The following is a 110,657-nucleotide window of genomic DNA, read 5'->3' on the forward strand; positions in this document are numbered from 1 at the left end:
TGTGGTACTGACCCCAAGGATAGTGTTTGTGCCAGCTTTACTGTAATCCTGTCCTGGCCCCAGAAAAGGGACCAGGTGACATCTTAGGACTTGAAAGGGCATTAGAGAATGCCCATTGTCAGGAGGCGGTTATTGGGCATCTGCTGTGAGCTGGGCGTGGAGGAGGGCGAAGGGCCAGTCTGGTGGGGAGACAAGGTTGTTGCACCCACTTCACTCTCACACGTCCAGAATCAGCTAGTTGTGCAGTGGTTCTACCTACCCACCACTCTACCCCTGTCGGAGCGGATTGTAATGCCTGGAAAGGTGAAGGGGGCCGGCCCACCTCCCTAGTGATGGTTCCATCAAACACCTGCGGTTGTGGGTATCAAAAACTGCCCTGGGGGCTTCCCTGGTGGCGCAGTGGTTGGGAGTCCGCCTGCCGATGCAGGGGACACGGGTTTGTGTCCCGGTCCGGGAAGATCCCACATGCCGCGGAGTGGCTGGGCCCGTGAGCCATGGCCGCTGGGCCTGCGCATCCGGAGCCTGTGCCCCGCAACGGGAGAGGCCACCACAGTGAGAGGCCCGCGTACCGGAAAAAAAACAAAAAAACTGCCCTGGAGTGACAGTGTCATAACCTCACTCTTAAACCCACACTGAAAAATTACAGGAGCGAGTTGGACAGGAAAGTCAAAACACACCTGCACTGATTATGTTCAGTTGGTTTTGGATCAATGGTGGTTCATGTAGGATGAAACTCAAGTCCTTGGGCACCTATAATAAAGAATTTTAAAACTGCACTAATCTGTTTCATTAAAACACTTGCCTTGGGCAGCAGAGTGTTTCCGTCCTGTTAGCAGTTGTTGCATATAGCCATGTTTGCATTATTGAGTTTCTTTGACATAAGTCACAAAAGCCTTTCCCGGCGTAAATGCACAGGGCCTTTGCTGACTTTATGTTACACCAGCCGTCAAGACCTACTACCCAAAGCATGCTGCTGTCCTTGAGAGGCGAGGTGCCAGAGCACCAGAAATCGTTTATCATAATTCAAACCCCATCTGTTAAAATGAAACAGATTTTGATATCTTCCTCCTGTGTTTAATGTCATACACATCTCAATGCCTGTTTCACTGGCTGATGTGCCTGAGAAAACCAAATATTTATTTTATTTATTTTAAATTATGTATTTATTTTTGGCTGTGTTGGGTCTTCGTTGCTGCGCACGGGCTTTCTCTGGTTGTGGCGAGCGGAGGCTACTCTTCATTTTGGTGCGCGGGCTTCTCATTGCAGTGGCCCCTCTTGTCGCAGAGCGCGGGCTCTAGACGCACTGGCTGCAGTAGCTGTGGCGCATGGGCTCAGTGGTTGTGGCGAGCGGAGGCTACTCTTCATTTTGGTGCGCGGGCTTCTCATTGCAGTGGCTCCTCTTGTCGCAGAGCGCGGGCTCTAGACGCACTGGCTGCAGTAGCTGTGGCGCACGGGCTTAGTGGTTGTGGCTCACGGGCTTAGTTGCTCGACGGCATGTGGGATCTTCCCGGACCAGGGCTTGAACCCGTGTCCCCTGCATTGGCAGGCAGATTCTTAACCACTGCGCCACCAGGGAAGTCCCCCCAATATTTACTCCCCCTGGGAGTAAATCACTAAGGAAGACAGCAGAATGTAGCTCCAACTCCTAGACACGTATCTTCTAGTTGGGAAATTGAGCTATCTTCGGATAGTTCTGGCCTCTCCTGTTCGCCACAGTCCCCCACCTCTTCCTTGTCTTCCTTTACCCATGTGTAACTATGTTCCAAGTTCCTATAGCATTTGAATTATGACCTGTGCTTTAGAAGAAAATACCACATGTGGAATTAAGTTCAAATTTCCACCAACTAACGGGCCAATCTCCTATATCCCTATAAACTTAGATATACTTTAAAAAAAATAACCAGAGGGCTTCCCTGGGGGCGCAGTGGTTGAGAATCCACCTGCCGATGCAGGGGACACGGGTTCGTGCCCCGGTCCGGGAAGATCCCACATGCCGCGGAGCGGCTGGGCCCGTGAGCCATGGGCGCTGAGCCTGCGCGTCCGGAGCCTGTGCTCCGCAACGGGAGAGGCCACAGCAGTGAGAGGCCCGCGTACCACAAAAAAAAAAAAAAAAAAAAAAAAAAAAAATAACCAGAGACTCTATAAACAGTAGATTAGTCATGTATTAGTTGATCTCTCTCAAAGCCCCACTAAAAGAAGAGGAAAGGAATAAAGAGGTTATAAACCAACAAGGACAACCCACAGGAGAATGGTAGAGGAGACAGCAGTGGATGACAGGGTTCACTAATTCGGGAGGTGGCAAGGGGATGATGGAGTGTTGATAACTAAAATCAACACAAAGAAAACCAAAATTCATCCTGTAGATCATCACCTCAAAGACTCAAGGCTTGGAGACACTGGGTAGAGAGGTCGTGAGGTGGGAGGCAAGGTTGAGAAGCAAGGAATTGGTTCAAAGCTGGGAAAGTGGCTGGAGCCCCAGAAACCCTCCCCACCCTGAGCAGCCAGATACGCACCCTCAGCCAGGCAGGAGAGGGGCGGCTTACGCCCTGAAGAAGTGGAACTATGAACGTTCAGGCCTTGGAGACGCTGGACACAGTGGTGGGCCAGGCTGAGAGGCGGGGCTGAAAACGGGATTAGGTAAATCTCTGCTTGTTCTACAGCCATTGTCTGGTCCCCTTCCCCTTACAACCAGGACCAGAGAGCGTGGGAATGGAGTTAATCTGATATGTTTGGCCATTTAGAAGACAATACTGATGGGTATCTGACAGATGAAAATGTTGCCCCCAAAATTAAGAATAAATACTTAGAAAATTAAGCAAATGAAAAGAAAAGAGGTAGTTATTAATTCCAAGAAAGACAAAACTCAACAAGAAAGGAAATGTAATCCTAATCCACTAGTTGGCTCTTCAGTAAACAATGTACAGTGAACAATATCATAAAAATATTGATTATGGAGTTAACCTAAAACTGTAGTAAAACTGTTTGGGGATGATTAGGGAAAGACGTGTGTGTGTGCTAGGGATGGGGCAAAGGGATGGAAAGGCTATATTTCATTTCATCCGAAGCAGGAAGTCATTAGATAATGTATAAAACTGATAAGAAGCCACCAAAATAAAGGCATGACCTAAAAACATATGTGTGTGATCATTTGTAGACAAACTTTCCAAGGAATGAGGAGAGAAGGATGGCCTATGTGATTGAATGTAGGTGGAAGTGTTACAAAGATGAACTTGGAGATTTTTTTTTTTTTCTCCCTCGGTACGTGGGCCTCTCACTGTTGTGGCCTCTCCCGTTGCGGAGCACAGGCTCCGGACGCGCAGGCCCAGCGGCCATGGCTCACGGGCCCAGCTGCTCCGCGGCATGTGGGATCTTCCCAGGCCAGGGCACGAACCCGTGACCCCTGTATCGGCAGGCGGACTCTCAACCACTGCGCCACCAGGGAAGCCCTTTAGAGATTCTTAAAAGGAATGGAGGGAGGATGTGGAGGTGGGTTTTGGAAGTGAAAGGTTACCGGTGTGTGCTGGGAGGGATGGCCAAACCACACTTACCTGAACGGAATCAGGAACTCCGGGGCAGTAAGCGAAAAGGGCCCAACCCTATTGTCACAAAGCATGCTCTCCACGGGAGCCCTCCCCTGCCCCTCTGACTGTTCATTCTTAGGTACGGATATAGTGCACACTTAACCTGCTTTCCAACCACAGCAAATTAGCTATAATTGAGGTTCCATCCACTTGAGATTTTATGAAATCAGAAAGGGTGGCAAAGGCCACAAGCAAATGGACTAACAGCTGTAAGAAATGTCAGCTGACAGCCTGACAAAGAAAATAACCCAAAAGCACAGACGGCAGATGTTGGAAATTGAACGCCACAGCAGTCTAGGCCATTGAACTTAAGAGACCTCCATGTCTGTGTCTCAGCAGTGCTCACAGGGTACTACCTAGTGACCATGAAGAAGTTTCAGCTGAGCTTCTACTAAGATGAAATGTCTTTTTTTTTTCTTTTAAACTTATTCAATTTGACTACATTTTCCAAAAAATGATATTTTAAGAGGCATTTGAGACTATTCTATTCAAAATAATCAAAACCCCAAAATGTTGTTGTTTAAAAGGGTGAAATACTTTGGACTATTTAGCCAAAATGTCCCTTTTCCTGGAAGTGTTTTCTTCTCTGGAGGAGTCTGCCTTGCAGGGATGAAGAAAACAAGGCAAGGGGGACAACAAAAGGCGACCACAGGAAAATTCTAAGCAGCGGGAGGGGTGGCATTACTTAGTGGAAGCCTTCAAAATTTACCAGGAGTTGAAAGTAGATGCCTCAGATTGTGGGTGTCTGAATGAGATGTTTCTAGCTGTTTACAGCCCCATAAGGAGACGTGGAGGAGCCTAAGAGCAGGGAAGACTGTTCTAGAAGCTCAGGTACCCCATCCTAAGTTTTGGATCCAATGAGGAGCTGTGGCAATGGAAAGAGAAGGGCAGGACACACAGGATGTGAGATGTGAAGATGTTCTTAGGGGCCAGGACTCAAAACATTGCAACTGGTAGGTAGTGATAGTGGGGTGCTTGTTACCACTGCTATTAGCTCATCTCCAGAGACGGGCCAGTGATATTCCTGAGTGGGGCTAGTCTGGTAGGGCTTTGCTCTGCCGATAAAACTGACTGGAGTCGGAATCAGGGAGAGCAGATGAGATTCAGAATATTGTCAAGAGAAGCAGACGCTGTTTCTCTTCCTTGCTCCCACCCTTACCCACCCTTGAACTGTCAGCTGTCAGATGGTCTGTCAAGCTTAGCTTCTGATTGGCTCCCCAACTTAGAACCACCCTCTGCATCCCAGCACAACTTTCCTTACCACATCTTTTTCAAAATGAAAATGCCAGTTCACAAATGAGGAACACTACAAGAAAGTATTCATCTGAATTTTATGGGATCTCATTGTGAGAAAAGTCTCCGTTGCAAGACCTCATAGCACACATACCTGTAATTGGAATCTTCAATATTTTGCTGACATCGACCATGAAAATGTATGTTTCCAAAATGGTACAGTTGTCCAAATTAATCCAGTCTTCAAGAATAATTTTCTGTTTTCTATTCCAAGTGTAATAGTTCTTCTTCCACTTACACTGATTAATGAGGAGGCCTCTGTAGTTGTCTCTGTGGCCAAGTCAGGGTACATGTGATTTCACACAGACTCGAACTCGCTTTGCCAGGCTGAGTATCTCTGAGTCAGATTTTTTGCTGAAGGCTTGGTGTGGACTAGCACATCCAGAAAGTCAGCAGTGGTCACGGTATCCAGCTGGATCCCAGGTAAACTGCTGCTCTCTAGGTAAAAACACAAGAGGAACAGCACAACAATCTACCTAATGGTGATCAATGCTCTCGAAACGCGAATAGACCTTCTTTCAAGACAATGCATGATGCAGCATTCTTAATGGTTAATGCAGCAACAGGCAAGACTAAAGAGGGCTGGGGAAAAAAGTCTTTAATGTGCGACTCAGCCCCTGAAGCCCATACACAAAATGCGACTTAAAAGTATCATTATAAAGTATTATTTAATATTTATATAGTGCCACAGATGGATACAGTCCAACATAGCGTGCCAGGGAAATAAAAGCCCGAGCCCTAAGGGAGTTTGTCATCTGGGAGCAAAGTTGATCCGAAACAACAGCAGACGAGGAAGAGATTGGGTGCAGGAGGAGGGTTTCTGGCCAAAGAGTGAGCGCCAGCGTAACGAGCCACAAAGAACAGGGGCAAGGTGCCACCTGCTGGTGAAAGGCCAGTTTTTAAAAACAAACCTCTCCCAGAGCACCTTGGCTGTCACCCTCACCATACCTGACTGGTGATTTTCAAGGGCACTGAAGATCTTCCTCACAGGCCGCATGGCTGCTTCCCTGCAGACTAGCTTGATGTCCGAGCCCGAGTAGCCCTCTGTCTCCTGAAACAGCCGCAAACCCAGCCATTAGGCAGCAGGCAGAACGCTGGTGGTGGTTACATTCTTACAGGCAGCACAGGGTGTCAGAGGCCCTGTTTGGATTCTGTATCCGTCACCCGTGGACACTCTATAAAGATTCCCAGATAAGTAGTGTTTAGGGGGAGAGAGGCTGCTAACATGTTTGGGTAACCTGCAGATTTGGGCAACAAACAACTTCCTAACACCATCCAAACGTAGGTGGTGAGATGCTGGTGACGACTGGCCCACCCAAGCCAGCCTCATGGGGCCCTTGTGCCCAAATTCAAGGATGGCAGAATTTAGTAGACACTTCTATTCTTGTAAATAGGATTATAACCTGCCTTTAAGGAACCTCAGAGAACATCACATTCAAGTGTTCTCTCAACGAGGCAATGACACCAGTGGGCATGGGGGTAACATGCTTTTCCTTTTGTGAAAGACTTGCATTTAATCATCACAGCAGTCCTCTGTGGCCTGTTACCCATTTTACAGATGAAGAAGCTGAGGCTCAGAGAGGAAATGACTTCCTTGATGGCACACAGTGGCAGGGCCAGAATCTGACTGTAGGTCCTCTGAGTCTAAACCCTATTCCACTTTATCACATCTCTCTCTACTTGAATGTTTCCGAGGGACAAAGAGCTCGGTCTTTCATGAAGGAGAGGCCCGTTGCACTGTTGGGGCAGCTTGGATCTTTTCTAAGTGACTCGAGGCTCCGAACAGCTGAGAAGACGGTCACGGGGCGGCCCCTCGGCCTAGGCGCCTCCCCAGGCAGCTTACCCGGCTCAGCAGGCTGTACTCCAGCTCCGCGCGCAGCTCCACGGCGCTGCTCCTGCACACGGGCGGCAGCCAGTGGTGGATCATGGCCTGCCTGGCCTCCTGGCTTGGGAGGTCCACCAGAATCCTCTTCTCCAGGCGCCGCAACATGGCACAGTCTAGCTCCCTGAGTCACGTCCAAAACACAGGAACTGGTTGGGGCAGTAACTCACTTCTTAAGCAACAACTATATTTGAAGAACAAATTTAGCAGGAACCAATCCTGCATCTTAACTGTTACTGTACATCTATGTCTGAGTGGGTAGGACCATTACTTCATGTTGTTTGGGAGAAACAAATGGTTAAAAAGAAGAAAAAAAGAAATGAGAGATAGGGAGGGAGGAAGGAAGGAAGGAAAAGAGAAAGAAAATATACATCCCCCAAATACCTCATGTGAAGGAGGTAATTTTAGGTGACTTAATTTGAGGGGGAATAAATCCAGCTAACACCAACCAAACGTGAGCATTCCCGCTGCAGTTGTAACATCAATTATTCAACCTGATCCTGTCAATGAGTACAGTATTCCTGACATTACTTGGGCACTCTGGGAAGTACGCTAATTCTTCCAAAACTCTCATACATTCTGGAGTGAATGACTATCTCACTCCATTGCTCTGGTGAAGTAAAGTGCGAATGCTCCTTCCTGGGCGCCCAGTGCAAATGTGGCCCTTTGAAACACTCATTCCTGGCCTCCCAAAACGCTGTCAGGCCAGGTTTATGCAATTTTGCATCTGCAGGCCATTTCCTTATATTTCTTAACATAAAAATTTCAAGCAAATAGAAAAGTAGAATAAAACAACAAATATCCACATACCTACCATCTTGATTCAACAACAGTTAACATTTTGCCGTATCTGCTTCATATATATTTATCTATTCTTGTTAAATTATTTCAATGTAAATTACATCATGAAACTCCACCCCCAAATGCTTCAGTATGCACTTCCCAAAAAAGGGACATTTCCTTATATAACTACAATACACTAACAGAATTAACACAGATTGAATAATATGTCTAATGCCCATTCCATATTAAAATCTCCCCAATCACCCCCAAAATATCTCTTAGTTTTCCCAACCAACTTTCAATCAAGGATTATGCATTACATATGATTATGTCTCTTAAATCTCTTGTAATCCAAAGCAGTCTCCTTGCCTTGGCCCCCTTTTGAATAGGTAAGGCTAGTTGTACGATGTCCCACATTCTGGATTCGTCTGATGTTTTCCTCACGGTATCAGCTAACTGGTTCCTGTATCCCCTGTCCTCCAAGATGGAAGTTAGACCTCGAAGCTTAATCAGAATCAGGATAAACATTTTTGCCAAGTATATTTCATAGATAATATGTTTTCGCATTCATTACATTGGAATCCAATGTTGGTGTGCCTCACTGCTAGTGATGTGATGTTTAATTACTGAGATCATCTGGTGACCACAGCTCTCTTCATTGGACAAACTCTCAAGCATCTCTTTGTAAGGAGTAAATATTCTTCATACAGTACTTAGGCACCATGTGAATACCCTTTTCCCCATCCCTTTCAACTAGTGGTTTTAGCATCTGTTGATGATCTTTGAATCAACTGTTTCATGAGAGTGGTACAAAATGGTGATTTAAAACTTTTTTCCATTCCAAATGATTATTTAGAATTATTATGTAAAGTAGAGCTTTCCCTCATTAACTAGGGCTCTTTGGTTACCTTGAGTTACCATTCCTATTAAAAACAGATCATTTTTGAGTGTGAGTTTGTGAACCCTTTTTATGTTAAAATTTCAAGCTCCTAGACGGGAGGGAAATAGCTCTGATTTTCTAGCACAGAAATTAGGAAATGCCTGTGTGTTGGTCTGGCTTAGCCGATCATAAAGAGTAACAAGGAAAACATCATCACCAGATTTTCTCTCTCATAAAGATACCAAGAATTTCCAAACCACCCTCCCTTTTTTCTTATTCTGAATCTATGTCATGATATTTCCTTTTAAATTGAAAACATGAAAATACCCTTCCAGGGAGCATATCTGAATCCTAAACTGGAGCGAACAGGTTTCTTAAAAGATTGTGTCTTGGGCTTCCCTGGTGGCGCAGTGGTTGAGAGTCCGCCTGCCGATGCAGGGGACACGGGTTCGCGCCCCGGTCCGGGAAGATCCCACATGCCGCAGAGCGGCTGGGCCCGTGAGCCATGGCCGCTGGGCCTGCGCGTCCGGAGCCTGTGCCCCGCAATGGGAGAGGCCACAACAGTGAGAGGCCCGCGTGCCATGAAAAAGATGTGTCTTTTCTTTACCTATTATTCCTCCCATCCTGAGCTGAGAATCCACTCCAGGGCTGCTTTCCCGGCAATAACAAGTACCTATTTCTTTTTTGCATTTGCTTTGTTCTTTATCAGCTTCACCCTGTTGAAATTCATCTCATCAGAGACAGCCACCTGCACAACCACGCCCCCTCTCAGGGCCAACATTTATATTCCAGACACAGGGCTGAGGGAACTTTGCAGAGCTCTAGGAAATTATTTTTTACGTTTGAAATATTAATAAAAGCTAGTGCTTAAATAGCACTCACCAGGTGGCAGGTACTGTTTCAAGCATTTTTCAGATATTAATTAATTCTCAGAACCTACCTATGAGGTAGGTAATATCTTCGTTTAAGATGTGGAAACTGAGGCATAGATGTTGAGTAGCTTGCCTGAGGTCAAGGCTAGTGAATGGCGGCCCTGGACTTGAACCCGAACAGTGAGACTCTGGAGACTGTGCCTCAGTAACTGGCCTGATACTAGCACAGTAGCAGCAGGGAGACCCCAAGTCACATCACGGTGAAATCTCTGAACCCTGAGAACGAACAGAGCATCATAAAAGCTTCCAGAGAGGAAAAACAGGTTGCATCCAATGAATGGAGAATAAGATTTCTCATAATCAATGTGAGATATTAAAAGAAAATAGAGCAATGCTTTCAAAATTCTGAGGAAAAATAATTTTTTTATAACTATTTTGTTTATTTTTGGCTGCGTTGGGTCTTTGTTGCTGCGCGCGGGCTTTCTCTAGTTGCAGCGAGCAGGGGCTACTCTTCATTGCGGTGCGCAGGCTTCTCATTGCAGTGGCTTCTCTTGTTGCAAAGCATGGGCTCAGCACACGGGCTTCAGCAGTTGTGGCACGTGGGCTCAGTAGTTGTGGTGCACAGGCTCTAGGGCACGCGGGCTCAGTAGTTGTGACTCATGGACTCTAGAGCGCAGGTTCAGTAGTTGTGGCGCACGGGCTTAGTTGCTCCGTGGCACGTGGGATCTAACTGGACCAGGGATCGAACCCGTGTCCCCTGCATTGGTAGGTGTATTCTTAAGCACTGTGCCACCAGTGAAGTCCAGGAAAAATAATTTCCAGTGTAGAAATCTGTATATTGATCAAACCATCAATTAAGTGGGAGGATAGAATAAAGACATTTTCAATATGCAGAGCCCAAAAAAATATTACCTCCCATGTACCCTTTATCGGGAAAAGTACTGGAGGACCAAAGGAAGAGAGAAACCAAACCAAAGGGCCACATGGGCTCCAAGAAACGGAGGGCCTGACCCAGAGAGAGAAGGAAACCTCCAGGATGACACAGGAGGGGCCTAGGGTGCAGAGGACAATCCGCTCATTTTGGAGAAGGTGAGAAGGCTCTGGAAGATGGGCCTCCAAGAAGATAAACTTGACTGAATACCTGGTATGCCTGAGTAAATCCAGAGCTGTTTTAGACAGTCAGCAGAGAGCTGGGCCTCGATGAGTGGCAGGAGGTGGGTGAGGGGGGACGGAAGGAGGGCGGTCAGGGAGATTTAGAGAAGAGAAACCATTAGACTCACATTTAGGAATTCGGTCCAGCAGCACTGCCCACCCGCCAAGTGTATTGTCACTGCTGAGTCTCCGATACACAGAGATGGATATGACAAACTCCCTACTTCAATGTAAATAACAGGCAATGACTGGGAGGTTTGGGCCTTGGACTGCAGGAATGTTGGTCCTGTAAACTTTAAAAATGAAATAAGACTTGGGAACCTGAAGCTAAAACCAGGAAGGAAGAGAGAACGAGCTGGGGAGATGGCAGTGCTGGGTTGATGAGCAGTTGCCGTATTTCCCCCAAGGCCTTTCCTTGGACCAGCTGCCCCTCCTGAAAGGGCAGGGGCTGCAGAAGGCAGGCTCCTTGGTGGGAGCACCTCTGGTCTCTTCATCCCAGCCAGGGGGACTTGTGATTGAAAGGAAGACCGGATCCCCGAATGCCCTAGGAAAAGCAGGCGGGCAGAGGAGGGTGGGGGAACAACCCCTCACGACACATGACTGGACTGACCAGCTATGCCCCTAATGCAAGAGATTTACCTCAGAACTGCCTGTGGGCACAAACTGCGTGCAGCTCTCTGACAGCCAGGCCTGATTAATGCACTTTTAATGACATCAATAATAATATAATCATACAAGGGAGGAAACAAAGGGACAAATGGAATGTACCCAGGAATCATTCTTTATGCCAATATATTTATGTGAAAAAATTTAACCTGCGGCAACCAGAAAACACTCCCTTTAGCTGCTACATTTTGATTTTTACACCTAAGTTATTCTGTTCTCACATCTCCTTTATCTTGGTCATTTGGTACTTCCATCACCTCGAAGGTCAAAAGCAACCAGCAAGAGTGACTGTGACACAGTGAGGGCTCACACACTTCACAGCCTGGCCACTGGACCGGTGCCCGCTGCTCTATACAAGGTGGCAGCGCCCACTGGTCACCTAGACAGCTTGCATGGGCCACAAGAATACACCTTGCACCTGAGCACCTGGGCTCCCACGCCAAATCTTCGGGGCCCTTCCTCAGCCCTTGGCCTGTCTCCCCTGTTAAACCGTGTTGTTCCTGGGAAAATGATCATTCCAAATTTTACAGAATTTGGAAATCAAACATAATCCTAGTTTGTTCATTCCATAGTGAAGACATTAAGTTCAAACCATCTCAGTGTGACAAGAGAAAAGCATCCTTCAGTTTTGTAGGCAAAGTCTTTGCAGTATGTCTCTAACCAATGTGAAGTCAGAGATCGTGGCAATCCTTGAAAAGCAGATTCAGGAATTGTATTCTTTGGTAGATGACAGGGAGTCAATGAATAAAGCACTGAAGTTTACTTTGTCTCCTGCACTGAGCTCTGCGTAAGTTGACTCCTACCTGCACTTCCCACTTGGGCCAAACTGCTCTGTCGGCCGTTATCTGAATCTACATTTTGCCATCCTAGTTGAGCAGGTACTCAGGTCATTTTCTTTACTTGGAACTTCCAGTTTGTCTACCAAGAGCCAGGTCCTTCTCACAGGTCCAGTTCAAGTGCTCTCTACCCCCTTTTCTTTTAAATATCTTTAATCAGAAATGGCCTCTTCCTGATATAATTTTATTCTACTTATTGTCTGTACCAGCCACATGGCTGGCTGTATCCTCACTTCTTAGTTATTTGCATTTATATCTCATCCACTGTCCCATTAGATAGCCAGCCTCTAGAGGCCAAGGATCATGGACCATATATCTTGGGTTCCCCCTCCTTCCATCATGCAGAATACTCACAGTAGGTACTCAATAGATACTACTTGAGTGAATGAATAAACTTTCGGTTCAGGGCTACTGGCTTCATGTAAGTGACCTGCTTCCTTAAAGCCCAGTCTTTATTTACGAAGGTAAATCTGCTTTGTTGAAAATTAGCATTTTATAAGCATCATTAGTTCGAATTAACAGAGAAAACAAGCATCAACTTGGGAATAAAGCATTCTATTTTCATCTTTAGTTAAAAAAAAAAAAAAATGGAAATGATGATTTAAAGGGATGATTTATCCAACTCACTTGGCTGGGCAGTGCTTTTGAAGATGAGGTGAAAGATGCAGTCTCCATAGGGGGCCTCTCATCTCCAGAGACTGCACTTCTCATTCTGAAGAGTGAGCTCACAAGCAAGAGACAAGGGGATCCAACAGGAGAGCCATCAGTTCAGTCTATGTCCTACTGATGCTAGGGTAAGACCATCACATATTTATAATAAAGGAATGACAATTACTTCGAGTTACTACAATACCAACAAGGAGATATACTCCTATTGCTCTTGCCAGAAAATTTATGACCAATCATTGAGAGAAGAAATGGGAATCTTCTTTTTCCAGCAAAATGATGAACTAGATATTCAGAAATCTCTTGTTATAAAGCCACTTTAAAAGCTTGGTGAATTATAGGAAACACTTTTGGCATACACAACAGATGAGTCCACAGGAAGCAGCAAAATTCTCAAGCCCTAAAAATGAAGAGGAAGCCAAAAATCAAGACTGGGCAGCTGAAATGGAAGCTGTGGCAGAGTGTTTGCCTCTTAGTTACAAAAAATGTTTGGATTTTAAAGTCTACCTGTGGCATAGCATAGAAGGCCTTGGGCCCATTCAAGATGGTAGGTAGAAACAAGGCCCATCCTGTAAAACAAAAAACCAGATGGCACATCCTCTATGAAAGGATGGGTTAGAAAAATTTCCCCACTAGCAATGGAAAGAACCAAGGGAATTTGTCTTATACTTTGGGGTGGGAAAGTGTCTTCACTGATAATTCAGAATCCGACCTACCCTCACTGGCATGGATGAAGAAACCTTATGCTAAGGAATTAGCTTACAGTTGTCCAAAGCCTCACACAGTCAGACATAAATTTTCTGTGAAAGGACACGTGTAAGACTCTCACAGATAGAGTTCCCCTCACTAAATGCAAGCTCACCATCCAAAATTCTGAAACATACAATGAACCACCAAGAAGGAGAGTCTGCAGAAGAAACTCAGAACAGAATTAAACTCCACTGATACAGACGATAAAATAATTGTGCTTAAGATGTATAACATGATAAAAGAGGGAATCAAAAATATGAGAGAGACTCGCTTCTGGCCAAGATGGAGTATCCCATCCTTCTCTAGTCCACCCACTACTACTAAAATTCATTGCATGTAATGCAGCATCTAAACATAGGAAGACACTGGAAAGAAGGAGGGCGAGGGGCTAGGGAGCGGGGGACACGAGGAAGGACAAGGCAGTGTTCTCAGGTTTCTGTTTTGCCTCCCTCAGACCTCCCACACAGGGCGCTGGAGAAGCCCACTGACAAACTGCTAACAGGCACAGACAGAAGCCTCAAGAAAAGCTCATTCTCTCTAGCAAAGGACTGGGAAGAGCAGGTCCACCAGGACACAAAGCCTTTTTGATAATACCTGCCCTACTCCAGCTAAACTTCAAAGGGAAAACTGCCCCCCACCGAGTGTCTGTGCTGGGAGTCATGGTGGAAGGAGCTTGGTCCAATGCGCTGGTGCCATATTAAAACCCTCAAGGAAAAGAAAAGTCAAATAAATTAAGGCCCACTCATACGTGGGATTCTATATGGAATTAGGTAGATTTTCAAAGTTGTCCACAGTGTAGTAAGTGAAAGAAAAAAACAGGCCATAGAAGAACAAAATAATACGTATCCGTGAACGTTCACATTTTTGTTTCTGTGTGTGGGGCGTGGGGTGGTGTCTGTGTGTACACTTATATAGGGGACTGTGCATTTTCAAGCAACACCAAAGCATATAAAATATGATTTTTATAATGAACATGTATTATTTTTCTAAATAGCCAAAATGGTGAAAATGATTTCCCTCTTGGGGAAAAAAATTACCACAGAAGGATACAAAGGCAACAAATGATAGCAAATAACCAAACCATTTTCACCATTAGGGTATATACAAAGATGATAATACTTACGTCACAGAGGTGAAATTAGGAGTAGTTTTTCTCTAATTCTCAAATTTTTTATAAAATGGTTATGTTAATTTTTTACTTCTTAAAATTTGGTTTTAGAATTACAGTTCACATGTCAACCTGCACCCTGTTAAGATAAAGTAATGCCACGGTAGGCCAGGCTGAAATCAATTTATGTCTGATGAAACCAAACAAACTGAGAAGGTGTGAATGGGGCAAGGGCAAGGTTACTCCTAGTAACCTCCTGCCCAGTCAGTCCTGTGCCTGCCCTGCTGCACCTACCAAATCCTGCACCACACACTTTTTTCCTGGTTGTGTCAGAATCACCCAGCAACCACATATGGAGGATCAGGAACTATCATCAAGTTTAATAGACTAGATCTACAGATGGCATTTGCCTTAATAGCCCTGTTCAGTATTTTGTTTCCCTCTGGACTCCTAGGCCTGAGTTTGTGAATACTCAACAACCGAGGCGGGTCAAATTAGCCCTAACTGTGCCTGTTAAACATTTCTTCCATGGCTATTACTTTAAGTGGTACTATTAAACATGCAACATTCGTTATTCTTCTCATTGCTAATTTACACATCAAATGACACAGATGAGCTGTTATTTCTTGCTTCCCTCTTGTCCTTTCTGTGATGCTACAGATCAAAGAAGGAGGTTCTCGAAGGAGAAGCACTGAATAAACCAAGATGCTGCATACCACCTCACCGCTGAGAAGGGAGAAAATGACTAGCCCTTTGAGACAGAATGGATTTGTCTAGGGAAAGTGGTAAGTTAACAAGCAGTAAGTAGATGACAGCCTAGTGCCCTGGAAGATGCTGCAGATAAGCAATACCACTAACCAACCATAAAGAATTTCTCTGGGGATTTTAGGACTGGGTTTTTACATAGTTTGGTATAATTTAGTTATTTCCCCAACAAGCATAGATTGCTTGAATCAGATAAGTTTATTCCCTCATCTAAGACCCTGAAGCCAAAATAAAGGTCTGTCCCAATACTCTTGAAAAAAATATATACTATTTCCTAATTTAAGGACTTGGACAATATGTAGCAAAATACTTTTTTAAAAAAATCTATGCCGTTTCATACAGCAATCCAACTTCCAGAAATCTGTACTCGAGAAATAACTAGATTTTGGTCAAAGATTTTTATTCAAGGAAGTTCATTTCAGTGTTATATATAATAGAGAAAGTTGGGAGCATCATTTATGTTCAACAGGAAAGGAATGATTAACTAAATTGTGGTATATTCACATGTGGGAATTTTGGGCAGCCATTACAAAATCCAATTTTCAAGGATTATTTAATGACATTGGAAATGTTCTTACTATAATGTTAAGTAATGAAAGCAGGACACTGGTCGGAATACAAAACATACAACCTCTATGGAGGGAAATTTGGCAATCTCTACTAAAATTTCATGCACATTAACCCTGTGACCCAGAAATTCTACTTCCAGGAACCTTCCCCAAAGATACACTGGCAAACACACAAAGTGATATATGCACACCATTACTCATTGCAACATTATTTATGAGAGCAAAAGAGTAGCAACAGCCCAAATGCCCATCAGTAGGTGACTGGGGTAGATTATCATATGAACAAGATGGAATACACGCAGCTACAAAGGGAAGGGGGGAGAACTTTCTACTTATCTGGAAAGATCTCCAGAAGATTTTGTTACGGAAAAAATAAAAATACAGAACAATTTCTATAATATGCCACCTTTTGTGTAAGTAAACCAAGTTCAGTTATCTTATAGAGTTCTTCAAAAAAAAACTTGAGTTTATTTGTGGAGGATGTGACAGTCTGTCTCTAAATAATATCTGTCATTCCTTCCATTAGTCCAGTGAGCCTCAGCCGGGGGTAATTTTGCCCCCCTCCCTGGGGAACATCTGACAATGTCCGGAGACCTATTTTGGCGGTCACAACTGGGGGTGATGCTACCAGCATCTAGTGGGGAGAGACCGAGGATGCTGCTCAGCATGGTACAGCGCACAGGAGGCCCCATAGCAAAGAATTCTCTGGCCCCAAATGTCAAGAGTGCTGAAGATGAGAAATCCAGAATTCGCTCTTTCATCTTAGTTATGCCAATGCCAGGTCTGTACCATTTTCTTCATCAAAATGTTACTGTTATGATAGGCTTGGTATTATGACTGAAAATTCTGTTATAGACACAAATACAAAATATATCTACATATTAGGATAAAGTGAATAGCAATTATATTAATGTTGTTAAGAACTAAAATTTTCACAATTAGAGAAAAGACACAAATATAAAATCAAATAATTTAAAAACCTTGTAATCTTGAATTTGAGTGGTAAATATTAGTATGAACTCATCGTTTGCCTCTTTTTAAAACTAGGTATGTATTTCCTGGCTCTGCCCAATCAAAAGGCCAAGAAGCAATGATAATCCAGTAGCAAGGAACACCCATAACTGTGAGACTGTATCTCTAAAGAGTATTTCCCATTAAAGGGAACCAGGGCTCTGTGAATCAATGGCTGCTTCCAGGTCTGGAGCAGAATATTCAAATTGAGCCTGGGTCACCTTGTGCAAATGACAAAGAAGCGTGGCCCGGCCACACCTAACAGAAGGGGAGGCTAAGAAACAGAATCCAAAAGTTGGGGTTCTATTATGAAAGTAGAAGGACGAAGTAAATATTGGGAGGCAGTTATCGATCTCTGCCACAGCAGCATGGGGGCTGACAGTCAGTCTCTGGATCTGCCCTGCCCACTACAGTAGCTACCAACCACATGTGGCTACTGGGCACTTGAAACAAGGCTAGTCCAAACTGAAGCATGCCCTAGGTATAAAGTGTACACTGAATTTCAAAGATTTAGTATGAGAAAAAGAATGTAAAATATCACAATAATTTTTATATTGATTATATATGGAAATGATAGTATTTTAGATATACTGGGTTAAATAAAATGTTATCAAAATTGCATATTATCTGTTCTTTTGATAATTTTTAATGTGGCTACTAGAAAGTTTTTAAGTATGTGTGCCTCACATTATATTTCTATTAGACAGCACTGCTCTAGAAAAACCACTTACAGGGTCTTCTGAAAGGCTCAGAGCTTGGGAAATGGGACAGACATGGGAAGTTTGGCAAAGGCATGAAGAGAGAAAGAGGAACAAAAAATTCAGAGAGGGAGGGAGGAAGGGAGGGAAGACAGACTAGTGGCCACAGAAGAAAACATCTACAAATCTGATAGAGGACAAAACAAATCTTATAACTCAATAACTTAAAAACGGACAAAGGATCTGAAAAGACATTTCACCAAAGAAGATATGCAATTGGCCAAAAAGTACACGAAAAGATGCTCAGTATCACTAGTCATCATGGAAATGCAAATCAAAGAGAGGAGATACCACTGCTCATCCACTAGGATGACTATAATCCAAACGACAGAGAATATCAAGTGTTGATGAGGATGTGACGAAATTGGAACCTTCATCCATGGCTAGTAAGAATGTAAAATGGTGCAGCCACTTTGGAAAACAGATTGGTCGCTCCTCAATTAAACATAGAGTTACCATAATAACTGCACTCATAGGTATAAAAATAGGCAAATCTATAGAAACAGAAAAGATTAGTGGTTGCTTAGTGCTGGGGGTAGGAGATGGGGATGACTGCTAATGGGTACAGGGTTTCTTTTCAGGGTAAAGAAAAATGTTCTAAAATTGATTGCAGTGATGATTGTATAATCATATCAATATAAATATAGCTAAAACCATTGAATTGTACACATTAAATGGTGAATTGTATGGTATGTGAGCGATATCTCAATAAAGCTGTAAAAAAAAAAAAAAAAACTAATGATGTTATACCAAACAAGTCATGAGATCATAGTGAGAGAGAGAGACTGACTCATTGGTTACCACTGGAGGTTGCTAGGGCACAACTCATGACTCCAAAAATCAAAGAGAAAGAATTCTGATTTTCAAGTATGAACTACATTTCAGGGTAACCAAATAACCCTATTGGATGGGGGAAAGTTCTATGGTAGAGAATAATTCCAGCTATCAATCAGAAGGAATGATAGAATCACACCTCTAGTGAAATAAGTGATTCAGGCAAAGATCATCAATGGATGCTACAACCATTGACGGGAACTATAGAGCAGAGGAACCTGGCTGACACACCTGAACCCCCCGATCAATCTGGGTACCACCACAGGTGGGACAACAGGGCACTACATACTTCTGCATGGATGCAACGTGATGTACTCACCATCACGTATGAAGTATGTCGCCAAAAAATTATATTGATCCTGAATCGAATCTAATCAATCTAACTCTTAGTCTAGAGTAATGATAAGGGTAAGAAGAACTAGCTAAATATTACCATGAGCATACAATGAGCCACACCCAGAAAGTTTAGACTCTGCAGGACAACCTCCCTAGCAATCAAGTCAATAGCAAGTGGGGAAAAAAAAAGAGGGAGTCTGTTCTAGATTAAAAGATACTTAAGAGAACAACCAATTACAAAATGTAAATCTTGTTTGGTTACCAGTTCAGTACACCAATTGTAAAAAGACATTTTTGGAACAATATGGGAAATCTGAATATAAACTGGGTATTAGAGGATACTAAGCAATTACTGTTAATTTTGTTGGGGTTGATAACGACACTGTGATAATGTAAGAAAATGTCCTTATTTTTTTAAAAGATGTATGCTGAAGTATATGTATGTGAGAAATAACACGAGAATCTAGGATACAGTTTAAAACATTGCGGCAAAACAAGAGAGGAGGCAGCAACAGATTAAATCAATTGGGCAAGATGCTAGTTATGGAAACTAGGAAATGGTGGGTTCATTGTGCTCTTTTCTCTTTAGTGTTTGTCTAGAATTTTTCATCACAAAAAGGTTTTTTTTAAACCCAGCGATGTTCAAGAATGGGTAGGACTTACCGGTTCCCAGATATGCTGAAAGGATGCAATCTGCGATGTCAAGGAATCCAAGCTCAAAAGCACATACGTATTTGCCATTTGACATGAGGAGAAGCAATTCTTTCAGAAAAACCCTTCTAGCCTTCTTTATTTTTGATTGCTTACTAGCTTTCTGTTTTTCCTCTCTGAATCATTTTATGTGAGGTTTCCCAACAGCCGATCACCTTAGGGAAACTGCGCAACACTCCCCAGGCAAGCCCTAGGTTTCGCTGGGAGGTAAGGGCTCTCTGTTCCTCCCTGGGGAGCACAGCCCTTCCCGGAGCCGTGCACGAAGCTGTCCAGTTTTCACCCACCCTCCTCAGCTGACTCTCCCAGTTCCCCTGGGTCATAAGTAAAGAGGTTATGATCAACCCTGTTTCAAACAGGTGAAGGAATGGAGATTCTTTCTCTAAAAGATTTCACAGCCACATTTAAATGATGGTTCTCTGTTTGGATTCAACTTTAACGTTGTGTGTGAACACCTCTCTCTTCACAATGTAAAATGCTGATCACCTTGGCACATTAGAAAAGTCTTATAAATTTGAGAAGAGCTGAAGCTGGGTTGAAATTATGAATATAGTTAAAATAACAGATTACACATGAACATCATCATCTCTTGCCAGTGACTTCTTCTTTGGGAGCCTAGATGATCAGCATGCACGAGCTGAAGGGTGTCTCTTTTCACCTTGGAATGTAGAAACAGAAATGGACGAGGTAGGGGGAAGGGGAAGAGTGTCACGAGTCCCAGCTCTGCTGCAAATAGGATGTTGACTTTGGGTGAACTGACCTCCCTTGACCTTGGTACCCCCTCTGTGAATGGCAAGAGCAGCATTTCCTTATCTTGTCTCCTGTCTTATCTGCAGCTCAAAAGAAACAAGGTATGTGAAACTATTCTTGTAACTATAAAGGGATTATAATTATTTTTTAAAATATTCTCTCCAAGTAGATATTATTTTTCTCTAGTCAACATCTCTTATTTCCCAATTCTGCTTCTAGAATTGGTCTTAAACCACTCTGGGATACAGTCTGAATAAAAGACTCTGAGAGTAGATTATATTTTCAATTAGATATTGTTTAGCTTCCTATTTACTGTGCAACATTAAGGTAAAGATTTTCCTCCCAACTTAAAATTTAATTTTAACATTGTTGAAATCCAAACATATTATTTCTGGAATATTCTTTGAGTCCTGCAGATTTTAGCATTTTACAGTTCTCTGCCAAACCCCTGCTTAAACACAGTTAATAATTTGGCTTTAAACTCAGAATGTCCACTTTAAATACTGTCAGTGGTAGCCCTGACCTATGTTCCTTCTGTTCAGGCAGATTCTTTCATGGTACAGGTAGCAAGGATTGAGGACTTGACCAGGAAAGCCTTCAGCTTAATCTTCCGGGACTGGAACCAAACAAGAGGACTTTTCCTCAAGTGCTCAGTGGCTCATGAAAATGTATTCAGAAAGTATACTCTCTAGAACTCTTACCACGGCAGGTTGGAGGCTGCTAAGACAAACACGAGATCCTCGGAGCGGGCCAGCCCATCCATCTGCACCAGTAACTCTGTCTTCATCCGCAGGCTTCCTTCATGCTCTCCCCTAGAGAAAGACGAGGAAGTGAGATGCTCCCAAGAGGCAGAGTCTTTGCTTCCATGACCAGAGTGACACTCATAGCAAGGACTCAGTGATGGCAGACCGGGTTCCCTTCTGACAACTAACCCCTTCCCTGCCGCATTCTCAGGAGCTACTCATCCCAGGGTTGGAGAAAAGAAGCAATTGGTACTACTTTCAACCAGTAACAGAAAGGAAGTAAATGAATATAATGATGATATTGAAAAGAAAACCAACGGTTGGCAATGAACCAGAAAATAACCGAAGGGGAGACAGTGGCACTAGTAGATTAAAAAAGGCAGCCCGGCTGTGTCGACCTGCCGTATCATTTACCCTTTTAAAAAAATGGCTTCATTGAGAATAATCCTTTTCATTTATATAGCAGGCATGAAAGTATTTTACACACACTATTTCTTTTCGTATAATGTATGGACATAAACTGTCCGAGAAGAAATGAACTACAACACAATGTTTCATTCTCTTCTAATAAGAGACAAGATAATGACACGGCAACTAGGCTTTCTTTGCACAGCAGATCAGAGGCAGTTTTCTGTGCAAATTCATCCTCCGGACCACCCCCACTGCTGAGACCCTCCCGCCAAGAAAGAGATCACTACACCATAAGACGTGCACAATCGAAACTGGCTCAAAGTCCTGACCAGCTCCAGCAGGCTCTCATGTAGATCAAGTTAAAAGGACAAAAAAGTGCCTTTCTAGCACAACACGACATTCAGCTTCTCATCTCTGCCTGTATACGGTGGCAGCCCCAATTAGGCTTACAGGTTTTTTAGGAACTGTGACCCTTTCTATCTAAGAGGAAATATAAATATCGTCATATATTTATCTAGCATTTACACATAATTACTATTAACATAATATGACCCCCAAAGTCTTCAGAGCACCTGCCCTATTTCCCTTATCCTCTGAAGACTCTAACTTCCAGACAAGGAAACTGACATGCTCGAGGCTGGTAGATGAAGTTTCCCAAGTAGCTCAATCAAAGCTGTGGAGGGCCCTGGGGAAGGAGATGGGCAAGAGTGCACGTAAGGGCGAGCGTCACTGCAGTAAGGCAGGCCAGGAGCACAGGGCTTTGCAGAGGAAGTGACCACTAGGGCGGCCTGGTGGGCTCCCAGCCAGGCCCCCGTGCAGTTGCCTGTTCCCGCCAGGCCCCCTTTGGAGAGGCAGAGCGCCCAGCCTGGGGCTGGCCAGCACCCATGAAGCCATAGAAACAGCTGCATTTCAGTCAACGACATGAATCCCATGCATCTTGGATGCATATTGATGATTGCTTTTCTCTGCTGGGAAAATGGTTTTTAATAAGTAAAATTTCATAAATTATATTCTATTTATACTTCCAACAAGATAATTGTTTACTTTTTATTAATATTAGTTCTGCCTTGATGATAGACCATTAGAGGCCATCAATGAATGCAGGTGTGTTGAGTTTTCCCTGAGAGCTGTTTTTTCAAGCCAGGGATACCAAGTTTAGTAAAAAGTTTCAAAGAAAAACACCTCTGATGAAGACACAAAGGTGTTCTTAAAACACACACAAACACACACACACACACACACACACACAACCTCATTACAGTCTGAGATGTGTTCTGCCTGCTGGGGACACTAGTGGACACTTAATCTTTAGAGATAACATATGTGACATATTTAAAATCAGTCCAGCTGAGCCACAGTCTGGTGTCACAGAGAAGTGGCGGCTTCCCTGGCCTCACACGCCTTGTCCAGGGCTGCCTCTCAGGGCTTAGCCCTTGGCAGCCCCGTTCCCCACAGGCAGCCCCTCTGGCTCCAGGGGAGGTGTTCACAGGTGGCTATTTTGAGCCAGCAGGATGGTTATGGCAGCCTGGGATCAGAGGCTGGGTGATCTTCAGGCCTGAAATCCACTCTGTGGGGAAGGGGGAAGGGAGGATGACATTTCCTCCCGTTATAAAAACCACTTAAATCAGCTATTCAGTTAACAGGATCTAATTTAAAGACCTTTTCCGTGTGTCTGCAGAAAATCTGTGGGCTTATTAATAGGCTCATTCTGCTGGTAAATGTCGATGGGCTTCCGACCGTCAAACACACTTACAAGAGGGGAGAAGTGATGACCAAAAAAAAACCCTGTCTGTTACCCAGGAGCCGTGCCTCTCTGACTCATCACTGACTCCAGCTCGTCCAGGAAGATGGTGGAGGGGGCGTGATAGCGCGCAAGTTCAAATAACACCTGGGTGGAAGAAAAGCAACCACTTGTTCAAATTCATATACTTTAAGTTCTCAGATGCTCCCAGAGATTAAAAGCTTAGGATAGCTGTAATATTAAGCATTTATGCTTCACTTTGTTACTTCACAATAACTTTATAATCGTTACAGTTACTTCTCCCTAGCACTACCCCATGGTCCAATTATTTCCTTTATTACTTGGTAAAATTAGAGCCAGAGAGAATAAGTAGTTAGCTCAAGGTTATTAATCATAGGATTTCCCTGGTGGTGCAGTGCTTAAGAATCCGCCTGCCAATGCAGGGGGACACAGGTTCGATCCCTGGTCCAGGAAGATCCAACATGCCATGGAGCAACTAAGCCCATGCGCCACAACTACTGAGCCTACGCTCTAGAGCTCACGAGCCACAACTACTGAGCCCGCGTGCCACAACTACTGAAGCATGAGAAGCCCACGTGCTGCAATGAAAAGTAGCCCCCTTTCTCCACAGCTAGAGAAAGCCCACACACAGCAACAAAGACCCAACACAGCCAAAAATAAATAAATAAAAATAAATAAATTTATTTTTTTAAGTTACTAATCACAAATGGGAGAGCTTAAGATAAAACTCAGTTCCTGAGCTTTGTTAGTTAGTTTGTTAGCTAATTTGTTAGTTAACCCTTGAGACCCCCTGCCAATAACATGTTCCACATGGACACAAAAGCCTTGGAATACGTAAAATCAGTCAATAATTTTTTTCCCTTACCACTTAGAGACAATAAGAAGGTTATTCTCAGAAGGAAGAACTGCAGAGAAAGGATAGAGTTCCAGTCATGGGCAACAAGGCCGAAGAATTTTGCCCTTTCTGCTCCCCAAATTACTCCACGGGGCCCCCAACACAGCTGTTCGGTAGGCTCAGGTACTTGAAGGCAATTCCCAATTGAATAAAATGTTCCATTCCGGAATAAAATATTATAGACTGAATAAGAACAGGAAAGCAACCAGCAAAAGAACAGCCATAACAACAAAATCGAAAGCTCTAAAGGGAGATGTGGTGGTGATGAAAAGAATATAAAAAACTATACCTTTTTAAAAAAAATCCTGAAACTAAACTCTTGAGCACCATATACAATTCTTCCCTGGTTGATCAGAGAAAGCATTAGAGATTTAGAAAAGGACAGATGTTCTTTAATAGGCATAGGAGATTTATTCTCTGTGTCACTTAGCACTAGCAAAGCATCACAGAATAAATAAGAGGGGAAGGGCTCAGAAAAGGCCAGATTGTGGTTTTCATAGTAGTAGCAGGTCGTCCCTTACAGGCTTCCCTGTCACTGAATGGGAAACTCCTCACCTTCACCGCTGCTTGTGTGTGTGTGGTCCCTCCATGCTCATGCGCAAGTGTTTTCCTTTCACAGAATCCTATTTCATTCAGCCAAGACAACTGGCTCAGCCCAGTGAGCTTAAGAGAACAGTGTCAATGCCGGGACACTCATCACAAACGTATTTTAGACACAACAGAGACCAACTCATTAGCAGCAGGTAATCTGTCTTCCTGTCACAAAAAGAAAAGCTCAAATATACCTGGTATTAAGGATGATTAAATCAGCAGCAATCTACCCAATGAAAAATGGCACATTAGAACACTTTTACACGTTTTTAAGGAGCTCCCCAAAGTGCAGAGAGACCAACAGCCTCGATAAGACCAAACATCCTGCTGGAGGGAGAACCACATCTGGAGCCTATGTCTCCACGTGGACCTCGCCACTGCCCTTCCACTGCCAGAGAATATATAGAATCCCGGGTAAGTGCTTGGGAAGCATTAGTCTAAAATTTTCAAAAGTTCTTGGAGGAAGTTAAATCACACAACTGGGGGAGGGTGGAATGTTGAAAGATGTAAGTAACAACAGGTGTGTGCATTTGCTAAAGAGACCACTCAGCTACTCGATAGCATCCACTCCTAAGAGACATGAACATTAGGCAGGGAGGGAGAAACGTAACCGAAGGGTTCCCTATAAATAACTCTTTAATTGGAATAGAAAGAGAAGCAAATGGTAGGAAAGCATCTCTCATTTAGGGGAAGGCCTTGAAGGGCTTTATTTATCTGAAAGCTTCACTGTAAGAATCTTGACAGCATGACCAAGGTTTTCCAGGAGCTCAGAAAACAAGAGTAATTTCTGAAAGGACAGAAGATAAGATCCTTCCAGATTAGCATTAGCAGAGTTATCTGTTTCCCTTTTTTTAAAAATTAATTTATTACTTTATTTATTTATTTTTGGCTGTGTTGGGTCTTCATTGCTGCACGCCGGCTTTCTCTGGTTGAGGCAAGCAGGGGCTACTCTTCGTTGTGGTGCGAGGGCTTCTCCCTGCGGTGGCTTCTCTTGTTGCAGAGCACGGGCTCTAGACTCATGGGCTTCAGTAGTTGCAGCACGCAGGCTCAGTAGTTGTGGCTCATGAGCTCTAGCACGCAGGCTCAGTAGTTGCGGCGCACGGGCCTAGTTGCTCCACAGCATATGGGATCTTCCTGGACCAGGGCTCGAACCCGTGTCCCCTGCATTGGCAGGCCGAATCTTAACCACTGCGCCACCAGGGAAGTCCTGTTTTCCTTTTGAATTATTTTTTAATATCCAAAAAATGTATTTCATAGAAAATAAGAAATATGAATATCTTCTAAACCTATAGAAAGATGCTCAAATTCATTCAGAATGAACGAAATGCATGCTTGAGCACTTAAATATTACTTTCACTATCAGACTGGCAAAGGTTTTTAAATTTGGGTACTACATGGTGTTGGCCAGGGTGTGAGGAAGCAAACACACACACCACTGATGGGAATGTAAACTGGTACAACCCTGTTGGCAGAGAATTTGGCAATCAGTGGTTTTCTTTCCTTCTGACCCAGCAACTCTACTTCTAAGAAATTGTCCTACACTACACTATATGCAAAGATATGTGTATAGAAAGACTCTTCACTGTAGCTTTTTTCATAATAGCAAGAGACTGGAAACAACCTAAATGTGTATTAAGAAAAGATTGGTTAAACACGTTTTGGTACAACCATGCAATGAAATGTCATGCAGACATATTAAAAACATGTTCTGTCTATCTATAATAGTGTGGAACAATATCCAAGTTACATTGTTAAGTGTGAAAAAACCCACAAGGTGCAGAAGAGTATGTGTGCTATGTTCCTACCTGTATCTTAAAAGGAGGGAGATCGAGATACAGTTGTTGATGTTAATGTAGATATAAATAAATGTTCTGGAAAGCAATTGTAGTAGTTTCCTCCGGGGAGAGGGCTCAGGGGTCCTTTTTACTCTTTTTTTCAGAAAGATTACTGGTTTTTTTTTGGCTGCATTAGCTCTTTGTTGCTGCACCTGGGCTTTCTGGCTTTCTCTAGTTGTGGCGAGTGGGGGCTACTCTTCCAGGGGCTCCTCATTGCAGTGGCTTCTCTTGTTGCAGAGCAGGGGCTCTAGGTGCGCGGGCTTCAGTAGTTGTGGTACGTGGGCTGAGTAGCTGTGGCTCGTGGGCTCCAGAGCACAGGCTCAATAGTTGTGGTGCATGGGCTTAGTGGCTCTGCAGCATGTGGGATCCTTCTGGGCCAGGGATTGAACCTGTGTCCCCTGCATTGGCAGGCGGATTCTTAACCACTGCGCCACCAGGGAAGTCCCTGAAAGGCTACTTTTTAAATGTATGGTAAAGGAAGGGGAAAAAATTGGGGGCGGAATCATTTCCTAACTCTTAGAAGTCTAACAAAACAATACTGAAGCAGAGGAAAACTGGAGTTAACTAAAATGCTCACACAGAATGGAGCATTCTAGTTAAATGACTTTTCTGGCTATTCAACATTAAACAAGAAAGTCCATTTAGTTGAAATCTTTGTTAAGAATATTCATTAAACATCTGCATTTCTTCTTTGCCTGGGTGAGTCTTGTCCAGGGAATCTTCCTCCAAGCACCTTGCAGTGCTTTGTGCTCATAGTTCAAAATGCCACTTTTCATAACAGGAGATGAATCTAAACTGATTCTGGGGCCACCTTGTAAGTTTTGTTGTTCCTCATCACACAGAAATGGAATGTTAAAGAAAAAAGTCTTCAGGCTGATAAGAATTCTAGTTTGTTGGATGTAAGCTATTTGAAATCTAGCTAACTAGAATCACATGGAACCCATACATTTAGGAGCAGCTAAATTTAAACCCTGTCTGGCACTGAGTTAGACTCAAGATGAAGAACAGTGAATGACATAGAAGATGTCAACATAGATTTCCATGAATTACAATCTGGTAGGGGTGATAAGAATTTATAAAAACTTACACATTTGAAGTAACTTGAGAACAATCACAAAGTAATAAGTAATAGGTTATTTTAGGTACCTCAATCCTTTAAAAATATTTTATTATCACTTCCAAATAAGCCACAATATTTTGAAAATAAGTCTATCCAAAGTAATATAATTTAAGCATAATATTTGAGAGTAATTTCTTTTCAGAAAATATATCATATTTATATGCACTTTGTATTGATTACTTATCAGTCACCCTACAGAGTGCAACAGTTTAACAGGATTTCTGAGCAGCACCCTCCTTACATTGAGGCATAAATCAAAAAACAAGTGTTCTCATAAGGTGACTGGAAGATATAGTAAAATTTTATAATATTAAATATACCATATACTATGAATGAGATATTGTAAAGATGGAAACAATCTCTTAAGGGAAGAACAAAGTCCCTACAGGCTATGGGCTCTGCGAAGGAAAGTTGCTCAGAGCACCTGAAAGAATAATTAAGTTTTAAGTTTCTTGATTCTTCCTTAGAGTATCTAGTATAGGGACTAGCATACCGTAGTAGCCTCTCAGTAAATGTTAACTAAATATACTGCACATGCTTAATAATAAATGCTTCTTGAATGAAGAAAAACTAGGCCACTTCAGAGACAATTTTTTCCAGCTTCTATTCCCAAGTCGCGTGAATCGAAAAAGGGCTGTTGGTCAAACTTCCAAAGGAAGGGAGACCATGTTTGCTGATAGGGGCGTGACTGATAGCCACATATAGCAGTCAATCTACCTCCCAGGTTTTTGGTAATTAAGATCCAGGATAAATCTGAACATACAAATCACTTAAAACAAATAAGATATAACCTCATTTTGTACCACAGTATTTTGCTGGAACTTATTCTAAAAAACCAAAATCAAGAATCCCTACCCGAACAAGTTTTTCTGAATCCCCTCTCCATTTGCTTACGATGGTAGATGCAGAAATATTAAAGAAGGTTGTTTTGCATTCCGTAGCCACAGCTTTGGCCAGCAGAGTCTTTCCTGTACCTAGAATCACATGTGGGTAAAATATGAGCGGCCCTCGAACTCCATTCCTCTGCCTGCAGACAGAAGGCAGTCACACAAGCAAAACAGGAGGTGGTTACTCAGCAAGCACTGCCCCAGCCCTGAAGTAAGGACAGATGGGGCAACTCATCCTCTGCACACACGCTTCATGCCAAGGCCAAAACAGAAAGCCCTTTACCTGGAGGTCCGTAGAGCAGCAGTCCTTTCCAGGGCGAAAGGATTCCTGTAAACAGCTGTGGGTACTATAGGAACAAGGAACAAGGATGAGGTTTAGTACCTGGACGTCAGCCTGCACGCCCTGAGCTCAGGCAAGCTAGGGTTGCTAGGGTGAAACACACGCAACTCTGCTTCAGGCCCTCCTTTTTATAAGGCTGGCTTTCTCCTCCCCCCTCCCCCCCCCACCTCTCTCCCTCTCTCTCTCTCTCTCTCTCTCTCTCTCTCTCTCTCTCTCTCTCTCTCTCTCTCTCTCTCTCTCTCTCTATATATATATATATATATATATATATATATATATATTACTTATCCCACTTATCCCAATCTTACTTTCACACTTGATAGGATGCATGGCTTAATTTCTGTCACCTTTTAAAAGAGCAGTTATTTTAAGGAGGAGAAATGCATATGTAGGTACTTTCCTCTCTGTTTCAATAGTCATTTCTCACATGCATAACATCATTTCCCCCAGAGTTCGATACACATGCAGAGCATCTGGCAATGTTTTGAATGTTGTGAAGCAGGTATGCTCTTTAAGATACACACTAGAACCAACATACAAAAGTGTATGTGAATAAAGCTCAAAGCTATGGTGAAGCCTGATTTGGAAGTTGCGAACATTCAATGCAGAAGACATTATGAGACACTGACTCCCAAAAGGACATGCGTGGACTTTCAGTGAGCCTCTCCCATTAGTTCAAACTCAAGCCATCTGGAGTTGGTAGAGAACCAAGGAGAAGGAAAAATAATAGTAAAATTATAACTAGCTATTAGTTTCTTGCTGATGCTAATGTCAAAATGTTGACATCATGTGGAACTTCTAATACCGTGGAAATAACACAACCAGAGAATCTGATTGGGAAGTTCTATTCTTTCGTACAAGAAGTCTTGTACAATAGAGGCACTCAGAGGAAATAGGGAAGAAATACATTTCTACTAATTCTGAACACCTGTATATTTCTTACCCCCACGTCTGAACACAGGAAGGAAGAAAGGGAAGACAGTCCAAATTTACTGATTTTGTCCCATTCGAAAAGAAGCATCCAAAAATCAGGGGCTGCAAGGGCCCAGTGGTAAGAATAAATAGGTTATTCAATAAAGTAAATCTGTAATCCTAACTGCAGGAGATTACAAAAAATGGCCACAAATTATTTGCAGCTTCTTCCACCAAGAGGCAGAGGCTATTTGTCTATCACTTGAATCTGGATTTGGCCTTGTGAATTTGGCCAGTGGGACATTAGCAAATAGAAGAGACTTGAAAATAGAGATGAGCAAATATACGGAATAGAAGAAGAGACACGGGAAAGGCTCACGGAGTGGGCCCTGCCCTTTCTTGCTTCTGTCTGGGAACTCTGCACCACGTGAGCAAGACTTGGGCTCTCCTGCCAGAGGACGAGAGGCAGAGAGAGGCCTCAGCTGCCCTGGTGATCCCAGCTTTCACAGCTTTCACATCTTTCCCGGCCACCCTGGCCGATGCCCCAGACATGTGAGTGAGCCCAACCAACATCACGTGGAAAAGAGCCAAGCCGGCCCAGCTAAGCCCACCCACAGAACTGCAAACAAATAAACGATTGTCATTCTAAGGCACTAAGTGTTGGGGTGGTCTGCTCTACAGCAAAAGCCATGTGGTACACTGACCACTGTTGTAAACCAAACATGAAGAGTCTTGTTTTTCTATTTTTCTTCCTATTTAGTGAGCCACTCTGCACAAAAATGCGTCAATAATAAGCTGAGCACAGCCCTGTGGCTCTCCTGGCCAGTGCCCTGGAAGGGGCTGTCTAGTCTTTACAACCAGCTGAAAGCAAAGCCCCCAGTGATGGGGGTGCTGGGGCAGGGGGAAGATCTATGCAAAGTCAGATGCTCTCTCTTATGGCAGGTATTTCCACTATAAGAAGTATATTTTCAGGAAGGCAGGCTGATTTGAACCTATAAGTAACTGACAAATCATATATACTATAGAGTCTTAGATCTCAAATTACCTCTTAGAGCAGACACCTGCCTTCAACCAATTTGTAACATGATTTCAAACTGCCTAGAATGGACTGAGCCTTGGTGCTCCAGTGTTGACAAAACAGTGTGACACAGGCAAAAAGTTAACTTGTGGACAGAAAATCACCCTGTCGTTCTCTTCCTGACGGGTATGTGACATATAGCTTGTCCAATGGATAATGAACAGAAATATCTCCCAAGAGGCTTCCTTCCCATCCTTACCCTTATAGGATACACAACAGCTTCTTTGACTAACCGCTTGGCGGCATCGAGTCCAATAATGTCATTCCACTTTATGTCTGGATTATGGAGATAAATGTCCTGCAATGCACATTTGATCATTTTGTTAAAACTAATGTTCTCCTCCACAGCTGTAATAAACACTGGAGCAGCAGAATACTGACTTACAATAGGATATAAAGTGCCTGTGATAAACACTTTTCATATTAGATACATGTGTATATACACATTGTAATTTGAGGCTAGTTCACCAAAGGGATGTCATGAAAATATTCAGTGATTTTCCCTGAAGAAGACATTGCTGATATAATATGGTACTTTTAGGGTAAAAAAAAAAAAATCTTCTAGCAAACCATGCTGATTTACAACCGTAATCAAAGAAGCTACAGAATATGCCTACAAATTACGTTAGCTTTTACTCCAAAACATAGTTCCTAGCCGTTGCCTGGCCTCTCTCTTGCTCCTTGATCTCGAAAACACTTTCTTAATTTGCTGCCTAAAAGAGATAACACTCCTCTGGAACCAATCTCTCTTTTTCCCTAGTGATCGCTCCCTACTTCCATCAGGAGCAATGGCTTCTACAAAATCCAAGGAAGCCAACAACCAAGCGAAAGTCTTCCCCTTGCATAGCAGAGCCCTGTAGCAACCACTGAGGGTAATCAATTAAGGTAGCTTTTACTGATACTAATTTACAGTTTCCAAACTTCAATTTCGCTACATGCTCAGAACAGTCACTCTGGGGGCCTTTCTCAGTAGGAGCTGTTTTGGGCAAACTGAATGTCTAGAGTTCTACAGCCAAAAACAAAACAAAACAAAACAAAACAAACCCCACCTCTTTTCCAAAGTCATTCTGAGTGACTACAGAACAATCTGGAAACTACTTTTATATTTATTTAATTTTTAAATAAGTAAGACACGCACATGGTTCAAAAATATACAAACATGTTTTTTAAATGCTGGTGAGATGTTATACCTCCACTTCTGTCCCCCATCCTCCCAGTTCCCTCCACCAGAAGTGACAAATTTTATTAGAGGAACTATTTATGCAGGTGATTTTCATGGTGTATAATATGTATGATCCATTCCTGGGTGAGCCGACAAAGGTTTCAGTCTTCCAAAATCTTGGGAGAACCACCCTGTCTTTAAAGGACCACCCACTCATTCTTATTACCACACTTTCTTAGGAAAAGCCTGGCACACAGTGGGGATTCAACTACCATGGAGTTCAAGGCATCCATAGATAATAGCAGTATTTCCTGCCTTCTAGAGTTGGCATTGAATTCCACGTGGTACTGTTTAAGTTCTCAGTAGGAGGTCCCTCCTTATATCAATCAAAAGTTCCCAAGACTCAGCAGGACTGCCTCAAGAGGTGACGAGCTCCCATGCCTGTCAGCATTCAAGCAGGGTCTGCATGACTGCCTCCCACTGTACTGTGGGAAGGGTTCCAAATGCAATCCTTTCAGGCCACTTCTACTCTACAACTTTATTATCACTAGTCCTGGTATCCTTTTGCAAAAACACTAACAAGACTATTGATTTGGGGGTATAAAAATATTTTTCTCTGCTCTCTTACGCATCCTAATTACCACAGCCTGGCTCAATCCCCCATCCTCTAACTGGCAATAACTTCAGAGCTGGTCTTCCTATCTCCATGTCTTTGATAGCCTTCCACACTGTCATTAGAACAAGCTGTCTAAAAGTACATTTGATTGCCCCATTCTCCTGATGGACGACTTTCGAAGATTCCCAGTCTCCTACAGACTGACTCCAGCCCTGGGTCCTGTTCACAGCACCCTTACACGCAGGAACCCTGGTCTCTCTCTCCAGCCCATCTCCCACCATTCCTTGCGTCCCAGTTGGCTCCTGAGATGCATTGCACAAGCGCTACAATTTCACAGGTCTGTACCTTTGCCCAGAACGCCGCCCCCACCCTCTTCTACTCTTTTTTCACGTGGCTATTTCCTGCGTATCTTCTTCCCTAACACTTTCCCCACTCCTTAGCGCAACAATACCCATCCGTTATGCTCTCAAAGTGCACCTTGCCCGTGGGACGAGAAACCCTTATGGGCAAGGACTGTGTTGAGTTGTTCACCCTTGCGTTTCCAGCCACCAGCACATGCCTGACATATCAGAGGCGTGCAGGGGACAAATGCTGGGCTGAAAGGAGACCTGGAGGACCTAAATGATCTCAGAGCAGCTGTAAAGTTCTTGCATCATTTTAAACATCTCTCTGAGCCTGTCTAGGTTTCAGTCTTTCATTAAATACGAGATCACTGGAAATTAGAAAAACCTCCTATAACTCAGGAATCTATTCTATTCCCAAGAACTTGCCCAAAGTCACACAGCTAGAAAGAGGAGGATCTAGGAATCAAATCCAGGCCAACCTATTCCACAGCCTGTGTCGTTAACCATTAGACTTCACTGTCTTTAGGTCCTGGGGGCCAATCTTGAAAAATCAGTAGTTTGGATGGTAAGATCTTTCCTACTAATCTGTTTCTTCATGAAAATTTCCAATTAGGAAATCAGACTCCCAACATCTCTATTCCTAGGGTTCGACTGTTTAAACAAGACGCAGACATGCTCTTTCCTTCTCTGAGAGGCTTTCTTTCCTTAAGTCTTGGCTCGGCTCTAAACCCTTTCACCTGTCCCTTCCACTCTAAGTCTTTTTCTCTTTGGGTTTCCTTGGCCTCTATAGTGAGATGGTGGGCTTTCTATATTGTAATTTTACGATTCTAGAATTTATTCATCATGCATTATTGTACCTCTAAACAATATGAGTGCCTCTGCAAGTGGGGGCACTTTATAAATAAATAATTATATTTATTGTTATTAATAAAAGCAGCAGCCCACAATGCTCCAGGAGCCCCAATCCACCTCTGTAAATTTGTGAATTGAATATCAGATCTTACCCGGCTCACCACGGCTGCCAATTCTCGCATCTCACTGTTCGTGCCAATAAATGCACTCAGAGGTTTCAACAGTCGTTCCTGACGATGGGAACAGAAAGCCTAACGTTACAATATTACCTCATCACTTGGGAAGAAAAACAGGGCACGGATCTCCAGGACACAAATGGTGGCAGGTTGCTATGAACTTTGACTTGATCTCAAGGTTTTTCTGGACTCAAAATTATATTCCCGAAGTTCTTGTGGATTTTGGCAGTTTGCAAGATGAATGTCCCATCTTAGCCACTTACTGAAGGGTCTGGGTTACAGTCGAAGCTGTTCAAGCCAAGTTCGCTGGTTGCTCCTTTTATGGCATCTGTGAGCAGCCCTCGGAAGTCAATGATTTGGCCCTGAAAGGGAGTAACAGTTATTGAAACGGCTATTAAAACATGAGGGGAGACTAACCTTAATAGCTCATTTTCATTAAATTAAGATTGGCTCAATCCTCTGGGTTTGTCAAGGCATTACGTGCCTTGGTATGTAGCACAACCTTAAAGCCTCAAAAAGAAACTGCACTAATGATGAACAAGAGGATTTCATCAAGTTGGGGCACTCTAGGAAAAAGAAACAAGTTATAAAGAAATTCTTCAGAATGGAGTTGGTCTGGATGAAATTCCCAGGCATTTGTCATTTCCTGACACACCATCTGCTTCCTACATGTCTACTTCCCCTGTATGGTCTCGTCCTTTTTAAACATTCCACACACAGGAAGACCTCATTGGCACAAGAATACTGATAGCTCCCATTTATGGACTACACTGTACATTTACCATTCAGGAGACTGCCTGGCACAAAACAGGTGTGCAAGGTACTTGTGAGGATTATTTCCAACCCTTCTAACACTTCTGCTAGTCGGGAGTGGCATCCTAGTTTCACAGATGTGGAGGCAAGGCCAGAGAAGTTAAATGATCTGCCCAGGGCCACACAGCTAACAAGTGACTTAAGACCAGGATTCAAACCCAGATAATCTGTCTCCCCTACCCATACTCCTTCTGTCTCCCCTCGAGGCAGAGTGAAAAAGCAAGGATGCCTGTAAAAAATAAAAGACAATAACAGTAGCCAACATTTACTGAGTGTTTACTACGTGCTGGGTGTAACACTAAGGCACTCCATTCATCATAACCTTGGAAGTGGGCGCTATGATTATTTCCATTTCACAGATGAGAGAAATGAGGCTTGGAGAGATTAAACAACTTGCCCAAGATTCACAGCCAGGAAGGTCTGACCTGGGGTTTGAACCTAGGCAGGCTGACTCCAAAGCGAGTGCCTTTGGAAACAGCACATCTACAAAATTTGCACAGGGGCCTGGGAATCATGAAGCTAGGGGCTCTGAGATGGCAATGAAAGACCCATTTTGGAGATAGGCCCCTGACCTGATAGGCCCTCATTTAGCTTATGAAATGCTAGGGAGAAAACCATCCACAGTTTACCCTGAGGACATTTCTGCTGCAAAGAGAATTTATAGCCACATTCTTTCAAAGGTTAAGTGCTGGGTTAAATAGCCCCTTCCTTGACCTGATCAGAAACATCCATTCATATTAACATGAGATGTTCATGAGAGAAGCATTGCTGGGCACACAAGTGACCAAAAAAGTGACATAGGTAGTGACGGTGAGCAGGGAAGTATTTCTCCATGGGCAGCAGTGATTCGAATGTGTCACCATCACCCATATAATCGAGGCCCTAAAAGGAGCCAGTTCTGGCCCATGAAGCGGCTCCCCTTGATTTCAGGGAGATGCTCTCAGTTTCCCTCCAAACACACACACCCAGAGTTTAGTTTGCCTGAGAAGAGCTGGCCAGAGGTAAGTCAGCAGTCCCGTGCGATCGAAGAAAGAAAGATGACTCAATGATATTCAACCGTGAAAAGTTATAATCAAGAGAAACACGTTAGTGTCGATGCTGCTTTTTATTTCCAATTGACCCATTTTAATCTACCTTTGGCCTACAACTACCCAATATGGGTCTTTTCTGTTCGAGAGACTATTATTAACGAATCAGGACATGAGGTTCATTAGGAAAGGGGTAAATATCTATTGAGGACAAGATCAACCTTATATCAACTGAGGTTTCATGGTTCACATGAAATTACATTCAAGCCTGCAGCCATATCTCCAAGGAGAAAGGAACACTGCTAGTCAACTCCTACTGACAGGGCAGAAAAGAATGAGTGCGAGCAGGGAGATCACCTCTGTGCTTTGTGACCACCCAGAGGGGTGCGATAGGGAGGGTGGGAGGGAGGGTGACGCAAGAGGGAAGAGATATGGGAACATATGTATATGTATAACTGATTCACTTTGTTGTAAAGCAGAAACTAACACACCATTGTAAAGCAATTATACTCCAATAAAAAAAAAAAAAAAGTATGAGTGCGAGGCCACAACTCCTTAGATAATGCAGAGCACTTTGTTACTGTCATCACAGAATTTTTAAGCTGAAAGGAACCTTAGAAGCCATCTCTTCCAAACCCAGCAATTTACAAATGGGAAACTGAGCCCCTTGGAGATGGGGCCGTTCGTTCAAGTCCATCCACCCAGGAGGGAGATCCAGACCAGCACCTCAGGGTCTCATCCTCAGCCAGTCCCTTCCCAATTCACCCCACAGCCAACCTTTGAGCATCACGTATTACCTTTCCTCTTTGACAAATATAACACTTAAAATTGTTCATTTTCAAAAAGAAAAGGGAATTCCCCCATTTAGTGTTCAGTTCACAAGTCCCACTTACTTTTGGGGGGCGGATGTTTGCTTCTCCACTGCCTTTGTTGACTCCAGATATACTTAAGCCAAAGTCAGCACTCTCCTTATGAGTGTGATTGACAAGCTCCTGGAGAAAGAGGAAGACAGTGAGAAGTCAGCTGCGGAAAGCAACTTCGAGATGCTGGCTGCAGCTGCCCGTCCCGTCGCCCCCCACCATTCTGCAAACGGGGGCTCCCACGTGCGATTCAACCACTTCTGTGCAGACCCAACAAGATGAATAAGCTCTGCCTGTGCTAGGCAGGAGGAGCTGTCCCAGGAAGCCACGGGCTCTGAGCAGCACAAGCGGTGGAGGAAACGGCTGGGCCTTCGCCCACGCCCACTCACTGGCCTGTCTTTTCTCCTCGGGCCAGAGGTATTTGTGGGCAGGGGCGGCTGAGCTTGGAGATGCAGCAGTTAGCCAGCCTCCCGCGGGATTCATCCTGCCCCCCTTCCCCTCCCCTCCACCTGAGCCAGATTGCAATGGCCAGGACCACACAACCTCCTTGCAGGTGAGAGATTCCTTTCGACCAACTGAGTTTTGTGATGATGCCTTTCTATCCCGCCAGACCACTTTGACATGCATTCTTCCATTCCTCTTCACCATTTCCATTAGTTCTCTTTCCTTTGAAACCTGGTATGTTTTGTCCTAAACCAGAAGGTTCTTGGCATGGATTTCACCCGCCTGCTGGGCTCTCTCCTCTTGCTACCCATCTCTTTCCCCAGAAAAGTCCAGTGTGGAGGTCTGGGGTGGTGACCCACCCTGTGCGCCCTGGAGAAACCCAGCAGGAGACTGTGAGGCCCAGCCACACCCGAGACTACACTGGCCTACACTTCGGATCCCAGGGACACGCTTCAGGACAGGTAGAGCTGGCACCTAGTTTCCTCAAGCGGGAGGATTGTGCTTCGTGAGGACCAGGCCCTCCTGCTCTGACTGGGCCTAGGACTCACCCCTCAAGGCCTGTCACCCAGCACTCAGACCAGCGGAAAGCTTGTGGGGAGGAAGGAGTCCTCCTTCCTGATGAAGAAACGTTAGGAAGCCTGGGAATCTGCCCATCCTTTTAACCCAGTGTGCTGGAAGGAAATCTACAATTTAACAAAATCAAATTGTGCTCAATAAACAAATAAATGTGACTTTTTTCTTGGGGCTGTTTCTCAGCCACCTGCAATTTTACCAACGTCGAGTAAAGCCGGCCCGACCTGTTTAGGATGCTCCCTGTGGAGGGGCTTGGTGTCCCCTGGCTTCCCCACCGTGGTTTTGGACCGTGGCCTCTGTTCGCTGATCTTGGGAAGATTTTGACAACTGTCGCTCATCACTCTAGAGGAGGGAACAAAGACCATGGTGGAAGTCCTTTTAACTGAATTTGAGGTAACTAAACACCTTGCATAGTGCATTTAAAGAGAGTTCTGGAAAGATCTGCAGATGCAAGTCTGTCTGCACCGTCCTCCCACTCTGCCCAGCCCGGCCCTGTCCCTCTTCAGTCTATCCGGGTTCCTCCAAGACTGGGCTAGAGGTTCCATTTCCTCCTGGAGGTCCCCGACACCCTCTCTTCATTTCCCCTTCACATCACCTGGCTTCTACAGATAGCTTTCTATCCCTAAGAACACACTGCTCTACAAGCATTCCTCTGATGTTTCTTCCCACCTTTCTTAAAGAATATCACTCAGACCAGGGGAAGGGTGCAGGGGAGGCAGGAGCCCTCCTGCTCAAATTAAGAAACGTTAGGAAATCTTGGGCATCTGTCCATCATTTCAATCCATCGTGCTGGGTGCACCCTGCCTACTGCCTTTCAAGCCACGCACAGCCAGCATCAAAAGTGGCTTGTGGAAGGGAGGCAAAGTTCCCTCATCTCTGCTGTCACAGATCACTCATATTTGCAGAACAAATTTTCACCAAACATTGTTCACTTGAGGCAAAATGAACTGATGGGGCTGGAAGTCCCAGTGGTAGCTAACTCTGGTGGAGATGGGGAGCCTTGCCTGGAAGGGGGCCCACCTGGGGGTGGGACTTGTGGTGGTTGAAAGAGTATGCACGCATTTGACTGTGTTTATGTCATACATCAATTCAAAGGTTAAATAAACCTGTCGCTATGTCTGCATAAGTAGACATGGAATATTTTCACGTAGGCGATGATATCCAGAGAGGCAGGGTGTGCTCGGGGGGCAGAACATGAGCTCCCCCATGGGAAGTTGTTTGGCTCTCGTCCCTCACGTGAGGAGCATTTACAGGATGCTCGCTAGAAGTATTTCTCCCCATGTTCTAAGTGGTCTCACAGAGCTGCTATTTCAACCCCATTTTTTTTGTAGGAAAGAAAAAGTTGCTGGTGTCTAATATAAATGAATAGTTATTTGGCCAGCAAGACCACCCACGCCAATACCACCGCCAACGTCCACTTGGGGTGATCCCAGTGTTGGGCCCACTGGGGTGAGTGTCATAAGATGTGGTCAACTGGCGGTTTCTCAGGGCATTTGTCTTTCATCTGTAACCTAGGAACAAGAATGTCTGTCCCTTAGGCATTTTGCTGGCACAAAAATCAAATATCTATGAAACGAGTGCCAAGCATCGTACAAGTACAAACCCTATGAATAGAATTGATTTAAATGAAGGATACACACACACACACACACACACACACACACACACACACACATATACGTGATATATATATATATAAGACGTGCCTAAACACCCTTGTGAGGCTGGCGAGGAACTGGGAGTCATTTTCCCACTTTGATTCCCCACTGGAGGTAACTGATTCACAGATTTGCTCTGACATAACCAAAGACAAGTGCACCAATGTACAAGCAATGCAATTCATTTCCAATCGGCTCTAAGGATTGTAAAATTCTTCCGAATATGAAACCAAACTCACCCTGCTTTAACTTTAGTCACCAGTCCTTGGTGTGCCCTATGGAATTCTGCAAAGAAGGCCCAATATCTCTCTAGAAAGTGAAGACTGCCACCGTGTTGTTCTAGGCGCCCACCCCCACCCCAAGTCTTCTGCTCTTCAAGATAAGCACCTCCAGTTGCTCCAAGCACTCCTAAGGTTACCTGGCTCCCAGAGTCGCCCTCATCCCGGTCATCTTCCCTTTGTCCACTGTCATCTGACTGGAATAGAGTCACTTCCTACTTTTTGGATGCTGCGTTTCTATTGATGAGGCCCGAGACCACATTAGCAATCACATCATACTGTTCGTTCACACTGCATCCACTGCCACTCAGATTTCTAGGTCTCAGATTTTGTAATAAGGGAGCTATTTGTTGTGAATCTTTGATTAGGCCTTAAACATTATTTCATTACAGTTCACCTTGCTATTTTGGACCCATCTCCTAATTTGTCAAGATCTTTTGGCATCCTAATTCTGTCATTCGTCACACAAGGTAACCTTTCCTCCTTTGGGTCATCTGCAAATCTGCAAAGTCGGAGCTTGCTCTCTGGTGTGAGATGCAGGCATTAGGAAAAAGCACTTCCATTTGTTAATAACCAGTCTCATGACACAACCTCTCATTTCGGTAACTATCTTAAGTAGAAAATTATACACAAACACCATGCATCACTTTTCTCGTTCTTCCTGACGCCAACCATTTGCCACCCAACCTCGATGGTTGCCATGTACAAACAGCTACCCAGAGAGGGGCTGAAGAAGCCCCCAGCTGTCCGATGCCACCATGCTCCAGCCTTAAAGGGAGGCAAAGGGCTCCAGGGACACTCACTCACAGAACGTTCTGCCAGGTAAGGAATGCTGAGGAGGTTCCAGACATGAACGTGTGGCTGAAAAGCAATCAGAATCCAAACGCGCTCCAAAGCTGCCTCTCAAAATGCCCCTCACTGTTTCTGTTCCCAAGCAGTTATCACTTATTACCAGAGTCTGACTAGCTTTATGGAAACTATAAATAAAAGAAGAACACTTTGGTCAGAACGGTAAACCTGCTCCTAAAGAATCGCACAAAGCAAAGGCAGCCTCAGGCTGAGCATCACCGTGAGTATCACCACGGAGCAGGCTCGGGCTCCACGGCTCCTCCAGAGCGATGTCACACACCTTCGCTCGTAAAAGGTGAGGTGTCTCAGTCCCTTCCTTCTTAGGCTGCAGACAAGGGACTGGAGTCACAGAGCAGACAGCCTAGTGGGATTCGTGGAATTCACAACACTTCTTGATGGCCTAATGAGTTGCTTATGATCACAATCTAAGTTTTCTCCTTTCAAATGCATTCTAAGATTTTAAAAAATTTTGTTCATTGCCTGAGTGGTTGTGTGGCCCCTACCAGAAGCCCACTTCCACCTTCCCCTGAGGTCTGGGCTTTCTTGTAATAGCGAAAATCCACAGGCCTTGATGCCCCAAAGCTGTGCTGTCTGGGGCATTTCTGAACAGGCTCCGACGACAGGGGTGTGGTCTGGAGTGAAGAGAGGAATGCGATGGACACTGAGGCAAGACTGGGGGCCTGTGTCAACCCAGGATGGTCAAGAGACAGAGGGGGCTCTAATCAGATACCCCAAGTGCCAGATGAGACTTGGATTTGAGAAGCTGGAGAAAGAAATATAAGGTGAGCATGAGAAAAGGAGTGGAAAAGATAGACCTGATTCTCTTCAGACAGTCAGGACATGTGATCTGGAGTGCACAAAGAAATGACAGGTACGATTTGAAAAGGGAAAATAATATTTCTTGGGTGCTTACAATGTGGCAGGAACTCACTATGTGTCAGACTCCTGCTCCAAGCTTGTAAGTAGCAGAGCTGGGAGCTGAACATGGGTCTTTGAATCTCTGAGGTCCGTACTTTTCATACCACCCAGCCTAGAAAGACAGAGCATCAGTGGATGCAATTCTTTGTGGTAAAACCAGAGAACCAACAGACCTTGGTCCATGTCCTGAACATCTGTAACATGAGGGGAACCCGTGGCTGGATCCACCCAGGTCACAGGACCACAGTCTGGTATTGCTGGTAGGCAGACATGGAGCTGCACTAGAGAATCTTCTGGAAACAGATCCCACAAACTCCTAGAGTTGAGTTGGTCAAGATGAATTACCATTTACTTTACCTTCTGGTCTTCCCTCCACTTCTTTGTGGTAAATTATTTTCTGCTGCGGCAAAACAAATATTGGGAGGAAAAGGAAAGGTTTAATGTTTAAGAAGAAGCGATTTTTCAGGTATGTTTGTCCTTTTACATCGTTCTTAAAATGTGTGCTACATCCAGAAACTCTAAGCTATTCTCATCCAGAGAGGAGTGGAATTACCTACCAGTGAAGAGAAAGAAGCCCATGCTTCCCAAGCATTTCCACACAAGGGCACCAAAGACCTCAGATATTAAGCATGTTGGAGACCACAGACTCAGTGGCACCTCCAATGTGGGCTAGCTTTATAGTTACCATTTTATTAAGTTTTCATGAACTTGACACCATTTTGCTGTGGCCCCTGGGACACCAGGATGATTGCATGAGCCTGGCAGGGAAAACTTACCAGTCTATTCTGCCTGTTTACCTTAAAAAAAAAAAAAAAAAAAGACACTGTGTCCAATATCCCAGGAGAGTGTGGTTCCAAGCTAGAACTAGCATTCTAGATCAGATCATGTCAATAACAGTCCTGGTGGCCCAGTGGTTAGGAGTCAGTGCATTTTCTGCCAAAACCCAGATCCAACAACCAGCCAAGGATGTGGAGCTTTGAACCCCGCACTGGAAGGGAGCTCAGATAAAACACCACCCTCTCAGAACACCTCCAGCTCTGAGATTCAGTGCTGGCTATTTTTAATTGATATTCCTCTTGGTTTCCTGGTCCCCACATGAAATGTTAAAGTCTGTGGCTTAACAAGTGCCTTGTAAACAGGACAATGATCTCCCTTGGTTTATAATTACTTCCCCCACTTATAGACTTCTAAGTCAATGTCACTACAAAACACAGGGTCCTAAAACTTTAGATCTTTCCTCCAGCCAGCCTCCTTGACTGTTAACCTATACTGGGTCTTTGCATTATATCGATCATTATCTGGACTGATGGCTTTCAAAAGCATTTCATTATCTATACATGAGCTATTAGCCTCACCAATACTCATTTTCATGTTATTTTCAAGATAGATAATAGGTCTTCCCAACAAGAAAAACGTCTTCTGTCATTTATTGTCTTCCAACAGCTCTTTTCATCTCTAATGAAATGAAAGTAATGTTGATCTTCTAAAAAGTACCTGTGACACACTGGGGTTTTGCTTTCACTGCCCTAAATCATACAGTCCTCAAACAAATGCCGACGTGACAAAAGGGACATCAATGTCCAGATGTCATGTTTAAGTTGTCTGCACTGGATCTAAGAGAGGCTACACAATCCTTCTGGTCCATTCCTTCAGTGTAGGGTGGGGGACATCATCTATCTGGAAATAAAATGAGGAAGAAACACGAAACTTAAAAGATACCTGTGTCTGATGCCCTTTTGACAATTTTGGGGTATTTCTGAAATTTTACAAAATAATAGCTCTCATATTCCATCAAAATAGTTTCAAGATCAACGTTGTCACAAACTTCAAAGCGTCGTAACCCCAGTTTAGTTTCTTGCTCCAAAGCATTGGCTGCATCAGTATATCTGGCCATTTCACAGAAGAAAGAAAAAATTAACTCTAGGTAAAAACAATAAAGGCAAACAGGCATCATAACTCCAAGGAGACTCAATACAAATAGTAAGCTTATATTAAAGAATACATCAAATGAAAACTTGAATACATGAGGTTTGCCTATAGAGTAAGAAGCCCCACATAGGTTAAGTATATCCAACTATTGTCTTTCAAAACATTTTGGAAGTACTTAAAAGTCAAATAAGTAAATCAACTAAGAAAATGTCTTGTAATTTACTTTTACTCATTTTTAGCCAAAGATGATTATTTGCCCAACTTGATTACTTCTTTATTTACCAGTATTCATTTTAGGTAACATTTGACAATTGATAAAACCCCAATTCAACCCCAACAGGCAAGATTTGCCATCACTGAGGCAACTCAAAAGAATATGTCATGTGCTCTAAAGGGAATTCCAAAAATATGTTGATCAATATCAGCGAGGAAATTTAGTATAAGAAGACATCATCAACTTGGATGTATTGTGTTTCTGATAATTTCTTCATCAGTCACAGATTATACTACCAGGTGCCTCTGCATGCATGTAGTGTCATCACCATGGGTTTCTCACTCATTTTTAACCTGGTCAGTTGTAAGGCCATATGATTTAAGTGGTCTTAGCAATGAAGGCAAGCTCCTTGTCTCACAATCCTCTGAAAGTGGAAAAACTCTCTGGTTTTAATCTGAGTCCCTAACTTCTTTTAAAACCAAAAATTCTCGCCTGAAAAATGTGCAATATGCACAAATTAGCATACAATTCCAGGAGCTCATCCAAGGACCTCAGATTAAGAATTCTCATTGCAGTTAGAGTTCCTTCTCTTTGATTTCAAATCTGGGAAGGTAGAGGAGAAAACTTTTTTTTATTATGCTTCCTTCCCTGTCCCAGATTCAGATCAGTTAGAAGACTGGACTTTCTTGAAAGAGGTTGCCATGGCTATTTCCAATGACCTTGCTAATTTTAAAGAATTTGCAAACATCAATTGACAGTAGTCTGTCAGCTTCTATACTTATTAATGGCTCACCACGCTTCTACCCGATGTCTTAATCCCCATTTTACAGAGAGAAAAACTAAATACATTTTTACTAATAATTTTTGTTTAGTATGATGTAAGACATGTTCATTTAAGAAAACACTAGAAAATACAGATGAGTCAAAAGAACATTCTACTACTCAGAGATAATGACTGTTAACATTTTCTCTCTTTCCAAACATTTTTTAAATAACTAAAAACACATATACTTACATATATGCAATTGTTTTTTTAAAAAAAGGAAGATGGGAACCTACACTATAGATTGCTTGTATATATAAAGATTGCTTTTATTGTCAGCAATATAAAGATTGCTGACATCACATTACATTCTGAACTCTTTCCAGGATCATAGGGGGTATTTTGTTTATTTGGGGGGGAGTCCTTTTTTAACATCTTTACTGGAGTATAATTGCTTTACAATGGTGTGTTAGTTTCTGCTTTATAACAAAGTGAATCAGTTATACATATACATATGTTCCCATATCTCTTCCCTCTTGCGTCTCCCTCCCGATCATAGGGTTTTGACTTAAACAAAAATTATAAGAATACATGATGGGGGGCGGAGTCAAGATGGTGTATTACAAGGATGTGGAATTCGCGTTTCCTCACAACTAGGGCACCTACCAGACACCGGAGGGGGACCATGGACACCTAAGGGGACGGGAGGAAGCCCCAGCGACCGAGCAGGACGTGGGGCGTGGAGGGAGTGCAGGGGGAGAAGTGGAGGCGGGACGGGAGTGGCGCCCGAGGGGCAGCTGGGGGAGGGGAAGGGATCCCACACCCAAAGGGGGAAACTGGGGAACACTGGGAGGGCAGAGGATCCAAAGGGAGCGTGGCCAGGTTTCCCCTGCCCACTTAGGCCCCCAGGAACCTGCTGAGATCCGGGCCTGATCTTCTGCTCACCTAGGCCCCCTCCAGCCACGCGGGTCCTGAGGGAGTGGGAGGGAGGGAAGGGGGAGCAAAAATAAAGGCCGAACCTCCGGGACCGGCACCCCTGAAGGGTGGCTGGGGGAGGGGAGAGTTCCTGCACCCAGCGGGACCCACCCACGGTTAGGGGTCCAGCGGCAACAGGGGTGAGGGGCGCGAAGGAACGGAAAGGAACGGGGCCAGCGCTTTCCCTGTCCACTTAGGCACCGGGAAGCCTGTTGGCCTCCCGGGCCTAATCCTCTGCCCTCGGAGCCTCCCTTCTGCTGCACAGAGCCCAAGCCCCAACCCCTACACCCCCAACCCAGGACCCCACCTCTACACTCGGAGACCCCCTCCAACGCTCTGGGCCTAAACCCACCCACACACCCTCACCCAGGACCCTACCTACAAACTCTGGAGCTCCACACTCCAGAGGCACTCCCTTCCATGTGCTGCCTCTCCCCTTCCACGCAGGTCCTAAGCAGAGGCCCCGCCCCACGCTTGAACGGCTCCCCACCTAGGCCCCACCCCCAAGGCCTTTTCTGGCTGCATGGGTCCTGAGCCTAGGCCCCGCCCCATGCTCAAACGTCACTTCCAACCTGCCTAGGTCCCGCCCCACCCTAAACCCCACCCCTGCCTAAATTCCAACCCGCCTAAACTCTGACCCCATAACCCAGGCTGTTTTTTTTTTTATTCCTTTTTTCGTCTTTTACATTGGGGTTCTGTTTTACCTTGTTGATTCATTGTTGTTGATTCTTTTATATTTTTATTTTTCCTAATAAATCTTTTATTTTCCTAATTTTCTTTTTTTTTTGGGGGGTGGCGGGGGTACGCGGGCCTCTCACTGTTGTGGCCTCCCTCTCCCGTTGTGGAGCACAGGCTCCAGATGCGCAGGCCCAGCGGCCATGGCTCACGGGCCTAGCCACTCCACGGCATGTGGGATCTTCCCAGACCAGGGCATGAACCCGTGTCCCCTGAATCAGCAGGCAGACTCTCAACCACTGCACCACCAGGGAAGCCTCTCTAATTTTCTTTTATTCTTCTTTATACTTTGTTATTATTCTCTCCTACTGGCTCGCCCCCCCCCCTTTTTATTTTCTTTTTTTCTGTTGTGGTTTTATTTTACCTTGTTGTACTTGTTTCAATTATAGTTTTATTTTTCCTAATATATATTTTATGTATCTAATGTTATTTTGTTTATTATTCTTTGATATTGTACTGCTCCTTTTTTTTCTTTCTTTCTTTTTTTTTTCCATGCTGCAAAGCTTGCAGGATCTTGGTTCCCAGGCTGGTGGTTGGACCCAAGCTCCTGTGGTGGGAGCTCTGAGTCCAAACTGCTGGACTAACAGAGAACCTCAGACCCCAGGGAATATGAATCAGAGTGAGGCCTCCCAGAGGTCCTCATCTCAGCACCAAGACCCAGCTCTATCCAACTGAGTGCAAACTCCAGTGCTGGACATCTCAGGCCAAACAACCAGTAAGACAAGAATACAGCACTACCCAACAACAAAAACAAAAAACTGAAATGACAAAAAAATATGTTACAGATGAGGAGCTAGTTAAAAACCTACAAGACCAAATAAATGAAGATGAAATAGGCAACCTACCTGAAGAACAATTCAGAGAAATGATAGTATAGATGATCCAAAATCTCGGAAACAGAATGGAGAAAATACAAGAAACATTTAACAAGGATCTAGAAGAACTAAAGACCAAACAAACAGTGAGGAACAATGCAATTACTGAAATTAAAAATACTCTAGGGCTTCCCTGGTGGCGCAGTGGTTAAGAATCTGCCTGCCAATGCAGAGGACATAGGTTTGGACCCTAGTCCAGGAAGATCCCACATGCTGTGGAGCAAATGAGCCCGTGTGAGACAACTACTGAGCCTGTGTGCCACAACTGTTGAGCCTGAGTGCCACACTACTGAGCCTGCGCTCTAGAGCCCATGCTCCGCAACAAGAGAAGCCACTGCAATAAGAAGCCCACACACTGCAACAAAGAGTAGTCCCAGCTCTCTGCAACTAGAGAAAGCCCGCACACAACAACAAAGATCCAATGCAGCCAAAATAAATAAATTAAATAAACAAATTAAAAATAAATACTCTGGAAGGAATCAATAGCAGAATAACTGGGGCAGAAGAATGGATAAATGAGCTGGAAGATAAAATGGTGGAAATAACTGCCAGGGAGCAGAATAAAGAAAAAAGAATGAAAAGAATTGAGGACAGTCTCAGAGACCTCTGAGACAACATTAAAAGCACCAACATTCGAATTATAGGGGTCCCAGAAGAAGAGAAAAAGAAAGGGTCTGAGAAAATATTTGAAGAGATTATAGTTGAAAACTTTCCTAACATGGGAAAGTAAATAGTCAAACAAGTCCAGGAAGCACAGAGAGTATGATACAGGATACACCCAAAGAGAAACACACCAAGACACATATTAACCAAACTATCAAAAATTAAATACAAAGAAAAAACACTCAAAGCAGCAAGGGAAAAGCAACAAATAACATATAAGGGAATCCCCAGAAGGTTAACAGCTGATCTTTCAGCAGAAACTCTGCAAGCCAGAAGGGAGTGGCAGGGCATATGTAAAGTGATGAAAGGGAAAAACCTACAACCAAGATTACTCAAACCAGCAAGGATCTCATTCAGATTTGACGCAGAAATTTAAACATTTACAGACAAGCAAAAGTTAAGAGAATTCAGCACAACCAAACCAGCTTTACAACAACTACTAAAGGAACTTCTCTAGGCAGGAAACACAAAAGAAGGAAAAGACCTACAAAAACAAACCCAAAACAATTAAGAAAATGGTAATAGGAACAGACACATAGATAGTTACCTTAAATGTAAATGGATTAAATGCTCCAACCAAAAGACATAGACTGGCTAAATGGATACAAAAACAAGACCCATATATATGCTGTCTACAAGAGACCCACTTCAGACCTAGGGACACATACAGCCTGAAAGTGAGGGGATGGAAAAAGATATTCCATGCAAATGGAAGTCAAAAGAATGCTGGAGTAGCAATTCTCATATCAGACAAAATAGACTTTAAAATAAAGACTATTACAAGACAAAGAAGGACACTACATAATGATCGAGGGATTAATTCAAGAAGAAGATATAACAATTTTAAATATTTATGCACCCAACGTAGGAGTACCTCAATAAATAAGACAAATGCTAACAGCCATAAAAGAGGAAATTGACAGTAACACAATAATAGTAGGGGACTTTAACACCGCATTTTCACCAATGGACAGATCATCCAAAATGAAAATAAATAAGGAAACACAAGCTTTGAATGACACATTAAACAAGATGGACTTAATTGATATTTATAGGACATTCCACCCAAAAACGACAGAATACACTTTCTTCTCAAAGTGCTCATGGCACATTCTCCAGGATAGACCACATCTTGAGTCACAAATCAAGCCTTGGTAAATTTAAGAAAATTGAAATCATATCAAGTATCTTTTCCAACCACACCACTATGAAACTACATATCAATTACAGGAAAAAATCTGTACAAAATGCAAACACATGGAGGCTAAACAATACACTACTTAATAACGAAGTGATCACTGAAGAAATCAAAAAATACCTAGAAAAAAATGACAATGAAAACACAACAACCCAAAACCTATGGGATGCAGCAAAAGCAGTTCTAACAGGGAAGTTTATAGCAATACAATCCTCCCTCAAGAAATAAGAAAAACATCAAATAAACAACCTAAACTTACACCTAAAGCAATTAGAAAAAGAAAAACAAAAAAACCCCAGAGTTAGCAGAAGGAAAGAAATCATAAAGATCAGATCAGAACTAAATGAAATAGAAATGAAAGAAATGATAGCAAAGATCAATAAAACTAAAAGCTGGTTCTTTGAGAAGATAAACAAAATTGATACACCATTAGCCAGAATCATCAAGATGAAAAGGGAGAAGACTCAAATCAATAGAATTAGAAATGAAAAAGGAGAAGTAACAACGGACACTGCAGAAATACAAAGGATCATGAGAGGTTACTACAAGCAACTATATGCCAGTAAAATGGACAACCTGGAAGAAATGGACAAATTCTTAGAAAAGCACAACCTTCCGAGACTGAACCAGGAAGATATAGAAAATATAAACAGACCAATCACACACACTGAAATTGAAACTGTGATTAAAAATCTTCCAACAAACAAAAGCCCAGGACCAGATGGCTTCACAGGGGAATTCTATCAAACATTTAGAGAAGAGCTAACACCTATCCTTCTCAAACTCTGCCAAAATATAGCAGAGGGAGGAACACTCCCAAACTCATTCTACAAGGCCCCCATCACCCTGATACCAAAACCAGACAAAGATGTCACAGAGAAAGAAAACTACAGGCCAATATCTCTGATGAACATAGATGCAAAAATCCTCAACAAAATACTATCAAACAGAATCCAACAGCACATGAAAAGGATCATACACCATGATCAAGTGGGGTTTATCCCAGGAATGCAAGGATTCTTCAGTATACACAAATCAATCAATGTGATACACCATATTAACAAACTGAAGGATAAAAACCATATGATCATCTCAATAGATGCAGAAAAAGCTTTTGACAAAATTCAACACTGATTTATGATAAAAAGTCTCCAGAAAGTAGGCATAGAGGGAACTTACCTCAGCATAATAAAGGCCATATATGACAAACCCACAGCCAACATCATTCTCAATGGTGAAAAACTGAAACCATTTCTTCTAAAATCTGGAAAAAGACAAGGCTACCCACTCTCACCACTATTATTCAACATAGTTTTGGAAGTTTTAGCCACAGCAATCAGAGAAGAAAAAGAAAAAAGGAACAAAATGGAAAAGAAGAAGTAAAACTGTCGCTGTTTGCAGATGACATGGTACTATAGAGAATCCTAAAGATGCTACCAGAAAACTACTAGAGCTAATCAATGAATTTGGTAAAGTAGCAGGATACAAAATGCACAGAAGTCTCTTGCATTCCTATACATTAATGATGAAAAATATGAAAGAGAAATTAAGGAAACACTTCTATTTACCATTGGAACAAAAAGAATTAAATACCTAGGAATAAACCTACCTAAGGGGACAAAAGACCTCTATGCAGAAAACTGTAAGACACTGATGAAAGAAGTTAAAGATGATACAAACAGATGGAGTGATATACCATGTTCTTGGATTGGAAAAATCAACATTGTGAAAATGACTATACTACCCAAAGCAATCTACAGATTCAATGCAATCCCTATCAAACTACCAATGGCATTTTTCACAGAAGTAGAACAAAAAATTTCACAATTTGTATGGAAACACAAAAGACCCCGAATAGCCAAAGCAATCTTGAGAAAGAAAAACGGAACTGGAGGACTCAGGCTCCCTGACTTCAAACTATACTACAAAGCTACAGTAATCAAGACAGTATGGTACTGGCACAAAAACAGAAATATAGATCAGTGGAACAGGACAGAAAGCCCAGAGATAAACCCAGGCACATATGGTCACCTTATCTTCGATAAAGGAGGCAAGAATATACAATGAAGAAAAGACAGCCTCTTCCATAAGTGGTGCTGGGAAAACTGGACAGCTACATGTAAAAGAATGAAATTAGAGCACTCCCTAACACCATACACAAAAATAAACTCAAAATGGATTAAAGACCTAAATGTAAGGCCAGACATTATAAAACTCTTAGAGCAAAACGTAGGAGGAACACTCTCTATGACATAAATCACAGCAATATTCTTTTTGACCCACCTCCTAGAGAAATGGAAATAAAAACAAACAAATGGGACCTAATGAAACTTAAAAGTTTTTGCACAGCAAAGGAGACTATAAACAAGATGAAAAGACAACCCTCCTAATGGGAGAAAATATTTTCAAATGAAGCAAATGACAAAGGATTACTCTCCAAAATATACAAGCAGCTCATGAAGCTCAATATCAAAAAAACAAATAACCCAATCCAAAAATGGGCAGAAGACCTAAATAGACATTTCTCCAAAGTAGACATACAGATTGCCAACAGACACATGAAAGAATGCTCAACATCATTAATCATTAGAGAAATTCAAATCAAAACTACAATGAGGGGCTTCCCCCTGGCACAGTGGTTGAGAGTCCGCCTGCTGATGCAGGGGACATGGGTTCATGCCCCGGTCCAGGAAGATCCCACATGCCACGGAGCAGCTGGGCTTATGAGCCATGGCCACTGAGCCTGCGTGTCTGGGGCCTGTGCTCCGCAACGGGAGAGGCCACATCAGTGAGAGGCCCGCATACCATAAAAAAAAAAAGAAAAGAAAAAACTACAATGAGGTATCACCTCACACTGGTCAGAATGGCCATCATCAGAAAATCTACAAACAATAAATTCTGGAGAGGGTGTGGAGAATAGGGAACCCTCTTGCACTGTTGATGGGAATGTAAATTGATACATACACTATGGAGAACACTATGGAGGTTCCTTAAAAAACTAAAAACAGAACTACCATATGACACAGCAATCCCACTACTGGGCATATACCCTGAGAAAACCATAGTTCAAAAAGAGTCATGTACCACAACGTTCATTGCAGCACTATTTACAATAGCCAGAACATGGAAGCAAGCTAAGTGTCCACTGACAGATGAATGGATAAAGATGTGACACATATATACAGTGGAATATTACTCAGCCATAAAAAGGAACAAAATTGAGTCATTTGTAGTGAGGTAGATGGACCTAGAGTCTGTCATACAGAGTGAAGTAAGTCAGAAATACTGTATGGTAACACAGATATATGGAATCTAAAAAAAAAAAAAAAAGGTTCTGATGAACCTAGTGGCAGGACAGAAATAAAGACACAGATGTAGAGAATGGACTTGAGGACATGGGGAGGGGGAAGGGTAATCTGGGATGAAGTGAAAGAGTAACACTGACATATATACATTACTACATGTAAAATAAATAGCTAGTGGGAAACAGCTGCATAACGCGGGGAGATCAGCTCAGTGCTTTGCGACCACCTAGAGGGGTGGGATAAGGAGGGTGGGAGGAAGACGTGAGAGGGAGGGGATATGGGGATATACCTATGCATTTGGCTGATTCACTTTTTTATACAGCAGAAACTAACACAACATCGTAAAGCAATTATACTCCAATAAAGATGTTTTTAAAAAAACGAATAGATGATGGCAGGCCCCATATTTCCTAAACTAACTGATTAGGGGAACAGAACTGCTTCTGTGTTCCTATTCCACTGTTTGGGCTTGAATGAGGTCTGAACTTAATAGGGTTGGCAGGAGGAACCACTGGAAATTCTTAACCAACAGAGTGACAGGGCAAGACTTCAAAAGAGGCATGAGCTGTAAAGAGAAAGACAGAGTAGGAGAGATGGGGAGGCTGTTAACAGGGACTTAGGCCAGAGGAGGCGCATGTGCAGACCTAGAAGAACCTGTAGCCATGACCCTCCACTGTCTGATCTCACTAACTCTCCCTCATGCATTTGAACTCTGCTCTTTCTGTTTACCTAGTGGTTCCACTTACATCCTGCCCCTTCTTTCTCTGTGCCCCTGCCTAGAATGTCCTTGTCCATCCCATCTGTCTATCCATATTCTACACATTTTTCAAGACCAGCTCACATTGCCTTCCCTACAAAGCTTTCTCTGATTGTTTATTCCAATCCACAATACTCTGTCTTCTTTGTGAATTCTCAGTTTTTCGTTAAAGGCAGGTGTACTTTTCTGACACTGATATGTCTTTAAAAATACCTATAGGTTACTTTTCATCTTGATAATCCACTCGTGAGTCCCCTTCCCAGCAGGTCTCAGGAAAATGATCAACTCTAGTATAATTTTCATCGATTCTAGATTCAAGAGGCCATCTTGTGGCAAAAAGGGGAAATGCATGCTCTGTAAATAGGAAACTCTTGAGGCCATAGTAGCACCTGCAGGAGAAGGGAAAGCTATCTGACTTTTGTCTTTTTGTTTTTACAGTTCTCCTTTCTGATACAGTTTCTGAAATACAGAATACATTGCAATAAAAATCAAGAATTATCTATGTAAACGACTGAGTCGCTTTCTAATTATTCTACCCATCTACCTGCTAGTAAGTTCTTTAATGGCTGTTCAAATAACATTTACCGAGCATCTATTAATACAGTGCTCACAGTGTTGGGGTCTTGTAAGGTGAGCTCAGGTTTTAAAAGGGTCAATTAATCTATGAAGGCAGCATTTCTCAGAGTGTTCCATGGAAAACTAGTCCCTAAAGTTGGCCTGAGGAAAAAAAAAAAGGGGTTCCTTGGCCAAATTGGTTTGCAAAGCCCTGAATACTGTGACTGTAGCACAGATATTCCCATTGCATATTAATAAGTCAGAGGATCTGAGAAGTCCTGAAATAAGAGAACCTGTTTAACCCGGTTTAACCCAATGTTTGCCAAGCTTACTTGACCATAAAGTTCTTTTAAAGTTACATCAGTTGGGCTTCCCTGGTGGTGCAGTGGCTAAGAATCCGCCTGCCAATGCAGGGACACGGGTTTGAGCCCTGGTCCGGGAAGATCCAACATGCCGTGGAGCAACTAAGCCAGTGCACCACAACTACTGAACCTGTGCTCTAGAGCCCGTGAGCCACAACTACTGAGCCATCGCACCTAGAGCCCGTGCAAAGACCCAACGCAGCCAAAAATAAATAAAATAAATAAATTTATTAAAAAATAAATAAATAAAAATAAAGTTACATCAATTAACATTCTGCAGAACGATTGTTTCAGTGTTCCACGCACTTAGAAAACACTGCCTTGAGGTAATTTAGCTCAGGGTTTTTTGAATGGAGCTGAGATTTTATCAAAAGATAACGTAAAATGTGCCAAACCCACATTCCCACTGCTTCAAGTCCTTTGCTGAACCAGGTTGGGTATTAAAAGAATAAAATCCAACTCCTACCTCCTCCATAGTAAAAATAGCAAGGACTCATATACGCTTACTTGGTGCCAGGCACTATTCTAAGCATGTCACATATTTAATCCTCATAAGAGGAACATCTGCCTGACACTTAAATACTATCTTCCATTACTCCATTTTACAAGCAAGGTAACTGAGGAACAAAGAGAATAAGTAACTTGCCCGAGGTCGCTGGTTAGCAAAGAGTAGAGTGGGTATTTGAACCAAGGCAGGCTGGCTCCTGAGTCTGTGTTCTTACCCAGGAAGCCCCCGCTACCACGCCAACCCGCCAGCCCTTCTCTTAGAGCAAACATTCAGCTCCACGCTGCCCTTGGAATTGCTTTCCATGGATGGATGGTGAACAGTGTGGAGCAACCTCAGGAACACTCTCATATTCCAGACGGGGGGAAAAAGGCACAGACAGGACCAAAGTCAGCCTTTCTCTGCTCGGGCTCTCGCTTCCACCCCCTTGCTGTGTGTGGACACAGAGATTTAGCAGTTGAGCATCACCTGATTGGCCGGCCTGCCTGCCAACCATGGCGGGTGGGGAGGGACTCATTTCTCTGGTCTGAGACTGGTGGTGATGTGGAAAGAATGAGTCATTTTCTCAATAAAATGTAAACCCCCAACACCAAAAAGAGAACTGTCTGATAAAACTGTTTCAAAGTAAGTGGACTGAGAAATGTTTTTGTGTTAAAGATGATACAATTCATCACATTTACCCTGAGAAAAGGACCATTTCCAAAATTGTGATGTTAAGGTATTATGAAAAAGGCCACATTTTGTAATTGAAGATCTTACGTGGTCAGTCCAGGGGAGAAAATAAATCAGATTACTCAATAACAAAGTTTGTTCAGAAGTGCAGTGTGATAATTGGTCACCAAAACGCAGTGCCTCTGAAATTTTGGCAAAAAAATTCAAATCCTTCAATGACTTAGATAATAAAAGAATGCTTAAGTACAGTTGCAGTGATTTTATTTTCTGACTTTAAAAAGACATCATTTTTTTTAAAAACTCATAAAATATGCCCCACATACATTTTGATTTTCCTGAGGTGACCCTCAAACAAAACTAAATCTTCCACACTGGAGCAGAGGAATTGGACCCTGAAGACTCTTGGGGTGCGACAGGCCTCAAAAGTGCCCCCACCTAGTGCCAGGAGACTTCTGGCAAGTTCCTAGACTCCTCTGAGCCTCGATTTCTTCAAATGGGGACCCTAATACTACTTCCCTTAAAATTTAACAGAAAAATTCCTCAAGGTCCCTAGAACGGTCATTCCCCTCAAGAAGGCACTAGATTCATTTAAAACAGCTGTTGCTGGCACAGCTCAAGAAACAAGGATCAACTCTCACTCTCATCCCAGCTGCCTCCTACCCTCCCGCCCTCATCAGCTTTCCTTCCTACCTCAGCACTAGGGTTACTAGATTCTCAAATGTGGCTTTTAGTTCTCTGATAGCTACTATGTTTATGAGAGGAAAAGATGCTCTTTCAACCTTTTGGGAAAATACAGCAGCTGGTTGGTTCCTCCTGCTCTAAGGCAGGGTTTCTCCATCTTGGCGTGATTGACATTTCGGGCTGTCCTGCGCATATGAAGGATGTTTAGCAGCATCCTGGTCTCCTCCCACTAGATGCCAGTGTGCCGCCCGAGAGGTCTCCAGACATTGCTACATGTCCTCTGAGGGGTTCTCCGGGTTCAGAACCACTGCTCTGACTTGAAAGTTTTGAGCCCGAACCCTGAAACCTGAATATTTTCTTCCTGGCTGAAAACTGAAACGAAAGGAAACTCTAAAGAGTAGCCTTCGGACACTTGGTGGTCTCTCTCCCTCTGGCAACTCCCAGCATATCAGCAGGCTTCATGTAAGTGCTCGCACATGAGGTAGGTGGCCAAACTCAAATGATTCCAAATATCCTCCCCCTGCCAGCTATAGAATGTGCATCGCACAGGAAAGAGATCTGAGCACAGGCCATCCAGGGAAATGCAATACTTTTATTCTGAGAGAAGGAAAATTGGGGAGAAAGAACGTTATCTTTATGTACATTAGCCAGTAAGCAGTGGGACCCCGGAAACCTTCTTTGAATGGCCTACACTATCTTCAAACCTGAGTGGGAAAGGGAAAGTATCTCATGACTGGGTAGCTTTGTTAATGAAGTTTTCAAATGCATAATGTGAAAATGTCTAGGTAAATGAGGCAATAAAAGTATGTGTCTAGGGCTTCCCTGGTGGCGCAGTGGTTGAGAATCCGCCTGCCGATGCAGGGGACACGGGTTCGTGCCCCGGTCCGGGAAGATCCCACATGCCGCAGAGCGGCTGGGCCCGTGAGCCATGACCGCTGAGCCTGCGCGTCCGGAGCCTGCGCTCCGCAATGGGAGAGGCCACAACAGTGAGAGGCCCGCGTACCACAAAAAAAAAAAAAAAAAAAAAAGTATGTGTCTAGGTTGCTGTGGGTGGGCAGGGATAGGTAGGGCACAAGAGATTTTAGGGCAGGGAAGCTATTCTGTACGATACTACGATGGTGGATATGTGACTTTATGCCTTTGTCAAAACTCGTAGAACTGTACAACACAAGAGCGAACCCTGATGTAAACTATGGACTATAGCTAATAATAATATATCGATATTGACTCATCAATTACAACAAACGTACCACACCAGTGTAAGATGTTAGTAACAGGGGAGACAGGGCAGGGCGGGGTATTGCTGGTGTATGGGAGCTGTCTGCACTTTCTGTTTTATTTTTCTGGAAATAGAAAACTGCTCTAAAAAATAAAGTTATTAACTGTTTTTAAAAGTGAGTATTTGGAAAAGCAGAGGTCAGAGAAAGAGAGGAATCATCTCTGTAAGTATTTGTAATGTAACATACCCTTCTCGTGTTAGATAATGCAAAATCAAAATAAGAAGATTTTTTCGTCGTGCTTCTGTCCTCATCTCGCACTGTGAACAAAAAAGAAAATGTAGGTGAGACGACAATGAAATATAAAACTCCTTTTATAGCAATAAACCCTTGACAGTAAATGTAACCTGTCAAAAGCAAGAAGCATAACTTAAAGGCTGGAAGGCAGTTTGACATCTCTAAGGATATATAAAGTTGTTTTCCATTGTTATTTTCTTCTCAGAGCTGCCTTCTCAATTGTAAACTGAAGGTACAATGATTTCGATTGGGATTGCATTTGACTAGTTAACTTCTTACTGCCAAGCTAATTGGAATTTTGTTGCTTATCACCGCAAAGAAACAAATATATGCACGTTTATTTGGACCAGGTGAAGGAAAGTGATGATAAACTCATGAGCCAGAAATCAAGCTGTACCATCACAAGTACTGACCTGCTACTGCATCTTAAATTCACTCGGAGTCCCACCCAGACCCTGCACAAACGTGGAGATGAGTTCCAATAATCCATTCAGGGGGACCCCGCAGCTGAGCACTTAGAATATCCAATGAGTAGCAGAGGCCATAAGGGGACATTCCTGCATAACGATGTCCTTATTCAAACTGGATGAATTTGTTATTTTACTCACAGTATTAATGTGCTACATTACATTATCTGGTATCTCAAATTCCCCTGAAATGTATTCATAAAATATTTACTTTCACTAATACTTCCCTTATTTGAAAATAACTTACATTTACCTAAGGAGAACTGGATGAAAGCAAAACAGGCCCTTGAGTGGCCCAAATTATGTCATAAAATCTAGGCACAAACACACTGATGACATAAAAATTTTTCAGGCATTCATCCAAACTTTCTAAAAATTAATGTAACAAAATTAAAAATGTATACAGTTACTTAAAAATCAAATAGTACTATATTTTCTTTCATTTTAAGTTGCTTTTTCATTATGATACAAATATACATAACATAGAATTTACCATTTTAACCATTTTTAAGTGTACAGTTCAGTGGCATTAAGTATATTCAAATTGTACAACTATCACTGCCATCCATCCTCAGGACTTTTTATTTTCCCCAACTAAAACTCTATGTTCTTTAGACAATAACTCCATCCCCCTAACCCCTGCCATCACCATTCTACTTCCTGTCTCAGTGGATTTGCCTATTCCAGGTTCCTCGTATAGGGGGAACTCATTTGTCCTTTTGTGACTGGCTTATTTCACTTATCATAATGTCATCAAGGTTCATCCATGCTGTAGCGTGTGTGTGGCTCAGTAATATAGTACTATACATTTTTAAGGAAAAACAACAGTCTCTGTCCCTCTCCACTACCCCCTCCCCCCACTCCTGAGAGGCAACAACCTTAATTACTTTAGCTGTTTCTTCTGATATTCGCCTCCATGTTTTTAAACATATCACTGTTTCATAATACATGAATATTAGACATTAAGCTATTCACTTCTTGTTAAGGTAGATGAGCAGTAAGCTGCCTTACAGACTTCTCACCCTCTCCTCCCCTTACAGTTACTGCAGTATGCAGTGATTACATTATTGTGACTCTGTAAATAATGTTGCTGAGTCAAAAAGTACTGTGGTTACTTTACCATTTCTGGACAACACTATTTTCCTTGGAACGAAGAATTGCCTCATTTTAAAAATTTGGTTACTTTTCCATATACCTATTGCTAATTTTCAAATCCCAACATACCTCTAAAGGCCCCTCACATCACTTTCCACACCATCAAATACATCAGACAATGTGTCAGTTACACTCCCCGCAGCCATGGCTTCCCTGAAGCCTCCACCCTCCCTCTCCACTCTAGGTTGCTGACTGTTAGGCCTGCTATAGGTACTCATCCAGGGATTTCCCTTTGAAACTTTCCTGCATTGGATCCCCTAGAAGTGGAGTACTTCTCCTTTACTGGTCACTGGTTTGGTTTAGTAAAGCACACATCCTCTAAAGTAAAGGTAGACGGAGATAAATGTGGTTGAGAATTCGCATGCCTGAAAGTGTTTTTATTCTATTTAAAAATTTGATAGTTTGAAAGGGCATAACATTCTTATTGCTTTGCAGGTAAAGGATCTTTTATTCCCAGGAAGCTTTTAGAATCTTATTTTTAACTCTGGTGTTCTGAAATTATACAACCTCGTTGGTGCCAGCCTTTTTCCATTCACTATTGTGAATGGTTGGCTGGTTGTCAAGCTGGACATTCTCATGCTTCCGTTCTAAAAGAAAATGCCTTTTATTATTTCTGTGATAAATTACTCCCCTATGTTTTCTCCAGTTTATTTTTAAGAACCTCTATTAATTGAACGGGATATAACCTGGATTGATCTTTCAAGATTTTTTCTCCTATAGTGTCCCTTTTCTTTGTCTCTTTTTTCTATTTTCTGGGCAACCTCCTTGGCCTTGTCTTTGAACCACTCTACAGAATTTATTTAGACAATAGTATTTTTAACTTCCAAGAGCTTGTTCTTATTCTCTGATTGTTCCTTTTTCACAACATCTTGTTCTTTTTTTTTAAGACATCGGGCAGTTTCCCAATATTTATTTATTTATTTGTTTGTTTGTTTGTTTTTGCCACACCATGCGTCACGTGGGATCTTGGTTCCCCGACCAGGGATAGAACCTGTGCCCCCTGCATTGGAAGTGCAGGGTCTTAACCACTGGACTGCCAGGGAAGTCCCTTGTTCTTGTTTTTTCAATGCACTATTCTCTTATGATTCGATGTCAGTTATGTTCAATATTTGCTGTTTATGTAGGCAGGTAAAACACTATTTTATAAAGATGTTCATCCAAAATGATTCAAATAAAGTTTTGTTGCTTAAGGTAATAAGTTTTTATTCAGACTGCCAGAATATAAAGAAAATGAAGCAATCTGTGTTTCAAAGAGCTTGTGAAGGAAGTATAGTAAGTACCACTTTTTCAACGAAAAGGTATTCTGTTTTCTGCCACCCAAAAGGTAGTTATTGCTTTTTTAAAAAATTAATTTGCATTTTATTTATCACAGTTTTATACACATTTTGTTGTTGTTTTGTTAGTTTAATGTTTTGCTTTGAATTCAGGCTAAAATAAATGAAATCGAGTTCTCAGAAGTCTAAGAGAAAAGGAGATTAAAGGAAAATTATAATCCTTGAAGTAATAAAATATATAACACAAAAAGTAGTGACTTAGACTGGGAGAAAAATTTACAAATGACACATCTGATAAAGAACTATTGTTAAAAATATACAAAGAGCTCTTAAAACTCTACAGTAAGAAAATAAACAACCCAATTAAAAATGGGCAAAAGAGATGAACAGACACCTCACAAAAGGAGCTATATGGATGGTAAATAAATATATAAAAAGATGCTCAACATCATATGTCACCAGAGAATGACAAATTAAAACAACAACGAGATAGCACTGCCCACCTCTTAGAATGGTGAAAATCCAAAACACTAACACCACCACATGCCGGTGAGGATGTAGAGCAATGGGAACTCTCATCTATTGCTGGTGGGAATGCAAAAGAGTACAGCCACTTTGGAAGACAGTTTGATGGTTTCTTACAAAATTAAACATACCCTTACCATATGATCCAGCAGTCACGCTCCTTGGTATTTACTCCAAAGTTGAAAACTTATGTTTACACACAAACTTGCACACTGAAGCTGCTAATGCAGCTTTATTCATAATTGCTGAAAGCAACCAAAATGCCCTTCAGTAGATGAATGGATAAATTAAGTGTGGTACATCCACACAATGGAATATTAATCAGTAGTAAAAAAATAATAATAAACTACCAAGCCATGAGAAGACATGTAGGAAACTTAGATGCATGTTACTAAGTAAAAAAAGCTAATCTGAAAAGGTTACAATGCAAGAAATTTTGACATATTGAGGTATGGGGAAGTCATTCTGGCGTATACGTGATTTGGCTTGAATAGTATAGCCTGTTCTTTAGCCTATCAGACAAATTGTACGTCTGCTTTAACCATTAAGGAAAAGATGAGTTTAAAAATCAAAACGGAGTAACTGTGGTTCAGGCATCCAAAATGGAGCCTGGTGGCCATTGTGGATATGGCTTCAGACACATTCCTGCATTACTAAGAACTTGAATTTCTGAACTGTATCAGACTCAAGGATACCACCAGCCATTCTCAAAACAAGATCTGCCAGCAGCTGCAACCATTTTGGACCCAACCAATACTTACTTAACAAGCACCCTTACTTCTTGCCAGCCCCAATCATAATTCGTGGTAAACAATTCATGTAACTAGTTGTAACCTTGCAATTTTTGCCTTTATAATCTGTCCCCTGCATCGGCAGGCGGATTCTCAACCACTGCGCCACCAGGGAAGCCCTGAAGACAATTTTAAAAGAGGAGTTTCAGAAATATTTTGAGCAATGGAATAAAAGCATGACCTGCTGAGGTAACTACGTTGAAGGGTGACTCCATTTAAATATATTAGGTCTGATATATTTGTTTAAAAATCAGTTAGTCGGGCTTCCCTGGTGGTGCAGTGGTTAAGAGTCCGCCTGCCGATGCAGGGGACACGGGTTCGTGCCCCGGTCCGGGAAGATCCCACATGCCACGGAGCAGCTGGGCCCGTGAGCCATGGCCACTGAGCCTGCGCGTCCGGAGCCTGTGCTCCGCAACGGGAGAGGCCACAACAGTGAGAGGCCCACGTACTGGAAAAAAAAAAAAAAAATTGTCTTCAATTTAGATTAATGACCACAGTCTTCCCCAGCCCACATTTACAAAAATAATATGAGGCCCTGTAGAAAACTGGGACAATGCATAAAGGCACAAGAAAAAAATTAGATATTTTGGTCACATTCTTTCCATCTTCTTACAAAATAGGCTTCTCATGTGTTTTGATAACCTGTGCTTTTTCTTCTTAAAAATACCAATACTTTGTAAATATTTTTCCCAGTTATTAAAAGTTTTTCTAAAACATGACTTTTAATGACTGCAGAGAATGCACCATAACTTAATCACCCCTCAGCTGTTGGAGAGTCCTCTTATTTGAAGTTGTGCCTCACCAAATTTAAGAACGCACTTTATTAGCAGTTTTGACTCTTTCTAAAATCCAAATTTGCCCTCAAGGACAGATTTGATAACATTTGGAGAGCTTTAAAACTGTATGACAGGTCATTCTTTTTTTTTTTTTTTTTTTAAATTTTTAAATTTATTTATTTATTTTATTTTTGTCTGTGTTGGGTCTTCGTTTCTGTGCGAGGGCTTTCTCTAGTTGCAGCAAGCGGGGGCCACTCTTCATTGCGTTGCACGGGCCTCTCACTGTCGCGGCCTCTTGTGTTGCGGAGCACAGGCTCCAGACGCGCAGGCTCAGTAGTTGTGGCTCACGGACTAGTTGCTCCGCGGCATGCGGGATCTTCCCAGACCAGGGCTCGAAACCGTGTCCCCTGCATTGGCAGGCAGGCTCTCAGCCACTGTGCCACCAGGGAAGCCCCTGACAGGTCATTCTTAAAAAATTACCTTTGGTACATTTCTACTTCTGTCCTTGAAGAAACCACTTTTGTCCGAGTGAGTTAAAAAACCGGAAAGCAACTTACCAAGACTAGTTAAAGACTCAAGGAGGCAATTACAGTAATCTTCTTTGCTATGTTTTTATTATTATTATGAAATATATAATTCATATAGAAGAATGTATAAAACATCCATTCATTTTTAATAATAAAATAGTAATAACAAACATCACCCTGGTTAAGCCCCAGAGCACCTTCAGTGTCTTAGAAACTCCTTCGTGCTGTTCCTTTCAGACATTTCCCCTCCTCCCACCAGAGGTAACTTCCATCCTGACTTTTATGCTCATCATTCCCTCTTTCTTTATGGTTTTTACCAACTATACATCCGTAAAAAAAAAAAAAAAGTGTTTAGTTTTTACATTTTTGGATGTTATATGAATGTAATACACATTTATTTCTTGTGACTACTTTTGTTTCACAGTATGTAATTTCCCCCAAAAAAATTCATATCAGAGTAAGAGCTTAGGTATGATCCAGCTATTCTATAATATCTTCACTTCAATTATCTGCTTCCACAGTTTTTTTAGTCTGTGGGCATAGTTTTACAGTGTCTTACAGGGTTGCTCTCTAAGGTTTCTCAAGGTAACTCTTCTCTTTCCCAGAAAACAGAAGTATAGTTAAGTATTTCTTCACGGCGCCCCAAGTACCTGGCATGGTGCCAAGTGCTAAGCAGAGACTGATATTTCTTGATAGATCCACTAGAAAATTGTTTTTGTCAAACTACAGGTCATGAAATCAATGGGCTACAAGCAGCATAGTTCAACGCAACAGAATTATCACAGATTGCATAACAGGTAAGAAGGCTTAGTACTGCTTCGTGAAACTTCTGTTGCCTTTGCACGTGTGTGTCCACTGGATCCCAGTCTAAGACGTCTCACGGTTGTTCACAGTAAGAAAAAAACTTGAAAGCCACTATACAAAATGACATCATATTAAGATGTCCAACACTGGCAGTTTGATCTTTCTGAAGATGCTGACGCAACAACTGAAGCCTTTCTAATTTACCAAAATTAGCCTTGGTAGGCAGTCTCTATTTTTCTAAGTTGACTTCCCTCGCCTGTAGTGCCATCTAGTGTATGAGGAAGGGAAGTACTTCATGAAATTTAGGTAGTTCCAAATTACTACTTACATAATAAAAAAGATGATAATCATCACAAAATTTAGTCCAAATCAAGTTTTCAAAATAAAAATAAAACTGCATATTAAACAAGCAGAAATAAGATTGATGGGATATGTTTCTAAATGTCCACATTCTCAAACGCATGCTTGGGGGTTAGGCTCAGAACCGAGGTCTCTGGTTCCCGGCCTGTGCCCTTCCCTCCATCATTTCCTCCCCTGCATTAACCCCTCCTCATCAGTTTCCACTCCTGCCCCTGCACATTCACATCTGACCAGAGAGAAGCTGCTCCTCCAATCTGCCAAAAACTGTGCCAAATTTGCCAAAATCAAACAACCTTGGTTGCCAGTCTTAGCTGAGCTCACATAGCAACAAATGGTGTCTCTTACAATTCCTCCAACATAATCTCACAATTTTAGTGACCATTTCAAAGCAACTACTGGCTAGACCTCAGTTAGTTAGTCACCCTGCTGCACCAGGAGTAGTGGTTCTTGTAGGAGATTATGCCTTTAATTCCTGAAAAACACAGTCCTGCTGTACGTGAAGCCCATCCATCTCATTTGTACGCAAAGGTCTTTGAGAACAAAAGGATTTGAATTAAAGAGCCATGAAAGCCATGAATATCCCCAGAGGGACTGCACTCGACACTGACCAGGTCCATTTCCACCTGGTGTTTTGCAAACTGTGGGGTGCTCTGCCAGCATCAGGTCAGTGTTTGGTGGGTACTTAACAGCTGGTAGTTGCTTTGTTCATATAGTTCAGAGACCCTCCATGCTTCACTCTGAAACCACATGCTTCTTCCTAATCTAAACATGCACTAATGCAAATGGTCCCTTATGACTAAGATGTAGAGAAAAAACAGCCAGGAGTGTTTTGCTTGTGCTCCTCAGTACTGACACACACGGCACTGGCTTTGGCTGACAACCCTGAATTTCCTAAAGGTGGTCTCCTGGGTAGAGCCCAGATCAGATTTATACAACTATCACCATGATAATTTAAAAACACATGCAGTACCCCAAGAAGAAACTCTGCACCCCTTAACCGTCACCCCCTGTCCTTAAAAGCCGTAGAATTGCACACTTTAAATGGGTGAGTTGGACTTCCCTGGTGGTCCAGTGGTTAAGAAGCCGCCTTCCAATGCAGGGGACGCGGGTTCCATCCGTGGTCAGGGAACTAAGATCCCACGTGCCGCAGGGCAACTGAGCCCCTAGTGCGCCTCAGCTAGAGAGCCCGCGCACCACAACTACAGAGAAGCCTGCACGCCACAACGAAGATCCTGCATGCCACAACGAAGACCCGACACAGCCAAAAAAAAAAAAAAAAAAATCTAAAAAAAGAACCATCTTAGAAAAATAAAAAGAAATGGGTGAGTTGCATGGTATATGAATTATATCTCAATAAAGCTGTTTTAAAGTGCATAAAAACAGGGAGAGTTAGGGAGAAAAAGGCTAAAACGAATGTAAATAATTTGAGCAATGTTTTGAGTAATATAAAATAAATGATATGACTGGAAACAGAAATGATTTCATGTAATATTTTGAAGTTACTCAAAATGGAAATGCGGGTGCTGCTTATCACCCACACTGCTGTGAGGGCCTCCTCACCACCCTGATGGCAGAGCCTGGTCATGTCTTGGGATGTGGCAATGATGCTTCTTTACTTGCTCTGATGACTTGGCTGTAACAAGCTTGCTGAGTCAATGTGGCTACAGGGTAGACTCCCCAGACAGAAAAGAAAACACAAAATCATCTAGGCAGGTATTTCCTTTATATGTTTTCCTTCTGGCTTTATGACAACTTGCAGTACACAGAAAAGTTGAAGAAACCACCTTAAGTATTGTTAATATTTCCTCAGTTCATTTGGAAAAAAATACACTTCTTTCAAAAAGAATCTCAAAAATTTTTAATGCAGAAATTAAAAAATTTTTATCCAGATAATATTCAGAGTTGGCAAGGTGTGAAAGAATATGTACTCAGATACAATTGGTGGAAATAAACTAGTACAACACTTTTATACAGCAAAATGAAACATGCACATGCCCACTGACCCCGCAATTCCATACCTCATCATTTATGCCAGATCAATTATAGTATATTATAGAAATACTTCACATGTGCAAAATAATAAATGTTTAAGGAGGTTTAATACAGCATTATGTGTATTCCCCTCCAAAATTAGAAATACTCAAAATGTCCATTAGTGGTTAACTAAATCATGATACAGGCTTACCATGTATCACTATGCCCCAATAAAAAGAACGAAGTAGATCTATATACACTGACGAGGAGAGATTTTGAAGACACTGTGTTTTCTCTCCACCCACTTACTGTCCACTCCCAAATAGAAAGAAAGTGTGAATTTGTAATGTTTAACTCTTTGACATAAATCATAGCAAGATCCTTTTTGACCCACCTCCTAGAGTAATGGAAATAAAATTTAAAAAAATAGGACCTAATGAAACTTAAAAGCTTTTGCACAGCAAAGGAAACCATAAACAAGATGAAGACAGCCCTCAGAATGGGAGATAATATTTGCAAATGAAGCAACTGACAAAGGATTAATCTCCAAAATATACAAGCAGTTCATGAAGCTCAATATCAAAAAAACAAACTGCCCAATCCATAAATGGGCAGAAGACCTAAATAGACATTTCTCCAAAGAAGACATACAGATTGCCAACAAACACATGAAAAGATGCTCAACATCACTAATCATTAGAGAAATGCAAATCAAAACCACAATGAGGTATCACCTCACATGGGTCAAAATGACCATCATCAAAAAATCTACAAACAATAAATGCTGGAGAGGGTGTGGAGAAAAGGGAACCCTCCTGCTTTGTTGGTGGGAATGTAAATTGATACAGCCACTATGGAGAACAGTATGGAGGTTCCTTAAAAAACTAAAAATAAAACTACCATAGGACCCAGCAATCCCACTGCTGAGCATATACCCTGAGAAAACCATAATTCAGAAAGAGTCATGTACCAAAATGTTCATTGCAGCTCTATTTACAATAGCCAGGACATGGAAGCAACCTAAGTGTCCATCGACAGATGAATGGATAAAGAAGATGTGGCACATATATACAATGGAATATTACTCAGCCATAACAAGGAACGAAATTGAGTTATTTGTAATGAGGTGGATGGACCTAAAGTCTGTCATACAGAGTGAAGTCAGAAAGAGAAAAACAAATACTGTATGCTAACACACTTACATGGAGTCTAAAAAAAAGGTACTGATGAACCTATTGGCAGGGCAGGAATAAAGACACAGACGTAGAGAATGGACTTGAGGACACAGGGATGAAGGGTAAGCTGGGGTGAAGTGAGAGAGTGACATGGACATATATACACTACCAAATGTAAAATAGTTAGCTAGTGGGAAGCAGCCACATGGTACAGGGAGATCAGCTCGATGCTTTGTGACCACCTAGAGGGGTGGGATAGGGAGGGTGGGAGGGAGGCTCAAAAGGGAGGGGATATGGAGATATATGTATACTTATAGCTGATTCACTTTGTTGTACAATAGTAACTAACACAACATTGTAAAGAATTTATACTCCAATAAACATATATAAAAAACGGTAATGTTTAAATTTGACAAAGAAAAACTTCGATTAGTACAAAAAGTTTAAAAAGAAACGTTTCTCTCTTTACCCTATCCACCATTGTTAATTTCTCATGTAATCATTCTGAAAGGGGTTTATGAATATATCAACATATATATGCACAAATCCTTTTAAATTTGCAAAAAGTTTTATCATTTTGTATATACTGTTGGGCATCTTGCTTTTTCCCCCACTGAATAATATGTCTTGAACATCTTTCTATGTGAGCAGATGCAAATCTACCTAATTCTAAGACATACGTAATGTGAAAAATCACAGAAATACATACCCACACTCTTTCACTCATAGAAAAAGAAAGGAATAAAAATCTAGATGTGTAGTTACCTCTGGGTAGAGGAAAGGGATAGGGGCACAGCGGCTCAATTTTTTATCCATAGACTTCTGAATTGTTTAACTTCAATACTTTGGCAAGTAAAGAGCGAAGAAACACGTCGGCTTGGGTTCAACTGTTCACAGATCAAAACACTTCTAGTCCATCATCACCTTGGCAGATGAGCCACTCTGACATCTGGGTTCCCTCCCCTCCCCTCCATCAGTAGATATGGGGGTGGGGTGAGAAATGTCCTGACACTGATGCTGGCCTTGGGTGTTCCATTCACTAGGAGGGAAAGATCCAGACAAAGTCACCCAAAGGCAGCTCCTCCTCCACACTACACTTCCTACTCCCATGTCCCCTTGAATTTACCTCCCTCCCTCCATGTGCATATACACTGAGGGAGAGAAACATAGGAGTCTTATTGTCCGCTATCCATAGGGAGAGCTTTGACTTTCACAGCTGCCCTCACCAAACTTGAGCTGGAGGATCTGTCAGAATAATCTCCCTCAAATTCCTTTTAGAATCCCTGGAGAGTCGCTTAAACAGTGAACACCACTGACCTTGTGAACTCATGGTACATCAGAATGAATAGGAAGGCAAAGCTCTAATTCTTGGGATGGACTTCCGGATCCTGAGCTGATCTGAGCAATGTTGATCATATTCTTGAAAGACTATAAGCAATCTATCAGAGGGACTTGTGCAAAGTTTTTATTATATTCTTGGAAAACGATAGCTGTCCCAACTCCAATCAAGAGTATTTCTAGGGCTTTATGGATGGAATCACAAAGTTTGGCAAACAGTCCTGATCTCTACAGCAGATGATGGGGACTGAAGGATACTCTTTGATTCAGTGACTTAGAATTGTTTGATAATGAGGTTGCTTCAAAAATGGCTTTCTTACCAGGCAGACTGTGAAACAGCTTATAGTTGGGGTGCCCAGGCCTTAAAATTATAGTGCTACTGCTTCTTTAAGTTTGATGGAAATTCAGAATTTAAGGAGAGATAAGAAAACTCTGTTTAAATACCTAGTGTTAAATATTTAAGGCGTGCGGTTACTTGAAACACAGAATATGGTCTTATAAATTTGTTAATTAAAAGTATAAAGTTTGCTAGATCTATAATACCTTTCTACTCATGCCATTCAAATTATCATAGAAAATTGTCTTCTGAATTAAAAGACTAAGAATAGGCCACCACCAATGGTCAATTTAAACTGTAAAAGATGGTGTGGCCCTGAAATGGACACAATTAGATGCTCAGTTAGTTTCTGTCTACCAAAGAAAGGAGGCCCAGAAGTGAGCATCTAACTGAGGTGTCTCATTTGTCTCTGCTTCAATAATCTGGCTGTTTTCTACTTCCTGCATTTCCTTTGTGGGCTATTGTGCAACAAAAGTGCCTCCATTATCAGATTCAAAATTGAATCCTATGATACTGTAGCCTGAGGAAAAGAAAGCATTGAATATCATTCCTAGCTTTAGACCCAGAAGATATTTAGGAAATGTTACTGTATATACACCACAAACAGCATTAGTGCTTTTAATTTCTTTTTTATGGGTACAATGGAGATTAATTTGCATGAGCTCGTTTCAATTTCTGTAATAAGATCCAAATTTTGCATTAAGCGTTCCATCTCAAAAACAAACAGTTAAAAAGGACACATTTCTTCTTTCAAATGTTTTTATTATAGTCCTATTTTACAGTCCTTGCATCTGATATTCACTTAAAAGCTTGAATATATATATACCCATAGGTTCTAATTTGCTTCCTGAATACCTCCTGTTTCTACCAAGAAACTTCCCAAGTTCCAAATGCTGCACAACTTGACAAAGCACTAGAACTACCAGAAGGGGTATCTACAGATCCAGGGAAGGTATTTATTGTATTTAATACAAAATCAGAAAAGGTCAACTACGCTCAGGAACAGTGTTCCATGAAGGGAGGCATTTGTTGTAAATCCTGAGACTGAACTGGTTATAGAATTGGGGATTTCAGGGAAGTATAAAGCCTACTGAAACACAGGGGACTTGCTGTGCCATGCCATTGTTATTAAACATGGAACTAGATTATGGACAGCCTACTTTCTAGTTGCAACATAGCTGCATGATGGAGAGATGAGACTGCCATCACAATAAGGTGACACCACAGTCTCACCAGGGATAGAACAGCAGGTGAAACCTTGAGGAAACAATCAGATAACTGTAGAAAGGGAAATGTTCTCCAAAACAATTGGCATGGTTTCTTGAACAGGTTAGTGTCATTAAAAATAAAATAGGAGGGCTTCTCTGGTGGCGCAGTGGTTGAGAATCCGCCTGCCGATGCAGGGGACACGGGTTCGGTGCCCCGGTCTCGGAGGATCCCACATGCCGCGGAGCAGCTGGGCCCGTGAGCCACGCCCACTGAGCCTGCGCATCCGGAGCCTGTGCTCCGCAACAGGAGAGGCCATAGCAGTGAGAGGCCCGCGTACCACGAAAAAATAAATAAATAAAATAAAATAGGAGAGAACAGCCAAGATGGTGGAGTAGGAAGACCCTGAGGTCACCTCCTCCCTTGGGCACACCAAAATTACAACTATTTACAGAGCAACTAGTGATGAGAAAGACCAGAAGACTAGTAGGAAAGTTCTTCTACAACTAAAGACATAGAGAAGGAACCACAATGAGAGAGGTAGGAAGGGCAAAGATGCTGTATAGTCAAGACCCATACCCATGGGTGGGAAGCCCACAAATGGAAAGATAATTACAATTGCAGTGGTTCTCCACAAGGAGTGAGGGGTTCAAGCCCCACATCAGGCTCTTGAGCCTGGGGGTCCTGCACCAGGAAGATAAGCCCCTAGAATGTTTGGCTTTGAAGGCCAGTGGGGCTTACTTTCAGGAGAGCCAGAGGGCTGTGGGAAATAGAGACTTCATCTTTAAAATGCACACAAAATCTCACATGTGCTGGGACCTAGGGCCGAAGCAATAATTTGAAAGGAGCCTGGGTCAGATGCACGTGGTGATCTTGGAGAGCCTCCTAGAGAGGCGGGAAGAAACTGGAGCTCACCATGGGGACACAGAAACTGGTGGCAGCCATTTTTGGAAGCTTGTTCTACCACAAGGACACTGTTGCTGGCCAGTGCCATTCTGGAATCCTCCCTCTAGTTTATTAGTGCTGGGACTGGCCCCACCTACCACCCTGGAAGCACCAGTACTGGGACATCTCAGGCCAAGTAGCTAGATGGGTGGGGATAAAACCTCACCCACCAGTAGGCTAGCTGCCTTAATAACCCCAAGCCCACAGCTGCCCCAGGACCCAGTCCTGTTCTCCAGAACCCTCACACCAGTGAACCTGCACTAGCCCCTCCCGGGACCTCAGCCCCCCTCATGGGCCTCAGCCTCACCCATGGCAGGCTGCCACTAGTCCTGGGAACCCTAGCCCCAGGACCTCCCAAACCCCAGGATCCAGTCCCACTCACCAGAAGGCCAACACCAGCTTTAGGACACCCCAGACCCCACAAACAGCTGTGTCAGGAACAGTCCCCACACCAGCAGGTCATCTAGTGGATCCAGGACACCTAGCCTCACAACCACCATCCTACAACCTGGCTCCACCCATCAGCAGACCAGCACTAGCCCCAGAACACGCCAGGGCTTTGCACCTAGCTGCCTTGTGACCCTGCCTCATGCACCAGTGACTAGCAGCTTCAGCACAAGACAGGGCCTGGCAAAAAACCATTTTTTAAAAATACATATATATATTGCTATATATAAACCAGCCAGGCATACCAGACCACCCACAGTAGTCAGCCTGTCACAACAGAAGGATCCACACAGCCCACATAGGGGGCACCCCTAGAGCATATAGCTCTTGTGACCAGAGGGAAGTGCATTGCTGGGAAACACAGGATATCTACAAAAGTCCACTTCTCCAAGGTCAGGAGACATAACCAACCTACCAAATATAGAGAAATAAAAACAGCAAACTAGGTAAAATGAGGTGACAGAGGAATATGTTCCAAATGAAGGAACATGATAAAACCCCAGAAGATAAACTAAGTGAAGTGGAGATAATCAATCGACCCAGTAAAGAGTTCAAGGTAATAACAGTAAAGATGCTCAAAGAACTCAGGAGAAGATTGGGTGAGCAGAGTGAGAAGTTGGAAGTTATTAATAAGGAGTTAGAAAACATAAAGAAGAAGCAAACAAAGATAAAGAATACAGTAACTGAAATTTTAAAATACACTACAAGTAATCAGCAGTAGATTAGATGATACAGAGAAATGGATCAGTGAGCTGGAAAACAGAGTAGTAGAAATCACACAAACTGAACAGAAAAAAGGAAAAAAATTTTAATGAGGATAGCTTAAGAGACCTCTGGGACAACATCAAGGTACTAACATTCACATTATAGGGTCCCAGAAGGAGGAGAGGAGAGAAAGTGGAAGAAAACTTATCTGAAGAAATAATAGTAGAAAACTTCCCTAACCTGTGAAAAGAAATAGACATCCAGGTCCAAGAATCACAGAGATTCCCAAACAGGATCAACCCAAAGAGGACCACACCGACACATATTATAATAAAAATAGCAAAAATTAAAGATAAAGTGAGAGATAAAAATAGCAAGAGAAAAGCAACAAGTTAAGTACAAGGAAACTCCCATAAGGCTGTCAGCTGACTTTTCAACAAAAACTCTGCAGGCCAGAAGGGAGTGGCAATGTATTTAAAGAGATGAAACGGAAAAACCTACAACCAAGAATGCTTTATCTGGCAATGCTTTCATTCAGATTTGATAGAGTGATCAAAAGGTTTATAGGCAAGCAAAAGCTAAAGGACTTCAGCACTACCAAACCAGCTTTACAAGAAATGTTAAAGAGACTTCTTTAAGTGAAAAAGAAAAGACCACTACTAGAAACAGGAAAATTATGAAAAGAAAAATCTCATTGGTAAAGGCAAATATACTATAAAGGTAGTAAATCAACCACATGTAAAACTAGTAGGGAGTTTAAAAGACAAGTATACTAAACTCATCTATATCCATATTAAGTATTTAAGGGATATAAAAAACAAAAAGATGGGAAATATGATGTCAAAAACAATAAACATGGGGGAGTAAAAATGTAGGATTGTTAAAATGTATTTGAACTTAAAAGATGAGCATCTTAAAATATATATTGGTATATGTAAACTTCATGATAACCACAATCCAAAAATCCATAATAGATACACACACACAAAAAGAGAAAGGAATTCAACCATAACACTAAAGATAGTCATCAAATCACAAGGGAAGAGAGCAAAAGAAGACAGGAAGAAACAGAACTACAATAACAACCCCAAAACAATAAATAAAATGGCAATAAGTACATATCTATAAATAGTTACTCTAAATGTAAATGGACTAAATGTTCCAATCAAAAGACATAGAGTGGCTGAATGCACACAATAACAAGACCCATATATTTGCTGCCTACAAGAGACTCACTTTAGATCTAAAGACACACATGGACTGAAAGTGAAAGGATGGAAAAGTGTATTCCATGAAGACTAAAATGAAAAGAAAGCCAGAGTAGCAATACTTATATCAGGTAAAAGACTTTAAAACAAAGACTGTAACAAGAAATAAAGAAGGACATTAATGATCAAGGGATCAATCCAAGAAGACAATTATAAATATATAAGCACCCCATATAATAGCACCTAAATATATAAAGCAAATATTAACAGACAGAAAGGGGAAAACTGACAGTATTACAATAATAGTAAGGTAATTTAACAACCCCCACTTACATCAATGGACAGATCATCCAGACAGAAAATCAATAAGGAAACACTGGCCTTAAAAGATACATTAGGCCAAATGGATCATATCCATATATATGAAACATTCCATCCAAAAGCAGCAGAATACACATTCTTTTCAAGTGCACATGGAACATTCTCCAGGATAGATCACATGCTAGGCCACAAAACAAGTCTCAGTAAATTTAAGAAAACTGAAATCATAACAAGTATCTTTTCCAATCACAACACTATGAGACTAGAAATCAAATACAAGAAAAAAATGCAAAAACACAAACATGTGGAGGCTAAACAATATGCTACTACACAACCAATGGATCACTGAAGAAATCAAAGACAAAATTTTTAAAACCTGGAGAAAATTAAAACAAAAACAAACTATCCAAAATTTATGGGACAAAGCAAAAGCAATTCTAACAGGGAAGTTTATAGCAATACAAGTTTACCTCAGGAGACAAGAAAAATCTCAAACAACCTAACCTTACACCTAAAGGAACTAGAGAAAGAAAAAAACCACAAAATTAATAAAAGGAAAGAAATCATAAAGATCAGAGCAGAAATGAAATAAAGACTAAAATAAGAAATAGAAAAGATGAATGAAACTAAGAGCCGGTTGTTTGAAAAGATAAACAAACTTGATAAACCTTTAGCCAGACTCATCAAGAAAAAAATAGAGACGGCCCAAATCAACAGTCAGAAATGAAATAGGAGAAGTTATAACCAACGCCACAGAAATACAAAGGATCATAAGAGGTAACTACAAACAATTATATGCCAATAAAATGAACAACCTAGAAGAAATGGACAAATTCCTAGAAATGTACAATCTCTCAAGACTGAATCAGGAAGAAATAGAAAATATGAACAAACCAATTGCCAGTAATGAAATTGAAACAGTAATAATAATTTTTTTTTTTTTTTTTTTTTGCGGTATGCGGGCCTCTCACTGTTGTGGCCTCTCCCGTTGCGGGGCACAGGCTCCGGACGCACAGGCCTAGCGGCCACGGCTCACGGGCTTAGTTGCTCCACGGCATGTGGGATCTTCCCGGACCAGGGCACGAACCCGTGTCTCCTGCATCGGCAGGCGGATTCTCAACCACTGCGCCACCAGGGAAGCCCAGTAATAATAATTTTTAAAAACTCCCGACAAACAAAAGTCCAGGACCAGATGGCCTCACAGGTGATTTCTACCAAGCATTTAGAGAAGAGCTAAAACCTATCCTCCTCAAACTATTCCAAAAAACTTCAGAGGAGGAACACTTCCAAACACATTCTTCCAAACATGAGACCAGCATCACCCTGATGCCAAAAGCAGACAAAGACATCACAAAAACACCAGAAAATTACAGGCCAATATCACTGATGAACATAGATGTAAAAATCCTCAACAAAATATTAGGCAAAACAATCTTCAGAAAATAAGAACAAAGCTGGAGGTATCACACTCCCTGCTTTCAAACTGTACTACAAAGCTACAGTCATCAAAACAGTATAGTACTGGCACAAAAACAGACACATGGATCAATGGAACAGAATAGACAGCTCAGAAATGAACCAAAACTTATATGGACAGTTAATCCACAACAAAGGAGGCTAGAATATACAATGGGGAAAAGACAGCCTCTTTAATAAATGGTGTTGGGAAAACTGGACAGTTACACGCAAAAGTATCAAACCGGAATACTCTCTCACACCATGCGCAAAAATAAACTTGATGCATTAAAGACTTAAATGTAAGACCTGAGACCATAAAACTTCTAGAAGAAAACATAGGCAGTATGCTCTTTGACATTGATCTTTGTAATACTTCTTTGAATGTCTCCTCAGACAAGGGAAACAAAAGCAAAAATTAACAAATGGGACTACATCAAAATAAAAGGCTTTGTGCAGCGAAGGAAACCATCAACAAAATGAAAAGCCACATACTGAATGGGAGAATATAATTGCAAAAAATATATCCAATACGGGGTTAATATCCAAAATATACAAAGATCTCATACAACTCAACATCAAAAAACAAACAACCAGATTAAAAAACAGGCAGAGAAGCTGAATAGACATTTTTCTAAAGAAGACATACAGATGGCCAGAAAAGATTTTCAACATCACTAATCATCAGGGTAATGCAAATCAAAACCACAATGAGATATCACCTCATACCTGTCACAATGGCTATTATCAAAAAGACAACAAATAACAAGTGTTGGTGAGGATATGCAGAAAAGGGAATCCTCTTGCACTGTTGATGGGAATGTAAATTGGTGCATCCACTATGAAAAACAGTATGGAGATTCCTCAAAAAATTAAAAATAGAACTACCATATGATCCAGCAATTCCACTCCTGGGTACTTATCCAAAGAAAATGAAAACACTAATTAGAAAAGATCTATGTACCCCTATGTTCATTACAGCATTATTTACAATAGCCAAGATATGGAAGCAACTTAACTGCCCAACAATAGGCGAATGGATAAAGAAGATGTGGCATATATATACAATTAAATATTACTCAGCCATAAAAAAATGAAATATTGCCATTTACAATGACATGGATGGACCTAGAGGGTATTATGCTAAGTGTAATAAATCCAACTGAGAAGGACAAATACTATATGATTTCACATATATGTGGACTCTAAAATAACAAAACAAATGAACAAACATAACAAAACAGAAAAAGAGTTATAGATACAGAGAACAAACAAGTGATTGCCAGAGGGGAGCAGGAAGGAAGAAAGAAATAGGTGAGGGAGATTAAGATTAACTTCTGGCTGCAAAATAAATGAGTCACGGGTAGGAAATGTACAGTGTGGGGAATATAGTCAATAACTATATAATATCTTTGTATGATGACAGCTCAAAACTGACTTACTGTGTTGATCATTTTGAAATTATATAAATAGAACGTATATCAAGTCATTATGTCATATAACAGGAACTAACATAGTATGGTAAGTGGATTAAACTTCAAAAACAAACAAACAAACTCATAAAAAAAGAGATCAGATTTGTGGTTACCAGAGGTGGTGGGTGGAGGGAGGAAAAATTGAATGAAGGTGGTCAAAAGGTACAAACTTCAGTCATAAGATAAATAAGTACTAGGGACATAATGTATAATATGATAAATATAATTATTACTGCTGTATTTATATATGAAAGTAGTTAAGAGAGCAAATCCCAAGAGTTCTTATCACAAGGAAAATATTTTTCTATTTCCTTAATTTTGTATCTATATGAGATGCTAGATGTTCACTAAACTTGTAATAATCATTTCATGATGTATTAAGTCAAATCATTATGCTGTATACCTTAAACTTATACAGTGCTGTATGTCAATTATATCTCAATAAAACTAAAAGATAAAATAAATTAAAATAGAGAAAGTAGAGGATGGGGGAAGCTGTGCAAATTCAAAGAGACATAGGGGATACAACCAGATGCAATACATGATCCTGTTTTGCACTCTGGTTAGAGAACTAGTTGGTTAAAGAACAATATTTACAATACAATTTCATTTTGATAAAACATACGGGTGTGTGCATGTATGTGTATATACACACATAGCAAAGGATCTGGAAAGATATAAGGATATACACCAAGGTTCACTGTTGGGTAATAATACCTTAGTGTATCTGGGTTGTGAGAATGTGGTGGTTTTACTTATTTATTCTGTTACCTATTATTTCTTTAAGCTTGACTTATTATTATGTAAGTAATCATTAGAACTGTCAATTTATACTACTGAGAATATTGAAAACAAAATAAAAATAACTGTCAGGATTTCTTAGATCTAATAAATTCTAAGACTTTCAGTTTACTCACCCGTACAATGGGGATACTATAACTCTTCTTTGGTTGTGTAGAGGCTGGAATTAGTCAACGGCAAGCACACTGCGCTAGGGTGGTCATCACTGTTGATTGATTCCTGCTGCTCTCGGGACCCAGGTGGGGTGGGGAGGCCCAGGGACTCCCGACTGGTGGTGATGTAATTTGGGCACAGCTCTCAGCCCCCTCAGGAAGGGGGCACTGGTGCTTCCTTGTGTCCCGGACGCATGCTGGTGGCCGTTCTCGCGGGGGCTCCGCACACCGAGCGCCAGAGGCGGGGCCATGTGCACCCGGGGGAGCTTGGAGAAGGGCAGGGCCGGGCGGTGGCGTCCGGGCACCAGGTTGCAGAGGAGGCCGTTAAGAGACCAGAAGTGCCACTGGCCTCGCCTGTTCCGGCGGCCGTCCTCACAGAGACCGGGGTCAGCCCGACGTTCAGTCGCGGGCACAAACGCCAGCGCGTCGGAAGCCTGGCCGGGACCTGGCGGCGCTGTGGAGGAGGCTGGTTCCAGTGGATGGAAACCCCAAGCCTGCCGAGACAGACCTGGGGAAGTGCAATTCCCTACAGCGCCCAGAGGACGCTCCTTCGGAGAAGAAGGCGATGGAGGGGCATGGCCACGCACACTGTGCGGCCCGCAAAGACCAATCGCACGGCTGCAAGCACAGACACCCCTCAGAGCTCGTGAGGCCCTGCCACGGGTCCCACAGCCGGGAGAGGGGCGAGGACAGAAGGCGGTGCCGCGGGGGTTCCCCAGTTTATTCTTCAGAGCGGGGATCATCTGGTTATAGCCGGTCCCCTCCACAGTCTATCCGTCCTTGTCTGATGTATAGGGACTGTCACAGATGCCTGGTGGAGGCCTGTGTCGCACAGCAGATGCCCCTTGGGCCAGATTGGAGCTCGGCAGAGACCGCCGCCTGGGTGCACCCCAGGGGAGAGGGGCTGGGAGTCTAAGCAGGAAAGGAACCATTTTTTCCTATGTTTGCCCATTTTTATAGTAAATTATCAGTCTTTTATTTCTCATTAATTTGTGGGCCCTTATTATATATAAAGGAAATTGGCCTTCTGAATATTAACTGAGTTATAAATATCTTTCCCAATTTGTTGTTTATCTTTCGACCTTGTTGTTTTATATATTTCTAAATTTTTATGTGGTCAAATATATCAGTCTTTTTAATTAATGGCTTCTGGGTTTGTGTCCAAGAAGACCTCATCTACTCTGAGTGAAAAACAAAATCTCATGTTAAATACTTTTGTTTATTTATATAAACACAATCTGGGGATAATATTTGTTAAGACTATGTCATATTGTTTACAAAGAGGCTAGTTAACAACAAAAGTATAATGGATCTTAAAATCGTCAGTGGGACTGAGGCGTCTCATCTTCAGAATTCTGAAGTGTTCTCCAGGCAGGAGGCAGTGGCTATGGCAGCTCACAGGTGCAGCACTTGAAAACTACAGGAGTCAGAGTCCAAAAGTTTCCACCAAGCAAAACATTCTGGTCTCCTTTGGAAGTCCCATTCCTTAACAACCACTGCCCTTGTATTCCTCCTCTGGAATTCCAGCTCCAAGGCAAGGCCTCAATTTACCGTCAGGAGCTCCAGAGAAGGGCGTGAGCCGTGGCTATCAGCAAGGACCACAGAGACGGCCATGAGATGCTAAGGCTGCTGCTGCCGCCACGATGAACCCTGTGTGCAACCACAGGTCACGTCCACACCTCCCCTTCCGGGAGTCTGTGCAGCCCACCACTGCCAGGATCCCGTGATCCAGGGACAACTTCCCTGGGAGAACACACGGCATGCCTCAGGCAGATGCAACGTCAGGCTGGCCTCTGCCACCGCAGGCTCACCCCGCATTCCATACCCCTCTCTCCCCCCCGCCTGAGTGAGGCAGAGCCCCTGAATCAGCTGCCCCTTTAACCCCATCCTGTATGAGCGAAAAACAGACACCCTCAGGTGACCTACATGCAGAGGCATGCCCAAATCCAAAGCTGAACCCCAGGAGCTTTGTGAACAAGGAAGAGAAAGGGATATTTCTCCCAGCAGAGTCAGGAGGAGCAGATTAAATCTCCACAATCAACTTGATGTACCTGCATCTGTGGAATACATGAATAGACAACGGATCATCCCAAATTGAGGAGGTGGACCTTGGGAACAATGATTTTTTTTTTTCCCTTTTTTCTCTTTTTGAGAGTGTGTATGTGTATGCTTCTGTGTGTGATTTAGTCTGTATAGCTTTGCTTTTACCATTTGTCCTAGGGTTCTGTCTGTCCTTTTTTTTTTTTCTTTTAGTACAGATTTTAGCACTTGTTATTGTTGGTGGCTTTGTTTTTCAGTTTGGTTCCTATCTTCTTTCTTTCTTTCTTTTTTTTTAATTACTTAAAATTTTTTTTAATAATTGTTTTTTATTTTTTATTTTAATAACTATATTTTATTTTTTCTTCTTCTTTCTTTCTTTTTTTCTCCCTTTTATTCTGAGCCATTTGGATGACAGGCTCTTGGTGCTCCAGCCAGGCATCAGGGCTGTGCCTCTGAGGTGGGAGAGCCAAGTTCAGGGCACTGGTCCACAAGAGACCTCCCAGCTCCACGTAATATCAAATGGCAAAAATCTCCCAGAGATCTCCACCTCAATGCCAAGACCCAGCTCCACTCAACGACCAGCAAGCTACACTGCTGGACACCCTATGCCAAACAACTAGCAAGACAGGAACATAACCCCATCCATTAGCACAGAGGCTGCCTAAAATCATAATAAAGCCACAGACACACCAAAACACACCACCAGACGTGGACCTGCCCACCAGAAAGACCAGATCCAGCTTCATCCACCAGAACACAGGCACTAGTCCTTTCACCAGGAAGCCTACATAACACACTGAACCAACCTTAGCCACTGGGGGCAGAAACCAAAAACAACAGGAATTACAAACGTGCAGCCTGCGAAAAGGAGACCCCAAACACAGTAAGTTAAGCAAAATGAGAAGACAGAGAAACACACAGCAGATGAAGGAGCAAGGCAAAAACCCACCAGACCTAACAAATGAAGAGGAAATAGGTAGTCTACCTGAAAAAGAATTCAGATTAATGATAGTAAAAATAATCCAAAATCTTGGAAACAGAATGGAGAAAATACAAGAAACATTTAAAAAGGACCTAGAAGAACTAAAGAGCAAACAAACAGTGATGAACAACACAATACATTAAATTAAAAATTCTCTAGAAGGAATCAATAGCAAAATAACTGAGGCAGAAGAACGGATAAGTGAACTGGAAGATAAAATAGTGGAAATAACTACTGCAGAGCAGAATAAAGAAAAAAGAATGAAAAGAATTAAGGACAGTCTCAGAGACCTCTGGGACAACATTAAACCCACCAACATTTGAATGATAGGTGTCTCCGAAGAAGAAGAGAAAAAGAAAAGGACTGAGAAAATATTTGAAGAGATTATAGTTGAAAACTTCCCTAATATGGGAAAAGAAATAGTTCATCAAGTCCAGGAAGCACAGAGAGTCCCATACCGCATAAATCCAAGGAGAAACACGCCAAGACACATATTAATCAAACTATCAAAAATTAAATACAAAGAAAAAATATTAAAAGCAGCAAGGGAAAAACAACAAACAACACACAAGGGAATCCCCACAAGGTTAACAGCTGATCTTTCAGCAGAAGCTTGACAAGCCAGGAGAGACTGGCAGGACATATGTAACGTGATGAAAGGGAAAAACATACAGCCAAGATTACACTACCCAATTAGGATCTCATTCAGATTTGACGGAAAAATCGAAACCTTTACAGACAAGCAAAAGCTAAGAGAATTCAGCACCACCAAACCAGCTTTACAACAAATTATAAAGGAACTTCTCTAGGCAGGAAACACAAGAGAAGGAAAAGACCTACAATAACAAACCAAAAACAATTAAGAAAATGGTATTAGGAACATACATACCAATAATTACCTTAAATGTAAATGGATTAAATGCTCCAACCAAAAGACATAGACTGGCTGAATGGACACAAAAACAAGACTTGTATATATGCTGTCTACAAGAGACCCACTTCAGACCTAGGGACACATACAGATTGAAAGTGAGGGGATGGAAAATGATATTCCACGCAAATGGAAATCAAAAGAAAGCTGGAGTGGCAATTCCCGTATCAGACAAAACAGACATTAAAACAAAGACTATTACAAGAGACAAAGAAGGACACTACCTAATGATCAAGGGATCAATCCAAGAAGTAGATATAACAATTTTAAATATTTATGCACTCAACACAGGAGCACATCAATACATAAGGCAAATACTAACAACTATAAAAGGGGAAATCAACAGTAACACAATCATAGTAGGGGACTTTAACACCCCATTTTCACCAATGGACAGATCATCCAAGATGAAAATAAATACGGAAACACAAGCTTTAAATGATACATTAAACAAGATGCACTTAATTGATATTTATAGGACATTCCATCCAAAAACAACAGAACACACATTCTTCTCAAGTGCTCATGGAACATTCTCCAGGATAGATCATATCTTGGGTCACAAATCAGGCCTTGGTAAATTTAAGAAAACTGAAATTGTATCAAGTATCTTTTCCGACTACAATGTTATGAGACTAGATATCGATTAGAGGAAAATATCTGTTAAAAGTACAAACACATGGAAGCTAAGCAATACACCACTTAATAACCGAGAGATCACTGAAGAAATAAAAGAGGAAATCAAAAAATACCTAGAAAAAAGTGACAATGCAAACACGATGACCCAAAACCTATGGGATGCAGCAAAAGCAGTTCTAAGAGGAAAGTTTATAGCAATACAATCCTACCTTAAAAAACAAGAAACATTTCAAATAAACAACCTAACCTTACACCTGAAGCAATTAGAGAAAGAAGAACAACAAAAAAAAAAAACCCCAAGGTTAGCAGAAGGAAAGAAATCGTGAAGATAAGATCAGAAGAAAATGAAAAAGAAATAAAGGAAACGATAGCAAAGATCAATAAAACTCAAAGCTGGTTCTTTGAGAAGATAAACAAAATTGATAAACCATTAGCCAGACTCATCAAAAACAAAAGGGAGAAGACTCAAATCAATAGAATTAGAAATGAAAAAGGAGAAGTAACAACTGACTCTGCAGAAATACAAAGGATCATGAGAGGTTACTACAGCAACTATATGCCAATAAAATGGACAACCTGGAAGAAATGGACAAATTCTTAGAATGCACAACCTTCTGAGACTGAACCAGGAAGAAATAGAAAATATAAACAGACCATTCACAAGCACTGAAATTGAAACTGTGATTAAAAATCTTCCAACAAACAAAAGCCCAGGACCAGATGGCTTCACAGGCGAATTCTATCAAATATTTAGAGAAGAGCTAACATCTAACCTTCTCAAACTCTTCCAAAATATAGCAGAGTGAAGAACACTCCCAAAGTCATTCTACGAGGCCACCATCACCCTGATACCAAAACCAGACAAAGATGTCACAAAGAAAGAAAACTACAGGCCAATATCACTGATGAACATAGATGCAAAAATTCTCAACAAAATACTAGCAAACAGAATCCAACAGCACATTAAAAGGATCATACACCATGTTCAAGTGGCATTTATCCCAGGAATGCAAGGATTCTTCAATATACTCAAATCAACCAATGTGATACACCATATCAACAAACTGAAGGAGAAAAACCATATGATCATCTCAATAGATGCAGGGAAAGCTTTCGACAAAATTCAACACCCATTTATGATAAAAAACCCTCCAGAAAGTAGGCATAGAGGGAATTTATCTCAACATAATAAAGTCCATATATGACAAATCCACAGCCAACATCATTCTCAATGGTGAAAAACTGAAAGCATTTCCACTAAGATCAGGGACAAGACAAGGTTGCCCACTCTCACCACTATTATTCAACATAGTTTTGGAAGTTTTAGCCACAGCAATCAGAGAAGAAAAAGAAATAAAAGGAATCCATATCAGAAAAGAAGAAGTAAAACTGTCACTGTTTGCAGACGACATGATACTATACGTACAGAATCCTAAAGATGCTACCAGAAAACTACTAGAGCTAATCAATGAATTTGGTAAAGTAGCAGGATACAAAATTAATGCACAGAAATCTCCTGCATTCCTATACACTAATGATCTGAGAGTGAAATTAACAAAACACTCCCATTTACCACTGCAACAAAAAGAGTAAAATATCTAGGCATAAACCTACCTAAGGAGACAAAAGACCTGTATGCAGAAAATTATAAGACAGTGATGAAAGATATTGAAGATGATATAACTAGATGGAGAGATATATCATGTTCTTGGATTGGAAGAATCAACATTGTGAAAATGACTATACTACACAAAACAATCTACAGATTCAATGCAGTCCCTACCACTAGCATTTTTCACACAACTAGAACAAAAAATTTCACAATTTGTATGGAAACACAAAAGACCCCGAAAAGCCTAAGCAATCTTGAGAAAGAAAAATGGAGCTGGAAGAATCAAGCTCCTTGACTTCAGACTATGCTACAAAGCTACAGTAATTAAGACAGTATGGTACTGGCACAAAAACAGAAATATAGATCAATGGAACAGGATAGAAAGCCCAGAGATAAACCCATGCACATATGGTCACCTTATCTTTGATAAAGGAGGCAAGAATATACAGTGGAGAAAAGACAGCCTCTTCCATAAGTGGTGCTGGGAAAACTGGACAGCTACATGTAAAAGAATGAAATTAGAACACTCCCTAATACCATACACAAAAATAAAGTCAAAATGGATTAAAGACCTAAATGTAAGGCCAGACACTATCAAACTTGTAGAGGAAAACATAGGCAGAACACTCTATGACATAAGTCACAGCAAGATCCTTTTTGACCCACCTCTTAGAGCAATGGAAATAAAAACAAAAATAAACAAATGGGACCTAATGAAACTTAAAAGCTTTTGCACAACAAAGGAAACCATAAACAAGACGAAAAGACAATCCTCAGAATGGGAGAATCTTTTTGCAAATGAAGCAACTCACAAATGTTTAATCTCCAAAATTTACAAGCAGCTAATGCAGCTCAATATCAAAAAAACAAAAAACCCAATCCAAAAATGGGCAGAAGGTCTAAATTGACATTTCTCCAAAGAAGATTTACAGATTGCCAACAGACACATGAAAGAATGCTCAACATCACTAATCATTAGAGAAATGCAAATCAAAACTATAATGAGATATCATCTCACACAGGTCAGAATGGGCACCATCAAAACATCTACAAACAATAAATGCTGGAGAGGGTGTGGAGAAAAGGGAACACTCTTGCACTGTTGGTGGGAATGTAAATTGATACAGCCACTATGGAGAACAGTATAGAGGTTCCTTAAAAAACTAAAAATAGAACTACCATATGACCCAGCAATCCCACTACTGGGCATATACCCTGAGAAAACCATAATTCAAAAAGAGTCATGTACCAAAATATTCATTGCAGCTCTCTTTACAATTGGCAGGACATGGAAACAACCTAAGTGTCAATCAACAGATGAATAGATAAAGAAGATATGGCACACATATACAATGCAATATTACTCAGCCATAAAAAGAAATGAAATTGAGTTATTTGTAATGAGGTGGATGGACCTAGAGTCTGTCATACAGAGTGAAGTAAGTCAGAAAGAGAAAAACAAATACTGTATGCTAACACATATATATGGAATTAAAAAAAAAAAAAAATGGTCGTGAAGAACCTAGGGACATGATGGGAATAAAGACACAGACATACTAGAGAATGGACTTGAGGATACGGGGAGGGGGAAGGGTAAGCTGGGACAAAGTGAGATAGTGGCATGGACATATATACACTACCAAACGTAAAATAGATAGCTAGTCGGAAGCAGACACATAGCACAGGTAGATCAGCTTGATGCTTTGTGACCACCTAGAGGGGTGGGATAGGGAGGGTGGGAGGGAGGGAGATGTAAGAGGAAAGAGATATGGGGACATATGTATATGTATAACTGATTCAGTTTGTTATAAAGCAAAAACTGACACACAATTGTAAAGCAATTATACTCCAATAAAGATGTTTAAAAAAAATAGATGGAAAAATCCTAAGCAAAATATTAGCAAATTGAATCAGCATTATATAATATAAAACTTCTGTGTATCCCAGGAATGAGGTAAGGTTGTTTTAATATTAGACAATTAAGCAGTATAGTTAATGCATCACATTACAAAATAAAGAGAAATCATATGATCACTTCAACAAATGTAGAAAAGTGTTCGATAAAAACAACCCACTTTCCTTGATTAAAAAAAACCCAAACAACTGTGGGTAAACTAAGAATAGAAGAAAGCTGCATTAACTTGACAAAAAGATATCTACCAAAAAACCTGTAGTATACATCATGCTAAAGGGTGAAACTTTGTGCTTGGGGAAAAGACAATAATGCCTCTTAATTCCACTTCTGTTCAACATTATATTATATTGGAGGTCCTAATCTGTAAGATTAGGCAAGAAAAATAAATAAATAGCATAAGAATTTTTTTAAAAGGTTTCGCTCTTTTATTCATGGATAATTTGACTGTATGTAAATAAATCAAAATAATTCACAGATAATTATTAGAATTAATAAATGAATTTAGCATTGTCACTAAAATAAGATCAATATACAAAATCAATTGCATTTCTACATATCAGTCATACATATAAAAAAAATTTAAACAACCAAGAAACCATTTACAATGACATAAAAACCATTTAGAGTAGTATCAAGAAACTAAAATTATTTCTAATGAAAACAGGCAAAACCTCTATGAAGAAAACTCTAAGTTGCTACTGAAAAAAATTAAGGAACCTAGAATAAAAAGAGATACTATACTCCTAGATTGTAGAATTCTTTATAATTGTCATTATTTTTAAATTGTCAATTCTTGGGACTTTCCTAGTGGTCCAGTGGTTAAGAATCCACCTTCCAATGTAGGGTACGTGGGTTCGATCCCTGGTTGGGGAACTAAGATCCCACATGCTGTGGGGCAACTAAGCCCACACACCACAACTACTGAGCCTGCGCACCAAAACTAGAGAAGCCTGTGCACTGCAACTACAGAGGCCACACACTCTGGAGCCCACACACCACAATGAAGAGTCCACGTGCCACACCTAAGACCTGACACAGCCAAAAAAATAATTTAAAAAAATAATAAATTAAAATTAAATTGTCAATTCTTCTCAAATTTATCTTCAGATTCAATGCCATCTCAATCAAAATCTGGCAACCTTTGTGGAATTTGACAAGTTGATTCTAAAATATGTAAATACATGTTGTCAATAATAGTGTGACCAAGGATTGGTTCCAGGTGGCGGAGTAGAAGGACGTGCACTCACTCCCTCCTGCGAAAGCATCGGAATCGCAACTAACTGCTGAACAATCATCGACAGGAAGACACTGGAACTCACCAAAAAGGACACCCCACACCCAAACACAAAGGAGAAGCCGCAGTGAGATGGAAGGAGAGGTGCAATCACAATAAAATCAAATCCCATAACCGCTGGGTGGGTGACTCACAAACCGGGGAACAATTATACCACAGAAGTCCACCCACTGGAGTGATGGTTCTCAGCCCCATGTCAGGCTTCCCAACCTGTGGGTCTGGCAACGGGAGGAGGAATTCCCAGAGAATCAGTCTTTGAAGGCTAGCGGGATTTGATTGCAGGACTTTGACAGGACTAGGGGCAACACAGACTCCACTCTTGGAGGGCACACACAAAGTAGGGTGTGCATCAGGACCCAGGAGAAGGAGCAGTGACCCCATAGGAAACTGAACCAGACCTACCTGCTAGTGTTGGAGGGTCTCCTGCAGAGTCGGGGTATGGTTGTGGCTCACTGTGGGGACAAGGACACTGGCAGCACAAGTTCTGGGAAGTACTCCTTGGTGTGAGCCCTCCTGGAGTGAGACCATTAGCCCCACCAAAGAGCCTCTAGGCTCCAGTGCTGGGTTGCTTCAGGCCAAACAACCAACAGGGAGGGAACTCAGCCCCACCCACCAGCAGACAAGCAAATTAAAGTTTTAATGAGCTCTGCCCACCAGAGCAACACCCAGCTCTACCCACCACCAGTCCCTCCCACCAGGAAGCTTGCACACGCCTCTTAGATAGCCTCATCCACCAGAGGGCAGACAGCAGAAGCAAGAAGAACTACAGTCCTGCAGCCTGTAACCAAAAGCCACATTCACAGAAAGACAGACAAAATGAAACGGCAGAGGACTATGTACCAGATGAAGGAACAAGATAAAACCCCAGAAGAACAACTAAGTGAAGTAGAGATAGGCAACCTTCCAGAAAAAGAATTCAGAATAATGACAGTGAAGATGATCCAGAACCTTGGAAAAATAATGGAGGCAAAGATTGAGAAGATGCAAGCAATGTTTAACAAAGACCTAGAAGAATGAAAAAACAAACACCTAGAAGAATTAAAGAACAAACAAACAGAGATGAACAATAGAATAACTGAAATCAAAAATATACTAGAAGGAATCAATAGCAGAATAAGTGAGGCAGAAGAATGGATAAGTGACCTGGAAGACAGAATGGTGGAATTCACTGCCATGGAACAGAATAAAGAAAAAAGAATGAAAAGAAATGAGAAGACAGCCTAAGAGACCTCTGGGACAACATTAAATGCAACAACATTCACATTATAGGGGTCCCAGATGGAGAAGAAAGAGAGACAGGACTGGAAAAAATATTTAAAGTGATTATAGTCGAATATTTCCCTAACATGGGAAAGGAAACAGCCACCCAAGTCCAGGAAGAGCAGAGAGTCCCTGGCAGGATAAACCCAAGGAGAAACGCACCAAGACACATACTAATCAAACTGACAGAAACTAAAGACAAAGAAAAATTATTAAAAGCAACAAAGGAAAAATGACAAATAACATACAAGGGAACTCCCATAAGGTTAAGAGCTGATTTCTCAGCAGAAACTCTACAAGCCAGAAGGGAGTGGCATGATATACTTAAAGTGATGAAAGGGAAGAACCTACAACCAAGATAACTCTACCTAGCAAGGATCTCATTCAGATTCCACGGAGAAATCAAAAGCTTTACAGACAAGCAAAAGCTAATAGAATTCAACACCACCAAACCAGCTCTACAACAAATGCTAAAGGAACTTCTCTAACTGGGAAACACAAAAGAAGAAAAGGACCCACAAAAACAAACCCAAAACAATTAAGAAAATGGTCATAGGAACATACATATTGATAATTACCTTACACGTGATTGGATTAAATGCTCCAACCAAAAGACACAGGCTGGCTGAATGGATACAGAAACAAGACCCATATATACGCTGTCTACAAGAGACCCACTTCAGACCTAGGAACACATACAGACTGAAAGTGAGGGGAGAAAAAGATAATCCATGCAAATGGAAATCAAGTAAAGCTGGAGTAGCAATACTCATATCAGATAAAATAGACTTTAAAATAAAGAATGTTTCAGGAGACAAGGAAGGACACTACATAATGATCAAGGGATCAATCCAAGAAGAAGATATAACAATTATAAATATATATGCACCCAACATAGGAGCACCTCAACACATAAGGCAAATGCTAACAGCTATAAAAAAGGAAATCGACAGTAACACAATAATAGTGGGGGACTTTAACACCTCACTTACACCAATGGACAGATCATCCAGACAGAAAATTAATAAGGAAACACAAGCTTTAAATGACACAACAGACCAGATAGATTTAATTGATATTTATAGGACGTTCCATCTGAAAACAGCAGATTACTCTTTCTTCTCAAGTGCACACGGACATTCTCCAGGATAGATCACATCTTGGGTCACAGATCAAGCCTTGGTAAATTTGAGAAAACTGAAATCATTTTAAGCATCTTTTCTGACCACAACGCTATGAGATTAGAAATCAATTACAGGGAAAAAACGTAAAAAACACAAACACATGAAGGCAAACAATAAGTAAATAAATAACCAAGAGAGCACTGAAGAAATCAACAAGGAAGTCAAAAAATACCTAGAGACAAATGACAACGAAAACATCATGATCCATAACCTATGGGATGCAGCAAAAGCAGTTCTAAGAGGAAGTTTATAGCAATACAATCCTACCTCAAGAAACAAGAAAAATCAAGAGAAGAGGCATTTCCTATGGATAATCAACGGTGTCAATGCACAAAACATCATGGGTATCTCAAAACCATCATGTTGGGCTTCCCTGGTGGCGCAGTGGTTGGGAGCCCGCCTGCCGGTGCGGGGGACGCGGGTTCGTGACCCGGTCCGGGAGGATCCCACATGCCGCGGAGCGGCTGGGCCCTTGAGCCGTGGCCGCTGAGCCGCACGCCCGGAGCCTGTGCTCCGCCACGGGAGAGGCCGCTACAGTGGGAGGCCCGCATACCGCAAAAAAAAAAAAAAAAAAAAAACCATCATGTTTTATACATAGTAGCCGCTAAGTAAGTGTTCATTGTATGAGTGGATGAATAAATGCATATTTACCTCAGTGTTACGTAAAAACCGGGGTATGAATTCAAGAGTATCTAACTCCCATTCTTACGCTCAGCCACCAACTACAAGAACAAATAATAGTGTGACCATTTGACAAAAAAAGAACAAGTAGAAGTCTTTGCTCTAATGGATACAACTATATTTATTAAGACAGTGTGGTATTAGCACAGAAAATAGAGAAAAAGTCTCCTGGAACAGACTTGAGGACCCAGAAACAATTCTGCGTATTTTTCAAGTCTGTAAGTTCCATTTTATTCTTTTTATATCTTCTGTTTTTCTCCTTTTTATAATCATGTTTTCCTTAAATGTTTAAACATATTTATAATAGCTATTTTTAAAGACCCTGTCTGCTAATTCTGTCTTTTGTTGCATTACTGGATCTTCTGTTGACTGATTTTTGTCCTGGTTTTGGCACGTTTTCCTGGTTTTTATGACCACTAGTAGTTACTTCCTTGGATGCCAGTCTTGTGAATCCCTAGGTTATATTGCCTTCTTTTAAGTATTTTGAGGGTTTTGAAGGGGCAGAGAGTTTAGTTATTTGCAGGTAAGTGTGATTCTATCAAGCTTTGTTAGGAAGGAGGTTATCCAAAGTCACTTTTATTCTAAGCCTAGTTTAGGTTACTCTTAATGCATTGCCTTCCTGGAATCTCTACTAAATGCTCTGCTGTTCCACAAGAAGTCTCCACTCAGGTTGGCTGGACTTCAAATGTCTCTCAATGCAATGTAAGCACCAGTAGTTGTTCAGCTTATAGTTCTCTGATAATAGGTTTTTCCCCAGCTTCATACATTTCTGCTCTGTGTATGCACAGCTTATATTCAGCCAAAAACTCAGATGTATGGAGCAATTTGTTTGCCTACCTCCCTCCTCTCCGGTCCTCTTCCCTCCCAATTCTAACCAGCTAAGTCTTCCCAAACTCAACTCCCTGTCTCATCTCTGCAAAACTGCTGAGCTGAAAACAGATTATTCATATATTTAGTCCAGTTTCCTAGTTACATATAGCAGGAAGGCTAGTCTGGTACCATTTACTCTACCACATTTGAGAGCAGAAAGCTTTATCATTTTTTTTTAATGTTTACAAGATTGACCTGGGTGGAGAGATATATACTTTTTATACTTAAAAATAAAACCTAATAAAATTAACGTTATTTTTACAAAAGGAAGAAAGGATGTTTTTAACCCAAAACATCAAATATACAAAGTCATATCTGTATATTCTCATATTCTCAGTTAGTGGTTAAAAAGAAAAATAAAAGAAAAAAGAACAAATCTCCAAGAGTAGCAATGTGACACTAGCAAAATGTTCCAGGTTGTCTGATCAGCCTCCCTTTCTTGGTCGCGGTACAGGAAGAATGGGGTTCAACAGCAGCCACGGCACTTTTAAAGATGCCTACAAGGCTACGGCAGTGCTCGGCAGTGAAGTGGTTAACCTTCCTTATGTAAGAGCAGAGCTGAGAACTTAAAACATGAGTTACTTAAAATTCAGTTTAGCTTTATGGTGAGGTAGAGTTTGTTTAATTAGTATTTAGAACTGCACATTGTTTATAGCTATTGGTATTTCAATAGACGCTTAAATGTTTGAACATTTAAAGCTTAATAAGCCTTAGTTCTCTGAAGAAAAACATTGATGTAATTAAATTTTCAATTACTCTAGTATTTTTTTTTAGGGGCCCATGCAATTAATAAAAGCTAAGGCATTTAACAAGGCTCATTTAAAAACCTAATCTGACACCTCATTAATTAGCTAACACTTATAGCAGATTTTTTAATATAAAAGTTTCACACAAGCAAAGTCACAACTTTTGAAAAGTACATGTAATGACACATGAGAATAAATAAAAGTAACTATTTTTCAGATTATTTTGTGTGTACACATGAATGTGTGGATCAATTATGGCTTTCTAAAAACCATTCTTCTGCACTGAGACCAATTACTGTTTGTTTGGTTTCAATTGTATGGTCAAACTAAAAACACTGAAGCAATTGCTCCTCGGAGCTTCCTTGCCCCCAGGATCTTACCTTCAAGTTGAAAAAAAGAAAGTGGCAGAGGTTTACAAATTGCATATAGTCTTATTTTAATTAAACACTAAATTTAAAATGGAATAGGAGAAAATTCTCCACTCACAGATTTTGCTACCCACAGATCACTACTACAGCATCAGTACCACAAGGGAGTTTATGATTCACACCCCATCCAGAACTACTGGATCACAATCTGAATTTTCAAAACATCCCAGGTGTTTAGTGTGCACATTAAAGACTCAGAAGCCCTGCAGAAGCATGATCAGTTTACCAGTCATGAAAGAAACTTGCCAGAGTCCTTGCCCTCAAGGAGCTTATAGTCTACTGGGGTCAGGGGAGGCAATCAACAAGGAAAAATTCAATTATAATTTCCTGGGATAAAGGTGGCATGGCGATGTCTACTCATTGCATCAAGGAGGGGCACTTTGTCAAGTTTGGGAAGCAGGCTGACCAAGAAAGGCAAGTTCAGATCCTAAAGAACAAAAATGTAAGGGGAGGAGAAACATAAGCGCATTAAGGAGGCCAAGAAGGAAAACAGAACTCTAGGAGACTGTAGCATCATGAAAACCAAGAGAAGAGGCATTTCCTATGGATAATCAACCGTGTCAATGCACAAAACATCATGGGTATCTCAAAACCATCATGTTTTATACATAGTAGCCACTAAGTAAGTGTTCATTGTATGAGTGGATGAATAAATGCATATTTACCTCAGTGTTACGTAAAAACCGGGGTATGAATTCAAGAGTATCTAACTCCCATTCTTACGCTCAGCCCCCAACCCCTATCATATGCAAAGAAATAACCATATTTAAAAGTAAATTTTAATATATAAACATGTATGACAAATGCCTAACTTGAAACCAACAATAACAAAATAAAGTTATCTTTTAGGTATGAATCATATATGAGTTCTTTTTTTTTTTTTTACATTCATCTCTCTGAAACCACCCCCTGGAAAAGCAACTAGTATGAGTCTTTGTACTCAGTAGGTGTTCAATAAATATCTATAAACCAAAAACTGTTCTAGAGATTGTTTATCTCTGCTCTCTCCCAAAATCACATTAAAGTGATGGCAAAGGAATTTTTTTTAAAGGAAGGAGTAATTAAGTACAATTTATACACTGAACAGTGAGGAGAAGCCCCCCACCACCCCACTCAATTGTCTTTCCCTGTTCAACTCCAACAGTGGTGGCAACCATGCTTGTTTTGCCCTCATTCCCTGTAGAAGGGTGAGAAGGATTTCTCCTTGGAGAAACTGAAGGCCTCAGAGCAAAGACCTACAGACACCGAATGGCATTTGGGGATGTCCCAGTGAAAAGACCCCTGGCTTCATGATCATCCTACAGAGAAACCCATCTTTATTTGAGGAGCCTCTTCTAAAACACACAGATTCTAATTAGCTTTTAGATGTCTCACCTCAGGCAAGGTTCACTAGACTTCTGAGGGAAACCTCCTACATGAAAGACAGAGCACCAGGGAATAAAAGCAAAGAAAAACCTGAGGGGAAACAGACATAATGCTAGGAGCAAAAGACAAAGAGGGAGGGAGGGAGGGAGGGAGGGAGGGAGGGAGGGAGAGAGAGAGAGAGAGAGAGAGAGAGAGAGAGAGAGAGAGAGAGAGAGAGAGAGAGAGAGAGAGAGGAAACCTCAGGAAGATAAAAGGAGCCGTGGCATCTTGTAAGAACAAGATGCCGTGAAAAAGGAACATTGAGACAATAAGAAAGACCTGGAAATAAAAATATGATAGCAGAAACTTAAATCTCAACAAAATGGGATAAAAAGTTGAAGAGGTCTCTTGATAAGAAAAGCAAGAAAAGTAAGCAATGTAAAATAAAACAGAAAACAGCATGATTAGAGGTTCCATTTGGAAGTCAAATATCCAATAAGTAGGACTTCCAGGGAAAAGAAAGACCTTAAAAATACAAAAGGAAGGAAGGAAGGAGGGAGTGAGAGAAAGAAAAAGAAAGGAAGGGAGGAAGAGCAAGAGGGGGAAAAAAAGAAAGGGAAAAAATTGTCTAAAGAAATAATGCAAGAATATTTTCCAGAATTGAGGGCATGAATTCCCTGATCTAAATGGCCCATAACTGCATACCAGAGCTATGAATGAAAAAGGATTCTCAACAAGCGATATCTTCATGAAAATTCAGAAACCAGGGACGATAAGGAGAAGATTCTAAAAGCTTTCAGAGAAAGAATAGAACCAGACTTGTTGCAGTCACATTGGAAGCTAAAAGATAATGGAGAAATGCCATCGCAAATGAGATGAAATCAATTCCAGCCTAGAATATTAATCTCAGCCAAACCATCAACAAGGTGAGAGAAGAACAGAGCTTCATACATAGTACCTTACTTCAAAAACTTTGCCTCCCATGTACCTTTTCTCAGGCAGTCATTGGTCAGTATGTTCACTAAAACAGGGATATAGGACAAGAAGGAAGAAGACATGGGGTCCAAGAAACAGGGTTTCTGACACAGGGAAGAGGGGAAGGGATTTCCCAGGAAGAATGCTGCATAGCAAGCCCAGAGAACAACCAGTCTACAAAGCAGGAGATGCAAGAGGTCCAGAAAGGATGTCACTAAGAAAAAAAAAGAAACTGCAAGATTTCCTGGTGAGCTTCACCATATGGAGAGGAGTTTTGCAATTCCTTCAGAAAATTTAGGAAGGAAGTAGTTATCAAATATACAGAAAATTAAGCCAAAGGGTAAGGCATACTTAAGCTATGATTGAGTCCTGCCCAAAGTTAAATAAAAAATAAAATATAACCACAGTGTACCATATCAGCTGTGAATAACATTTTCATGGTCAGATTAATATACATAACTGTACTGAATATGTATTTAACCAAAACTTGTGATAAAGTGATCTTGGGAAAATGGAGGAAGGAAAGTAAGTATGGGCTAGTGATAGAGGACGGGGAAGGAGTGAGGTAGGTTAAAAAAAAGCCAAATGCTCATTTGCCATCAAAGTAAATAGAATTTATATCTGAGAATGAAAAATCAGAATTCAGAAGTTTTAACTTGTTATTTTGAAGAAGCTGCTATGAAGGGCAAAAGCAGTTGCTTCTGGGGAGCAATATTTGAAGGCAGTGTGAAGGGAAGCAGGAAACTTGTTTTTCTTAAGTTTTGTAGAACTATTAAATGTTTTTAAACTGAGTGCTGGCATTACTTTGCTTAAAACAGAAATCATATATATATATATATATATATATATATATATAAAATATAGATTTAATATATATATATATAATTTGAAACTACAATAAAAATTAACCAAATAAAAAGGAAGTATTCTTGAAATCCTAATACAGTAGACAACATAGATGATCAAAATTCCTTGTGGACATGCAATCCTCTTTATATCCAACTCACTGATCACCTCCCCCACCTCAACCTTATTCCCTCCACAGACACAGTTCCTTGCACTCAGACCCCAAAAGTTCAAGACATCAATGAGAATACCTAAATATGGCTCTTAGTCCCATCTAGGGAATAGAACCAAAAAATAAGACTGGGTCTCTGTTTCCAAGTCACATGAATTCTGTTTGAGAGGCTATGCCACATGCAGGAAATAGGTAATAACATAAATTAATCACAATTAAATGGTAACCTGTGTGGTACAAACCATATGGAGTTCAGAAACATGTCAGATCTGAGAGAAAGTGCCTGGAGCAGTGCAAGGCAATATGGAAAGTGGTGAGAAAGAGGCTGGATGTAGAAGTTGGGCCACATCACTGCCTGCTCTATAGATCATGTCAAGGTTGGGGGTTTTATTCCAAGTGTAATGGAAAGCCATTAAAAGGATCCCAGGCAGGGAGTGACACAATTTTAAGATCACTCTGATCATTAGATGAAGAATGGACTGGAAGGAGGCAAAATCAACAGGGGTAATAGTTAAGAGGCTATCAAAGTGGTTCAAGTGAGAGATGATAGTGGCTTGGACACAGATAAAGGCTATTATTAAAGACCCATTATAGAAATAGAATCAGTAAGATTTGCTGATGCCTTCCTTCTTATGTAGAGGATGGGGGGGGGGATGGTGGTTTCACATTCCCAGAGGGAGGAAGACTGGGAAAGATAACAGGTTTTAGAGAAGAAGGTTAAATGTTAGGGGTTAAACAAGTTAACATGCAGATTCTTGAGATTCCCCACTGGATTTGTCAAACAATCAATTAATTCATTGTCTTCTCCGTGTTCCATATTCTAGGATATCACATGGGTTTGGGGCTCAGAAAGAAGTCCAGTCTAGAGTCAGTTTGGGGGAGTTGTTGGCATACAGATCGCATTGGAAGTCATGAAAATGTAAAAGACCATCTAGGACAGTGGTTTTCAAACCTGGAGTGTGCATTTACAATGCAAGTTTCAAGATCTCCATCCCTGAGAGTTTCTGATTCAGTAATTCTCAGTGAGGTCCAGGAATCTGCTTTATTAAAAGCCAGTGCAAAATGTTCTGATGCAGGTAGTTCAGGCTCAGGTTGGAATGGACAGAGGTGAGGAGGTAGAAACAGCAAGTGTAGCCAATCCTTTCCAGAAGTTGGAGAGAAATTGGAGAAGTTGGAGAGAGGTTGCTAAGTAGAGGGGATGTGAGGCCAAAGGGTTACCTTTTTTGTGTATTATTAGTTTTTTTTAAAGGTGGGAGACACTAAACTGGTGGTTCATAACCTTGGCTACACATTGTAATCACCTATTGAGATTTTCTAAAATATCAATGCACAGGATACACCAAGACCAGTAAATCAGAATCTCTGGAGGTAGAACTTAGATACCAGTGTTTTTTTAATTAATTTTTCCCCCCTAAAGCATTGTTTTTATTTCCCCAGTGCCTGGCAACACAGACAACAGGAAACAGTATGTATTGTAAAATTCATGTGATCTTCCTGTGAAAAGGATTATAATCCAATTACCTACTTTCAAATGGGGAACCGGAACCTGAGAGAGGAATGGAATTCCTAAGGTCTGTCAGCCCTGGTAGTAGTCAGTCAGGACCAGAACCCAGTATTCCAACTCCCAGGTCAGTGTTGCCCTGTCTTTGAACAATCCCATTTTGAACACATCCCAAACCCGCTCACCCATCAAGACTCAGCCTGCCTAATAATACCTCCCCCTCGACACCTCATTTCCTCAGTCACAAACCAACCCTGTCGTCTCTTTCATCAAACCCGTTGTCAAGCCCAAACCCGCCTGCGTCCCAGAACAATCCTTCCCTCACCCCTGCCTCAAGCCCAGTCCCCAGACTTTGCGCTTGCTCCACTCGGGCAGCGGACTCTGTCACCATAGCAACTGGAGACACTCGAATCGGCCCGCAACAGCAAGGGGAGAGGAGCTCCTGGTAGTACAATTATCTTTTTGTATATGCTTTCCTTACCGCTTTCCGCGCCTGATGCGTGAATTTGAGAGTCTGGTAAGAAAGCTCCATCAGGACACTGTGTTAGGGACCGAGAGCAGGGAGAAAAGGAACCAGTTACTAGGCTGACCAGTACCTCCACCGATGGCGGCTCAGGGAAACCTGACGCTTAACCAGCCCGCCCCCTTCAGGATTGGCCAGAGCCTGGACATGCCAGCCAATCATTGGGCAAAGATGGATTCTTTACTCATGCCAATCAATGTTAAAATAAGTCTGTTAATCCGGAGCTTTTGCACGGCATTGACCAATCGAGAGACAGAAAGGGAATGATTGGCAGGTCTTGGGTCATTTGCAATTGTTTTGTTTCCCTTAATTCTGTCTCTAAAGTTTATGCACCATAGTATTTGTCCTTGATTTCAGCAGTTGTTCAGGCCTTCGTGACCCAATGCTTCTGTTCCCAAGACTCTGTTTTGGCATCCCGTCTTCTCTAGGCCCCTCTCTCCCTCCTGATTAAGGTAAAGGTTTGGAAATTCCTTCCTGCTTTACTTTGAAATTGTCTGTACTTGGTCCATCTAGATTGATAGAATCTGATGTGGACTATGGCTGTCAGGGGCTTTCTTGGATGCAAACTGTGCATTAAATTTTTCCTTCCCCTCCAATTTCCCCCACATCAGACCTACTCATTAGAAGGGGACAAACATGGCCTTTACTTTTTCCTCTGCTTTATTTTCTTCATGTACTAACTACTCTTCTGTCTTCAATGTCTTTCCCTTCAGTCTCTTTTGCTTTTTTTTTTTTTTTTTTTGCGGTACACGGGCCTCTCACTGTTGTGGCCTCTCCCGTTGCGGAGCACAGGCTCCGGACGCACAGGCTCAGCGGCCATGGCTCACGGGCCCAGCCGCTCGGCGGCATGTGGGATCTTCCCGGACCGGGGCACGAACCCGTGTCCCCTGCATCGGCAGGCGGATTCTCAACCACTGCGTCACCAGGGAAGCCCAGCCCTTGCTATGAATCTTATTCTAAACCATCCTCTCCTCATTATCTTTGGCTTCCTTCATCCATTCTCCCCTCAGGATACAAAAATATTCAAGTCTCCTCAATCTAAAAAACAAGTTCTCATCTTGTAATTGTTAAATAGAATCACCTCTCTGGCACTCACTTCAAGCTTTCTGGAAGGACTGGCTATCCTCTTCTTCACTTCCTCACCTCCCATTCATTTCTCAACACTTTCTGCCCCTACTCCTTTGAAGCTGTTCTTGCCAATGTTGCCAATAACTTCCTAAATAGGAAATCCAATTATAGATTATTTTACACGTTACCAAATTTAAACTTGGCACCATTTGAAGTTGTTCACCACTCTCTCATTAGTAATAATAGCTATAATTTAGTAAACATTTAAAGTAGGGCACCAGTCAATGTACTATGTGATTTATGTGTTTATCCAATTTACTCCTAACACCCAATGGAAAGTTATTAATACTCCCAATTTACAGCTGTGGAAACAGGCTCAAAGAGCTGAGTTAACTCATTTTAGGTTATCCAACTAGATAGAGTTAAGATGCAAACCTAGGTCTCCTGACTGAAGTCAGTGTTCCTTTCCACTACACTCTCTTGCTATTTGCTTTTTGTCCAGTTTCACCTGTCATTCCCACCCTGACCCAGACACCTCCCCTCATCTCTCACTCTAGCATAAATGAACTGCTTACAATGCTTGTGAACCAGTCCTGAGCAGTTCCTTTTGCTTGGAGGATCATTCCTACCTCATTTGCCTAATTGAAGCCTATTTTGCCTACTAAGAGTCAGCTCAGGAATCACTTTCTAGGACAATTCAGTGGTGTTTATCAGATCACAATACTTACTCCAGGCAGAGCTTAGGTGGAGAGAAAACTAATTCCTGATTCCACTATATATCCTTTTACGCTACACTTAGCACATTCTTTTGTTGACATGACTTTCAAAAAAGTTAAAAATATGACTCTCTTTGATATGAACGGACATAATGTCAAAGGTTTTATCTAACTCACTGAGGGAGCCAGTAAGATGGTAAAGTGGGTTTAAAGAGCATTTTGAGGAACTGGGTATTTATAGGCATTTTGAGAAGAAACGTTAGGATAAGATTGCTAGCTTAGATACAAAATTAGTTAATGTTCTACAGGACAGTAAAATCTTGACATTTTCTTTTCTAAAGGACATAGAACATTCCTCTAGTTTTGACCATTTACATTTAAATTTTAACTAATTAAAAAATTAAACAAAGTTAAACATTCAGTTCCACAGTCACACTAGCCACATTACACGTATTCAATTATCATATGTAGCTAATGGATAATATATTGGACAACACAGATATAGAACATTTCCATCATCGCAAAAGTCCTTTTGGAAGGCAGTTGGGCCTCTTAAACACTGCTCTAGTATGACATTGAAAGGATATGCTCTACTATCTTTTGACTTATTTCCAAATGTAATATAAGTTTTTCTAAAGAATTTTCTCCACATAACCACTGGCTTTCAAATGTTTCCAACTGAGACACACATTAAAAAATACATTTTTGGACAACTAATGTTTGACAAGGAAGCCAAGAATATTCAATGGGTAAAGGATAGTCTCTTCAATAAATGGTGTTGGGAAAACTGGATATTCCCATGCAAAAGATTGAAATTGGACCCTTATCTTACACCACTCACAAAAACTAACTTGAAATGGATTAAGGACTTAAATGTAAGACCTGAAACCATAAAAGTCCCAGAAGAAAACCTAGGGAAAAAGCTCCTTAACATTGGTCTTGGCAAAGATGTTTTTTTTTTCAATATGACACCAAAAGCACACATGACCAAAGCAAAAATGAACAGGTGGGATTATATCAAACTAAAGTCTTCTGCACAACAAAAGAAATGATTGATAAAAAGAAAAGGCAAACTATGGAATGTAAGAAAATATTTGCCATCTTTCTGATAAGGGGTTAATATACAAAATGTGTAAGGAACTCATACAATACAATAGCAAAAAACGAAACAATCCAGTTTTAAAATGGTCAGAGGACTTGAATAGACGTTTTTCCAAAGAAGACATACAAATGACCAACAAGTACACGAAAAGGTGCTCAACCTCATTAATCATAAGGGAAATGCAAATCAAAATCAGAATGATATATAATCTCACACCTGTTGGAATGGTTATTATTAAAAATACAAGAGATAAGGATGTGGAGAAAAGGAAACTGCACTCTTGGTGAAAACATAAACTTGTACAACCACTATGGAAAACGGTATGGAGGTTTTTTTTCAAAAAATTAGAAATAGAACTATCATATGGTATAGCAATTCCACTATGGATACATATCCATAGGAAATGAAATCACTATCCTGAAGAGGTATCTGCACAGCCATCTTCATTGCAGCATTATTTACAATAGCCAAGACATAGAAACAACCTGAGTCCAGATGATTATAGAAAACATCTTTAAAGGGCTGAAAGAAAACCAAATACTGTCAAGTTAAGAGTTCTATATCCAGTGAATATATTCTCCAGAAATTAAGGTGACTTGGAAAGGGTGACTGGCAGGAGCTGGGAGGTCAGAAAGGAGGCTACGTAGCCTAGATGAGGGATCATGGCACAGGGACTATAGGAAATGAGAGACTCTCAGAGGACATCTTTGGAGGTCACTTGCCCCTGAGTTACTCCCAGTGTTAGTTTCCTAGAATAGAGACCTTATCACACTACTACCTGCAAACTCCTGTGACCTAGAGCATTCAAATCCCTCATTTTGACATGTACCTCACTCCCCAATCTCATCTCACCCCGTCTTTTTTTTTTTAATTAATTAATTTATTTATTTTTTTAACATCTTTATTTGAGTATAACTGTTTTACAATAGTGTGTTAGTTTCTCCTTTACAACAAAGTGAATCAGTTATACATATACATATGTTCCCATAACTCTTCCCTCTTGTGTCACCCTCCCTCCCACCCTCCCTATCCCACCCCCTCACCCCGTCTTAAAATTAGTTTTGGGGGTTTTTTTTCTGTTCTTCAAATATTCTTTTTTTGTTGTTTTTAACATCTTTATTGGAGTATAACTGTTTTACAATGGTGTGTTAGTTTCTGCTTTACAACAGAGTGAATCAGTTATACATATACATATGTTCCCATATCTCTTCCCTCTTGTATCTCCCTCCCTCCCACCCTCCCTATCCCACCCCTCTAGGTGGTCACAAAGCACCTAGCTGATTTCCCTGTGCTATGCAGCTGCTTCCCACTAGCTATCTATTCTATGTTTGGTAGTGTATATATGTCCATGTCACTCTCTCACTTTGTCACAGCTTACCCTTCCCCCTCCCCATATCCTCAAGTCCATGCTCCAGTAGGTCTGTGTCTTTATTCCCATCTTACCCCTAGGTTCTTCATGACCTTTTTTTTCCCCTTAGATTCCATATATATGTGTTAGCATACGGTATTTGTTTTTCTCTTTCTGACTTACTTCACTCTGTATGACAGACTCTAGGTCCATCCACCTCATTACAAATAACTCAATTTCGTTTCTTTTTCTGGCTGAGTAATATTCCATTGTATATATGTGCCACATCTTCTTTATCCATTCATCCTATGATGGACACTTAGGTTGCTTCCATGCCCTGGCTATTGTAAATAGAGCTGCAATGAATATTTTGGTACATGACTCTTTTTGAATTATGGTTTTCTCAGGGTATATGTCCAGTAGTAGGATTGCTAGGTCATATGGTAAAATTAATTTTAATTAAAGCTACCACTTTAGAAAGAAAACACAAAGGCAGCAGCATGTGTTTTTTCCTTTAACAGTGGAACCCATTTTTTCTCACTGAAATTCTCCAGCTAGATTTGTTGGGCTAGGGCAGGGTCTCTCTATCTCAGCACTGTTGACATTCGGGGCCAGATAGTTCTTTGTTGTGGGGGGCTAACCTGAGTATCGCAGGATGTCTAGCAGGTCCCTGGCCTCTACCCACTAGATACCAGCAGCACCCCCAGATTGTGACGACCAAAAATATCACCAGACATTGCCAAATGCCAATTGTCCTCTGGAAGGCAAAATTGCCCCAGGTTAGACCTATCTCTTTTTCTCAAGAAGAAAAAAAACTCCACTGCCATATTTATTAAATTTAACATTTCCCCTCATCTAAAGAGAAAGATGCCAAAGAAAACCTAGGGCATATACATAAGCATGCACTTCACCACCACCCCTCCCCAACCCAGATAACCTAAATGAAAAAATAAGGGCAAAGTTCTCTTCAACAATGTATCTTTGCTTCTGGAAGATGTTTCCACATCCCATTCCACATCCTCTTTCTCCTGTGGCCACTTGGGCCTTCAGAATAGCAATTTTTCACCGGCTGGCCCCGAGATTTGGGTTTTCTTTTTCATGCTTTTTAACGTGGGTGCGTTTTTCAGCATATCTGGCAAGATCAGAAAGCGGATCTTCCTGCCACGGATGTACACTCCAGGTGAGCGCCCATCACCTCCGTAGGTGTAGACTGTGATCTTGCACATCTGGCAGTTCCTGTTGTCCTCCGCCTCATGAACTTCCCACGATACACATCGCCGGGTTTGTCTCACATTCACAATGTGCTCCTCAGCCTCGTGTAGGACTTGAAGACGCACAGCAATCGACATCTCTGAGGAAGAGGTGCTGCTCCTGCCTCCCTTTCTTTTGCGACTCCAGGGACAGGTGCGCGAACGACACGCCCGCGCTGCCAGAACCATTTCAAAAAATATGTGCATTAATTGCTTCCTATACTATTCATATCTACAGACAAAAGAAAAACTCCCCTCTTTCTAAGGAAATTTTTATTTTCCTCTCCTTTTATAAAACATTCATTAAATTTCTTATCCTTGCGTTTTTTTGTGTGTTTTTTTTTTGTGGTATGCGGGCCTCTCACTGTTGTGGCCTCTCCTGTTGCAGGGCACAGGCTCCGGACGCGCAGGCGCAGCGGCCACGGCTCACGGGCCCAGCCGCTCCGCGGCACGTGGGATCCTCCCGGACCGGGGCGCGAACCCGTGTCCCCTGCATCGGCAGGCGGACTCTCAACCAGTGCGCCACCAGGGAAGCCCTATCCTTGTGTTTTAAAACATTGTTTCAATAATCACCAAAGTAGCAAAATTGCGTCCGGTGTCCACGTTATTGATGCTTCCAAGTTGTGTCATTTGACGTGTATGAAACAGAGCCAAAGCTTACCTCTGGTTTCTCAAGAGATATTATTTCTTTTTTTTAAGGCATATTATTTATAAAATATTGAAAAACACAGTCCAACTTCAGTTGGAGAAAACGAGGTATTCCACTTGTTCTTTCTCTTAGAGCAAGAATGTTTTATACGGTGAATTCTGAGTGTTTTTTATTCATTAACGTTTTTTATTCTTTTTGTTTGTTTGTTTTGCGGTACGCGGGCCTCTCACTGTGTGGCCTCTGCTGTTGCGAACGCGCAGGCTCAGCGGCCATGGCTCACGGGCCCAGCCGCTCCGTGGCATGTGGGATCTTCCCGGACCGGGGCACGAACCCGTGTCCCCTGCATTGGCAGGCAGACTCTCAACCACTGCACCACCAGGGAAGCCCCATAAGCTTTTTTGTTTTATTGATTATGCTCTTCAAATTGTGCGTGAATCCATCAATGCCTATCCCTTTCTCTTCACTAGCCTCTTCCCATCCAAACACGTTGGAATTCTGTATTCACAGCCTCACTTATGTCAAACCACCTTCCACAGAGCTTCTCTAGGCATTCAAGAATGAGGGAGAGTTTTCAAGGATGACAAGAAAGATACCTGCCTAACTGCAAACCCTCTGACAGTCAACTATAACTCGTCTCTGAATATATATTGTTAAAACTCCATTTTTTATGTCACCTAAAAAGAATGTATCCTGTCATTCTTTAAAAACTGTCACCTCTGTCAGTGGAAAGAGAAAAAGTTTTAATCATACAGACATTCTGTGTTGGTATAAATCTCTCTCTGCCAACAGTTGTTGAAACATAAGAATAGAGAGCTTTTACTGGATCTTATCTAAAAATAGAATGAAATCTGGGTTTTACCCTTCACTGTTACCAGTGTCATTTTCTAATTTACCCTAATGGTATCATGATGTGCGCCCTGTCTTCCTAACTTTATCTGTGGACAGTCCTCCTGCTGCCGTTCCTGCAGCCACATTCGGAGGCACACAGGCCAGGATTGGAATCTTGCCCCATCACTTACTGCTCTGTGATTTTAGGAAAGGTACTGGACCTGTTGAAGCCTTGTATCCTCACCTTTAAAATGGGAACAGTAATACCTTCTCATAGTGAAATGAGACCTTGTGTGGGAAAGACTGCCCTCGTCAAGTTTCCCTGATTAAGAGATTGTTAATTTTTGTTGTTGCTGTTGTTGGTTTGTTTCTAAGAGAATGAATAATCAACAAAGAAAGTAACCTACCTATATTAGTTTTTTTAATGAAGGGTAGGGGCTTCCCTGGTGGCGCAGTGGTTGAGAGTCCGCCTGCCGATGCAGGGGACACGGGTTTGTGCCCTGGCCCTGGAGGGTCCCACATGCCGCGGAGCGGCTGGGCCCGTGAGCCATGGCCGCTGAGCCTGCGTGTCCGTAGCCTGTGCTCCGCAACGAGAGAGGCCACAGCAGTGAGAGGCCCGCATACCGCAAAAAAAAGAAGGGAAAGGATTTTTCTGGAAGAATAGTCGGGCAACTTTTGTCATTAGCCAATGAAACATTGAACAACAAGGTTCAGAAAGGGTAGATACCAGTGCAGCTTTCAGGACCTCAGCAGCTGTTCCTTTCACTCAAAAATGTCCTGCCGTTAACATGACTCATCTTCAAACTTCTTCAGCGCACACGTCACTCAGGACAAATTTTCGAGAAAAAGAACCTGATTGCTTCCCCCTGTCTAACATACGGGTTTTTCTCAGTCCCCTCTCCTCCAAATCCAATCAGCTGTGGCTAGGAAGGAGGTTGCCATGTCTCAGGTTTGCGGGGCCTCTGAGGAGAGCAAGGCTGACATGCACCCCAAAATGTAAGTGGTTCTAGTGCTTGGAAATGCACATAATAAGTGCTTAATGCGTCTTAGCAATTGTCATTGTTGAGAGTGTACCCTGTCATTTTCAGGCTCCATACACTTGATTACATCATTTTTTTAAACCACGGAAATGTTATTCCTCCTCTATTTGAATGAAAATGAAATCATTCATTTTTTTCATTCATCCAGAAAATATTTATTTCATGCTTAATATGAGTCAAACAGTGTTCTTGGCAGTGGGGATATAGTGGAGGACAAAGTCCCTGCCTTCCTGGAACTTACATTCTAGTGGGGGCAGGGACTCCGGGAAGAATTGTACCCATAAACCATGAATTAATATAATTTGAGGTAGTGAGAAGTGCCGCAGTTTGAGGGAATAAGTAATGACAGTGGAGGAAGAATAAAGGCTAAACATGGGAGATAAAACAGGGCCTGTGGACTGCGGTAAGCAGTTTAATTTTTATTTTTAGAGTGCTGTAAACCTGTTGAAAGATTTTGAATAGGGGATGGTGAGATCAGATTTATATTTATAAAAAATCATTCTGGATGTTACATGGAGAATGCTTGTAGTGGAACAAGATAGAAAGCAAGATAGAAAGACAGGAGGCTACTGTGGTCATCCGGGACAATGGTGGCAGTAGCAGTGAAGTAAAGAATGATCAGATTTAGGATGCATTTTGGGTTTTGTTTCACTATGAAATATTTCAAGCATACAAATATAGAGGATAATAGATTGGTATACCTACCTTCCAATTCTATCATATCTTAACATTGTGCCATATTTGCTTCAGATCTTTTTTCTTAAGAAAGAAAACTTTACAAATATAGTAGAATCCCCCAGAATAGCCTACAGATCCTATTCCCTTCTTCTCAGAGGTACCCACTGTCCTGGTTTTGGTACTCATCATTCACATGTATGTTTTCTATCACATATGTACATATCCATAAATATACAGCATTGTTTTCCCTTTTTGAAAAAGTTACATGAAAGGTATATAACTTTTTCCAACTTGATTGTTTCATCTGGCATTGTTTTGGGGATTTGTCCATATTCTTATATGAAGCTCTGGTTCTATTCATTTTTTTCTTACTGTATACATAGCATTCTTTTGCAGCAACACACCACAATGCATATATCTACCCTATCCTTGATGGACAAGACAAGTTGTTTTTAACTTTTCGCTGTTACAAGCAGTGATGGAATAAATATTCTTGTACATATCTCCTGGTGCACATGTGCCTATATAAGAGTTTCTGTAGGTTAGTACTTCCTAACTTCAGGTCATGCACACAAAGAAAACAATAAAATTTCTGTGGCATGTTAATAAACTGGAGGGGATTTAGGAATATCTATATGGAGCTTGGTGAAAAAGCTCATTATTTTTTTCGTATAATTATAAGAAAGAGTGGAATACTAAAGTATTAAGGAAAATATAAAATATTAAATTTGCATAAAACTTCCAAATAAAAAATTTCAGAAGTTTTAGTGAAAAGCTTGAGAGCACTTCTATGGGCAGGTTTAATGTTTTAATTTTTTGTACTTTTTTTTTTTTTTTTGCGGTACGCGGGCCTCTCACCGCCGCGGCCTCTCCCGTTGCGGAGCATAGGCTCCAGACGCACAGGCTCAGCAGCCATGGCCCACGGGCCTAGCCGCCCCGCGGCGCTCGGGATCCCCCCGGACTGGGGCACGAACCCGCGTCCGCCGCACCGGCAGGCGGACCCCCAACCACTGCGCCACCAGGGAAGCCCTGTCTGTACTTCTTGATCAAGACATTTTAATAACAATGTCTTCAAGTTCTTATTGACAACATATTTTGCATTTTTGCAATCATTCAAAAGTTGAAATTATATTTTAAAAATCAAGTAACCAGTCCTTTTCTATCATTGACAAATATAATTTTGAAATTTTTTGATAAATAAAATAGGTTTTAGATTCTAGTTGTGCAGATAGCACAGAGTTCCTTTCTATATACCACAGTTTCCTTGATTTTTAACATCTTTATTTAAATTTAATTTTTATTTTACATTGGAGTATAGTTGATTTACAATGTTGTGTTAGTTTCAGGTATACTGCAAAGTGATTCAGTTATACTATACATATATCCATTCTTTTTCAGATTCTTTTCCTATATAGGTTGTTACAGAATATTGAGTAGAGTTTCCTGTGCTATGCAGTAGTTAATATCTTGTATTAACATTATTACTAACTAAAATTCATATCTTATTCAGATTTCCTTAGTTTTTGCCTAGTGTCCTTTTTTATACCAGGATCTAGCCAGGATACCATATCATATTTAGTTGTTGCGTCTCCTCAGGCTCTTCTTTGCTTTGATGATTTCTCTGACTTTCTTTGTTTTCAATGACCTTGACACTTTTAAGGAATACTGGTCAGGTGGTTTGTAGAATGCTCCTTGATTGGGATTTCTCTGATACTTTTTCCCATGTTGTGTGTTTTTTGAAAGGAAGGTCACAGAGGTAAAATGCCATTCTCATCACATCATATCAAGGGTACATACTATCATCATGGCTTATTATATCTCATCAGAACCTGATAGATGATAAAACACTGTTTCAAGACAATCTTTGTCATAGAAAGCAAATGAAAATAGACTTGTAGCAGCTTCCAATCCTTTACAATTTGTTGAAATTCGAAAACAAAAAAAACAAACGACCTGATGTAAAAATGAGTAAAGGACTGAATAGACATTTCTCCAGAGAAGTTATTCTGAAGGCCAATAAGCACATGAAAAGATGTTCAACATCACTAACCATTAGGGAAATGCAAACCAAAACCGCAAGGAGATATCATCTGATACCTATTATGATGGCTACTACTAAAAAACAGAAAATAACAAGTGTTGATGAGGATGTGGAGAAGTTGGAACCCTTGCGCACTGCTGGTGGGAATGTAAAATGGCACAGCTGCTTTGGAAAACAGTATGGCAGTTCCTCAAAAAAAAAAAAAAAAATAGAATTACCATATCATCCAATTATTCCGCTTCTGGGTATATACCCAAAAGGACTGAAAGCAGGATCTAGGAGAGATATTTGTTCACATTTGTCACAATAATCAAAAGGTGGAAGCAACCTGCTATTGACTGAATGTCTGTGTCCCTCAAAAACCCATATGTTGATGCTTCAATCCCCAATGCGATGATATTTGGAGGTGGGGCCTCAGGGCAGTAATCAGATTTAGCTGAGGTCATGAGGGTGGAGGCCCTAGGATTGGCTTAATGCCCTTATAAGATCAAGAAACCAGAGCTCTTTCTCCCCATCATGTAAGGATATAGCAAGAAGGTGGTCATCTGTAAACCAGGAAGTGGATCCTCATCAGACACTAAAGGCTGGTACCTTGATCTTAGATTTCTCAGCCTCCAGAACTGTGAGAAATGTTAGCTATTTAAGTCACACATTCTGTGGTATTTTGTTTTAGTACCCCAGCCTGATTAAGACAAAACTTAACTGTCCATTGACAGATAACTGGATAAACAAAATACGGTATATACATACAATGGAATATTATTCAGCCTTAAAAAGGAAGAAAATTTTTTTGTCATATGCTACATCATGGATGAACTCTGAAGGCATCATGCTAAGGGAAATAAGCCAGTCACAAAAAGACACATAGTGTAGAATTCCATTTATATCAGGTACCTAGAGTAAAGTCATGAAGAAAGCAGAATGGTGATTGCCAGGGTTCAGGGGGAAGAAAAGAATAGGGAGTTATTGTTTAATGAGTATGGAGTTTCAGTTTTGCAAGATGAAAAGAATTCAGGAGATGGATGGTGGTGATGGCTGTACAGTAACATGACTATACTTGATGGCACTGTATTGTACACTTAAAAGTGGTTAAGTTGGTAAACTTTATGTTGTGTATATTTTATCACAATTTTTAAAATTGTTGAGGCTTACTCTCTTATGCTCAATTTTGGTAAATATTCCATATGTACTTAAAATAATGCATTTTCTGCACATTATTTGTAATCACTGGGTCAAATTTGTTAATTATGCTGTTCCAAAAATCTATATCTTTAATGATTTTCTGTTTGCTTTTTGTATCAATTACTGAGATAGGTATGGTAAAATGCTTCACTATACTTGTGGATTTTCTCACTGTAGTTCTGTAAGATACATTAAGTGCATGTCATTAGGTGCATACAGATTTAAAATTGCTATATTTTACTGGGGAACTTAACTCACTCAGAAAAGTCCCAAGTATGGTATCCCCATCAGGTCTATAAATGTAGACCATTTATAGTTCCTCCTGGTCCAGAGGCAATTTACTAATCAGAGGTCATTTTTATCATAAACCTCTATCATGTTTCCAGGTGAACAGAGCTAGAAAATTAACTGCAGGTCAAGTTGTTATGTAGAAAGGAAAAGGTTTTGTTAACCCTTTACCTATAGTGATTTTTTTATCAGTCTGAAAAATCTCAAACTTTATCTCATCACATATTGCTACTGCCTCATTTTGGTTTTTTGTTCTTTGAGGACTCCAATTAAACATTTGTTAGACTTTTCCAGTATTATCTTCTGTCTCAAATCTATGTCTCTAATATTTTCTTATGCATTTTCCATCTTTCTGTTTCCCTGAGCTTGATTCTAAATAGTCTTCTAACATGTTCTGGTTATTAATTCTCTCTTAAACCATGTGTAATATACATGTATACCTATAAACTTATCCATTGAGTTCTTAAACATCTCAATTCTAGAGTTTCTATTATTTTTTCAAGGTTTGTTTGTTTACTTATTTGTGTAAGCTTGCTTTTATTGCAGTCTTTTTCTGATTTTTTATTATGTTTGGTCATTTAATTTGTAAAATTTTATGTAGGTTAATTTGGGGTTTGGGCTAATGATATCTTCATCTGGAGAGAATTTTTGTTTGATTCTGCCCAGTGTCTGTGGAGTACCACTCTGGGATCTGTTTATTCAGTATTCAAGGAGTGAGATTTCCTGATTGATTTAAAACCTGAGCACAACTTGTGGAAGTGCTGATTTATTTCTGGTTTATCTTTACCCTACGGGATCTTGTATTAAATATGGGGAGTGTTTATTGGACTTTGCTTCTTCTGTGGCACTAGATTTAGATTTATGTCTCTCTTGCCCAGCAATCCTGCAAAAGTCATAGCTCAGTTTATAGATTTTACTTTTGGATTGTCAAATGTCTCAGGATAAATGTTCAGTTTAACTGCCTAGAATACTGCCTTCTAAGATTTTGAGTGGTTAACTCCTTACATTTGGCACTTGCTTCTGATTTTCTAAATCCAGATTTTTTTGGTTGTTCTTAGTTGTTGAGTTGTATCAAATTACCAATTTCTTTAACATATATGCTAGTGTGAAACCATCCTTGCATTACTGGCATAAAATCTGCTTATAAGTTAGACAGGAAAATTAATTTTTGTTTGGTTTTGGCATTGAGGCTATATTAGCATTTTAAAATAAGTTTCACTCATTTTAAAATTCTCTCTACAGTATTAGAAATCAGATC

At 41.4% G+C, this 110,657-nt stretch overlaps 1 protein-coding gene and 1 pseudogene across 2 annotated transcripts; both read right to left on the minus strand.

Annotated features, from left to right (window-relative positions):
- Positions 1 to 4,840: 4,840 nt before the first annotated feature.
- Positions 4,841 to 97,257, minus strand: KATNAL2 (katanin catalytic subunit A1 like 2). 2 transcript variants are annotated; one of them, XM_059040993.2, is made up of 16 exons: positions 97,168 to 97,257; positions 57,001 to 57,071; positions 43,065 to 43,231; positions 41,703 to 41,745; positions 37,867 to 37,984; positions 36,659 to 36,757; positions 34,188 to 34,286; positions 33,901 to 33,978; positions 30,974 to 31,072; positions 28,728 to 28,791; positions 28,413 to 28,531; positions 23,151 to 23,242; positions 20,902 to 21,012; positions 6,718 to 6,880; positions 5,823 to 5,925; positions 4,884 to 5,312 (listed from the first exon to the last, which is right to left on the minus strand). In XM_059040993.2, exons 1-16 carry the CDS (start codon positions 97,216 to 97,218, stop codon positions 5,173 to 5,175), a joined length of 1,617 nt encoding a protein of 538 aa, XP_058896976.1. In that variant the 5' UTR covers positions 97,219 to 97,257; the 3' UTR covers positions 4,884 to 5,172. The 2 variants fall into 2 exon arrangements, with proteins under 2 accessions (XP_066872087.1, XP_058896976.1); XM_067015986.1 differs by lacking the exons at positions 57,001 to 57,071; positions 97,168 to 97,257 and adding an exon at positions 45,605 to 45,675 and having other exon boundaries at positions 4,841 to 5,312.
- A 5,041-nt stretch (positions 97,258 to 102,298) lies between these two features.
- LOC131742792 (small nuclear ribonucleoprotein Sm D3 pseudogene) lies at positions 102,299 to 102,792 on the minus strand (annotated as a pseudogene).
- Positions 102,793 to 110,657: the final 7,865 nt, after the last annotated feature.

Source organism: Kogia breviceps, chromosome 15 (assembly GCF_026419965.1).
Source record: "Kogia breviceps isolate mKogBre1 chromosome 15, mKogBre1 haplotype 1, whole genome shotgun sequence".
Lineage (NCBI taxonomy): Eukaryota > Metazoa > Chordata > Mammalia > Artiodactyla > Physeteridae > Kogia > Kogia breviceps.

Excerpts from the sequence above, each read along its gene's own strand:
- KATNAL2 (XM_059040993.2), bottom strand. The coding sequence starts at position 97,218 with ATGGAGCTTTCTTACCAGACTCTCAAATTCACGCATCAGGCGCGGAAA. Across the intron at positions 28,532-28,727 it reads GCTGCTCTACGGACCTCCAG|GTACAGGAAAGACTCTGCTG; the intron begins GTAAAGGGCTTT and ends ATGTGATTCTAG. Across the intron at positions 23,243-28,412 it reads ATTCAGAAAAACTTGTTCGG|GTGTTATTTGAACTTGCGCG; the intron begins GTAGGGATTCTT and ends TCTTCCACCCAG.